We start from the raw sequence: 114,215 nt of genomic DNA on the forward strand, positions 1-114,215 counted from the left end.
CCTGAACTGTTTTGAGGCCTACAAATAGCTAAGTCAATCTGTGTGGCACTTTGGGTGACAGTTAAGGCTGTACCATGGACTGGGGCCTGGAGAAGGTCCCCAACTGTTGCACTAGGTCAACTCACTGTTTTATTTCCCTGGAAGCTTGGATGGTGACAAACCATGATCAAAGCATGACACATCCTTGCTGTAGGCAACAGGGCCACTGGGTGTTCTCAAGCAGGACAGTGGAGTGTTCAGAAGACGAACCTTCTGATGTGTCCAAGAGGGACAAGGGATATGAGGGGGACAGCAACACTAGGTGGCGAGTTAGGAAAGTAATGCTGTGGTCTACAAGAGAAGACCCAAGTATCAAAATGAGAGCAGTGGGAATGTCAAGGGCAAGACAGGCGATAATGGAGAAAACTGAACAGTACTAGGTGACCACGAGGGAAACAGTCATCATCGGTTGAGGTCTCAAAGTTGGGTGATTAGAAACAAAAATAGTAATATCAACTCCCACATGAGTGACCTGGAGTTGAAACTGGAAAAGTGATCCCAATCCTAGGAATTTTTCACATCATTCTCTTCAAACATTTATTTCCAAGGTAACACGTAAGGGGCCTGTGTTGAAGACGGATGGGATGTGTGCCTTGCCCATGCTTGGGTGTTCTCAAGGCTGCAGGGGTGTGGGAGGCACCACAGAGAAGAGCACAGCCTGGAGGCCTTCAGACAGGACTGGGTTTTCCCAGAGCACTGGCTGGGCCAAGTCAGTGCCTTGCTCTCCCCGCAGTCCAGTGTGGCATCCGTCTTCAAAACTTGCCAGACCCATGGCTTCTGTAATTGCCGACATGACACTTAGGAGGCTTTGGTGGAATATTCCAAGCACTTCAGAAGAGGCCCGGGTGCAGAGCCTCTCCGCTGAGTCCGATCATTTTCAAAGCGATATCCATTCTGCCCCGGCACATCTGGACTCAAGTAAATGGACCTTTTCCACTTACCTCTACAACCCTGCGCTTCAAGCACTCACAGGAGAGAGCTCAATCTTGGACTGACTACTCTCTAGCTCCAGTCAAATGATGAGCTGCGATCATTTCAGAATCAAATGAGAATGGTAATTACCCTTTCTTGAAGAAGCAAATAAAACTATCTATAACAAGTCCTCTTAACAGAAAGCTGAAAGTCTACACTTCATTACTTCAGCTCCCTGCAGAAATGCCACCATGGACTTTCAATGTACTTTTGTTTTACGGAAATTCACAAAAATGATAGAGCAAAAGGACAAGCAAATGTATGCATTTTATGAACTTGCATTGGAGACATCTTCACTTTGGAGGCCAATAAACCTTAATGGTAGAAATTTCTGAATTTTGTGCTAGATTTTTTCTTAGCAACCACTCTCTTGAAGATGCAACAGGGCTATACCTCTTTATTTCAGTGCTGGAAATCCCAGACCCAAATTCAGTGTCCCGGAAAAGCCTGAAGCCCTCGATCCCCCTAGAGTACTCTTAATCTTGTACCAAGTTATACTCTGCTAGTCATTTATTACAAACGATCTCAAATCCACCTAAGAATTTGGTATAAACTCTGCCTTCTTTCCCCTCCCCTGTATTTTGAGTTCTTCCACCATTACTCGTGGTAGTGATTAATTAACAACACAGGTGCCCCTTAAAGTCTTAGAAAATCAATTAAGAGAAATGTAAAAAGCAACTGCCTGTTTACTTTCAGCCCAAAGATGGTTTGGAGTAGGAGGAAACATAAAATTAGCAGGGTGGTAGGGGTGAAATATGGGTCTAAACTAAAAACAGTAGTTAACTGGTATAAGTACTTTCAAGGGCATGACTCTGTTAGAAGGGACCAAGGTCAGGCTCAATGGTTACATTAACTAGGTAAGACTACACTCTAGAATTCTTTCTGTTAGTGCTGGCACAGAGCCCAGTTAAATATTTTTAACCAAACCTTAAGACCCTATTCTGAAAAACTGTGATAAGGTGAAGGTAAAAACAATGAGCACTGGCTTCAGGCTTGGTTTCAAAATCTAACTCCAGCACCAATGGGATGTGCAACCTTAGCCAAAGTACTTAATCTGACACTGTTTATTTTGTAAATAAACGGTATTTTCTACACAGTCTCACCAGGTCATTGGGTACATAACCCAAAGAACATAGAAAAGTGTCACAAGTACCTGGTGGGCTCCCTAGTAAGCAAAAAGTATTCTTTCCCTTTCACATGCTTGAACTTAAACCCTGCATTGCCCTTTGCCATCATTTTAGCCTGGTCCTATTAAAATCTCAATTAACCTACTAACTTCCTATGTGATTCCAGAACCTTCCAGTTCTTCCTCTTTCAACACATTTAGAACTGGTTTCCTCACACACACTGCTCTCACTACTCTGGAGGGCTCAACAGGATTCCCCCATTGCCCATCATCGTTCAGCTGGACTTCTGGTTTCTCACATAAGCAAAGCTGGTTTCACATTTATGAGTGGTCCCTTCTTCCCCTACCCATTAGCATTAGCCAATCTATTTACCTAAGAACCAGTTCATGTTCCTATTCCCTCAAAAAGCCAACCCAACTACTCCCATCAACTGAACTTGCTCTTAACTATTAATACAGTACTTAAAATCTGAATCACATCTAGTTGATTTTTTTTTTTTAAGAGTAAGCTCTATGCCCAATGCAGGGCTTAAACTCAGGATCCTGGGATCAAGAGCTACATGTTCTACTGACCCAGCCAGCCAGGCGCACCTTGTTGGCTCTTACATACGCTTAGCTAATGACTGGTTTTGCTTTCTAAACTAGATCGCAGATTTAAGGGCAGAGACCATGTTCTATTTTCCTATACCAGTCACAAAATGAGAATCATGGGCCTCGCCCTAGACACACAAAACAGTAAAAGTTGGGAGAGTGAATGGGGAAGCAGTAAAAGCACTCCAGGTGATTGCTATCAACACTGCAGGATGAGAAAACTTCCACATTCTCCTTTCCGCAGAGATAACCTTGTCAACAAATATTTATCTCTAGGGGTGCCTGGGTGGCTCAGTCATTAAGCGTCTGCCTTCAGCTCAGGGTCCAGAGTCCGGGACTGAGCCCCACATCAAGCTCCCTGCTCAGCAGGAGGCCTGCCTCTCCCTCGCTCACTCCCCCTGCTTGTGTTCCCTGTCAAATAAATAAAAGCTTTAAAAAATTTTTATCTCTATTGACTAATAATGTCCTCACATGGGATTAAGCTTTTCTTTATATAAAACAAAGCTGTTCTATTATAAAACTTTATATACGAAGTTTCTTTATATAAAACAAAGCTGTTGGGGCAAAGGGGTGGCTCAGTAGGTTAAGCCTCTGCCTTAGGCTCAGGTCATGATCCAGGGGGGTCCTGGAATCGAGCCCCTAATCGGGCTCCCTGCTCAGGGCGGGGGGGGGGGGGAGTCTGGTTCTCCCTCTGCTCCCCATTCATGCTCTCTTTCAATCTCTCGCAAATAAATAAAATCTTTCCAAAAAAGGACAAAAATCAAACAAATCTGGAAATACTTTTTTCAGATAAGCGGATGGTCACTGCTAAAACAAGCATTCACCTCCGGGCTGGGAGCCTGCCTTGGTGCCCCAGGGTCATCAGCTGTGTTCAGAGCAGCTGGCCTTCGGCACATTCTAGCATTGTGGGCTGGGGAATGACTGACTGGTGTCTCTTTTGACACCAAGATGATTCTGCTTAGATTTCCATTTTTTATAGAGTTTCTTACCAAAGACAGTTCTTGACACTGCTTTCTGTTTCCTATGCTGAGAAAGTTACTTCCCTTCTATTTCTGCTCCTCTCATGTCCAGCTTGCAATTTTGCATTGTCTTCAGAGGTGATCCTCCATCTTCAACTCCATAAATAAATGAAAACCAAGCCACACAGTTGGAAATCAAGTTTTGTTTTTATATGAACAGAAGTAGACCATCTAGAAATATTTCAGTTTATTTAAATTGTTAAGTAGAATATGAAACCGAATTTGTAGCTAGTACCAGAGAATGGACTTAACTGTTTGGTGTTTAATGAGAACAGCTTCTACACAGGATCCCAAGAGACTTACAGAAAAAGGGGCAAAGCCCTAATATTAAGCAAATAAAACTCATGTTTCAAACAGGTTATACAAAAATTGATTTATATTCCATTTCCCTTTTTTTTTTTGATATTTAGAAAGTGCAGATTTAACAAAAGGTAGCCATATCCTTTCTATGTACAATGCCGATTATAATTATGCAAACAAAAATGTCAGTCTTTTTTTTTTTTTACCCAAAAATCCCAGTGTTTAGCTCTCAAACCTTAAGTCACTGAATTGAATAAGGATTAAAGAGGGTTAAAAATAAAAAAGCTATTGCCACATTCCAGACGGAGGAAAGCAACACGTACATTAAAATTAATCTAACAATAGTAGGTTTAACCTATAACTTTTCAAGAAGCTTAACATCATTTCATTATTATTTTTAGTGGAAAATTAGGGATTATTTGGCAATGCTGCTTTTACTAGTAAACAATGATAAAGTCAAGTGAAGGAAAAACCTAAGAACAACAACCAGTGAGGCATATAAAATTTTCAGGGCACTATCTGAAAAATTCATGGATGTTTACAGCAGATACGTCCCTATGCTGTTAATGTGAGCCAAGAGGGCATTAAAATGCTATCCACGACACACAGAGACTTTTCAATGGAAGCTGCTGTCCTAAACTCAGCCTCTGCTAGAAATGAATCATGCTATTCACAATTATTTCAACAAAGGTATCATCTTAGGATGCTAGCAGCGTAGCAAACTTAACTTACCCTATCCTGATGATAAGCCATGAAGCAAAACTAGGAAAATGAAGTGAAAAAAGGACAGGGTTAGAGACAGCTGGAGATCTTATCTGTACATGAAAAGCCTTTTGTTGTCCTTTTCCCAAATCCATGGTAATACACATTTTCCAAAGGGATGTGAAGTCAGGACTTAAAATTAATAATATTCTAAAGTATTTCTAATCTTAAGGTAAAGACAACTTAACACTGAAAAAGTGTTCTTCAAAGGCCAAATCTCAGTATATTTGGCAAACATGTTAATAAATTTTACTCCTCCTTCCCACCATTTAAAACAAAACCAAAATCAAAAACAACCAAACCTTTACTGGGCTACCAAGCTGCTAGAGGAGTTGCCAGAATGGAGACTACTCAAATTTCGGTTACGAGATTTATTCTAGGAAAGTGAACAGGCTATACACCTAATTAGAAAGACAAACCACAACACCCTCCAAACACTAGTGCATGCAATTAACTCTTCCATTTCATAAACTCAGTGGATAGAAAGGGAACAAAGAGGGAAGGAGAAGAGCATGAAGTAAAAGAGCGAATGGAGGAATCTGGGGCCGAAGTTTGAGGAGAGAGAGAAAATGAGGGGAAGACATTTGATAGTAGGAGGCAGTTAGAATTTATCTTTCAGTTTACTTAGTGAGTTAAGTCAGTACTTTATGTTAAACTTGAAAAACCTACTAGTTTGCCCCTTTCGTTTTTAAATAACTCATACCATTGGGTGGTGGGGGAGGGAGAAGCAAAGAAAGCAGCATGCAGGCAGACAGACACAAGGAAAAAGTGGCCCAAGAGAAGAACTGGTGGCAGGAATAGTTTTAAATATCAAGGCCACTTAAAATTAAGACTCAGCAAACCAAAGCTATCATTTCTGCATTACCCTTTGTCCTCAAGTAACTACTTTGAAAATTACAGCCAAGCAAACCACAAACATTTTAATGGTTTATGTCTGGATGATATGTATGTCTCCTGCACATGCTTCCACCAAAACAAACAAACAAACAAAGGAAAAACCAAAGAAATTCCTTTCCACATAAGGCACAGGACAAAATTAATCCCATTTACATATTCAAGGCGAAAATGAGTGTTTTCCTGGCTTTTGTTTCTTTTGCTATCACATGTCTATAGATTATAGGGACTCAAGCACATTATCCAGGACAGAAAATTCCACTGTTGTACAAAATAAAATTGTTAATTCTAACTTTTATTCTTATACAATTTGCAGAATAGAGTTGAAATGATTGCTATAGGTTTTAATGTTGATAAGAAGAACTGGACTATAATACAACTGAAATGCAGTGGTGAGCTGAGCAAGTACATTTAAAAATGAAGTCACAGACATGATTTTTCTATACATTTTCTTGTTTGAAGAAAATTATAAAGTCAGCAAGCAGTCACGGATGAAAGAACAAATGAAACGGGGGGACTGGAGAGTTAAGATGAGGAACAAAAATATCTGTTTAGAGTTAAAAATGGACAGAGTGGTTTATTTTGCAGCAAGAGGAGAAACAGGGTGGTGGATGGCAACTGACGGGAGGACGCTCAGCAACATTTGCTCTTCCAGCCTGTCACGCCGCCTCCACTGCTGATATCTACATTTTCACTGTTGGGCTCTTTTACAGGGGTCTGGAACAAACACACAAGGAAAACAACCCATGAAAAGCACTGCTATGGCGAAATCAAGATTCAGCAGAAATATTCTCATAAAGGCAACAAAAAGTAACTCCAGTCACACAGGTAGGTTCTCTCTCCCATGCAAAGTAAAGATCTGGAAGCTTTGTTTTCCATCTACATTTTGCCTGCTGACTCCAAGCTGTGAAATGTCTAGAGGCCTCTAGGCATCCCCTGAATAAAGCTTCCAGTATCTTTTCTGCTCTCCCTTGCACAGAGGTATGCTATCACTTAGCCCAGACCCCCAGGGGTCTAGTATCTAGTACTTAAAAAGCCTTATCAAAAGGCATCTGTATAAAACCAATGTTGGGTCAAGTCTAACCCCAGAGAAGTGAAACTGCCCTTTCTGTCTAGTTACTTGCCTTCTGAGACCGAAGTTTGTAACGCTCTGCCACAGATTTAAAAAGGCAAGCTCAACAGTGATATGCCAACATTAAGTGGAAGAAAAAGGGTAGGGCACAATGTAAATTGTGTAATTCATGGTAAAAATGGATATAGAAAAAAAAAATCAAAAGGAGAGACACCAAATGTTAACAGCAGAAAACTCTTAGATGGTGGGTTTACGAGTGATTTTATTTTTTTCTATGAACAATCCTGTATTTCCCCAGTAACCTAAATATTACTTTTAAAATCAAAAGAATATACTATTTTCAATGGATAACCCATATGGTATATAGGAAAGGAACTTTTTTTTTTTTTTTAAACCACTTACACTCAGTGAAGTATACAAATCTTAATTGTGCTTGATGGATTTAGAGTATATAAAGTGAAACTATCAGATCAAACATAGAACATAATACCCCGGGAGGCTCCCCTGTATCCCTTTCCAGCCAGTACTACCCTCCTAAAGGTAAACAGTACTCTCATTTTGGTCACCAGAGAGTAGTTTCTTTTTCTCTTCTTGACCTTCAAATACATGGAACTATGTTTTATGTCTTCTTTTATGTATTATTCCCTTTACTCAGTATCAATCTGTGAAATTCATCCAGGCTGTTGTGTTAACAGTGGGTCACCAAAAATAAAATTTTAAAAGCTAAGATGTAACTGGGAATGTATTCTCTCAATGAAACAAGATAAAGTTAAGGTAACCCAGGGGGGAACAACTTAAAATATTTTAGAAACTCACATAGCTCAAGAGAAGTCCTACTTAACTCATATGGGTGAAATTTCAACTTGCACTTTGAGCTCACCTACCTACCCGCACTGCCTGATGGGATTCTTTTCCTTACCGCATGTTAACGCTGTAAGTTTTGCATTAAAAAAACTTTGGGTTTTCCTGAGCAACCAACTTTATTCCTACTGCAGATCTTGAGAAAAATAACAGAAGAGAAAGAGCCCCTCAGCATCTATCCCACAGCAAAAGAATATGGTTACCAGGAAACAGTCCTCCTCTGGTAACTTCTAGGTGTGGGTCAGTTCAAAGTACATGGATGTTGAGGGGAAAAAAAAAAAAAAGGGTACTTGTAACCAGGGAGGTCACTATATTCCTTAACACCTCACTCACTGTCTATCCTTCTACAATTTAACTTAGATCCTTGAAAGAGACTCTCTGAAAAAAGGAATTCTCCCATGCAAAGTAAAACATTTTAAAGCCAAAGTATTAATCAAGTTTATTTCAATATAAATATAAGCCATTCCTAGCTAAGAATAAGAAAAGGGCCAATAACTAAAAAAGTAAGCAAAGGAATAAAACAAGTTTACAGAAAAGAAAATACAAAAGTGGTTCTTAAAACTATCTTTAAAAATGCTCACCATACTCCTAAAAGAGCTGCAAATTAAATCTACTTTTTTTTTTTAACCTGTCAGGTTGGGAAAGATCTGAAAGTCTTAGAATCAATTACGTGGCCAGAGTGTGAGGAAACAGACATTCTCATCCACTGCTAGTAGGAATGTAAATGGGTAAAACCCTCATGCCAGCATGTGGCAAGATGTATCAGAATAAAAATGTACATACATGCTCTCTGGCCACTTCTAGGAATCTGTCCTTCATATATTTGCACATAATCCTATGATTGCAAAATGATTTAAATATAAGATTATTCACTGCAGTGCAATTTATGAGATCATAAGGCTAAAAATCACCTGCATGTTCCTCACTGAGAAAAAGGGTTTAATTATGACACATCTACTCATAGGAGTAGCATTCAATTATTTAAAAAGTGGAATTATTTTACTTTACAAACAGAGTACAGCAAGTTGCCTTATCTGTTTTTAAAGAAGTTGGTGGGGGGAAAAATTGGTGGCAATAAAAAAATATATTTATATTTACTTGTATATTAAAAATTAAGAGCTTAGTTAATTACACTGGTTACCTGTGGGGGATGAATGAGGAGTTGGGGGAACGTGGTGGGAAACTTCTCTGCACCTGCACTCTCTCTATTTTAAAGGTTTGAACCATGAGAATGAATTACCTATTCAAATAATTAAGTTAAAAATGTTTTGAATTGCTTTCATTCTAAAGTTTAATTTTCTTTTACTAAGTCAGGAGAGAAATCATGGCACAGGAAGCTGCTGGTCAGGAAACACTCCTGTATTTCCCACTGTTTGCTGTTTAACTTCTAATTTTACCACATCAAGAAGTTTATGTATGTGTATTGAGAAAAAAATGGGATCCCACATTGGGGCATGCCTACATGGGGAAGACGCAGACCAGACTGAGATCTTTATCAGTGAATGCGTACTTTTTAACCTTTAATATGGTAACAAGGAAGATCTGTCATATCTGGAAGCAAATTTTAAGACTATATAAGCATCTTTTTTTTTTTTAATGCCAAGATTAGTGAAAAAAATCAAGGGATACAGTGTGGACAGAAAAAAAAAAATCAAAAACAATGGAGAAAACAAAAAAATCCAGAAAGAGAAAAAACACAAGAGACAAGGGGATTTCAACAAGTGTTGTGGTAAATTCTGTGGGTACTGGAATAATCTTTCACTGTGACCTACCAAACTCTGAAATACAAAGTATTCCATTAATTAAAAGAGCATTTTTCTATTCTTGTTATTCCCTTCATTTAATTAAAAATATGAACGTTTTTCCTTGTCCATCTAGTACTTTACTTTTCTATGCTTCTATTTTATTTTTCACAGGAATATTTTCAAATATAAAAATGTATATAAAAATATAAAAATTCCTCAAGACTTTCCAAGGGGTTTTACCTTTACATACTGTGAAGAATATTTTAAAATTTTTACTTTTTTTCTTTTTTAACTAAAAAGATACGCTAAGTTTTCTAAACAAAACTATATAAATGTCAGAGTCATTGAGTAATTCCGTTCTATGTCTCCTCCTTACCTCCGTCACCCACTTGGAATTCTCACTATTTACATTTGATATAGATCCTTCCAGATCTTTATTTGCTGAACATAACCAAACACGTGTGTGTACATGTAAATACACGTGTGTTTGGTACCATACATAACTTAAAAAATAAGATCAGACTACACGTATTACATCCTAACTTGCTTTTTATTACTCAATATATTATAGATACCAGGATGCTGGCAGACATGGCAGGGTACAACTTTTGTAGTCACTGTGAAGAGCAGTATAACTGATGACTTTTTTCTGGTTTGAACACACACTTAGAGTTAGCGGATGACTACATTTCACTATAAAAAATGAAGTTGTTTGATTTCTCTGAAATATCACTAGATTTATATTTGAGATACCATCTCTATTACAGCGTATATTTTACAGATACATGTATTTTTTAATTTGGGGACTGGTTTTTGAAAAAATACTGTTATTTCAATTATAAAAATAGAAAGGTTGCCAGAAGCAAATAATTTTCTCCTATACAATAACTGCTTCTCCATTAGGAGTTGTGTCAGAATTTTTCTGTTTTTATGTGCATTTAAAGATACCATCGACTGAATGGACAACTCAGGATTTAGAACCAAATCTGGATATTATATCTACTCATTTGAGGAGAACTACGAAAATCAATTCCCAATTTTGCTACAAGCAACTCATATTGGTAAGTATGGGGATTCCCAAGTTAAATTCAGAAAACTAACCCTGAAGTAAAATGAATTCCCTGGGACCACATTTTAGCAATTTTTAAAATATCACAGAGTGAAATGATTGGCTAAATGAAAAATAGGGATGGATTTATTGCATTTATTCACTATATAATATAGACAGGTTCTTTACTGGCATATCTGAGAAATGACTACATAGATAGAAGAAAGTGATTCTGTAGCAGTAACTATTATCTTAAATTTTAAGAAATTATCTATGGAAATACAAAGAATGTCTATGAGAAGTGAGTCCAAAAGTAAACAGAAGAGCCACAAGAGCAGAGACCCGACAAAAAGCTGAAAAATAGGAGAATGCAACTGGGGACCTGACAGTCAGTGTGGGAGCTCAGGACAGTGTTACCACTGACCAGATGTTCCAGATTTCTAATGGCTCACTGCTTCCCCAAGTCCCTACTCCACTTTAGGAGGGTCAGATACTGGTGATGAGTAAACATTTAGGAATAATACCACCCAAATCTAATTTTTATATGTTAATCCAGTACTTCAAAAAAGAATTGTGACACTGGGCACATTGGATCTTACCTTTCGAAGGATATCTTCAGCTAATGTGAGGAAAGCCTTTTCGATGTTTATATTCGCTTTTGCACTAGTCTCAAAAAATCTAATACCATGCTCCCTTGCAATCTAAAATAGAAGCAAAATGTCATCATAAAATTATCAAGCACAGGGTGCCAACTGTTGACTTTAGCATCCTGGAGGAAATAATATTATTCTAAAGGCACAGTCCCTACTAGGTTATATAAAGCAAAGTACTTCAATGGGTCACAATTCAAATGGTCAAGTTCTTTCAAAAATAAATAAGCAAACAAAAGTAATAATAAAAGAATCCTCTCCTCACTTCAGGAGTTTATGTCAAATACTCTAAGTGAGGTGCTTAAAGTCTTAAATTACAAAACTGGGGATCACTGATTTGTTATTTTTCCTCTTTGTAGTTTAAATACAGTTAAAGGTACTACTACCAAAGGTCTGATTCTCCTACACCTGTTAGATAGGCACTGAAAAAACTCACTCACATGATAACTTGTTTCCCACAGCACTTCTAAAACAATGTGAAGAGCTCAGCACATTCATTACCACTACTAACAATCAAATGTCATGCTATCTTCACAAAGAAAGGACAGTGTTTTAGTTTCATTCATAGCTTTTACCTGTTCTCCTTTTCCTTTAGGTACAACTCTTTTATCATCCATATCACATTTGTTTCCTAGTAACATTCTTTCCACATCTTCATTGGCATGCTACAATGGAAGGGAGATTTAATTGACATTTTATCATGACTTATAGCTTAATATTCTCTAAAAATGGCTTTATTATTCTCAATTTTCAGTGTTATTTTTATAATCTGGAAGTTTTATACCATCACCCTGAAATCACCCCATGCAAAAAGCTTACACAAACTCGCAAATTACTTAGGAAAAAAAACACAATTCCTAAGACATAACACTGTCAAATATTATCTTACCCCAACACGAGGCTGTCTAGTTTCTAGATACTCTCATCAAAACTGGAAGATACGGGCAAAAGACCTGAAACAGCAATCTCTTAGGCATAATCGAAATCCAAGCTGGACCATGAGTTCAGATCATGAGTATTACCCTACAGAAGCCTGAATCAAAAATTCTACAGAGTTTAAAAAAAAAAAAAATTCTACAGAGCTCTTAAAATCTCAAGAGGCTATACTGCTAGGGCACAGGAAGATCCCATGCAGAAAAATTAGTTAAAAATAAATGTTTGCCCCACTGAAATCCTAACAACATCATTTGCGCAAATAGAAAAATCCCTCCCTAAAATTCATTTATAGCCTTGAGGGACCCTGAACAGTAAAAACGATCTTGAAAAAGAAGTACAAAGTTAGAAGATTCATACTTATTTCCTGATTTCAAAACTTACTACAAAGCTGCAATAATCAAAACAGTGTGCTACTGGCATAAAGACATATACATGAATACACCGCATACAGAGCCAAGAAATAATCCCTTGCATGTATGATCAAATGATTTTCAACAAGAGGGCCAAGTCCAATCAATGGAGGAAAGAATAGTCTTTTCAAAAAATGGGTGCTGGGGGTGCCTGGGTGGCTCAGTGGGTTAAGAGGCTGCCTTTGGCTCAGGTCATGATCCCAGGATCCTGGGATCCAGCCTCACATCAGGCTCCCAGCGCAGTGGAGAGCTTATTGCTTACTGCTCTGTCTACTTGCACTCTCTCTATATCAAACTGTCAAATAAATAAGTAAAAATCTTTAAAAAAAAAAATAAATAAAAGTGGTATTGGGCATACCAGATTTTAACATGGGAAAGAATGAAGCTGGACTCTTAACTTACCACCATATAAAAAAATGAACTCAAAATGGATCAAAAGCCTAAATATAAGACTTAAAACTAAAAAACTCAGAAAATACAGGAGAAAAATTTTATGACATCTGATTTGGCAACGGTATCTTGGATATGATACCAAAAGTACAGGCAACAAAAGAAAAAAAGGCAAATTATACTTCATCAAAATTAAAAAACTTTTATGTGTCAAAGGTCACCATCAGAGTGAAAAGACAACCAACCCCTGGAATAAGAAAAATCATCCATCTTTGGCCCAACACTCCTTTCCCTGAATGTCTCCAAGCCAAGGTAGTTAAATTCTCTAGAGAACAAAGTACTTTGAGATTTGTCTTAGATTTGAATTGATTACATTCTTTCCACTAGCCCTATCCTTTTCTGAGTATCTTTTACTCACTCATTTCTTCAGATCTCAGCTTAAAAGTCATTCCTCATATCAAAACCTGTTTGACTATTCTGGGTCCCATGCCTGCACCTCCATATGAATTTTAAGATCAGCCTGTCAATTTCTCCCAGCTACGCCCTCACCTCCCCCACAAGCCCCAAGCCAGCAGCTGGGATTTTAATAGAATTACACTGAAACTGCAGATCACTTTGGCTAATGCTGCCATTTTAAAAATATGAAAACTTCAATTAATAAACATGGGATGTCTTTTCAATTACATTGATCTTTAATGTCTTTTGACATTTTGTGGTTATTAGTATGTAAGTTCTGAATATCTTTGGCTAAATTTTTCATAACTAGTTTTTCTTCTTTTTGATGCTACTGCAAATGGAAATATATACACACACACACACACACACACACACAATTTTTAAAAAAGAAATTGTTTATTTGACAGAGAGACAGCAAGAGAAAGAATACAAGTAGGGGGAGTGGGAGAGGGAGAAGCAGGTTTCCCGCTGAGCAAGGAGCCTGATGCAGGGCTCGATCCCAGGATACTGGGATCATGACTTGAGCTGAAGGCAGCTGCTTAACGACTGAGCCACCCAGGCGCCCCTGGAACTTTTTCTTAATTTCATTTTTTGATTATTTGCTGCTAGTGTATAGAAATACAAGTGATTTCTGTGTATTGATCTTGTATCCTCCAAGTTTACTGAACTTGTTCATCAGTTCTAACAGTTTTATTTTTTTTGTGTATGTTCCTTAGAATTCTCTCTCTCTCTCTCTCTATTTTTTTTAAGATTTTATTTCTTTGACGGGGTGCCTGGGTGGCTTAGTCAGTTAAGCATCTGTCTTCAGCTCAGGTCATGATCCCAGAGTCCTGGGATTAAGCCCCAGATTGGGGTCCCTACTCAGTGGGGAATGTGCTTCTCCTTCTCTCTCTGCATGCTACTCCCCCTACTTGTGCTAATAAATAAATAAGATCTTAAAAGAAAGATTTTATTGAGGAGTGGGGCAAAGAGCACAAGCAGGGGGTGGGGCAGAGGAAAGCAGGCTCCCGCCAAGCTGGAAGCCACCCAATGTGGGGCTTGATCCTAGGACCCCATGATCTTGACCTAAACCATAGGCAGATGTTTAATCAACCAAGCCACCCAGGAACCACTCCTTAGGATTTTCTATATACAAAATCTCGTTATTTACAAATACAGTTTTCCCTCTCAATCTGGGTTTCCTCCTTTTCTTTGCCTAAATGCCCTGGCTAGAACTTCTACTAAAATTCTGAACAGTAATGGCATACTTCTCATTTTCTTGATCACAGAGACAGATATGCTTGTTAGCTGTAGGATTTTCACAGATGTCCTTTGCTAGGCTAAGGATGTTCTATTTCTAGTTTGCCGAGTGTTTTTACCATGAAAGGGTGTTGGGTTTGTCAAAATTTTTCCTGTGTCTGATGGCAAGATCATACAGTTTCTATCTTTTATCAAGATGGTGTATTACACAGGGTGCCTGGGCGGCTCAGTTGATTAAGTGTCTGCCTTCAGCTCAGGTCACGATCCCAGCGTCCTGGGATGGAGCCCCAAGTCGGGCTCCCTGCTCAGCAGGAAGTCTGCTTCTCCCTCTTCCTTTGCCTGCTTGTGCTTATGTACATACTCTCTGTCAAATTAATACATAAAATCTTCAATTAAAAAAAAACATGTATTACAGGGATGCCTGGATGGCTCAGTTGGTTAAGTGTCTGCCTTTCACTCTGGTTGTGATCTCAGCAGCCTGGGATCCAGCCCCGACTCAAGCTCTCCACCCAGCAAGGAGTCTGCTTCTCCCCTCTCCCTCTGCCCTTCCCCACTTGGGTCATTCTTCCTCTCTCAAATAAATAAATAAAATCTTAAAAAAAAAAACACACACACATTAAAAGATGGTGTATTACACTGATTGATTTCTTTTTTTTTTTTTTTTTTTTTTTTTTTTTTTTAAATATTTTTTTTATTTATTTTTGAAAGACACAGTGAGAGAGAGCATGAGCGAGGAGAAGGTCAGAGAGCGAAGCAGACTCCCCATGGAGCTGAGAGCCCGATGCGGGACTCGATCCCGGGACCCCGGGATCATGACCTGAGCCGAAGGCAGTCGTCCAACCAACTGAGCCACCCAGGCGTCCCTACAATATATAATCCTTTTAAAATGCTGCTGGATTAATTTGGCTTTTTTTCATTTTGTTCAAGCTTTAACTTCAAAAACAAAGTGAAAATTAGGCAACACCAATCTCTTGTATGTCAGAAAAACACATTTTCTTTCTTTTTTTTTTTTTTAAGATTTTATTTATTTATTTGACAGATCACAAGTAGGCAGAGAGGCAGGCAGAGAGGCGTGGGGCTTGATCCCAGGACCAAGATCATGACCTGAGCCAAAGGCTTAACCCACTGAGCCACCCAGGCACCCCAAATATTTTCTTTTTAGTGGCTGAGTTTTATGTATCTTAATTCTCATGTTGGGAAACTAAAGCCACCCACCTATGACGTGCATAAGGCTGTAACAGAAATAAAGAACGAATTTGGCCTTGGTGCCCTGGCACAGTACTCCTAATTTCCTGAGTGAAAGACTGTCTTTTGTTGTTCGTAACAGAGCCCTTTCTACCTACCTAAGTTTATGCTAATGAAGAACTTGGGCAGAGTGGTGGCCTATAGAGTTTCACAATGGAAATCAGTCACTAGAAAATCCAAACATGTGATTAAAGAACTGAAACTTTCAAGGGGCACCTGGGTGGCTCAGATTGTTAAGGATCTGCCTTTGGCTCAAGTCATGATCTCCAGGTCCTGGGATCAAGCCCAACGTCAGGATTCCTGCTCAGAGGGGAGTCTGCTTCTCCTACCCCTGCTTGTGATCTCTTGCTCACTCTCTTTCTCTACCCCACCTCAAATAAAAAATAAAAAAAGATTTGAACTTTCAGCCACTCCCCTACCTCCCATGAGGTAAAGAGGGCTAGAGATGAAGTTAAATCACCAGAGGCCAATGATTTAACTAACCATACATATGCAGTAAAACCTGAATCAAAACTCCGAAACAATGAGGTTAGGGGACCTCTTCCAGGTTGGTGAACATATCAAAATGCCTAGAGGGTGATTATGTCTAGAGATGGCATGGAAGTTCTGTGTTCCCCAACCCCCATACCTTCCCTGTACATCTCTTCCATTTAGCTGTTCCTGCATCCTTTATAATAAAATTATAAATGTAAATAAAACACTTTCCTGAGTTCTAGGAGTCATTATAGCCAACAACTGAACCTGAAAGTCCTGGAGGCCCTGGGACCCCTTCAAATTTGTAGCGAAGTCAGAGAGAAGTGAAGGTAACTGAAGGGAACCAGGACTTAACATCTGAAGGAAGGGCAGTCCTTCAACTTGGGAGAGTCTGACACTAAGGTTGGGCAGTTAGCATCAGAATAGGACTGAATTGTAGGACATCCAGTACATGTCAGAGAATTTGGAAAACTGCTGTTGTTGAAACAACAATGCACAGTCTATCAATTGCTCCTACTACATGTGCTACTTAGCCGAATCATAAAATAAAGGCTAAAGAAATCCAAAATGGTGCCTTGTTAAAAAAATCTGTGTATTATTAACTGATTATTAAATATTAACAAGCTTCTCTTTGAAGATTTATTGCAGTGATGGAAAAGTCAGTAATAAGCTGTCAAGACTGCTACCACTGAGATATCATTATCTTGCATCTAATACTTGGTCTTCTAGCCAAAAGTGCTTTAAGGAGTTAGTCTTAAGGAAATCAATGCCCAGAAGGCTGCAATAAGACATGAAAAATAATTTCAACAAGAAGCCACCTATACTGCAGAACAGAAAAAGACTGGCTTTGACACATATTTTACCTTATAAAAACTGACATCTTCTCAGGCAATGATACAGCACTATTTTTGTTAGGTTTTTACCACATTTCTACTCTGTATCTTTCAAAATGTCTAGAAGTAATATAACGTTTCTGTTGTTTTAAATTACTACTGAAAAATTTAGTAATTTATTCATTCAATAAAAATTCATTGAGAAAGAATTCGTTTACAGAGAGGTGTGTAAAATCACTAGTAGCTTCTACACGGGGCCATCTTTAAAAGATGGATGTATAAAGTTTTTGGGTAAGTTAGTAATTGCCTTGGATGGGGTTCTAGATAGACTTACCCACATATTTAAGAGAAAGGCAGATTAACATTAACCTTTAAGAAGTAGAAATAACACAGTAATAATGATAGTACATTATACCCTAAACATCCTTTAGAATTATTCTTAACTAAACTAAAAAATGTGTCTTTATAAAGAGTTTATACAATTTCTAGTCTTACCTCATCTATGTTTCTAAGCCATTTGCTGATGTTTTCAAAACTTTTACCATTGGTGATGTCATATACTAGCATGATACCCATTGCTCCTCTGTAGTAGGAGGTTGTGATGGTATGAAATCGTTCCTGGCCTGCCGTATCCCTGAAATAAACAGCAATAATTTATATTGAGCATTTTGATATTATGACATTCTAGATAAATGAAGGGCAAAACAGTCGAATGGTTTGGTAAGATTAACATTAAATCCACTATACACTACAAAGCAAAACAGTACCATCAACCATTTAATTCTTAAATGGTAAATAATTATAGTTTATTCATAAGAATATATATATGTGTGTGTAACTTTTTTTAGTCAAAGGAAATTCATGACTACCTATAGTGGGTGAAAATCTGGAAGGGAAAACCACAGAAAAATGACACAGAAAAGTCTTGGCAGTTATTTTAGAATGAACACCAGCAAGTGTGATAAAAACTCTTAAAATTCATTTTATTCAGTGATCTTGTTCCATAACATATCACAAAAGCCTGCGGAATGTTTAGAACATTAAAGGATTAAGCCACAGTACAGCTACATTTACCTTTAGGATCACTTACAAAATGTTATAAAGATAACCTCATTTTTAGGTAACAAGATGGAAATATGTAAATAGTATTTTTTAAATTTCTTCATGCCAAAGATCTAAGATATAGATTTTGCTCCTGTAATTTCCCCCTTGTTTGCATCACTAATTTTGTCCTTTTATGAATCATTCTCATCAGGATACATACATGTTTTAGTATCCCCTATTCTAAAAGAGCAAAATTAAAACAAAAAAATCCCATTCTCAACACTATACCCCTCCAACTAACATCCCATTTCTATGTTAACCTCCCGAGCAAGCTTTCTTTTTTAAAACTTTATTTTAAAATAATTATAGCCTCACAGGAAGCTACAAAAATAGTAGAAAGTCTTTGTATCCTTCACCCAGTTCTCCCCAATGGTAACATCTTACTCCATCTTACAAAAGCAAAACCAGGAAATTTACATTGGTACAATCGAAGAACTTATTTAAAGTCTACTTTTTTTTTAAAACGTACATTTGTATGTGTTTGTGGGTACACAAGCACGCATGTATGTAGTTCTCTGCAATTTTATCAGATGTACTGGCCTGTATAATCACCACCACAAACACGATAGAAAACTCATCTCCTTTAGTCCCTATACCCTGGTCAATAATCTGTTCTCCACATCTATGATTTTGCCATTTTCAGAATGCTATATAATGGAATCATGTTATATTATATACAACCTTTTGAAATGGTCATCTTTCACTTCTTTCACCATGACTTCCTGAGATCCATCTAAGTTGCTGCACCTAATACTAATCTGTTCCATTTTATTGCTGAATAGTATTCCATTGTATGGACATACCACAATCTGTTTATTCACTCACCTGTGGAAAGAGACTGGATTGTTTCCAGTTTTTGGCCATCACAAATAAAGTTGCTATGAATATTTATGTACAAGTTCCTGTGTGTACCTAAGTTTTCATTTCTTCTGGATGAATATCCAGGAATCTTACTGCTGACCCACATGGTATATTTACATTTATAAAAAACAAGGCATCGGGCGCCTGGGTGGCTCAGTGGGTTAAGCCGCTGCCTTCGGCTCAGGTCATGATCTCAGGGTACTGGGATCGAGCCTCGCATCGGGCTCTCTGCTCAGCAGGGAGCCTGCTTCCTCCTCTCTCTCTGCCTGCCTCTCTGCCTACTTGTGATCTCTCTCTGTCTAATAAATAAATAAAATCTTTAAAAAAAAAAAAATTAAAAAAAAAAAAAAAAACAAAAAACAAGGCATGGGAATGCAAGCTGGTGCAACCACTCTGGAAAACAACATGGAGGTTCCTCAAAATGCTGAAAATAGAACTGCCCTATGACCCAGCAATTGCACTACTGGGTATTTACCCTAAAGATACAAACGTAGTGATCCAAAGGGGCACGTACACCCGAATGTTTATAGCAGCAACGTTCACAATAGCCAAACTATGGAAAGAACCTAGATGTCCATCAACAGATGAATGGATCAAGAAGATGTGGTATATACACACAATGGAATACTATGCAGCCATCAAAAGAAATGAAATCTTGCCATTTGCGACAACATGGATGGAACTAGAGCGTATCATGCTTAGCGAAATAAGTCAAGCAGAGAAAGACAACTATCATATGATCTCCCTGATATGAGGAAGTGGTGATGCAACATGGGGGCTTAAGTGGGTAGAAGATGAATCAATGAAACAAGATGGGATTGGGAGGGAGACAAACCATAAGTGACTCTTAATCTCACAAAAGAAACTGAGGGTTGCTGGGGGAGGGGGGTTGGGAGAAGGGGGTGGGATTATGGACATTGGGGAGCGTATATGCTTTGGTGAGTGCTGTGAAGTGTGTAAACCTGGCAATTCACAGACCTGTACCCCTGGGGATAAAAATATATGTTTATAAAAAATAAAAAATTAAAAAAAAAAAAAAAGAAACAAGGCAACTTTTCTAGAGCTGCTGTACTACTTTACATTCCAACTAGCAATGTAACAGATTTGTTTTCTCTGCATTCATTAGCATTTGGTGTTGTCACTATTTTTTATTTTAATCTAATAAATAAGGCATGTAGTGATACCTCATCATCATTTAAATTTGTATTTCTCTAAGGCTAATGATGATGAATATTTTTTCATATCATCATCTGCCATTCACATATCCTCTCTGGTGAAATGGCAGCTCTTGTCTTCTGTCCATTTTCTAACTGGACTGGTTGCCGTTTTTTTTTTTTTTTTTTTTTTTTTAAACACTCTGTATGTTGAGAGTTTTGTACCTAGTTTTTAAATTCTCTTGACAGGGTCTTTTGTAGAGTAAGAGTTTTAAATACTGAAATCCAATCTAGTGATTTTTTCAAGAATCTTTTATGGATCACAGTTCTAGCGTTGTATCTAAGAACTCTTCACCTAGTCTGAGGTCCTATTTTCTCTATTTTCTTCTGAAAGTCTATGATTTTACATTTTATTTTATTTTTTTTAAAGATTTTATTTATTTATTTGACAGACAGAGATCACAAGTAGGCAGAAAGGCAGGCCGAGAGAGGAGGACAGGCTCCCTGCTGAGCAGAGAGCCTGATGCGGGGCTCGATCCCAGGACCCTGGGATCATGACCTGAGCCGAAGGCAGAGGCTTTAACCCACTGAGCCACCCAGGCGCCCCTGATTTTACATTTTATATTTAAACTGATGATACAGGGCACCTGGGTGGCTCAACTGGTCAACCATCTGCCTCTGGCTCAGGTCATGATCCCAGGGTTCTAGGATCGAGACCCACACCAGGCTCCCTGTTCAGCTAGAAGCCTGCTTCTCCCTCTCCCTCTGCCTGCCACTACCCCTGCTTGTGCTTTCTCTCTGTCAAATAAATAATGAAATCTTTAAAAAATAAGGGATGAATGAATGAACAAATGAACTGATAATACATTCTGAGTTAATTTTTGTACAGGGTGTGAATTTTGAGAGGTTCATGTTTTTACTTATGGAAGTCCAACTACTCTAGCATCATTTGTTGAAAATGTTGAGGAAATACCCTTTCTTCGTGTAGTTGCTTTTGCACCTTTGATAAAAATTAATCAACCATAACCCAATCTAATTCTGGGTTTTTCTTTCTGTTCCAATGATCTATGTGTTGATCATACTGTGTTGATTACTATAGCTAAATAAAGTCTTAAAACCAGAGAGATTCCTTCCACATATTTTTATCAGTTTTTTTTAAGCTATGTAGCCTTTGCATATAAGTTCTTGTTGCTGTTTTTATGTAGGCTCCATGCCCACTGTGGAGTCCAATGTGGGGCTTGAACTCCTCAGATCAAGACCCGAGCTGAGATCAAGAGTCAGATGTCTAACCAGCTGAGCCACTCAAGCAACCCTCCATATAAAGTTTAAAACCACCTTGTCTGTATCTACAATAAAATCTCCCCAGCAAACTTCTTTAAAGAGTTCTCTAATTTCTGTCTTCCCAAATTCATTTCTCAACCAATTATAATCTGACTACTGCTACTACTATTCTACCAAGACTGCTCTTCTTCAAAGGGTCTCCAATAACTTCTGATAGCTAAATCCAGGATTTAGTTCCTTTTTATATATTTTAATCATTCATCAGGATGCCATAAAATTGACCACTTTCTCTTCTTGAAACATTTTATTCTCATGAATTTTCTGAAACCACATGTTTCTGCTCTTAGTTCTATGGCACTGACTGGTCATTTTCAGTAACTTTGGCTGGCATTCTAACATTCATATATATAGGAAATGACATTCTCTACACAGTAGCCAGAGTGTTCTTCTTTAAATATGTGTCTGATCATAACGTCTTCTGCTTAAACCTTCCAATAGCTTCAATGGGGAAAGAGTAGGTTTTTTCTAACAAACAGTGCTAAAACAACTGGTTATCTCCATGCAAATGATGTAGTTGGACCCCTACCCTCATACCGTAGAAATAAATAAAAATTAATTCAAAACAGATCTAAGGCCGGAATATAAGAGTCAAAACTATAAAACTCTTAGAAGAAAATATGAGAAGGATGCTCAACATCATTAGTCATTAGGGAACTGTAAGTCAAAATCACTTCATACACCCTAGGATGGCTATAAGCAAAAAACCAAACAATAAAGGATGTAGAGAAATTGGAATCTTCACGCATAGTTGGTATAAATGTAAACTGATGTTGCCACTGTGGAAATAGTCTGGCAGTTCCTCAAAATGTTAAACATACAGCTACCATATGATCCTGCAATTCTACTTCCTGGTATATAACCAAGAGAAATGAAAACATATGCCCAATACAGAGATTCATACATGAATGCTCATAACAACATTATTCACGATAGCCAAAAAGTAGAAACCACTTAAATGCCCATCAACTGACGGATGGATAAATAAAATGTGGTACTGTCATATGACAGAAGATTATTCAGCGATAAAACAGAATGAAGTACTGATATCTGCTACAACCTTGGTGAGGCCTGATAACGTTAAGTGAGAAAAACAAGACACAAAAGATCAAATAATGTATGATTCCATTTATATGAAATGTCCAGAATAGGAAAATCTACATAGGCATAAAGTATATTAGTGGCTGCCCTGGCTAAGGCGTTTGGTCAGGACAGGGAGGGGCTGCTAGAGTAGAGTCTCAAAAAAACAACAACAACAACAAAAAAAAACAGTATGGAGTTTCTTTTTGGGAATATAAACATGTTTAAAAATTATGATGATGGTAAATATACATACCTTGTAAATACACTAAAGAACTAGCTTTATACTTTAAATGGCTGAATTACAGTGTATGAATTAGATCTCACCACAAAACAGAGATTACTAGGCTTTAAAAAAAAAAAAAAAAGCACAAAATTTCCAATTCATTATAACCAGAACCAATTCCAAAATCCTTACCTTGAGGTTTACAAGTGCTATAGGACTTGTTCTTTACTCCAGCCCCCCAAATTTTGAGGCAGTCCTTTCCCTGACAACTAAATTCACGTTTTGGTTTTTTTTTTAATGTCCCCAAATTTGCAAATTTGTTTTCACTTGACAGCCTCTGCACTAGCTGTTGCCACAGCCTGCCTGTACATGACTGGCTCCTCATGTTCACGTTTTAACCATCACCTTAACAATGAAGACTTCTCTGACCACCCAATTTAAATAGTCATCCAGTCTCTCTCCGTTCCATATCCCTACTTCTCTGTATAACACTTACTATAGATTTATTTACTGTTTATCTCCCATGTCCTCCAAAATTAAAGTTCCATTAGAGATCTATCTGTCTTGTTTACTGCAGAACCCATTTTATCTACAAGTCTAATAAGCATTCAAATGTTAATAAGTCAGTATTTCAGAATATTACCTTGCAGATTCTGTATTATTTTATATAGCAAGGAGCTTCAATTCATTAAATGACCCTTAAAAACATGTTTTAAAAACAATGCTTCTGGGACACCTGGGAGGCTCAGTTGGTTAAGCCGCTGCCTTCTGCTCAGGTCATGATCCCAGGGTCCTAGGATAGAGTCCTGCATCGGGCTCTTTGCTCAGCAGGGAGCCTGCTTCTCTCTCAGCCTCTGCCTGCCACTCTGCCTGCTTGTGCGTGCGCGTGCTCTCTCTCTCTCTCTCTCTCTCTCTGAGAAATAAATAAATAAATAAAATCTTTAAAAAAAAAATCTTAAAATCTTAAAAAAAAAAAAAAATTAGGATTCTATGCCTAAATATATATGTAGCCAGAAATAAAAGAACTACCAATACATCAATATTCCCTACATTCAATCCTGGTGTACAATCACCATGTTCATACATCTGCCCTCTATCCATCTGTCCATCAATTCAAATACTGTGCTAGGCATTATACAAGAAAAAATATAGAACATGGGTTTGGAGTCAGATCCAAGTTTATCCTCAGATTCCAATCCTTCCTGGTGGGTGACCTTAAAGGTATGTAACCTCTCTGAATCTTCTTCATTCACAGCTTGAAGAAATAACTAAAGTAAAATTCCATAATTTATTTGTGTGTGTTATAAATAAGCTCAAAGCAATCTGTAGTATAAAAATATGCAAAGATGCAATAATGTCATTTTGAGATTCAAAATTTGTGTTTTCAAGATGTCCTAAGTCAAAACCATCTCTGCAGATGCTCTTTCAAGTTAGTACCTGCTGGTGTTTAAGCTGTACTCAAAGCTGTTTCACAAGAAATCCCTGGCTTTGCCTGAAGCCTATATCCAAATAAATGTAAAATAAAATGATTTTTTTGTTTAGCCAAGTTAAAAGATGATCTGGTTGGATTTTTCAACTTTTGTAAGAGAACTTCAGCCTTGTCACTTGCCCGTCTCATCTCAAAGTACACGGATCTGTCCTTTACAATAATGTAGAATCCTATTTATTCATTCTGTAACTATTTATTGAACCAACAGTACATGCCAGACACTATTCTAGGCACCAGAGAGAAAGCTGTAAACAGGGAAAAAAAAAAAAAAAACCAAAACAAAAAACCTCCTGCCTCAACGAAGTTTTATATCCTACCAGGGATAAAACAACAACAACAACAAAAAACGTAATTTCTAGAACTACATATCTTCAGAGGGTGAAAAGTACCAAGAACACAAAAAGTAAAGAGACTAGGGGCTGATGTAGGGGATTGTGCAAACAAGTAAAATTTTAAACAGAGTGGTGAGGGAAGGCCTCAGTGAGAAGGTGAAGGCAATAAGGAAGTCCTTGGGAATAACAATGTTCCGAGAAGAGGGAAGAACTAGTGTAAAGGTCCTGACCCATGGTTGAGGAATAATATCGAGGTCAGCAGGACTTCAACTTTCCTTCTGAGTAAGATGAGAAGTCTACTAAAGGGTTTTACAAAAAGAAGTAACTTAACCTGGGCTTCAAAAGAATCACTCTATTTACTGTTGAAAATGGGTGTGGAGAAGAAGAGTTAGGCGGTAATACAATACCAAAAAACTGCCACCAGAACTGTCTTTTTTTTTTTCTTTTTTCGTCTCTCTCTTTTTTTTTTTTTTTTTAAGATTTTATTTATTTATTTGACAGAGAGATCACAAGTAGGCAGAGAGGCAGGTCGGGGGACTGGGGAGAAGCTGAGCAGGGAGCCTGATGCCCTGAGACCATGACCTAAGCTGAAGGCAGAGGCTTAAACCCACTGAGCCACCCCGGAGCCCCCAGAACTGTCATTTAGGAAAAACCATTTAAGGGACCTGGCTCAGTGGTTAAGCATCTGCCTTCCGCTCAGGTCATGATCAAACGGTCCTGGGATCAAGTCCTACTTTGGGCTCCCTGCTCAGCAGGAAGCCTGCTTCTCCCTCTCCCACTCTTCCTGCTTGTGTTTCCTCTCTCGAAGTCTTTCTCTCTGTCAAATAAAGAAATAAAATCTTTAATAAAAAGAAAAGAAAAGAAAAACTATCTAAGAGACATGCTATCAGTTCTTCCAGGTTGTATCCTTAAGATAAGTTAGATCACTAAAGGCTACACACACATATTTCTATCTGTATACTTATTTACATTCTTAGACCAGAATTTTTATCATCATTACCTTTAATAGGTTAATTTATTGAAAATCACAAGAAGAGGGGCACCTGGGTGGCTCAGTCATTAAGCCTCTGCCTGCGGCTCAGGTCATGATCTCGGGGTCCTGGGATCAAGCCCCACATCGGGCTCCCTGCTCAGCGGGAAGCCTGCTTCTTCCTCTCCCGCTCCCCCTACTTGTATTCCCTCTCTCACTCAAATAAATAAATTTTTTTTAATCAAAAGAATGAGCCTTATGAAAATGTATTCTATATTTGTTATGATCTATTTTCTCTCCCATTCTTTACATTATTTCTGAAAAGAATAATGTAATCAATTTAGGTAGACTTCCTTCTTGGTTCTTTTTGTACCTTGGCCCCCAAAGAAATTTCTAGGTAAGTTTTACAAATTAAGCGTAGCACATAAGTTGTCCTTCAGAGATAGTATATTTATATCCTCCATTCTCAATTCCAAATTCTTGTTTTATCTTTTATTAGTCTTTATTTAGTCACAAGATACTTGTAAGCATGTGTAATTTATGAATCCATGAAAGAACAACAAAAATTTTGCCTCATCACAGTAAAATACTTTAGTTCTTTTCTGAATTGGTAAAAAGTATAAATCAACTAATAATTCTATACCCTTAGAGAGGGGTTAGTTTCCTAGCTAAAATCCAGGATGGAAATGTATCTACTCAAGACAGAAATGCCTACTGGTTATAGTGTAGGAGGCACACAAAACTTCTACTTCATTTTTTGTCATTTGCAATAATTATTTAAAGAGATCTTCCACAGCACTTCACTATGTGCAACCACCCCCAACACTGTCTAGCTATGATATGTTTTCTTCAGGGCGCCTGGGTGGCTTAGATGGTTAAGCCTCTGCATTTGGCTCAGGTCATGATCCCAGGGTTCTGGGATCGAGTATAGCATCCTGCTTTGTGGAGAGCCTGCTTCTCCCTCTCCCTGCCGCTCCCCCTGCTTGTGCTTTCTCTCTCTCTGTCAAACAAGTAAAAATCTTAAAAAGAATTTATTTTAATAAAAAGATATGCTTCCTTTCTTCCCATTCATTCACATTACAAAATTAGCAAATTACGTCCCCATTTCAGTGTCAAATCTATGACTAAATTCTCTACCAACAAAGAATACACTGCAGAAGAAACTACTCAGTTAAAACCAAATCAACAGCACTTAGGTTTTATAATACTGGTTAGATATGAAACGTCAAAATAAAAGATACTGAAAGATTAATGGCCTCTCTGAAAGGAAGGTAATCACTATTCAGATTCAGATTTAAATTCCTGTTTTGATCCATGACGTTCTATCTGTTCTTTCTGTCTCCTCCATCTTCCAAAATCTCTTACATCCAACTACCTTCCTTCTTTTTATATGCTTTTCCTGCTAAGTTTTTAAAAGGCTTTCTACATCCTATTTTCATTTACACATGTCATACATTAACACCTTCCAACAGGACTGTCTCCACCCCACAAGGTGACCTGGTTCCCTCGACTCCTTGATCTCAAATTACCCTTTTCCTGAGTCCTGCGTAGATACTTGTATCAGCCCCTACCAATTGTTAAGACCATCAACCATTTATTTGGAACCAGAAACAGAAGTTCTTGCTCAATACCTCTAAGCTAATTGATGATCCTTTGCCCAGGGCTAAAAATAGCCACAGCTGCTTATTTACTGCCCAAATTATTTTTAGGTTTGCATGCACATATACACCCCAGATTAAAGACAGAGGGTTAACCCCAATGAACAAAACCAGGTATTAAGTATCTGAAGAGCAATTAAACACTGTACATACTCACAATGTATTTCTACGTACCATAATACTGGTTTTAAGTTGGTAATAAAGTTGGTATAAATAACTCAACTCGGTTTTCCTTTCTTGTATTTTTTTTCCTTCTCAGACTACATTAAAGGTTTCTGAAATTACAACCCAGTGGCAAAAGAACTTTCCTTACATAAAATAATAGACACACAGCAAAGAGAATTTTGTGAAATCCTCTTCCCTCCCCACCCCCTGACATATTATAAAAGGAGCGATATGTTCCTAGGAACGAAAGTATCTTATTTCCGTACTTGTTAGTCCCACATGCAGGGTCAAGGAAGCTGTGTGCTCTGGCTGCTATTATGATGTTATTTTTAGTCTGGGCACTGATAGCACTAGAACAGTCCAGAGACAGCATCAATCTGCTCTGCAAAGTAGAGATCCCAAATTTTGCACCTTTGTGTTTTTGGTAACATAATGAAGTTTTTTCCTCCTTTATAAATTAGGATGTCAAATTTCACACTGAGGTGGTTTTTTGTCTTGTTTTAAAGATTTTATTTTAGGGATGCCTGGGTGGCTCAGCTGGTTAAGTGGCTGCCTTTGGCTCAGGTCGTGATCCCAGCGTTTTGGGATCCAGTCCCACATCGGGCTCCTTGCTCAGCAGGAAGCCTGCTTCTCTCTCTGCCTCTGCCTGCCATTGGGTCTAACTGTGCTTACTCCCTCTCTCTCTCTGACAAATAAATAAATAAATAAATAAATAATCTTTAAAAAAAAAAAAAAAAGATTTTATTTTAAAGTAATCTCTACACCCAACATGGGGCTCGAACTTACAACCTGGAGATCAATAGTCACAGTCCACCAACTGAGCCAGCCAGGTGCCCCACACTGAATTTTATTTTAACAAGACCTTGATTTCCTTGTAGATATACAGTTTCTCTAGTTCAAAATGTCATTTAGCTATGCTTATCTTCATTAAAAAAAAAATAAAAAATAAAAACCTGAAACCCACTCTTGCAGAGCTTATATTCCAGTGGGTAAAGGAACAAGCAAATAAGTAAATACATAATCCCAAACTGTGATCAAGGCTAACAAGGGAAACAGTATGCAGTGATGAAGAATGGGATAAGGGGAAGGGAAGACAATCTAGATAGGATGTTCAGGGAGGTCCCTGATACTTATGGCAAGAAATATGAACAGAAATCAACCAAACAAGGTCATTTAACCAACAAATATTTACTAAGCCAGGTTCTTTCTAGATGGTCATTATAATAACCATGTATCAGACAGATAGGATCCCCAACCGAAGATGGGGAGGAATAATGGGCACTTTTAAAAAAAAATATGGTTAACTTTATTTTTTTTAAGTGTATTTATTTAAAAGAGATAGAGAGAAAGACCATGTGTGTGAGCAGGGGGAGGGGCACTGGGAGAGAAACAGACCCCCTTGAGCAGGGAGCCTTATGTGGAGCTCAATCCCACAACCTTGAGATCACGACCTGAGCAGAAATCAAGAGTTGGACGCTCAACCGAGTCACCCAGGCACTCCCAAAATATGGTAACTTTAGATACTAAAAAATACTATGATAAAGATCAACCAGGATAAATGTGACAGTGCCTGAAGGACTGGGCTGCTTTAACCTGAAATCGTGCAAAGCCTCCCTCAGATGATAATGCGGAATTAAGATCTGAATGAGAAGGCAGCAGGACAAAGATCTGATGAAAAGCATCCCAAGCAGAGTAACAGCTGAAGTACAAAGGCCCTGAGATGGGAACATTCTTGGCATGCTCAAGGGAGAGAAAATGGCCACAATCATTGGAGCAAAACTGGCGAGAGAAGAGGTCAGAAGCCACAACCTGACATTTTCAAATTTTATTTCTGGTGAAATAGGAAGTTTCTGGAATGAAGCCACTGCTGGGGGTGAGGGTAGGTAGGGGTGTTTGAGGGAGGTCTACGGCGCGTGTACAGAGGTCCCACATTGGAAAAGAGCAGACCATGTTCATGGAATTAAAAGAAGATCAGCTGCACAAAAGCCCACAAGATGAGGTTGAGGCCACTCTGTTAACTCAGGTAAGGAATCCGGATTTGGAATTTGGACTTTAATTTAAAATGCAAAGAAATTCAAATGGTTATAAATGGGGAAGGAATGACAACCATGATCTAAACTTGATTTATATTTGAAAAAAGATTCCTCTGGCTATTATGTGGGAAAAGGCAAAAAGGAAGAAGGCAAAAGGGGAAATAAGGACCTATTAGGATATTAAGAGCCTACCTACTGCAGGGCTCAAAGAAACAGTACTGGTGGCTTTGACTGGGGGTGGGGGGAGGTGGGCAACAAAGGAGACAGCAAATTATATATGGATTCTAGACAGGTAAGATTCAATCAACAGGTATTACCTAAGAGGATGTTGGGATCAAGGGAATGGGAAGAATCAAAGATGACTTCCCAAGAATTTCACACCTTATGTAGGTAAAAGGTTAATTCCTCCACAATGTGACATTACTGATTTCTGGTTGACTGTGCTGATGTTAAAGTTGCTGCTGGTTGGGGTGCCTGGGTAGCACAGGTGGTTAAGCGGCTACCTTTGGTTCAGGTCATGATCCCATAGTCCTAGGATCCAGCCCCACGTCAGGTTCCTTGCTCAGTGCGGAGTCTGATTCACCGCTGCTTATGCTCTCTTGCTCATGCTCTCTCAAATAAATAAAATCTCTTAAAAAAAAAAAAATTGCTCTGGTACAAGATACAGATGCCAACAGTAACAAACATTTTTGACCCCCTCCCTTAAAAACAAAACAAAACACACAAAAAAAGCAAACTTGAAGTAACTCACTATGGCTTTTTTCCTGGCAGGACCCACAACACTATGGAAAATGTAGACAGATACTGTGATGGAAACTTCTAGAGATCTGGGATTTAAAAAGCCATAGCTGCTTCTCTATCAGCCCAACGAGTTAATTTTCGGCCTACACACATGTTCACTGGCCAGGGTGAGACCTGTCTCCACCCTTCTGCAACAAATAGCCTACAAGACCCTTGGAAAAAAGACAAGAAATGAAGATCATTCAAGTAAAGAAAAGTAACACAGATCTTTAGCAGACACTTTTCAATATCCAATCGCAGAATGAAATTTTTCATGCTGAAACAAAAATCTGAATATATTCATTCAAACTAGAGACAGATTAAAAAAAAAAATCACTGCTTTAGTAACAATTGGAAGCAAAACATCTAATGTTGAGTAAGGATAGCATTTTGATTATGAGTAACGGGTTTTTCAATGCTAAAAGCCTTTTTCAATTATTGTGGCATGTTTTATATGTCTTAACTTGGGAGCTGCATGGTTTCCTTCTCCCTGGATTTTAAGCATGCGAACTTTGAAAAGCAAAGAAAGAAAATCAGCTGGCATAATGCTAACCTCATATAAACTATCAATCACTAATTTTCACATCTCATTCCTAATCTTTATAGGAAAATGGGTATTTCAAATTAAAAGCAGTTTTATATATGAAAACCTAGACTAAATGAAATTTTCCTTCTAAAGTGTTTTTACCCAAAAGAGGTTATATTAATGTTTAAAAATCAAACAATTCTAAATTGGAAGTTTTACCATTTCTGTGCTATACTTGAGATTTATAGGTACAGCAGAAATCTTTTCTAGATTAATCTTGAAGGCCATACCGGAGGACTTACTGTTGCAAAAGAACATCTCCCATCCAAGTACTAACCAGGCCCGACCCTGCTTAGCTTCCGAGATCAGACGAGATCGGGAGCGTTCAGGGTGGTATGGCCGTAAGGCTCCCTTTTTCAAAAACAAGTGTTAGTTATTACTGTTTACTTCCAGAAGCTACAGAAACTAAAATGAGAGGGAGAAAAAAATACTTAAAGCCACAGGACAAGAAATAAAAGGGAAAGTCTGTGGGGCACCTGGGTGGCTCAGTGGGTTAAGCGTACGTGACTCTTGATTTTGGCTCAGGTCACCATCTCAGCGTTGTGAGATCAAGCTCCTGGTCCTGCTCACGCACTGGGCAAGGAGCCTGCTTAAGATTTTCTCTCTCCCCCTCCCTCTGTTCCTCTATTCCTCTCTAAAAAGGGAGGAGGGGGAGTTTGTGGAAGAACAGGACAAATTTAGTAGGGCAAATGTTTACATGCTAATATAAAGAAAAATGTATCTTAAAAAAAGGTTTTTTTGCGCTTTTATTTCTGTTGAATACACTCACATATAAATGTACATGTATACTGAGTCACAGAGTCACAATGTAAAATATTGTCTCTTACCATCAAGAGGCTTGAACATTATTGGTTTAAAGTGTGCACAGGGGGAATGCAGTTGAGAGAAAAGCCAATCAGTATGGCAGAGCCTAAGAGGGGCTTGGAACACAGACTAACTTGTAGGGCCAACCCTGGATTAAGGAATGGAGCTAAAAAAGGGCAGGGGGGAGTGCTGGTTGAAATTCAGAATATGAATGAATTGACATCCATTCCCTTGAGATCAGCTTTAATTATAATGAAGCAGAATATGAGGTACAGTTCATTTGCTGAGTTATTTCCCAGTTAAAGTAAGGAAAAACCAAAGATCATCAAGTGGACTTTGTTTCAAAGGGAATCATTAAATGTAGGAAATACTTTAAAATGTCTACATTTTATTTAAATTTGCATTAAATTTTGAAGATGTTATAAAGATTATACCTCAATGACATTCTGGTTAAACATATCCTACTCATCTAATTCTTAGCTCCCTTTGGCACCGGGATGGCTCAGTCAGTCAAGCACCCAACTCCTGGTTTCAGCTCATGTCATAATTCCAGGGTTGTGAGATTACAGCCCATGTTGGGCTCTGCCCTGGGCACGGAGCCTGCTTAAGATTCTCTCTTTCAGAGTTCCTGGGTGGTTCTGTGGGTTAAGTGTCCGGTCATGATCATAGGATCCTGCAGATCAAGCCCTGTGTTGGGCTCCCTGCTCAGTGGGCAGGTCTGCTTCTCCCTCTCCCTCTGACCCTCCTCCCAGCCCCTGCTTGCACTCTCCCTCTCTCAAGTAAATAAATAAAATCTTTACATATATACATTATATATATATATGTAATATATATAATCTTAACAAAGAAAAAAAGATTCTCCCTCCCTCTGCCCACATGCACTCTCTAAAATAACAATATATTAATAATATAAATTATTATTATTATTAGCAGCTCCCTTTCAATGAGAATACCTAACTTTTTTAAACTGTCTTTGGATTCTGGGACATTGTTCTCTCCACTTTTTTTTCTTTTTAAGATTTTATTTATTTATTTGACAGAGAAAAAGAGAGCACAGCAGGCAGAGGGAGAGGGAGGAGCCGGCTCAGAGAGCAGGGAGCGTGATGTGGGGCCCCAGGACCCTGGGATCGTGATCTGAACTGAAGGCAGACACCTAACTACTGAGCCACCCAGGTGTCCCCATTATTCTCTCCTAATTCTCTAACTCTCCTCTGCAATCTCGTTTGCTAACTTCCACCTCTGTTCAGAAGCTAAAATAAAAGGTTATTATTCTTAGGGTTCTAGCCTCTTAATGGGAGATAGCCAAATAGTAATAGTTATGATTTATTATTAAACATTAATCACATATCAGACACTGCTCTTAGTGCTTTACATGCACCACTCATTCTCATAACCATTCTATGGCAAGTCCTTTTACAGTGAAACCCAAGATAACAATGAATTCAAATTTAGCACAATTACTGACTAGTAATAAAGAAATGACAGGACTGGAAAAGGCAGCAAAATCAACAATCAAACTGTACTATTTATAGGACGCAGTATAATAATTAACAGTGTTACTCTCAACTCTACAGTCTGAGCATTTAATGCATCCCTGCTCTACCATCTACATGTTGAAGATCTTAGATATTTCAAAATGTATCCATTTCGGAAAATACACACTTACACAAAGATTTATAGCAAAGATTTACGGTGAATAACCGAGGTGTGAGAGTTTTTGTTTTTTTTTAAGATTTTATTTATTTATTTGACAGACAGATCACAAGTAGGCAGAGAGGGAGGCAGAGACAGAGGGAAAAGCAGGCTCCCTGCCGACCAGAGAACCCGATGTGGGGCTTGATCCCAAGACCCCAGGATCATGACCTAAGCAGAAGGCAGAAGCTTAACCCACTGAGCCACCCTGGAGCTCTGGGGTGTGATGTATCTTAACGATGGAATATTACCCAGCAATAAAAAGTAATGAACTTACTGATACACACAGAAATCAGTGAGAATTTTCAAAAACAATTACACTGAAAGAAGCCAGACACCCTCCCCTGAAAAAAAGACAAAAGAAGACACTACATGAAAAAAAGACAAAAGAAGACACTAGAAAATGGAAACTAGTCTCCAGTGACAGAAAGCAGAATGGATGTTTGGGACCCAGGAACAGGAAAGAAGGAGAGATTACAGAGACTTCAAGGATGGATATGCTCATTATCTTGACTGTGGTGATGGTTTCATAGTCAAACTCATCAAACTGTATACCTGAAATATGTACAGTTATTATGTGTCAGTTATACCTCAACAAGGCTGTTAAAAAACAGGAATAACATATCTCACAGGGTCATTCTGAGTATTTAATAGGTTAATATACATATATGTAAAACACTTAATATTTACTATCAAATACTGCTATTCTAATTTTAAAGTCTATGATTCATACTTGAATACAAATTGAAAGATTTTCATTTTACTTCTATGGGACAAATCCTATACAAACTAATAAAAAAAAATCCATAAAAAATTATAAACATATTAAAGGAAACAAGTAGTTTAGCTTAAGACTCTCAAAGAAACAACTTTTTGATACTGAGTGTGAGCAAAGTATGGTGCTAAAGGCTCTATACAGATTATTTCATGTAAACCTTAGAACAACAATCTTTTGAGATAAGTGGTATTATCTTTATTTTACATATGAAGATACAACAGCCTTACAGTGTTATATAACTTGCTCAAGTTCTTAGAATAAGCAGAAAAGGTAAAACATTCATATCTCATGAACTAATATTTATTTATTTATTTTTGAAGTAATCTCTCCACCCAACATGGGGCTCGAACTCACAACCCCAAGACCAAGAGTCACATGTTCTACCAACCAAGCCATCAGGTGCTCCTGATGCCATGAGAAGCTCCATGTCCATAATTTTTTCTCTTCACTGAAAGAAGGTGACCTGACTGCTGGCTTTACAAAGGAGTCTCACAGAATCTAAACAGGTGACAAGCAAAGAGTTCACTGCCAAACCTTCAGGAACTTGGCAATCGATTATATAAAGTTGGTAAATCAGCATCACTTACCATATCTGTAGCTTGATCTTCTTCCCTTGCAATTCAACTGTTTTGATCTTAAAGTCTATTCCTACAACACAGAAAAAAAAAGGTAAATGGTATCTATGGCTTTGAACTTAGCTCTCCTAAAATTAAATGGAGTGAACATAAAAACACACTTTTTAAAATCTGGGTATCTGTGTTTGTTTGGCTCTTGTTAGTCACTAAGTAAGAACATTCTGAGCAAATTATCCAATTTCAAACTTGAGTAATAGAAGATCCAACATGGCAGAAGAAACAGCTATATAGGAAGAGTTTTTACAATTAGGAAATTAAAAGGTAAACTTTAAAATATCTAAATTTTTTTAAGTAGGCTCCACACGCAATGAGCTTGAACTCATGACCCCATGATCAAGAGTCGCATGCTCCACCAACGGAGCCAGCCAGTCGCCCCTAGCACAGCTAATATTTTAATGCAAAAAAATAAAAATATGTTTCCTAGTAGGAAAAATATATAGCCTTTACTAGCTGGCCAAGTAAAAGACTACTACCAGGGATAAAGAGGGTTATTTCTTCTCTTTTCTTTTCTTTTTTTTTAAGATTTTATTTATTTGAGAGCGAGAACAAGTGAGGAAGAGAGAGAGGCCGCGCTCCCACGCACTCGAAAGGGGAAAGAGGAGAGGGAGCACGATGCAGAACCTGATTTCTGGACCCTGGAATCATAACCCAAACCAAAGGCAGACACTTAACTGAGCCACCCAGGTACCCAAGAGAGTCATTTCGTGATGATAAAAGGATGAATTCATTCAGAAGGCATAAAAAGACTAAATGTTTATTCATCTAAGAACACAGAGCTTCCAAAGACATGAAGAGATGTATTGTGGATTGCCCAGCTCTGTCTGCTCCCTAACCAACCAAAATCTTCAGCTTGGGCTGAGTTCCCCATACCCAAATTAAAAGGAGAGAAGGGTCTTGTGCCTGGCATTTATAAACCTCAGACTTTATCTACAGCCCATAGTTTTGTTTCTCTAGGAATTACTGAGAAAACTGTCCTACAGTGACCTAGTTGTCAAGACCAATTCTGAACAAAACTAACCATTCCAATTAAGCGTACAATTTGTTAATTAATCTTAATGACAAACCTGACAACCAATACTATTCCAGAAAACTTCCCTGACGAGAGGTGAAATTAGGACACGCTCTGAAAGCTCCCACCTTTTGAGACAGAAACTGGGTACAACTGGAAAATTTACATTTTAGGCTTTTTGAAGCCACCTACTTCCATCCTAGACTCCTTGAGTTTCTCCCTCAATCAATGTTGTCTATCCTCAAACTAATTAGCAGTGATTAAAGCAGTTCTTCATTCTTTTCTGCACAAAAACTCCCACTGTCTACCTCAGCCATTTATTCTTCAATCTTCATTACTGGTTTCTCCTTATCTCTCTGAACTTTCCTAAAAACTGGAGTGAACTTTTCTCTCTACTCATTCCCTTGGTGATTTTCCTTAATTCCATGGTTTCAAATTCCCCATATACACTGATAACTCTCAAATTTTATAACAAAGACCAGACCTCTCTCTTGAACCCCAAACTTAAGATAACCATTGTCTATCTGCAAATCCCATGTTTCATATAGGTTAAAACAAAAGTTCTTAAAATGGTTCATAAAGCCCTACACATTCTGCCCACCTCCCTATTTTCCACCCTGTCCACATAATTCTCTGTATCTTTCTTTGATCTAGCTAAGAGTATCAACCTCTTTATTGTTCCACACACGCGCGCAAGATTCCCACCTCAAGGCCTTTGCATACAACTGTTCTCCCAACTTGGAATACCTCTTATGGCTCCCTCCCCTCACTATCCTTTTCTAAGTGGCAACATTTCCCCATGTCCCACATCCCATGCCCCACATCACATGTCCACTGTCTGTTAATAATCCCTACCCTCCCTCTTTACTTTTCATCTTTAACATCCTTCAAATATACTGTATATATTTACTGATCCCTGTTATTTACTGTCTCCCTATGCCAAAATGTAAGACCCACAAGGGTAGGATCATTTATGTTTAATTCATTTAAATTCCCAGAACCTAGAGCTATGCCTAACAAAAAAAATAGACTTTCAAAAAGTATTTGAATGAACAGATAATTGATGTTTTCTAGAAAAAGTGAAATGGTACCTGAGAAAAGATACAGAAATATTTCACCCTTAGGGTGAAACTCACTACTTGACAAGTTCCACACTTGTCCACTTAGTATCCAATCATATTTTTAGAACCTCAGGCCAAAATATGAACAACAAAAGTTCTGATGAGATACCAAAACTGAAACGAACCAAAAAAGAGAACCTGCAGGAAACAGGAGCAATGCAGAGAAAGAGAAAAGACAACTCCTTTTATCTTCTCAGAACAAGACGGGGGAAAAAAGAGAGAAACGGAGTAAGGAAAATTAACCTGAATCAGAAAACTCTTGGAAACTAAAAACAAAAGGGGGGGGGGAGGGAGATCAATATATTCAACAGAAAGACTGTAAGAGAAAATTGAGATCTCCCAGGAAATATAGCAAAATGACAAAGAATGGAATTTATGTGATATATGACACATTAGAAGTTCAAACCGGGGGTGGGGGGCGCCTGAGTTGCTCAGTGGGTTAAGGCCTCTGCCTTCGGCTCAGGTCATGATCCCGGGGTCCTGGGATTGAACCCCACATTGGGCACTCCGCTCCACAGGGAGCCTGTTTCCTCCTCTCTCTGCCTGCCTCTCTGCCTGCTTGTGATCTCTGTCTGTCAAATAAATAAATAAGATCTATTAAAAAAAAAAATTTCAAACTGGGAAGTCTGACATCTAACTAACAAGCTCAAGAAAGGGCAGAGAATGATATCTTGAAAATAATAATTTAAAAACTGTAAAAGAAATCCTCACATCAAGAGAAATAATAAAACTAAAAGGCAACCTACAGAAAAGGAGAAGATAATCTGCAAATGACATATCTGATAAAGGGTTAGTATCCTAAATAAAACAAATAAAAATAAAATAAAGAACTTTTGAAGCTCAACACCCCAAAAAACTAATAATCCAATTTTAAAATGGGCGGAAGACACGAACAGACATTTTTCAAAGAAGATACAGAGATGGCCAAGAGACACATGAAAAGATTCTCAACATACCTACCGTCAGGGAAACACAAATTGAAACTACAATGAAATGATCACTTTACACATGTCAGAATGGCTAAAATCAGTAACACAAAAAACAACAGGTGTTGGTTAGGATGTGGAGAAGGGAGAAGAACCCTCTTACACTGTGGGTGGGAATGTAAACTGTGCAGCCACTCAGCCTAATATGGAGGTTCCTCAAAAAGTTACAGAACTGCCCTACAATCCAGCAATTGCACTTCTAGGTATTTACCCCAAAAATACAAAAACACTAATTCAAACGAAAACTGCACCCCAATGTTTACAGCATCATTAACTACAATAGCCAAATTGTGAAAACAGCCCACGCGCCAACTGATTCAGGAATGGATAAAGAAGATAAGGGCACCTAAGTGGCCCAGTCAGTTGTTGAGCATCTGTCTTCAGCTCAGGTCATGATCCCAGGGTCCTGGGATCAAGGCTTGAATCAGGCCTGCTTCTTCCTCTCCCCACCACCACCTGCTTGTGTTCCCTCTCTCACGGTCTCTCTCTCTCTTTCTCTCTCTCACTCTGTCAAATAAATAAGTAAAATCTTTGGGAGGAAAAAAACCAAGAAGATAAAGACAGCACCTGGATGGCTCAGTCAGTTAAACATCTCCTTTGGCTCAGATCCTGATCCCAGGTTCCTAGGATTGAGCCCTACTGCTCCCTCAATCTCTGGCCTTCACAACCACTTACTCTTACGCTCTCTTATAAATAAGTATATTCTTAAAAAAAAAAAAAAAGAAGAAGAAGAAGAAGAAGATAAAAACACCCATACACTGGAATATTTCTTGGCCATAAAAAAGAATGAAATCTTGCAACCACATGGATGGAGCTAGAGAGTATTATTATGTTAAGCCAAACAAGTTGGTCAAACAAAGTAAATACCATATGCTTCCACTCATATGTGGAATTTAAGAAACAAAACAAATGAGCAAAGGGAAATAATAAAAGGACAGACAGCGGCAAACCAAGAAACAAAACTTAACTACAGAGAACTACCCTATGGTTACCAGAAAGAAGATGGGTGGGGAGATGGGTTAAACAGGGGATGAGGAGTAAGGAGTGCACTTGTGATGAGCACCTGGTGTATGGAAGTGTTGAAGCACTACATTGTACACCTGAAACTAGTATTATACTGTGTGCTAACTAACCAGAATTTAAAACTGTAAAAAAAAAAAAAAAAAAAAAATGTGCAAGAAAACTTAATAGAACCAAAGGAATATTATTTTATACCAACTTACCAAATGCCTGGCATAATGAATAAAATAAGGTCTATACCAAGTTGTAGCACCATGACATTCCAAGACACCAGGAATAAAGATAATATTATAAAAGCTTACAGAAACTAGGTCATATGAAAAATCGAAAGTGACAACTCTGAACTTGTACTCTTCAACAGCAACACTAGAATACAGTAAGATAATGTTTTTGTTTTTAAGATTTTATTTATTTGGGGCGCCTGGGTGGCTCAGTGGGTTAAGGTCTCTGCCTTCGGCTCAGGCTGGGGATCGAGCCCCACATCAGGCTCTCTGCTCAGTAGGGAGCCTGCTTCCCCTTCTCTCTCTGCCTGCCTCTCTGCCTACTTGTGATTTCTCTCTGTCAAATAAATAAGTAAAATCTTAAAAAAAAAAAATATTTTATTTGACAGAGAGAGACCTCAAGAGAGCACAAGCAGGGGAAGGAGAGGGAGATGCAGGGCTCGATCCCACGACTCTGGGATCGTGACCCAAGCTGAAGGCAGACACCTAACTGACTGAGACACGCAGGTGCCCCGATAAGATAATGTCTTTTAAAATGTCTTTTTCAACCTGGGGCACCTGGCTGCCTCAGCCAGTAGAGAGTATGAGACTCAATCTCACACACATGAGTTTAAGCCCCATACTGAGTGCAGCAATTTACTTTAAAGAAGGCGGGGGGGGGGGGGGGGGGGGGGGGCGCACCTGGGAGGCTCAGTCATCAAGCATATTGCATTTGGCTCAGGTCATGATCCTAGAGTCCTAGGATCAAGCCCCGAATCGGGCTCCCTCTTCGGCGGGAAGCCTGCTTCTCCCTCTCCAACTCACCCTGCTTGCATTCCTGATCTTGCTCTGTCAAATAAATAAAATCTTAAAAAAAAAAAAAAAAAAAAAGGTGATTTGCAACCCATATCCAGCCTCAAATCAAATGAAAGTTAAGTAAAATGCATTTCAAGACATGAAAAATCTCAAAATAATTTGCTCCCATGCATCTTTTTTAAGGCAACTACCAGGAGACTGCTTTGCTGAAAACAAGAAGAAATTCAGCCAAGAGTGAGGTAAATGGCAGTTCAAACTGGCCTAGAGAGCAACCAGTTCAAAAGTGAGCTTGTTTGGAGGTTCTAGCAGGGGAGCGCAGCTACTCGTATACCCTTGACCGAAGAACGGTCCTCTCCTCTATCGGGGAAGGTCGTCCTCTTCGACCGAGCGCGCAGCTTCGGGAGGGACGCACATGGAGCGGTGAGGGAGGAAGGGGACACCCGCCTAGCCAGCCAGATCAGCCGAATCAACCCTGGCGATCAATGGGGTGACAGATGTCGCAGCCAGGGCAGAACAAAATGAGAAGTAATTTCCAAAAAGTATGCCTACTAAGAGAGGGAGAGGAAAAAGTGGTATTAATGTAATTTGTGTGAAAAAAGAAATTCAGGAGCCCCTGGGTGGTTCAGTCAGTTAAGCATGTGCCTTCAGTTCAGGTCATGTTCTGGGGGTCCAGGGATTGAGTCCCGAGTTGGGCTCCCTGCTCTACACAGAGCTTGCTTCTCCCTGTGCCTCTGCCTATCTCTGTGTCTCTCATGAATAAATAAACAAAATTTTAAAAAAGAAAAGAAAAAGAAATTCAAAGGATCCGGCAATTCTGTTGCAGTATGGGATAAAGTATGGATAGTGTCTTGAACACTAAGTGAATGTATCAATAAAGGAACTGTAATTACAATAAAAACAGAAAGAAATCCAAGAAAGGAAAAGTGATTATAGTACACCACTTGGTTTAACAGCTAATAAAAACGTGTTGTAACTATTTGAGAAGATGAAAAGAAAGGCACCAGGAGTGTCCAGTGTTACCCAAGTGAATGATTCTCATTTCCCATAACAAAAGAGAACTTTCGAAGTTAAGTTTTTGGGGTTTAAGTTAAAAGCTATGACTAAAGGAATATGGTGTTGAAGAACAGAGAAAAAGGCCAAAAAGTGTTTGGAAAAGGAAACACGCAAGTAGGCACAGGGCAAAGACTTCTTGTTGCTGCTGTCCGCACAGGCCTTGAAATACTATATGACTTCGAAAATTCTGGTCTATTTCATTAACAGAAATAAATATTGGATGAACAGATGCCTGGGTGGCGCAGTTGGTTAAGCACTGCCTTGGGCTCAGGTCATGATCCCGGACTCCCGGGATCCACTCCCGAGATGGGCTCCCAGCTCTGCGGGAAGTCTGCTTCTCCCTCTGACCTTCTCCCCTCTAATGCTCTCTCTCACTCAAATAAATAAATAAAATCTTTACCAAAAAAATGGGTTAACAAAGGAAGAGATGGGTTTACAAGTATGTTCTCTCCACTATTTAAACACTTCAATTTGACCATCATATTTTAGCATGGCTCTAAGCCACCCCTGCAGTCTCATTCCCTCCAGTCTTCCTCTTATAGTCACCTTCAAACACAACTTTTGCAGCGGTCTGCTTTTTCCAAGTAAATACCTTTGTCACTCCAGCATGTATTTTCTACAATCCCCAAAACACACACATCTAACTAAGTATGGGAAAAGTTAGGATAGAGTGGAAAAGCTTTTGATAAAATTTTGGAATAAGAGCAAAATCAATAGCTCAACTGCCAAAGAGAAGCTAGGAAAATCTATCACCTTTTAAGATTCTGCCAGGAGAAATAACCAGATTCTCCTGCAACACTATCACTTCCTGAATTACCACAGACTAGAGCAATCATAGCGTTTGATCCAACCAGCGGTTCTCTTTTAGGTTTTGCTTATGTAAAAACACTCTAAAGGAAATCTGTTTTTTACAGATTCCTGGGACCCAGCTCACAAGTATTTCAATTTACTGTAATCTAACTTTTACCAATTTTCAGCTGCTCAGGAAAATAAGAAACAACATCAGCCAAAATAACTGCCTTAATGATGTTGCAGAAGCACCATCCAGTGGCAAGAGGAGTAACTGCAACTTCTAGCCACTACAGAGAGCAGTTCAGCTCTGATGACACACCAGCGCTTAGTATTTAATGCAATCAGAAATAAACTCCAGACAGCCAAAGTTTAACAACTCATAAGTAAATAATATCTGTGATTTTTTTAGAAGATTTTTTTTATTATTTGACAGAGAGACACAGCGAGAGAGGGAACACAAGCAGCGGGAGTGGGAGAGGGAGAAGCAGGCCTCCTGCTGAGCAGGGAGCCTAACCCAGGACTCTGGGATCATGACCTGAGCTGAGCAGAAGGCAGATGCTTAATGACTGAGCCACCCAGGTGCCCCAATATCTGTGATTTTTAGTAAGTGAAAATAATGTGTTTTCACCACATGAGGAAAGGAAATAAGAATACTATACCTACAATCCTTTGAATGCAGTTTTGTCTGGAATTTAAGAAACATGATTCTAATCCTAGCTCTAGCTCTGTCATAACAGCATAAATTTTGAAAAGATCACTTTTCAATACAGACATTAGTTTCTCCATCTTGATGCAGAAGTGAAAATGGAGAATACAAAAGTTTACTGTAAAGATTCTTTCACGTAACAGTAGTAGTTTACTAAACACTTCGAGAATGTACTATGTGCTTGGCACTGTTTTAAGTCCTTTGAGTGAATTAATGTACTAAATCCTCAGAACAATCCTAACCCATACTTTTATTTCCATTCTACAAATGAAAAATAAAATAAAAGCTAATAGCAGGAGAAAAAAAAAAAGGCAGTAACACTAATATTTACTGGATAACTACTAAGTGTTCTAAGCACTTCACATATACTATCTCATTTAATATTCAAAAATATCCTCTGCAAAAGAACTAATATGCCTATCTACAGAAGAGGAAAAATTTTTTTTAATTTAAATTTTAGTTAACATACAGTGTAATATTGGTTTCAGGAGTAGAATTCAGTGATTCATCACTTACATACAACACCCAGTGATCATCACAATTGCTCTCTTTAATACCCATCATGGATCTGGCCGATCCTCTACCTCCCACCCTCCATCAACCTTCAGTTTGTTCTCTATCATTAAGAGTCTCTTATGGTTTGTTTCTCTCTTTTGCTTTTCCCTTCCCATATGTTCATCTGTTTTCTTTCTTAAATTTCACATGAGTGAGATCATACTGTTTGTCCGTCTCTTACTTCACTTAGCATAATACAATCTAGCTCTATCCACGTCATTGCAAATGGCAAGATTTCATTCTTCTTGATGAGTAACATCCCACTGTGTGTGTGTACTTATACACACACGCACACTACATCTTCTTTACCCATTCATCAGCTGATGGACATTTCGCTCTCTCCTCAGTTTGGCTATTGTTAATAATGCTGCCATAAACATTGGGATGCAGGTACCCCTTCAAATCTGTATTTTTGTATCCTTTGGGTAAATCCCTAGTAATGCAAATTGCTGGATCGTAGTGTAGTTCTCTTTTTAATGTTTTGAGAAACCTCCATACTGTCCTCCAGAGTGGCTGTGCCAGTTTGCATTCCCACCAACAGTGCAAGATGGTTCCCCTTTCCAGAGAGGAAACTTTAATCTACCCAAGGTCAGAGAACTAACAGGTGACAGAACCAGAAATTAATTCCATGTGTTTTTTCAGACCATACAGGCCCTTAACCTACATTAAGTTCCAGAACTCCATTTTTAAAATTTATTTTTATTACCTTTGAAAGAGAGAACACATGGGTGTGCAGGGACTGGGGGAGGGGAGGAGAGAGAATCTTAATTAAGCAGGCTCCACATCCAGCGTGGTGTCTAATGCGAGGCTCAATCTCACAATCAGAGATCATGACCTAGGCCAAAATCAGGGGTTGGACGCTTAACCAATGGAGCCATCCAAGTGCCCCCCTTAACTCCATTTTTTAATTTACCTATTTAATACTGAGGAAAATCCACATAAGATGTACCATTTTAAAATGAACAATTCAGGGGCGCCTGGGTGGCTCAGTGGGTTAAAGCCTCTGCCTTCGGCTCAGGTCATGATCCCAGCATCCTGGGATTGAGCCCCACATCGGGCTCTCTGCTCAGCAGGGAGCCTGTTTCCTCCTCTCTCTCTGCCTGCCTCTCTGCTTACTTGTAATCTCTGTCTGTCAAATAAATTTAAAAAATCTTTAAAAATAAATAAATAAATAAATAAAATGAACAATTCAGTACACTCAATGTTGTGTTACCAGCACCTCTACCTAGTTCCAAAATGTTTTCATCACCTCAAAAGGAAATTCCATACCCATGAAGCAGTTGCTTTCCATTATCCCCTCCCATGACTCCCCAGAAACATGTCTGCATTCTGTCCTACAGATATACCTATTCTGGATATTTTATATAAATAGATGCACACAACATGTGACCTTTTGTCTCTAGCTTCTTTTATTCAGCATGTTTTCAAGGTCTATCCACACTGCAGCATTTATCAGTACTTCATTCTTTTATGAATGTATATACACTTATATGTATATATACCCTAATATGTATATACACAATTTGTTTATCTGCTTATTTTTCTAAGCTTTTATTAAAAGAGAGAGGGAGAGAGAACAAGCAGGAGCTGGGGGGAAGTCAGAGGGAGACAGAGACTCCTCGCTGAACAGGGAGCCCACACAGGACTTGATCTCATGACCCAAGCCAAAGAAAGCCACGCAACCGACTTAGCCACCCAGGTGCCACATACACTTTTTAAAAAATTTATTTATTTGACAGTCAGAGATCACAAGCAGGCAGAGAAGCAGGCAGAGAGAGGAGGAAGCAGGCTCCCCGCTGAGCAGAGAGCCCAATGCAGGGCTCAATCCCAGGACCCTGGGATCATGACCTGAGCCGAAAGCAGAGGCTTTAACCCACTGAGCCACCCAGGCGCCCCTCCACTTCTTTCTTGATGAAAATTTGGGATGTTTCTACCTTTGGCTTTTGTGAATAGGACTGCTATGAACACACACATACAGGTATTTATGTGAGCATGTGTTTTTTCAATTCTTTGAGAAATGCAAAGAATAGAATTGCTAGGTTATATGGTCAAATTTTTAACATAATGTTTAACTGCTTGAGGAACCACTGTTCTCCACATCAGACACACGATTTACATTCCCACTAGCAACACGTGAGGGTTCAATTTTCTACATCCTTGCCAATGTTTATTTTTTCTTTTTTAAATTTTAAGTCATCATAGTGTTTGGGTATTAAGAAGTACCTCATTGTGGTTTTGATTCGCCTTTCCCAAAGTACTAATGATGGTGAGCATCAGTGCATCTGCTTCCTGGCCATCCGTATACCTTCTTTGAAGAAATATGTATTCAAGTCCTTTGCCCATTTTTTTTTTTAAAGATTTCGTTTTATTTGACAGACAGAGATCACAAGTAGGCAAAGAGGCAGGCAGAGAGAGAGGGAGGAGGAAGAAGGCTCTCCGCTGAGCAGGGAGCCCGATGTGGGGCTCGATCCCAGGACCCTGAGATCATGACCTGAGCCAAAGGCAGAGGCTTTAACCCACTGAGCCACCCAGGCACCCCCTTTGCCCATTTCTTAATCAAGCTTCTTGTTGAGTTGTAGGATTCTTTTATATTTTGGGTACCAGACCCTCATCAGATATATGACTTGCAACTATTTCCTACATTCTGTAGGCTATCTTTTCACTTTAAATTCCACTGATGTTACAAAAGCTTTTAATTTTTATGATGTCCTATTAAATTATCTATTTTTTATTTTGTTGCATGCTATATAACTTCACTGCTATATATCTCACTGCATGAGATAGAAGTTCCTGGAAATTAAAAAATTACTGACAGGAAATTTACACTCCTGAGAGAGCAGACAATGAAATTTTTAAAAATTGCTTTAAGATTTTTTTGTGGGATGCCTAGGTGGCTCAGTTAGTTAACTATCTGCCTTCAGCTCAGATCATGAGTCCAGGGTCCTGGGATCGAGCCCCATGTCAGGCTCCATACTCACTGAGGAGTCTGGGATCATGACCTGAGCCAAAGGCAGAGGCCTTAACGCACTGAGCCACCCAGGCGCCCCTAAAATAAATTTTTTTTTTCTTTAAAGATTTTGTTTATTTATTTGACAGAGATTACAAGTGGGCAGAGAGACAGGCAGAGAGAGAAGGGGAAGCAGGCTCCCCGCTGAGCAGAGAGCCTGATGTGGGGCTCAATCCCAGGACCCTGAGATCATGACCTGAGCTGAAGGCAGAGGTTTTAACCTACTGAGCTACCCAGGCACCCCTAAAATAAAATTTTTTAATGTTAGTAACCACAAATGCTATAAACAGGGATGGGGAGAGAGCTATTTTATACAAAAAAAAAAAAAATCAGGGAATGCTTTACTGAAAGACATTTGAGCAAAGACCTCAAGGAGGTCTGGAAACAAAGTGAGTATCTAAAAACAGTGGTGCAGGCAGAGGAAACACTTAAGAGCAAAGGATCTGAAGTAATAGACTTGGTGTGTTCAAGAAACATAGATGGGGGTTTGAATGTAGTGATATAAGCCTTCTAAACCATGAAGATGATCAAGTTCTCGGGGTTTTTGGCTCCTCTTTAAGTTCTTGCAACAGTATTTTGTAGTCGTCAGTGCCTAGGTCTTACACATTATTTTGTTAAATTTATTCCTATTTCATTTTTACGATGTTATAATAATAATATTTTAAAAGTTCCATTTTTCCAATTGTTTGTTGCTAACTGCAGAATACAATTTTTTTGTTGTTTTCCTTTTTATTATTTTTATTAACATATAATATACTATTTGCCCCAGAGGTACAGGTCTGTGAATCATCAGGCTTACACATTTCACAGCGCTCACCATAGCACATACCCTCCCCAGTGTCCATCACCCAACCAACCTCTTCCTACTCTATTTTTGTATATGGACCTGTATCCTGCAGTTTTACGACAGTCACTTCCTAATTCCGGCTGCTCTTTTCTGGGGGGAAGGAGATGGTGCTTAGAGTTTTCTATGAATGTAATCATAATCAGGTAGTCTATAAACAGCACTTTTTTTAGCACTTTTTTTTTTTTTACCAACTTCCTTCTGAACCTCTGATTTCTTTCTTTCTCTTGCCTTATTGTTACCAGTTAGGACCTCTAATAAAATGTTGTTTTGTACTCGAACCTTAAGAGAAAGCTTAGACTGAAAGCTTCACCATTAAAGTATCATGTTAACTGTACATGATTTAGTAGGTTGAGAAAATGTCCTTCTATTCCTAGTTTGCTGAGCTATCATGATGCAAATAAGGTTGCATTCTGTCAAATGCTTTTTCTATACCTATTAAGATGATTATGACTTTTCTTCTTTATCCCATTAAGTCAGCTAATTAAAATTGATTTTGAATGTGAAATCAACATTGGATTCTGGAAATAAAGTCTAGTTGGTCACGATTTATTATTCTTTTTATAAGTTCCCAGAAATGCTCTGCAGTTATTTAGATAAGGACTCTTACGTATTTGTTCATGAAGTGAAGGACATGTCAATGTCCATTAGAGATATCTTTGTGGTTTTTTAAAAATATTTTATTTATTTATTTGACAGAGAGATCACAAGAAGGCAGAGAGGAAGGCGGGGTGGGGGAGGGGAAGCAGGCTCCTCGCTGAGCAGACAGCCTGATGTGTGGCTAGATTCCAGGACCCTGAGATCATGACCTGAGTCGAAGGCAGAGGCTTAACCCACAGAGCCACCCAGGCACCCTGATATCTTTGGTTTTAGTACAGAGGATAAGGCTGGTCCAATAAATGACATGAAAGTGTGCCCTCTTCCTCCATTTACTAAAGTAGAATTTTCCTCCTTAAACATTTGACAAAACTCAGCAGTGAAGCTATCGGGGCCTTAAAGCTTCTTTCAGAAAAACATAAATTAAGATTCTATTTCTTTGGGGCACCTAGGTGGCTCAGTGGGTTAAAGACTCTGCCTTCGGCTCAGGTCATGGTCCCAGGTCCTGGGATCGAGGCCCGCATCAGCCTCTCTGCTTTGCAGGGAGCCTGCTTCTTCCTCTCTCTCTGCCTGCCTCTCTGCCTACTTATGATCTCTGTCTGCAAAATAAATAAATAAAATCTTAAAAAAAAAAAAGATTCTATTTCTTTAATATAGGTCTATTTATTCTATCAATCACTACAGAGGAATGTTGAATATACAACTATGTAACTGTAGATTTCTACTTCTTCCACTTCTGTTGATTTCTGCTTCAAGTATTTTGAAACCCTGTCTTTAGGCATATAAATATGATAAACTGATACCTTTATCATTACAAAAAAGTTCTCTTTATTCCTGGAACTATATCCTTTGCTCTGAAATCTACTTTGTCTAATGTTAACACAGCCACTTGAGCTTTTGCTATAATTAGTAAATTAGATAGTCCTAATATATTTTTACTGGTCGCACTAGAGTTTATAATATACACTTTTAATTTAGCACAATTCACCTTCAAACAGCATTATACCATTTCTCATATTAATATAAGAACCTTACAGCAGTAAACTCCCACTTTTCTTACCTCTACTTGTACTTCTGTATTTTACTTGTCAATTGCCTTTGAAATAAATTTAAATCTGAGAAAAGAGTCTTTTATATTTTCCCACATGTACCTTTTATCCTCTTCATTCCTCTATGTATATCTGAGTTTCCACCTAGAATGACTTTCTTCAGCCTACATAACTTCCTTTAATTTTTTAAAGATTTTATTTATTTATTCGACACAGAGACACAGTGAGAGAACACACAAGCAGGGGGAATGGGAGAGGGAGAAGCAGGCTTCCCGTTGAGCAGGGGGCCCCATGCGGGGCCTGATCCCTGGACCCAGCAATCATGATTGAGCCAAAGGCAAATGCTCAATGACTGAGCCACCCAGAAGCCCTTAAAAAAATTTTTTTTTAAGATTTGACAGAGAGAGATATCACAAGTAGGCAGAGAGGCAGGCAGAGGGAGGAGGGGAAGCAGGCTCCCTGCTAAGCAGAGAGCCCGATGGAGGGCTGGACCCGAGGACCCTGAGATCATTACCTGAACAAGAGAGCACAGGCTTAACTCACTGAGCCATCCAGGCAGCACCCCCGCCCTCAACATTTTTGATAGTGCAAGACTGACGGCAAGAAATTCTTTCAGCTTTTGCCGGGAAAATATCTTTATTTTGCCTTCATTTTTGAAAGGTAGTCTTGTTAGGATTAAATTCTAACTTGATACTCTTCTTCTGCCTTTGAACTTTTTGTTTAATATTTTATTTTTAAATAATCTCTACACCCAACATGAAGCTCGAACTTAACAACTCTGAGATCAATGTCTTGCATGCCCTACTGATGGAGCCAGCCAGGCACACCCCCTTCAGAATTTTAAATGTATTACTTCATTGTCTTCTGGCTTGCACTGTCCCCCCCAACACACACCCCTTTCGGTAGAAATGTAGATTTTTTTTTTTTGAAATGTAGGTTTACGAAAATCATTATTATGAAATGATTTTAAAGAAAAGTTGCAAAAACAGAGTCCACATACACCTTTCATTCAGCTTCTCCTAATGCTAACACTTACGTAACCATTTATCAGAAACAAGAAAGTAACACTGGTACTATACAATTAACTATAGACTTAATCTACCAGTTTTTCACTAATGTCTTTTTCTATTTCAGGATCCAACCTAATTCCCACACTGCATTTAGTTGACAAGTCTCCTGCAATCTGTAACAGCTACTCAGTACGTTCTTGTCTAGAATGACCTTGCTAGTTTTAAAGAATACTAGTCAGGTATTTTGTAGAATCTCCCTCCATTTGGGTTTGTCTGAGGTCTTCTCATATTTAGAGTAAAGCTTCACAGTTTTTGGTAGCAACACCACAGACAAAATGTTTTCCTTTTCTTAGCTCATTATCAGGGAGTATATACTGCAAATGTCATATTGCTGTGACATTAACCTTGATAACTTGGTTATGGTGGTTAGCTATGGTTTCTCTCCACTACAAATTCACTGCTTTCCCCTCTGAATCTATAAGGTTTTTCGAGAAACTACTTTAAGACCATGCAAATATGTTTCTCATCATACCCTCACCCACTGATTTTACCTTCCATTATCAATTTGTTCCTGTGACAACTGTTACTATAAAATTTGCCTGATGGTGATGTTATGTTTCAGTCACTGCTTTACACTTAAAAACTGGAATTCCATTATTTATTATTGCCAATATGGACTTATAGATATTTTATTCTGCTTATAATGCAATACTGTAATTATGTGATTCCAGCTTTGGTCATTAGAAGCTCTCTCAGGTTGGCTCCTAGGTCCTTTTGACATGTCCCACCCTCTTCCAGCACTTTGTTTTCTGGCACCAAAGATATCCTAAGATCATCTTCTACTGTCCCATCCCAGCTCTTTGTTCAAAGAGCCCTGGTTCCTCTTACTGAAGAATTAAAGAGTCCAAGATCTAAGCACGAGGTATGCTCACTGCTACAGGGATGTCACTACTTCTAAGCACTTCCAGAAGAGAGAGCAAGGAAATATATTTATGTAAAATAACCCATGCATACACATACATCTACATTTCTGTAACTATCTGTACGTATAAATATATAAAACCATGAGTTAATATTGATACCTCTGACACCTCCAACTCAACACCAGAAAGTTCATTCTAGTCTTTTTCCTTTCCTTACCTGTAAACTCTTCATTGAACAATTAGGTACCTGGCTGTCATTATTATCTAAAATATGTTTACTTATATATGCAATCCCAGTATATACATAAAGTAGTTTATACACAAAGCAGTTTCATATCAACCCATACCCTTATGAGAAAGGGTAGATTTACTAACTAGAGTATTTGTATATAGTTCTTTTTATCTTTAGTCTTACAGCGTATCTAGTCAAAACACCATGGTTTTTTGTTTTGTTCTGAGAGCCGGGGAGAGGAGGAGGGGAAGAGGGGATGAGAGAGAATCTTAAGCAGGCTTCACACTGAGGGCAGAGCCTGAGGAGGAGCTCGATCTCACCATCCTGAGATTATGACCTGAGCCAAAATCAAGAGCTGGACACAACCAAGAAAGCCATCCAGGCGCCCCACAAAATACTTTTCTAAAAAAGTTACTTTGAGGGGCGCCTGGGTGGCTCAGTGGGTTAAGCCGCTGCCTTCGGCTCAGGTCGTGATCTCAGGGTCCTGGGATCGAGTCCCGCATCGGGCTCTCTGCTCAGCGGGGAGCCTGCTTCCTCCTCTCTCTCTCTGCCTGCCTCTCTGCCTACTTGTGATGTCTCTCTGTCAAATAAATAAATAAAATCTTAAAAAAAAAAAAAAGAAAAAAGTTACTTTGATTATCCTGTTCCTCCCCCTCAGTGTAGTTATGTTATTCAGTTGTAAAAAAGGGAGGTTCATTTGATGGATTACATTATTATTCCTGAAAAGTCAACAGGGGATACCCTCTGTTTATATAATGTGGTCTTTCTTTCCTCCAGCTTCTCCTAAGATTTCTCTTAGTAACTGGTTTTCAGCAACTGGATTAGGATGTGCCTTGGTGTGACTCTTTTTGTTTATCCTATCTAGGTTCATTATGTGTAAGGGATTATAGCTTTCATCACATCCAGAAATTTTTCAGCTATTATTTTTTCAAATACTTTGGCAACTCCAGCCCCTCCCGAATTCCAAATGCAAATGCCTTAGACTATCTGATAATGTCCCACACATCACCAAGACTCTCTTTTTTTTCCCCCAGCCTTTTCCCCCTTGTGCTTCACTTTGGACAGTTTCTATTACTCTATCGCTGATCTTTTCTTCTGCATATCTAATCTGCTATTAAGCCCACAGACTGGATTTTTCATTTCAGAAACTGTATTTTTCAGTTCTAGAAGTTCAAGTGGGTCTGGTTTTTTTTGTTTTGTTTTGCTTTTTTCCAGTGGGTCTGTTTTACATCTTACTATTTTTTTTTTTCCTGTTCATGCTTTCCTTTAACTGTTTCAACATATCTCTATCTTTTAAATCTATCATCTCTGTCATTTCTGGGTCCATTTCCATCAACTGATTTTTCTCCTGGTTAAGATTACATTTTTTTTTCTTCATACAGCTAATAATTTCAGATTAGGTGCTGAGCATCTTATTTATTTTGTTAATGTATAAAATTTTTATTTTTTTATTTTTTTTAAGATTTTACTTATTTAAGAGAGCGAGCACGAGCAGGGGCAGAGGCAAGCAGAAGCAGGCTGTCGGCTGAGCAGGGACCCAGATGCGGACTCAGTCCCAGGACTATGGGATCAAGACCTGAGCCAAAGGCAGACACTTAACTGAATGAGCCACTGAGACATCCCTAATATATAAAATTTTTAAATGCTGAGTTTTGTTCAGCTGGGCAACTAAATTAGTAGAGAATCAGCTTAAACCTTTGGAGAGCCGCTTTTGAGCACAACTGTTGTTGTTTTTAAGATTTTATTTATTTATTTGAGAGTGAGTGAGACAGTGAGAGAGAACCCTCAAGCAAGGCGAGGGGCAGAGGGAGAAGAATCCTCACCACCAAGCAAGGAGTCCAACGAGGGATCAATCCTGGATCTCCAGGATCATGACCTGCGGCAAAGGAAAACCCTTAACTGACTGAGCCACCCAGGCACCCGTTTCAGTACAGTTTTAAGGTGGGGCAAGAGCACCCTTTGCTCCAGAATTACTTTAACCCTACTCTTAATGAGTACCATTTCTGGGGTCTCCCCCAAATGGCCCTCATAGTCGGTAAGATCTCTCTATTCAGGGTGGTCGGAACTCAAATGTCTCCCAACCCCTTTTAACTCTCGTCTACCAGCTATCTGTTAGCTGCTCTTCTTCTAACAGTTTTCTGCCCATCCCATGGAGTCCCACACATCTTAGTATACAGGCAAAGATTCAAAGGGACTCCTTTCTGGATCTTACTGTCTATATATCCCCATCTTCTTTATTTTTTATTTTTACAAGAAAATTTTTTTAAGTAGGCACCACACTCAAAGTGTGGCTTGAACTCATGACCCTGAGATCAAGAGTTGCATACTCTACGACTGAGCCTGCCAGGCGCCCCCATAACTCCGTCTTCTACGTTAAACAATCCTGCAAATTCCAGCCTCTCCAGTCTCTCTCTACTCTGATTTCTATCTCCTTGGCCCAACAAGACCGCCTTGCCCTGCTTAGATCCTGCACTGGAATCTAGTTTCAGACAGAAAGCCAGGGTGATACTGGGTTCAAGTTCTTTGTTTTCCTTTTCTTAAGGATTGCAGTTCTGCCCCAGCTATTACCAAATATTTAAAAGCAGTTGTTTCTTGTGTTTTGTCCGGCTTTCTAGCAGTTTATAGCCAGAAGGTTAGTCTGGTATCTTTTACTCCGTAATGTCCAGAAATGGAAGTTCTCAACAGCTTTATTATCTTTTAAAGATTAAGTAGTAATCTTTCATCTTTGGGGGAATGTTTCAATTCACTCGAGGACATAAAGAAAACATGGATCCTTTGCCCGTACCCTATACCAAACTGGATATACACAAACTCTGGAGCACAATTTCAGGGACTTCACAACTTTGGCCCAAGTGCCCCACCTTCTATAGTTCCAGAGGGTTGTGGTTTACAGTATTAGTGCACTATCATTCTTTCAAAGCTTTAGAGCCAATTTTTGTTCACTAAAAACTTGCTAAGGCTATTAAAAAAAAAAAAGTAGGTGAACCAAGGAAGATTTTTTTTTTTAATCAAAGAAGACGCCTTTTTTTTTTTTTTTTTAAGATTTTATTTATTTAGGGGCGCCTGGATGGCTCCATGGGTTAAAGCCTCTGCCTACGGCTCACGTCGTGATCCCAGGGTCCTGGGATCGAGCCCCACATCGCGCTCTCTGCTCAGCAGGGAGCCTGCTTCTCTCTCTCTCCGCTTGCCTCTTTGCCTACTTGTGATCTCTCTCTGTCAAATAAATAAATAAAATCTTAAAAAAAAAAAAAGATTTTATTTATTTATTTGACAGAAAGAGACACAGCGAGAGAGGGAACACAGGAAGGGGGGGTGGGAGAGGAAGAAGCAGACTTCCCGCCAAGCACAGAGCCCAAAGTGGGGCTCGTTCCCAGGGGGATCACAACCAGAGCTGAAGGCAGACGCTTAACAAATGAGCCACCCAGGCGCCCCAAAAGAAGACACATTTTAAAAAGTATAATTCAAAGTTCAGAAATAATATAGCTATTTTTGTTTCTTCATGTGTGACATAATATTTCTCACATATCTTCATGATGATATGCTGGCAGTTTGATATTACAGACTGAAAAAACAAAACTGAAGTAACCTGGATTTTGTACCCAATTAGTTTTCTTTTGTTATATAATTTTTTTTTGAAGATTTTATTCGTTTACTTGACAGAGACAGAACACAAGCAGGCAGAGTGGCAGGCAGAGGGAGAGGGAGGAGCAGGAAAGCCAATGTAGGGCCCGATGCCAGGACCCTGAGATCATGAACTGGGCTGAAGGCAGCTGCTTAACTGACTGAGCCCCCCAGGCATCCCCTGTTATATAATTATTAAAAAGCTTTTTTTTTTTTTACTACGATCTACTTTTTTTTTTTTACTACGATACTGAATTATAAATATATACAGTTCATATACATACTCATTCTTCATTAACTGCTGTTAAAAAATGGCATTCTCTTAGGTTACTAGTCCTATAGTAGTAGCAAGCCAACTCTGTTAGGCCAGATGGATGTGAATAAATACACCTAAGAATTCACCCTAATCCTATATATTCAGCTCTGAGTTCCTGCTGATTTAAGTAATGGAAGGAAGTTGAAAAAGACAAAAAGGTAAATAGAATACCATAATAAGAGTGCTTGGTATTTAATTATCAAAACTCAGCTGATCAGAATGTAAGGGTTTATTTCTGGACTCTCAGTGCTATTCCACTGATCTGTAATGCTTACCTTTATGCTAGAACCACACTGTCTTGATTACTGCAGCTTTGCTCTAAGTTGAAATCAGGTAGTGTGTCTCCCAACATTGTACTTCGTTTTCAAGATTATTTTGACTATTCTGGGTCCTCTGCATTTCTCTCTGAATCTTAGCCACCAGTCAACTTCTGCAACCATCTTGCTAGCATTCTGACAAGAACTGAACTCAATCTGTAGACTAATTTGGGTAGTACTGTCACCTTAATATTATTTTCTGATCCATGAACAATAGGTATCTTTCCATTTATTTAGATCTTTGTTAGTCTCTTTCAAGAGAGTTTTCAGTGTACAAGTCTTATACTTCTATTAAATTTGTTCCTAAATGATGATTCTTTTTTATGCTAGTATAAATAGAATGCCTTAATTTCCTTTTTAGATGTTTCAGTACTAATGTATAGAGATACATTCAATTTCTGTATATTGTTGTTGTATTCTAATTAGACTTTTAAAAAGCAAAGTAGCTATTTTAAAGTACCTGTACATTGTATTACATCAAAATTATATTGCAAATAATAAAAGTCATTCTAACAAAAAATAACTTCACCTAACAAAAGCAGCTGACATTGCAAAGTAGTATATAATAAGCCCAAGAACTGCCAAATCTACAGGTGTAAGTCAGGATGAAGAAAAAGTCTTATTTGTTATGCACTAATTTTAGAGACACTCTCCTAATTCATTAATATTCTCAGAAGTAATATAGTTAAGACAACTGGAAAATCTAATAAATTCCACAATACCAGTTAGCAGAGCATAAAATTAAAGAGAAGCAACATTTCAAAAAGAGGAAATTAACGTATTTATCTATGCACAAAAGCTATGTCCTCTTAATTCACTCTGCTAAAATAAGTTACATCTTATTTGAAAATTTTAAATTTTATTTAATAAATATAATATGTATAAACACAAACATATATATACATACACTCTTATATGTATGCGGTTTTCTTTATTTAAAGATTTTACGTACTCTCTAAACCCAATGTGGGGCTCGAACTCACAATCTAGAGATCAAGAGTCACATGGTCTACTGACCGGGGCCAGCCAGGCACCCCTAATATCTATATTTATAATATTCATGTAGCATTTTAAGTATTATCTAGCATTTTGCCTTTTACCACCTACCTAATTTGGCAAAAATGAAAAATAACCAATTTACACTTGTATCTTAGAAGATTTTTGAAAAATCAAAAGCTCTGAAAAAGTAAAACACAACCACACTCTCAATTATTTTGAATTCAAAATTAGTACAGCAGAAATTAATGAGTTTTGTTGCTTTGTTTCACAAAAGCCATAAGATTTATTTCACTGGAGTCATATAGTTCCAAACGTAGTTTTAAATTTGGCAGGTGTAGTTAATTCCTCAAGTCCCTAATGAATTTCCTTCATTCCCTTTATTCCTAAGCTCTTTGTATTTATATGCTCCTTTGATACTTTTCTTAAAAAGGAGAGATTTTCTCATGTCAAACCACTGAGCAAGTAAATTCTGTGATAAAAATTGTTTTGCTTTTGCTGTCACTTCCACTACTGAAAACTTTGGAGGCACCTTCCAGAAGGTGTTCTTCAGAATATGGCAGTATCTTATTTTCTTAAATAGGTACCACAGCATCAAAAGTAACCCTGCCTCAAATATCTATTTTGATCCCTACACAAAGTTACTCCAATCATATTTTCATGATCTATTATGTTATAAACTACACCTCAACAAGCAAATACAAGTATGGTGTTGACAGGGAATTAAGAAAGGCTGTATGTAGCAATGATTAAGAATATGCAGATAAACATGGTCTTCTGGCTCTACCACATACTAGCTATGTGGCATTGGGTAAAACTTTAAACTCTCTAGACCTCTTACATCTACAAGGTGTCATAAGGATTAAATAAGATCATGTGCAGAAAGCCTAGGAGGGTACAAACAAGTTTTCAATTAAGCTATTCTGAAGGTGCTCCCGAATGCTGTTCTAACTACTTGATTTCAGGGTTATCCCAGTCTAATGCTTTGCCACTACTGAGTCAACCTGTCTATCCTCTTCTTGGCCTGCCCTTATCTTACTCTTTTGAAACATGTCCTTGATCCAGCCCAAACTGTATCCCAGGCAGCAGCACGACCCTTAGGGTAGTAACTCTTCTCAACTTTCCCAGAACTTGCTCACTTATCTCCTAACACTTGCTCAAATTTCCACCTTCAATCCTTTTTTGTATATATTTAAAACTCGCATACACTGAAAGTTTTTCTGGATTATTATAAAATGAGTTTATATATGATCTCCAAAAGCCACCAAATCTTCAGAATCTAGGACTTGATTAACAGTTTCAAATTTATTAATGAATAATGCTGATCTCCACATAGTATCATGACAACTTGTCACTTGGCCATTGTACTTCCACATCAGAATAATACTTTGCAATGGCATCTGTTTAAAAAGTTTTAATAGGGGCGCCTGGGCAGCACGGTGGGTTAAAGCCTCTGCCTTCAGCTCAGGTCATGATCCTGGGGTCCTGGGGTCCTGGGGTCCTGGGATCGAGCCCCATATCGGGCTCTCTGCTCGGTGGGGAGCCTGCTTCCTTTCCTTCCTCTCTCTCTGCCTGCCTCTCTGCATACTTGTGACCTCTGTCAAATAAATAAATAAAAATCTTAAAAAAAAAAATAGAACATTTTAATAAAACATTACCACTTTAAATTCCTGCTAATTTACTTGACTATCTCCTCTCTTCTCCTCTTACTTTCAAGCTGAGGTTTTAATATTTTGTTTCTTTTTCGGTCAAAAGAAAGAGAGGGACAGAAAAAACAAAAAACAAAAAACAAAGCTGAGGTGCCTGGGTGGCACAATAAGTTAGGTGTCCAACTCTGGGATTTGGCTAGGGTGGAGAACTCAAGGTCAAGAAATCAAGCCCCACGTCAGGCCCTGTGCTCAGTGGAAAGTCTGTTTAAGTTTCTCCCTCTGCCTCTGCCTCTCCCTCTCTCTGTCCCTCTGCCCCCCCCCCCCACTCTCACACACACATGTGTACTTTCCCTCTCTCTCAAATAAATCAATCTTTAAAAAAAAAAAAGAAAGAAAGAAACAGCCTCTTCCCAAGCTTATTTATAACAGAGACAAAACATCTGCTTAATAAATAAGTTATATCTGCACTGAACCATTTAGGACACCAGTAAGTCAAAGCACAAACCCATTTCATTCCACAGAGAAGTGGGAGGAGGTGGTGGGGAGGATCTTCAAATGCGATTAGGCAATAAATGACTTAATGGAGGAAATGAGGACCATCCCCACCCCCGGCTGGAAAATGAAGGACAGTTCTTTTTTCTTTTGGCACTAAAGAATTTAGGAGACACTTATTTGTTAAAAAAGAAAAAAAGGAGAAAAAAGGAGATCCTAATAAAATTTGAGTATAATACTCCCTAATTTCTTAATAATATTCCAACCTTCAATTACTTCAATCTTGACATTTTCTTCAATTCTCCAGGAAGCCTGTACTCTCATACTGTTGTATCTAGATGCTCTAAAATTTACAACCAGACTGCTCTCCTCAAGAGCTCCAAATTAAGCTCAATCCCTACTCTAAACAAATGAGAAAAGAACATCATTTCCTTTTCTCCAGAATTCTTATCCCTCTCTGTGGTCCTCAGCTTTTGTTACTGTTTTTTGTTTTAATAAACATTTATACAGCGCTTACTATATGCCAGACATGTTCTAAGCATTTTACAAACATTAACTCTGGGTTTTGGGGATGAGAAAATCAAAGGCACATGGAGGCTAAGTAATTTACCTAAAGGTACATGGCTACTAAGGGGCAAGACTGGCATTTCAACTTCATCAGTTTGACTCCAAAGTCCATGGCTCTTTGAAACCTACCTTTTCTAAACTTAAAAAACAAAAACAACAACAACAAAAAAGCCCTGTAACTTACAGAATGCTCACGCAAGAAATTAGAGCAAACAAGAGTTCTTCCCTCCTTTATAATTCAAACTTGGTTTTATCCACAGATGCCAGATGAGAAAGAAAAAGGTGAAAAGATTTAAAGGAAGGGGCAAGGGAGTCCTCAGAACCCAAAGTAATATTTTACCAGTGGTACCACAGCCTTTCCCTTTACTATTCCCTTCCAAGGGCTCTACTATTCCCTACTATGCCCTTCTAAAGTAGTATGTTATTTTATACATCATTTTAAATCACTATTCTTCCAAATATCTCAATGTAATGCTGCTTCTTTTTCTGCAAAAGGCCTTACTGCTGGTACATTGCTATTTCCCCATACATAGGACTCTACAAACCATCTCTTCAACTATGCTAATAACTATAAATACAATCCATATAAACTACCTGGTACAGTTCCTGGCACATAGTTAGCCTAAGTGTTAGATCATATTACTTTTATTATAAACAGAAAACTAAGGTCAAGAGATTAAATCATTTGCCTATTTTTAAAAAAATTATTGTCAGGGGCACCTGAATAGCTCAGTGGGTTAAGCCTCTGCCTTCGGCTCAGGTCATGATCTCAAAGTCCTAGGACTGAGCCCCGCATTGGGCTCTCTGCTCAGCACGGAGCCTCCTTCTCTCTCTCTGTCTGCCTCTCTATCTACTTGTGATCTCTCTCTCTCTCTCTGTCAAATAAAGAAATAAAATCTTTAAAAAAGAAGATTATTGTCAAAGCTAGTTTTCAGTCTCCAATACAAGGTTCCATCTACTACCTACACTTCCAAAAGATTACTACAGAACAGAACAAAAAAAGTATTCCAGTTTATAGTCTCTGGGACTCCTTTAAAAATCCAATGATTTAGGGCATCTGGGTGGCTCACTTGGTTAAGTGTCTGACTTTGGCTTAGGTTATGATCTCAGGGTCAGCAGGGAGTCTGCTTCTCCCTCTCCCTTTGTTCCTCCCCCTGCTCATGCTCACCTGTGCACACTCTCTCCCCCAAATAAAGTAAACTCTTTAAAAAATATAAAATAAAAACTAAAATTATAGTGATTCATTCAATCCTTCAATGCTCAATCTCCCCATCTATAACCTTCCCCAAGTGCTCTTCCTTCTACTTTTTGTGCTATAAAATGATGATGGAAGGCACAAATCTAGTAAGTTCAAACCCATTTCTAATTCACATTGGTTTACATCAACCTCCCATTAGGGCTCCATGACTGGCTTAGTCAGTAAAGCATGCAACTCTTGATCTCCAGGTTTTACGTTTGAGCCTGATGTTGGGTATAGAGATTACTTAAAAACAGAATCTTAAAACAAAACCTCCCACTAACTGGTTATCCCCATTTTCTTTCACTGCAAACCTAGAAAAAATAAAGAATTGTTTTTCCACTTGAGGGGTCCTAGACTGCTAAAAACAAAGCATTCTACTCATATATGTTTAAAATTAATTCTTTCCTAAATCAAAGAGAAATTAACAATTGCTCTAACAATACAGAAAGCATTAATTCCAGATAGCCTGAAGAGAGTACCCTCATCTGCCCTTTATATTTCCTGAAAAACTCCACCTTCAATCTATGCAACCTATTGCACTAAATGCTTGTACTTAGTGATTCCATAGCCCCCCTAAATTTCCTTATCCTTACTCCCAAGTCTCAAGTTTGCAAAAAGAAGTAAAAGTTACAACAACATGAAAATACTAGTAAATACACATTGTCATCAATCCCTCACCTGTCACACGGACATTGTTAGAATGTCTCTTATCAGATGATCCAATAACACAGTGTAAACTTAACTACAAAGAGACTGTGAATGCAATGAAAAATGTTAAACTAGAACTGTTAAGCCGCTGACAAATGAGGAATGGAGTTAACAGATGAACAGAAATAGTTAAGGATGACAGCACAAGTGGACTTAAAATTATATGAGAAGGACTAAAAGAGCCCCTTAAGGAAACAGGTTAAGACTTTGGGGGAAAAAAAATGTGTATATATATATATATATATATATATATATATATATATATACACATTTTTTTTTTAAGATTTTATTTATTTGAGAGAGAGAGACACACAGCGAGAAAGGGAATATAAGCAGGGGGAGTGGGAGAGGGAGAAGCAGGCTTCCCAGTGAGCAGGAAGCTTGATGTGGGGCTTGATCCCAGAACCCTGGGATCATGACCTGAGCCGAAGGCAGATGCTTAACAACTGAGCCACACAGAGACCCCTTAAACATATTTTAAATAACTTTTATGTTCATAATATAAAAGGCAAAAGATTGAAGATCTTACTTAACAATTTTGTCCGAAAAGGCATGCCCAACCCTTCCAACAATAAATTCTTTATCTCGGTGCTAAACAGTAATCAAGAATTAAAATTATAATCCAATTTTGTCAAACACAAGATAAAACAAACTTGCTTTCATAAGTTTTAATTTCATTTCTCAAGTTACCAATATTTTGGTTTTCCACTGTTTGCTAGGAAGATTTGTTTACTGTTCTGCATGGACTCCTTCTAAGTAACTTTTCTCAGTAACCATTGTTTCATAAATTATTTTATCATTTCACTTTTCATTTTTTGTCAGTTTCCTGTACTAGATTATAAACACAATTAGGAAGGATTGCAGAAGCAATGAAAGAGGTACACCACCAGCTCTCAAACTTTTTGTTCTGAGAACTCCTTTATGTCTTTAAAATTACTGAGGATCCCAAAAGTCTTTAGTTTATGTAGGTAACGTCAACTTATATTTACCATACTAGAAATTAAAACTAAGAAAATCTTTAACTATCAATATATTTTAAAATAATAAACCCAGGGACGGCTGGGTGGCTCAGTCAGTTAAGCATCTGCCTTCAGTTTGGGTCATGATCTCGGGCTCCTGGGATCAAGCCCCACGCAGGCCTCCCTGCTCAGCTAGAAGCCCGCTTCTCCCCTTGCTTGTGTGCATGCGCTCTCTCGCTCTCACTCACTCTGGCAAATGAATAAAAATCTTTAAAAAAGCAAACCCATAAATAAGTTTTTATGAAAATAACCCTGTTTTTTAAAAACAAAAGTAAACTTGGTGAGATGAGTGGCATGAATTACAGTTTTGTAACTTTAATGTCCAGCTTAATGGGCAACAAATGGATTTTCAACCTGCTTCTGCATTCAATCTGTTACAATACGCTGTTAGGTTGAAACATATGAAGACTGTGAAGTATATATGAAGTCTAGTTGCATAAAGATATACAGCTGAAAAAGGAACCTGTATTTTAAGAGCATATTCAGATAATTCTAAATATTCTTTGACACTAAAAACTCAACAAGTGGTACTTTCTCTCAAAGATTAGTTGCAATATGGAATCTGAAATCATATCAACAAATTTTTCATATTCAATTACATTAAATCAATCAGTTACTTTTATATTTAGAGTGGATTTTTAAAAATATTTTATTTATTTATTTGAAAGAGAGAGAGAGAGATCACAAGTAGGCAGAGAGGCAGGCAGGCAGAGAGAGGGGGAAGCAGGCTCCCCGCTGAGCGGAGAGCCCAAGTGGGGCTCAATCCCAGGACCCTGAGACCAAGACTGGAGCCGAAGGCAGAGGCTTCGGATCCACCCAGGTGCCCCTTGAGTGGATCTTTTTATACATGCATGATTTTATAACATCTTGTATTGGGTCATTTGGAAAATACAGGTTCACTAAGCTATACAGTTCTTCCAATTGTATGACATATCTCAGTCTACAATATGGAAAAAAAAATCATGTTTGTTAACATCACCTTGGACCTCATCAGAAAAATCTCCTAAGTACTAGAAAACTGTCAAGCTCATGAAAGTAGACACAAGTTTTCCAAAATTCTAATTTTCAGGGGCACCTAGATGGCTCAGTCGGTTAAGCAACTATCTTCGGCTGAGATCAGGATCCCAGGGTTCTGGGATCAAGCCCCATACCAGGCTCCTTGCTCAGCAGGAAGCCTGTTTCTCTCTCTTACTGCTGCTCCCCCTGCTTATACACACACACACTCTCTCTCTCTGTGTGTCAAATAAAATAAAATCTTAAAAAATTAAATAAATAAATAAATAAATAAAATTGCCACTACAGTCCACTCATTTCATCTAGAAAAATTCCAGGTGTAATTATGGAAGGAAAAAACCCCACAAAATCCCAATTTTCATTTAAAAGCATGAATTTCATCATCAGCAACAAATACTATCATTACATTTGAGAAAGTGTCTGTCAAATACTCAAGGTGGAATAAACATAGTGTGGTAGTTATTCTTTCAAGGATAAATGGGGTTCCATGAAAAAGGTGGCCAATTTGAACAATTTCACTGATCCTTTTCCTTGAGACAACCATCACTGCTTCAGAATAAGGCAGAAGTATTTTACAGTTACTTCTCATTTTATCACACAGAAAAAAAGATGGGTGCTGAGGGTCAAGTTTAAGTAAAAATAAAATAAATAAAAATAAAATAAAAATTTTTTCTGCTTCCTCAAGGAAATTAAGCTTTTTTTCCCTGTGAGTCCATGGTGGTGAAGAAAACAATGACTAATTAGTCCAGCTTGAAGCTACCGTCTTGGTTAATGATAAGGCCAGCAATTTTACACACCATTGCTTTTGCACAATCAGTTTAAGCATGAACAGGGTGAAAAATGGGAAACATCTTAGAATATTAAACAGTTCTGACTTTCTGGTCATAAAATATCCCCAGGTGGGGTCTGTGGAGATCCAAATTTTGAAAACCCCAAAGGTAAAACTACCATTTGCTGAGAATTTCAAATTTCCTGGGGCACCTGGTGGCTCAGTGGATTGCGCCTCTGCCTTCAGCTCAGGTCATGATCCTGGGTCCTGGGATCAAGCCCCGCATCAGGCTCTCTGCTCAGCAGGGAGCCTGCCCCCCCCACCTACTTGTGATCTCTCTGTGTCAAATAAACAGATAAAATCCTTTTTTTATTTTTTTAAATAAATAGTAAGTAAATAGGGGCTCCTGGCTGGCACAGGTGGTTGCGCATCTGACTCTTGGTTCCTATTCGGGTTGCAATCTCATAATCAAGAGACAAATGCCAATGTGTGGCTCCATGCTCAGCATGGAATATGCTTGAGATTCTCTCTGCCTCTCCTTCAGCCTCTATCTCCTGTGCTCTCTCTAAAAACAAATTTCTTAAAAAATTAAAATATATGGGCTGCCTGGGGGACTCAGTGGGTTAAGCCTCTGCCTTCCGCTCAGGTCATGATCTCAGGGTCCTGGGATCGAGCCCCGCATCAGGCTCTCTGCTCAGCAGGGAGCCTGCCCCCCCCCCCACCTACTTGTGATCTCTCTGTGTCAAATAAACAGATAAAATCCTTTTTTTATTTTTTTAAATCAATAGTAAGTAAATAGGGGCTCCTGGCTGGCACAGGTGGTTGCGCATCTGACTCTTGGTTCCTATTCGGGTTGCAATCTCATAATCAAGAGACAAATGCCAATGTGTGGCTCCATATGCTCAGCATGGAATATGCTTGAGATTCTCTCTGCCTCTCCTTCAGCCTCTATCTCCTGTGCTCTCTCTAAAAACAAATTTCTTAAAAAATTAAAATATATGGGGTGCCTGGGGGACTCAGTGGGTTAAGCCTCTGCCTTCCGCTCAGGTCATGATCTCAGGGTCCTGGGATTGAGCCCCACATCAGGCTCTCTACTCAGCAGGGAGCCTGCTCCCCTCCCCACCCCGCCACCTGCCTCTCCCCCTACCTGTGATCGATCTCCCTCTCTCTCAAATAAATAAATAAAAACAAAATAAAACCTATGAAACTACAGAGGCATAACGCAAATTTAAAAATTCTTAAATTCAGGGCAACTGTGTGACTCAGTTGGTTAAGCGGCTGCCTTCAGCTCAGGTCATGATCCTGGAGTCCCAGGATGGAATCCCAGGATGGAATTGGGCATCAGGCTCCCTGCTCAGCAGGGAGTCTGCTTCTCCCTCTGACGTCCCCCCCCCTCATGCTCATTCTCTCTCAAATAAGTATTTTTTTAAAAAAATTCTTAAATTCAAACTGCCACCAAAACACAAGAAAGTCTATCAGTCCTGTCCCCTAACTACTGTGTACTATATTCTCACTCCTAAATGAAGAATCTATGTGAATACACTAACTGCTATGCAAAAAACTTATTAAAAAAAAAAAAAAGTCCATAAAACAACTTCTTTCCTCTGACTTCTACAGAACAGATATGAAATGTCTTGAAGTTGGCTTAGCTGGCTTTAATTAAGCCTTGCCCACATAGTCTAAGAAAATGACTCAGCAAGACTCAGCCCATATGTTAACTATAGTTAAGTGATTAACACAATTAAGTTAAACACCTATTTCTCTAACATGCCCAATTTACAAATAAAAAAGGCTCAGAGGTTAGATGACTTGCTCAAACTCACAAAGCAAATAAATGATTAATAGAACCTTATCTCCTGGTTATTATTAACCTTATCTCCTCCAATTATTATTCTAATACATTTGGCACTAAAAAGACAATTTCCAAAAATCAGATCATTCCAAAAGAAATTCTTTGTGTCGTATTTATATATCTTTATTAGCTACATCTAATGTCATATCCCTTGTATTCCTCTCAAGAATGTGGGGGTTTTTTTAAATTTTTTTTTTATAGTTTTCTGTAGTCACCTAAGTTGTATTTAAAGTTCAATACACTGAAAATTGTTGACACTTTCATTTGGCATTTACCTGTGTGTGAGGTTTTATTTTCAATTAACTGCAATTTGCCACCAAATCTTCAAAACCTAAATCTTTTGGCACTTCAATTCATTGATTAAAAAACTGCAACCAAGGGGAACCTGACTAGCTCAATGGAGCATGTGACTCGATCTCAGGGTGGTGAGTTCAAGCCCCACGTTGGGCAAGGAACCTATATACACACAAACACACACACACACACAAATATATAAATAAATACAACCAAAATTTCTAAGACTCATTTATAAAAAATTATCCTGCTACTGCAGGACACTCAGGTAGATTTAGAAGTAGTTCTTTCAAAGCTCAAACACTTTTGGGACGCCTGGGTGGCTCAGTCAGTTAAGAATCTGCCTTCAGCTCAGGGAGTCCCACATTGGGCTCCTTGCTCAGTGGGGAGACTGCTTCTCCCTCTGTCTGCTCTGCCTGCCGCTTCCTCTGCTTGTGCACACACTCTCTCTCTGACAAATAAATAAATTTTTTTTTTAAGTTTTAAAAAATAAGAACTCAAACATTTCTAAAATATGAATGATGACATATAACAGAGCAGAATCACATTTTGCCATTAATATCTATGTAAACAGAAATCAGCATAACAGCTTGATCACAAATTGTATACTACAGTTACCGTGTGTGTTTCTAAATTTTAACATCTAAATTGGGGTGCCTGGGTGGCTCAGTTGGTTAAGTGTCTGTCTGCCTTTTCAGCTCAGGTCAGGATCTCTGGGTCCTGGAATCCTGGTGTTGAGCCCCACATGAGGATTCCTGCTCAGGAGGGAGTTTGTGTTTCTCTCTCTTTCTCTCTCTCTCTCTACTCCTCCCACCACTCATTCTAATTTTAAAAACCTAAAAAAAAAAAAAAAAAATACACACACACACACACATTTTTTTTTTCAAACGGTATAATATTGCAGCCCGCTATCCCCCTTTCCTATTTATTGTTTTATCTGAGTATAGCTGACATACGATATGACATCAGTTCCAGGTATACAAGATAGATTCAACAACTCTACCTTATGCTATGCTCACAAGTAGAGTTACCATCTGTCACTCAACAATACCAATGCCTATATTCCCTATCTTGCTCATCTTTTATTCCCATGACTTATTCATTACATAACTGGAAGTCTGTTATCGCCCACTCCCCTTAATCCATTTTCCTCACCTTCCCATCCCCAACAGTAGCCCTTCTGTATACAGTTAGAACAATGTGTATTCCATAGTCATTCCAGGTATATATTTTGTTCTATAGTACCTTTTAGTTTAATAGGAACATTTTTTTTAATTAACACATCATCTATTACTTGCTTCAGGGGTACAGCTCTGTGAATTATCAGTCTTACACATTTCACAGCATTCACCATAGCACATACCCTCCCCAGTGTCCATAACCCAGACCCCCTCCCTCCTCCCCCACCCCCAGGAACCCTCAGTTTGTTTCCTGAATTTAAGAGTCTCATGATTTGTCTCCCTCCCCAGCCCCACCTTGTTTCATTTTTTCCTTCCTTACCCCTCACAACCCCCAGCCCTGCCTCTCAAATTCCTTGTATCAGAGATACCATATAATTTCCTTTTTCTGATTGACTTATTTTACTTAGCATAATACTAATAGGAACATGTTTGCAATAATTTACGCTCCACCCAAATTTGTATTCTCATCATCACTAAAAGAAAAACCTTTCCAATGGGGCTTAGATAGACTGATAGAGACCTCACATAAATGAACTCACAAATAAGAGGGAATGAGAATGCCCATTCCTCTCCTGATTCTGTCACCTACTATTAACTATGTCACTTAAAGATAGTATCAGTTAGGGGCCCTGCCTCTGTCACATACCATTAACTATTTCACTTAGATATCAGTTAGGGGCACCTTGGTGGCACAGTGGTTTGACCACATGATGGTTTCAGCTCAGGTCACAATCTCAGGAGTCATGAGATTCAGCCCTGCATCAGGCTCTGTGCTCAGCAGTGGAGTTCGCTTGAGATCTCTCTCCCTCTCCCTTTGCACCCCCCCAACTCATTCTCTCAAAAAAAAAGAAAAAAGATTTGAGGAGACATACACGGCAACTAAAAGACACAGCTACATCTCTAAAACAGAACATTCACCTTTTTTTTTTAAGATTTTATTTATTTTTTATTATTTTTTTTTAAAGATTTTATTTATTTATTTGACAGAGAGAAATCACAAGTAGTCGGAGAGGCAGGCAGAGAGAGGAGGAAGAAGGCTCCCTGCTGAGCAGAGAGCCCGATGCGGGACTCGATCCCAGGACCCTGAGATCATGACCTGAGCCGAAGGCAGCGGCTTAACCCACTGAGCCACCCAGGCGCCCCAAGATTTTATTTATTTACTTGACACAATGAGATCACAAATAGGCAAGAGGCAGGCAGAGAGAAAGGGGGAAGCAGGCTCCCTGCTGAGCAGAGAGCCAGATGCAGGGCTCGATCCAGGACCCTTGGACCTGAGCATCCATGCATCCCAGAATATTCACCTCTTATAAAAAAAATCAGCAGCATGGATTCTGGAGCCATTATGTCTGGGCTGAAACTCATATTCCACAGAAGGAAATCAACAAATAATGTCTAAAATTGATAAACAAATATAACATTATTTAGAAATATGATGGTAGGGGTGCCTGGGTGGCTCAGTGGGTTAATGCCTCTGCCTTAGGCTCAGGTCATGATCCCAGGGTCCTGGAATCAAGCCCCACATTGGGCACTCTGCTCAGCGGGGAGCCTGCTTCCCTTCCTCTGTCTCTGCCTGCCTCTCTGCCTACTTGGGATCTCTGTCAAATAAATAAATAAAACCTTAAAAAAAAAAAAAAAGAAATATGATGGTAAATACAGAAGAATGAGTGAAGAGTCAAAAGAGCTGTCAGAGGGAAACAGGACTCATAATGGAACAGTCATACAGGGAACTCCTGTTTTTCATAGTAAGTCATACAGTACTGTTTAACTTTTTTTTTTTAACTACAAATCGTTATTGCTTTGATTAAAATTTTTTGGAACTTGTTTAAAGAAAAAAAAGGCTGGAAAGAATAGCTCAAAAAACCCTATTCTGGGGCGCCTGGGTGGCTCAGTGGGTTAAGCCGCTGCCTTCGGCTCAGGTCATGATCTCAGGGTCCTGGGATCAAGTCCCGCGTCGGGCTCTCTGCTCAGCGGGGAGCCTGCTTCCTCCTCTCTCTCTCTCTGCCTGCCTCTCTGCCTACTTGTGATGTCTCTCTGTCAAATAAATTTATTTTTAAAAAATCTTAAAAAAAAAAAAAACCCTATTATGGCTGTGTATAAAGCTGTGTTGTTGTTGTTGTTGTTGTTTTTAAAGTCAGGAAAATGCTCATTTATATTATGTCCATGTTAACACAATTCTGGCTAATGAAAAGTGAAAGTAAGCTGGCCAAAGGATCTGGTCAGAGTTTTTATGCTCTTAAAAGAAAATAAAAAGGAATCAGAGAAATTTTTGAAACCCCAAATGTAGGGGTGCCTGGGTGGCTTCGTCGGTTAAGTGGCTGCCTGGGTCATGATCCCAGGGTCCTGGGATTGAGCCCCACATCAGGCTCCCTGCTCAACGGAGAGCTTGCTTCTCCCTCTCCCTCTGCCTGCCGCTCTGCCTACTTGTGCTCTCTCTCTGTCAAATAAATAAATAAAATCTTAAAAAAAAAAAAAAAAAAAAGAAGAAGAAGAAAAGAAAAAGAAACCCCAAATGCAATCACTGAGTCATTCATGGATCAAACCCCTGGGTAAAATGTTATTAGAGAATACAATAGTCATACAGTCTCAAAGTATCACCATACCTATTACTTATTAATTACAAATGGGGAAAAAACCTCAACAATTTTGCAGATTACATCTTACACAAGGGCGCAAATTTATATTCCAATAACAGACAAAATGACATTATGCACACTTCCTGATGCAATGAGTTGAAAATGACAGATCACCTAGTTAGTACATTTGCCAAAAATGTTAAAATTTGAATCATGAAGAAGCAAATCCAAAATGTGGGGCATTCTATTAACCAAAAGATTATACTCATTCAAAAAAGTATACTCATTCAAAAAATGTCAGTGTCATGATCTGTTTTGTTCTCAATTAAGGAAAGTAAAAAGACAGGACAACTAAATTCAATGCAATACCCTGAACTGGACCGTGGACCCTCCAGTGACAACTACCCTCCAAAAAAGCCAAAGCAGCTGAGGAAGTTTAAATAAGGACTACAAAACATATAAATGACAAATATCAAATTTCTTGAGTATAATTATAATATTGTTAAAGTAGTTATATAAGAGAACATTCTTGTCTTCAGCTGATATACACTGGAGTATCTGGGGATGAAGTGTCTTATCCGCAGCTTACTTTCAAATTTTCAAATGGCTGGGACTCCTGGGTGGCTTAGTTGTTAAGCATCTGCCTTTGGCTCAGGTCATGATCCCAGGGTCCTGGGACTGAGCCCCACATTGAGCACCCTGCTCGGCAGGAAGCCCACTTCTCCCCTCCCACTCCCCCCGCTTGTGTTCCCTCTCTCACTGTGTCTCTCTCAAATAAATAAAATCTTAAAAATTTTTCAAATGGCCTAGCAAGTAAAAGAAATACAAACACACAGTGTATGAGTGCACAAATGTAGCAACGTACATTATTAGAAAACCCACATGAAGGCTACGTATGTGAACAGTGGTACTATTCCTCCAAATTTTCAGTAGGTTTGAAAGTTTTCAAAATAAAAAGCTGGAAGGGAAAAGAGAGACACAAGGAAGTAATGGTCCTTTTTCTTTAGGATGATGTTATGTCTCAGTATGTCTGGAGCCTAAAATTGCTGCAGCTGTCTCCACACGATGAAGAAAGCTAGCTAGGGAAACACCACTGACTGACTGAGTGGCAAGATGGAAAATAACTTGGGCTCTTGTTGAGACTGCCACTTACTAAGTCACTTAGTAGAAGGACCCTCAAAATGGCACAGCTTCAAACTCACTGTTAAAGCTAGTCTGTGGGATTTCTTGGGAAGTCAGGGGTTGTCATTCCTAATACACAAATATATTGAAAAGAACTACTGCCACCAAAAAAGACACTGAGGATGTAGAGCCAAGGACAGGCAGCAAGAGAGGTACCACAGTACTTATTATCTATTTTTTTTTAAGATTTTATTTATTTATTTGACAGACAAGAGATCACAAGCAGGCAGAGAGGCAGGCAGAGAGAGAGAGGGAAGCAGGCTCCCTGCCGAGCAGAGAGCCCAACGTGGGGCTCTATCCCAGGACCCCAGGATCATGACCTGAGCTGAAGGCAGAGGCTTTAACCCACTGAGCCACCCAGGCGCCCCAATCCTATTTTAAAGGAAACTAAATTTTTAAAACAATAGATATTATTTTTTAAAATTAAATTTTCAATGAATGTAATTCAAATAAAAACAAAGGCAACTATTACTGGAAATCATTTTCCTGACCCTGGGCTAAGGGCACTGACTACAGTAATTTACCACAAAATAAAAATATTCTAAACCAAAAAAACATCACATACAGAAACGCCAACTCCACCCCTTTTCTGAAAGCTCCTAGAACTGTAACTGTTGGTGGTTAGAGAATTTGGGGTTTCAGTGGGTTCCATTTAAAGAGGTATGATGCTTGATGTGGAGAAGAAACATGGCTGCTTAAAATTAACAACAGAAGTGATAAATGACAAAAAAAAATTTTTTTTCCACGAAGTATCATTTCTTTCAACCTGAAAATATGAGTAGCAAATGGAATTGTTCTAACTATATCTCATCTGTTTATAACCATCCCCAAATTACGTATCCAAAGAAATCACTCATGTAAAAGACAGCTTTTTGTGTTTTTTTTTTAAATTTATTTATTTTATAGATAGAGAGCATGCCTGCAAGTGGGAGTAGGAGCTGAGTGAGAGGCAGAGAATCTGAAGCAGCCTCTGGGCTGAGCGCAGAGCCCAAGGCAGGGCTCAATCCCAAGACCTGAGTTAAAACCGAATCAAACGTTCAACCCACTGAGCCACCCAGGTGCCCCTAAAAGATATTTTCCAGTAAGTCTTTTTTGAGTCATATAGAATGGTCCAGCCCGGTACTGTCTTATCATTCCATTTAATCCAAACAGGTTTACAAGGCAGGCATTATTAGCCCCAGTCTAAAAAGAATTCCAAAAGATTTTAAAACCTGTCTGAAATTAAACAGTGGCAACAAAGCTATTAATTAATCCATGTTCTTTTCATTACACCATCCCTCCCTTACCTAACTCTAACCACGACTTCATTTCCTCTCTGGATTCCTATCCAGCCAACACCTGAATGTTGGTATTCTTCGCAATTTTTGGAGGTCTTGTCTTCTTACTCCACCGTGACTTCAACAGCTTTTATTTCTCCAGACCAGAGTCTCCTCCTTACCTCCCAGACATGATATACAAGTATCTACTGTCCACTAGATTCCCTATAGGCGCATAAACGAACTCAAAATCTTATCATGCCTCCAACCTGCTCTTTCTCACATATCTCCTGTTAATGACACCAATTCACCCAACCAATGGCATCATCAAAAGTATGTGGGCACAGGACATCTGGGTGTCTCAGCTGGTTAAGCATCCAACTCCTAATTTTGGCTCAGGTCATGATCTCAGGGTCTCATCAGCCTCTGCACTGAGCATGGAGTCTGCTTAAGATTCTCTCTCCCTCGGGACGCCTGGGTGGCTCAGTTGGTTAAGCCACTGCCTTGGGCTCAGGTCATGACCCAGGGGTCCTGGGATCAAGTCCCGCATCAGGCTCCTTGCTCGGCAGGGAGCCTGCTTCTGTCGCTGCCTCTGCCTGCCTCTTTGCCTGCTTATGTGTACTCTCTCTCTCTCTCTGGCAAATAAATAAAATATTAAAAATAAATAAATAAAAGATTCTCTCTCCCTCTCTCTCCCCCGTCCTCACTCCACTGTATACTCTCAAAAAAAAAAAAAAAAAATGTGGCACACGGGCATCTCGCTGGCTCAGCCGATGGAACACGCAACTCTTGATCTCAGGATTATGGGTCTGAGATCCACGGTGGGTTTAGAGATTACTTAAAAATTTTTTTAAACTAAAGAAATAAATATGTGACACAGCTTTAGTCCTGTCACTCACTATCCCATCCACAGGTTGAAGTGTAAGCTCACTGCCAGATCAAACAAGGGCCCTTCACAGTTGGCACCACGTTTCTAAACACCTGACAACCCAGACTCAAGATGCCAATAAATACAGGACAGACAGGCTAACTAACTGGGATACATTTAATGGAACACTATTCAGCAGTTTAAAAAATGAAACTAACAATGATGACAAATGATCTTCAAGATCCATTAGAGGAGAAGGGGGGAAATACAACTATTTCTAAGATGTATTTATTTAATAGTACAGCTGACCCCTGAACAACAATGGGTTTGAACTGCACTGGTCCACTACACGCAGATTTTTTTTTTTTTTTGATAAATATATGCTGCAAGTGTTCTTTCTCTTCCTTAGGATTTTCTCAATAAATCTTTTAAAATATGTATTAATTGTTTATACTGTTGTTAACACTTCTAGTCAGCAGTAGACTATTAGCAGTTGAGTTTTGGCAGAGTCAAGAATTATACACATTTTCTGGGTGCCTGGGTGGCTCAGTGGGTTAAGCCGCTGCCTTCGGCTCGGGTCATGATCTCAGGGTCCTGGGATCGAGTCCCGCATCGGGCTCCCTGCTCAGCAGAGAGCCTGCTTCCCTCTCTCTCTCTCTGCCTCTCTGCCTACTTGTGATCTCTCTCTGTCAAATAAATAAATAAAATCTTTAAAAAAAAAAAAAAAAAAAAGAATTATACACATTTTCAACAGCACAGGGAGGCTGGTGTCCCTAACCCTCACATTGTTGGAAGGGTCAACTATACAGCCTTGGTTCCCAAACTAGCGTGTACCCTATCATCTGAGGTGGAACATGAGAACTCCCATTTCCAGCAAGTTTCCTGGTGATGCTGGTGCTGCTATTAAGGGAGCCACACTCTAGAACCACTGTCTTCACAGACACTGCACATTTAAAAAAAAAAAAAAATTGATGATTTTTATCATCTTTAAAGGATCAAGCCACCACGGACTGTCCAAATTTTACAATGGTAAAGGAAGGCCAAATGCTGCCTAAAAGCAAATCATCCACTGAAGTAGATTCATGGCAACTGTATGTTAAAATTTAACTGCCAAATAGCAAGAAAGATTGAGTCAAGCTATGATACTATTTCATGGTGCATGTCAACATCTACAAAACAACAAATAATCATCCAATACCAAGCACACAGCACTGCTTTCAGGCAGATGAATTTTACAGTAAAAGAGTAAAGGACAAATTAACAAAAAGCGTATTTTCTCTTGAAATTGTTAGCTATAATGTGTTCTTTAAAATTAATGTTTAAAACTTCCAATTCTTTCCTTATAGCCACTCATTCCCATCAATCAACAAATTCACTTAACAGACGAAAAAAACTGTATTTGAGAATATGGTTCCCTAAAAAATTCTCACTCAACTGAGCAGTTTCAAACTCAGTAATTTACTAAAATTCATTAAAAGATCAGGAAAAAAATGTTAAAAGAATCCCTTCAGCAAGAATGTTTCTATGGAGCTCAAGTATTCCAAGGGTAGACAGAATGTCAAGCATGGAGAAGGTCCCCAAGACTGAAGAAAATGTTGGAAGAGCAAACTGTCTATCTAGATCACTATCAGAGTTGGAAATTGTCATTAAATAGTTTCACAACCTACGGCAAAGGGTAAGAGAATTCATATAAATATACTGCCTTGTGACCAAGAACTTAATAAATAATGCCTGTTACAAACCATAACCTAAAAAGAAAGTTGCAATCAGATCAAGAAAATATGTGTTAGGGCGCCTGGGTGGCTCAGTGGTTAAGCCTCTGCCTTCGGCTCAGGTGATGCATCGTCTCAGGGTCCTGGGATCGAGCCCTACATCAGGCTCTCTGCTCAGCAGGGAGCCTGCTTCCCTTCCTCTCTCTCTCTGCCTGCTTCTCTGCCTACTTGTGATCTCTGTCTGTCAAATAAATAAATATAATCTTAAAAGAAAAAAAAGAAAGAAAGAAAGAAAATATGTGTTGGGAGAGCTAAAGAAAGTTTAAAATGTCTTGCGTTAAAAAAAGAAAAAAAAGGGGCGCCTGGGTGGCTCAGTGGGTTAAGCCGCTGCCTTCGGCTCAGGTCATGATCTCAGGGTCCTGGGATCGAGGCCCGCATCGGGCTCTCTGCTCAGCAGGGAGCCTGCTTCCCTCTCTCTCTCTCTGCCTGCCTCTCCATCTACTTGTGATTTCTCTCTGTCAAATAAATAAATAAAATCTTTAAAAAAAAAAAAAAATCCTGTAAGTTGTGGTACCTAAATATAAAAAGCCTTAATAAGGAAAAGTTTTCAGAAGATAAAGAAAAAGTGAGGGAAACTCATACTATAGTATAAAACTTAGTTATACTGGAGTTTATCAGGTTAATATTGAATTTATTTTTATTCCCTTAAGTATACATTAACCAACAGTAACAAAGCCCTCAGAAGTACAGTCCACATATTGCTTAACTTACAGTTCCCTGTGTTACATTAGGTATTACTATTTATTATTTTTATAAGAATATTTTAGGGGCGCCTGGGTGGCTCAGTGGGTTAAAGTCTCTGCCTTCAGCTCAGGTCATGATCTCAGGGCCCTGAGATCCAGCCCCGCATCAGGCTCTCTGCTCAGCAAGGAGCCTGCTTCCCTCCCTCTCTCTCTGCCTGCCTCTCTGCCTACTTGTACTCTCTGTCTGTCAAATAAATAAATAAAATCTTTTTAAAAAGAGTATTTTATTCAACAGAGAAATACAAACTATCAAATCCTCTCTGACTTATGATCCAAAAGTCCACTATTCTTGAGGGAGACATATCAAGAGCATAGCTGACCTCCTGGAAATGCATCTTAAAGGTTACATATAAGCTAGTTTCACCAAGTTGCTATTTATGGCTCTGACATTCATTCACACATCTATGCAGACCATCTCTGAGAAATTATTTCTCTTAAAACAGAGAAATTATTTCTCTTAATGTATCATTCAATATGTAAAAAATCCTTACATTTACCCCCCAAACTGTTTCACTCACATGTCAAAGGATAACCCTCCAACAAATCTTAGAACTTGAGAAGTAGTAAATAAATATTAAGTGTGCCTTGGCCAGGCTCATAATTTTCTCTTTGGATTATATGTACCCTCAGGACTCACTTTTCCACTGATCATCCCAATATCTGTAATCTTTTCGAATATAAGAAATCTTTTATTATTTTATGATAAATCATTTATTCAGCATCTTGTAGAAAAAAAGTCCACAAAAGTTAAACTCTGATTATATGTAAAGTATCAAAACTTAATCACTTTTTTTGGAAGATTTTGACACACGGAGATCACAAGTAGGCAGAGAAGCAGGCAGAGAGAGAGGAGGAAGCAGGCTCCCCGCTGAACAGAAAGACCAATGTGGGGCTCGATCCCAGGATCCCAGAATCATGACCTGAGCCAAAGGCAGAGGCTTTAACCCACTGAGCCACTCAGGGGCCCCCTTAATCACTTTTTATGTCTCCAAAACACACCGAACTTTCTACCTTGACAGAAACTACTAAAGATAAAGAATTTCTTCTCACTGATATCATCAGTTCACAAATCTGTAACTGTATGGTATAGTAATACAATCTTAAAACTTCATTTTAGTTTTCAGGTTCCTCCCTAATTGTCTACTTGGTCTCTTTTTTTTCTGGCTAGACATGTTACCTATATAACAGCAAATGTCTCCTGCTTGTGGGCTTAATAAAATGGGGTTAAAAATCAAAGTCAGTAAGACACTGAGAAAACATCAAATACTGCAGTGTTGGAAGACTAACTAACTCCCTAGATAAATGTACTGTTAACTAGTTGGTTGTTAAAATTCTCCATTTAGGGGTACCTGGTGGTTCAGTCATTAAGTGTCTGCCTTAAGCTCAGGTCATGATCCTAGGGTCCTGGGATAGAGTCCCACATCAGGCTCTCTACTTGGCAGGGAGCCTGCTTCTTGCTCTTCTACTCCCCATGCTGTGTTCCCTCTCTCACTGTGTCTATGTCAAATAAATAAATAAAAATCTTACAAAAATAAATAAATAAAAGATAAAATTCTCCATCTTAAATAAACTCTACATCTTTCTTAAGGTAGAGCAACTATAATAATATAAAAAAAAATAGAAAAATAAGGTATCTTTTTTTTTTTTTTTAAAGATTTTATTTATTTATTTGACAGACAGAGATCACAAGTAGGCAGAGAGGCAGGCAGAGAGAGAGAGAGAGAGAGGGAAGCAGGCTTCCTGCGGAGCAGAGAGCCCGATGCGGGGCTCGATCCCAGGACCCTGAGATCATGACCCGAGCCGAAGGCAGCAGCCCAAACCACTGAGCCAACCAGGCGCCCCAGAAAAATAAGGTATCTTAAAAGGTATAAAGCTTGTATTTCTCACAACACAAAACATCTTAGAAGAAGAGCAAAGGAAGAAAAAAAAAAAAAGAACAGCAAAGGTACTGTGAATTAGATTCTAACTTCAGGAACTGAGAAAGTAGTGGTATTTTGGTACTTTTCAACCACTCCCTCCCCCACAGAGCTAAACTCCACATGAGCTGTTACCAAGTCTTTACTAACCTCCACATCCCTGGTACGCAATACAAGATACCTAATATATTTTATAAAATCTCAATTTTTTTAAATAAACAGTAACTATAAAGGCATAATTTCCTAGTTTATTTTTTAAAAAATGACTACGGGGCCGTCTGGGTGGATCAGTTGGTTAAATGCCTGTCTTCAGCTGGGGTCATGATCCCAGGGTTCTGGGAATGAGCCCCATATTGGGCTCCTTGCTCAGTGGGGAGTCTGCTTCTCTCTCTCCTTTTGCCTGCTGCTCCCCTGCTTGTGTCCTCGCTCTGTCAAATAAGTATTTTTTAAAAAAATTAAACACTATGTTCCCTTTGAAATAGGTATCTTTAAACTATTTTGAATCAGACACATCATCATACATAAACTAAACTCTCTTAAGAGACATAAAAGGAAATGTAGCAAAATATGGGCTACTGGCAAATCTAGAAGAAGTATACAAGGGGATTCATTTTAATAAGTGACTTAACTTTTCTGTAGGTTTTTAATTTTTCAAGAAGTTTTTAAAACTCTTACTCACTTAGGCAAAGGGCTAATGTTTGAACAGTTCTTTTGATATTATATTTACCTTCTATAACTCTTTCCCCTTTACTATGATGAGAATATATCCCCACACACAAATATATACAAAAATTTACTGAATTTTTTAAAATTCATATTTATCTGATAACTTCTGATTTAAGGAAAGCAAAGGCATTTTTTAAAAGAATATATAAAGAGGCAGAATAACTTAATACTTAAACTTTGTAAGAACAAATGTTTACTAGGAAGTCTCAAACCAGCAAAATCATGAGTGAAGATACTGTTATCATTCAATGCCAAGTGCTGTAATATACGGGACACACTGCAATCTTCTAACAGACTATGAAATTGCTGAATCATCTGATGTTCAGTATTTTATAAAATAGTATACACCAAAAGCAGAAGACTGATTGAAAGACTCAGTCATACTTTGTTTCAAAAAGCAAAAACACTCCTTTTTCTCCCAAGTAAATCAGCCAAGAATTATACATCTAAACTAAAACGGTTTCCTTTAAATAACACTGTTTCTGAACTGAACTAGTCTGATTCTCTACCACATTCATCTGATTATCCTAAGAAACAAAAACTTCAATATTTTGAGGATGGGCTGAATATTTAAAGAAACAGTAGCAAAATATTATTCATCCTAACTCTACTGGACGTTCAGAGTTAAAAAGTGGAGTCAGTTTCATTTTGAGTCAAAAATTACTTCAAATTCCAGGGGTGCCTAGCTGGCTCAGTTAGAAAAGCATGCAACTCTGGATCTGAGAGTCATGAGTTTAGCCCCACACCGCGCAGTAGAGGTTACTTAAATAAGTTAGTATTTTTTTGGAAAAGTTACTTCAAATTCCATTAAAGTAGTATAAAAAGATCTTTCGACCCATTCTCTCCAGAGTCACACCAAAACAGTAAGGAAAACAAGAAATATTAAATAGACAGACACTGTAACTCTAATCACAATACATGAAGAGAAAAAAATCTTATGACCTCAGGGTCCACCGAAGACACTGAGGAGCAAGCCAATTCATGTCTCAGAACCCTGGAAAGGTTTTGCAATAGGAGGTATCAGGCACCAGGCAGAAAGGGAAGGCCTGATTTAGGTTTACATAAGGACACCCCTAAGACCTAGTCTCCATCTCACCTAGCCAGATTTTACCACTCCGCTAGGCTAAAGCAGGAATCTAAACATTTATTCTCTAAATTCAAGAACGAGAGGCTCAATGTAGTGTGGAGAGGAGACTAAAAACAGAGAGATTTAAAAAGCCTCACGCATGCTTACAGAACTTGCAAACACCTTTTTAATGACCCATTCTTCATTCTTAATTATGAACATGCACCCTGAAATTACCAATCATTTGAGAAGGGCCTCTAAATACAGAATAAACCTTATGATCACCTTATCTGCTGCAAATAAAAAATAAATTAAAAATTTAAAAAGCAGGGGTGTCTCAGTGGCTCAGTGGGTTAAGTATCTGCCTTTGGCTCAGATCAACACAGGGTCCTGGAATCAAGCCCCACACAGGCTCCCTGCTCAGTGGGGAGCCTGCTTCTCCCTCTCCCTCTGCTAACCCCGCCCTCCTTGTGCTCTCTTTCTCAAATAAATAAATAATTTTTTTAAATTAAATTAAAAAAATAAAATGCAGAATAAAACAAACATGGGGGGAGCATAGAAAACTCGAAGGAAAAAAAATCAGTGAATAAAGGAAAATGTCAAACAAGCTATCTTCCAAGAAAAAAATACTGTATTCATGAAAAGAGAACACTTTAAGAGAAAATTTCAAGGAATAAACAAGAAAAAACTACTAGAAATTTTAAAATATGACAACTGAAATAAAACCTTCAATAGGAAAGTCAGAAGATAAAATCGAGGAAATCTTCTGTAAAGTAAAACAAATGAAAAAAGCTGGCAAACAAGAAACTACCCAATCAACCCAGGATGTCCAAAAGCCAATTAAAAGCAGAAAAAAGGGAAGAAAATTATAGGGGGTAAAAATGCAAGAAAAACCAGGAAAGACCCACCAAATATTTGGAAAAATGGGTTAAGATCCCACCCACTAAGATATATCATTGTGCAATTAGTTACCAGGAATTTTTAAAAAAAAAATTGTTTTTTAATTTTATTCATTTATTTGTCACAGAGAGAGAGAACACAAGCAGGGGGAATGGCAGGCAGAGGGAGAAGCAGGCCCCCAGCTGAGCAGGGAACCCAATGTGGGACTCAATATCAGCACCCAGGGATCATGACCTGAGCAGAAGGCAGATGCCCAACCAACTGAGCCACCCAGGGGTCCCTCAAAATCTTTTTAAACCTAATAATTTCCAGAGGCAATCTAAGCCACAAATAATGGGTAAAGTATCAGAGTGGTACTGGTCTTGCTAGTAATATCAGAAACTACATAGCCATAGACTAATACTTTCAAAATCAAGAAAAAATTATTTTCAACCTAGAATCCTAATTCCTGCCAAAACTTCATTGAGTGAAAAAGAATTAAGACATAGTCAAATGTGGAAAGTCTCAAAAAATTTCCTTCACCATGCACCTCTTTTTCAAGAACCTACTAAACCATGAAACAATCCAAGGCCATACACCAATCCAAAACAAACAAACAAACAAACAAAAACAGTATTACACAGAAGAGGCAACTAAGAAAATTCCCAAGGCAAAAGCTGTACAACAGGCCTAGTTAATGACCAATCCACTACTGAAGCAGGAAAAGATGTAGAAGAGGTGTGCCCAGGAAGAAAAAAAACAAAAGGATTATCTGTCTAATGATTTGACTGTATACAAAATCATTCTGAGAGGTTGTTGGAGAATGTAAGAAGACAATGGGTAAAAGGAAATTAATCAAATAAAGAGAACTTTTAACTTCAGAGGAAAGGAGAGTCAAACTGCTTGTGCTTGACAAGGAATATTTACATGGCCATATTAATGGAACCACTAGAAACCAATTTAACAAAAAGGAGAAAGCGTGGGATAAGATTATAAAACGTTAAAATTCTCATTTAATATTAATGACTCAAGAAATGTCTATATATACATATCATTTGAAAAGAGATGTAGGGGCAGCTGGCTGGCTCAGTCAGTAGAGTATGAGACTCTTGATCCTGCTAGGGTCATGAGTCTGAGCGCCACAGTGGGAGTCGACCTTACTTAAAAAATAGTAATACATAACTATGAAAAAAAGAAAACAGAGGTAGGTAACAGAAGAGCCAGAGGATGCCTCTCGATAATAGGTCAGGGGATAGAGAGGGATAGGACAAGAGATTCTTTTTTTTGTTACTATAAATCTTTTATTATTTTTAAATCTTTTTTAAAAGATTTTATTTGAGAGAAAGAGCACACACACACATGCATGCACCTGTGCACAAGCAGGGTGGGGGAAGGGCACAGAGAGAGGAAGAATTTTATTTCAAAGATTATATAACACTCATAAAAATTAATTTCAGAAACTTTTCAGAAAGCAAATTGCTGTTATAAAGTCAATTAGGTGCCTGGGTGGTTCAGAAGGCTAAGCATCTGACTTTGGCTCAGGTTATGATCATAGGGTCCTGGGATTGAGCCCCGCATAGGGCTCCCTGCTTGCTCAGCTGGGAGCCTGCTTCTCCTCTGCCTCTCCCCCTCTCTCTCAAATAAATAAAATTTTTTAAAAATGGAAGAAAATCTTCAGGATCTAAGACTAAACAAAGTTCTTAGACACCAAAAGCATGATCCATAAAAAGAAAAATTAGACTTCATCAAAATTATAATTGTTTGCTCTATAAATGTCCACATGAAGAAGAAACAAGCTGTAGACTAGGAGAAAATATTTGTAAAGCATATATCCAAAAAAAGACTAGTATCTCTCAAAACTCAACAGTAAAACAATCCAAGAAAATGGGCAACTGACATGAACAGACATTTCATCGAAGATATATAGATGGTAAATAAGGACATAAAAATTTTTTCAACACCTCTGGCCTGCAGGGAAATGCAAGTTAAAACCACAATGAGAGTATCACTACACACATACCAGAATAGCAAAATACAAAATAGTAACACCACCAAATGCTGGTAAGGATGCAGAGAACTAGATCACTTGACACACTGCTGGTGGGAATGTAAAATAATACAGCCACTCTGGAAGCAGTTTGGTAGTTTCTTATAAAACTAAACATGCAATTACCATATGATCCACTAATTATACTATTGGGCATTTATCCCAGAGAAATGAAAACTTATGATCATATAAAAACCTATACACAAATATTCATAGCAGCTTTATTTATAACAGCCAAAAGCTGGAGTCAGCTGTGATGTTCCTCAACAGGTGAACGGTTAAACAAACTGTGGTGAATGCATACCATGGAGTACTATGCAAGAAAAAAGAACTACTGATAGTACAAAACTTGGATGAATCTCCAGAGATTATGCTAAGTGAATAAAGGCCAATCCCAAAGGTTACATCCTATATGATTCCATTTACATAACATTTATGAAATGACAAACTTTATAAGTGAAGAACAACCTTCTGGAGGAGATAATTGGGGGTAGGAGTCTAAAAAGAACACTAGAGATCCCTGAACCTTGGAACAGTTCAGTATCTTGACAGCAATGGTGACATTAACCTACACAAGTGATAAAACTGCAGAAAATTTAATACATACAAACACAAATGAAAACCAAACTAGGAAATGTAAAAAAGACTGGTGTACCATGCCAGATGTCAATATACTGGTTGTGATATTTTACTAGAGTTTCAAAAAATGTTTTTGCAGGGCGCCTGGGTGGCTCAGTGTGTTAAAGCCTCTGCCTTCGGCTGTCATGATCTCATCACCGTGGGATGGAGCCCCACATTGGGCTCTCTGCTCAGCAGGGAGCCTGCTTCCTCCTCTCTCTCTGCCTGCCTCTCTGCCTACTTGTGATCTCTGTCTGTCAAATAAATAAATAAAATCTTAAAAAAAAAAAGTTTTTGCTAGGAGAAACTGGGTAAAGTGTACAAGGGATCTCCCTGTATTGTAACTGCATGTGAATCTATAATTGCCTTAATAAAAATTTCAATTAAAAAAGTCTGCATGGGGTGCCTGGGTGGCTCAGTCGTTGGGCGTCTGCCTTCGGCTCCCGTCATGATCCTAGGGTCCTGGGAGGAGCCTCATCAGGCTCCCTGCTCATTGGGAAGCCTATTCTCCCTCTCCCACTCCCCCTGCTTGTGTTCCCTCTCTCACTGTCTCTCTCTCTCTCTGTCAAAAAAAGAAATAAAATCTTTTAAAAAGTTTCTGCACAAGCACTGCTATTGATATGAAAGAAACAAATCAACACTGTCCCTTCTGTTCTGATTTTGATACACTGTACTTTTTGGATCTCCAGAATACCGGTTTTTCCGTTTTCTAATGATTTACAACCTTGGATGCTCTGTTTCTGGGTCATACTGGAAACTCGGTGTTCCATCACCAGTTGCTGTTTTCCTCAAAAAACAAATTATTTTTTATCTCAAGAAAGAAGGATAAACATCAAGTAATCACTTTTGCTTATAATCCAAAATACTGTTTTCTTTTTTTTTTTTTTAAAGATTTTATTTATTTATTTGACAGAGAGAGATCACAAGTAGGCAGAGAGGCAGGCAGAGAGAGAGGAAGGGAAGTAGGCTCCCTGCTGAGCAGAGAGCCCAATGCAGGACTCGATCCCAGCACCCTGAGATCACGACCCGAGCCGAAGGCAGCGGCTTAACCCACTGACCCACCCAGGCGCCCCAAAATACTGTTTTCAAAGAAAGTCTTTCCTCATTTCAGATTTCCTTCAGGTAAGTTTTCTTTACAAAAATTTTATTCTAATCATTTTTTCAAATTCCTTTATCTTATAATCCAAATTTTAAAAACTATTCCAGGGGCGCCTAGGTGGCTCAGTGGGTTGAGCTTCTTCTGCATTCGGATCGGGTCATGATCTCAGGGTCCTGGGATCAACTTGGCAGGGAGCCTACTTCCCCCGTCTCTCTGCCTGCCTCTCTGCCTGCTTGTGATCTCTGTCAAATAAATAAATAAATAAAATCTTTAAAAACAAAAACAAAAACAAAAACAAAACCCACCTAGTCCAGGGGTACCTGGTTGGCTCAGCAGACAGAACACGGAAATGGAACTCTTGATCTCAGGATTGTAAATTCAAGCAATTGGGTGTAGAGATTACCTAAAAATAAAACCTTAAAAAAAGTATTCTATTAACCCCCAATATTCATCTACTTGAAGGAAGTAAGTTTATGACCTTTACAAGACTTTTATCAGTCTTTTCGGTTTCAGAAAATCTTCTATTAACATGCTCTGTAGCTTTTAAACTGTTCATTTATGACTAAACCATCTCCATAAGCAATTTTCCCAACTACATCTCTTTAATCACAGAATTTTTATTTTATGCTAAATAGCAGATTCTAATTTGTAAATCAACACAAGCAGCCCTTACATTTCTCTACTAATCACAGCTCCTACCACAGCACTGACTAGGGAAACTGGTACTGTTCAAAATTGACACAGATTACCAGTATTTCTCCTATCACTCTTTCTCTTTTACAAACCAAACAGGAGTACTGGTATTTCCTTCACCACATTTTATACTCCATGATTCTGGAAATAAAGTAATTACTCCTGGCATTATCTGCTTAGCTCTGCTCTGTTATGCTCTTAAGTCTGCAAAGGACAAGTAACCTGAACAAACTTTTGGTATTTGGTGCTATTCCTCATGCCTGCCAAAACAGAAACAAAACAGAAAAATCACCGTAACTCCATTTTTCAAATAGAAATTGATGAGTAGAAAGAATTATCCATCATTAATTTTTTTTTCAAACAAAACAATGAAATTCTCTGAATGAGAAACATGGCCACAGCAGAAATGATCTAGAGTCTAGTGAAAACTCTATGGCTCAGGTCATGATCTTGTGGTGGTGGAATAGAGCCCTGCCTTGTGCGCCATGCTCAGCAGGTGAATCTGCTTGTTCCTCTCTCCTTGCTCCTCCCCCCAACCCTTGTGCATGAATCTTACAAAACAAAAACAAAAAAGAACTCTCTCACAAATTAGCCATACAATCTGTTGGAACTTCCTTTTCACCAGTCTGTTTCCTGACTCTTTAAATGAATTGCAGAGCTCTTTCCTGCATTAATATTTCATGATTCTAACATTCTAGGAAGACACACACAACAAAAAAACAAACCTGTCTTCAGTATCTAAAAGTACAGACCAATGACACTAAAGTGTGGTAAATACCATAAAGGATCCTCTCAACTCAGTGACCACTGGTTAACAGTAGCTATCACATGGAACAGTGAGGGGCTATCTGTGATCAAATGCTCCTAACATGGAACTGGGTCAAATGTTGGGTAGTTTTGTTTGTTTTCTGGATTCTCAGGAAAATATACATAACATAAAATTTGCCTTTTTAAACTGTGGTAAAAATACACATAAGACTTACCACGTGAAAAAGTTTCAAGTGCATAACGCAGTTGCGTTAAATATATTCACACTGTTGTGCAACAGATCTCCAGTACTTTTTCATCTTATAAAACTGAAACTCTATACACATTAGACTACTCCCTATTCCCCCCTTCCCCCACCCCCTGGGGGACTATCATGCTACCCTTCACTATTCTACTTTCTGTTTCTATGAATCTGAATTTAGATAGCTCATGTAAGTGCAATCATACAGTGAAACCATTTTTAAGCATACAATTCAGTGGCATTATATTCTTACTGTCATACAACCACCACCACTACCCATCTCCCCAAACTGAAACTCTGTACCCATTAAACAGTAATTCCCCCATTAACTGAAAATCTATACACATTAAGTAATAACTCCCCATTACCCCATCCCCAGTAACCACTATTCTACTTTCCCTACGAATTTGCCTACTCTAGGTACCTCATATAAATAATTTCACACAGCACTGTCTTTTTTGGGGCGGGGGGCTGGCCTGTTTCACTTAGCACAGTGTTTTTAAGGTCCACCCATGTTGTAACATATACCAGAATTTCACTCCTTTTTAAGGCTGAGTGATATTCCACTCTACATATAGAACACTACATATTTTGTGTGGCCATTCATGTGGATATTTGGGTTGTTTCCACCATTTCGCTATTACGAATAATGCGGCTGAACAGGTAAGTGTTGGTGAGGATGTGGAGAAACTGGAACGCTGCTGTAGTGATAGTGGAAATATAAAACAGTGCAGCCACTGTGGAAAATATGGTAGTTTCTCAAAAACTTAAAAATAGAATTACCTCATAATCCAGCAATTTCACTTCTGGGTCTATACCCAAAAGAACGAAAAGAACTCGAACAGGTAATTGTATAACAAAGTGATATAAGTGAGTCATCCAAATGGGTGGTTTTGATTGGCATTTCCCTAATGATTAGTAATGTCGAACATCTTTTCATGTGCTTAGTGGCTGTTTGTATATCCTCCTTGGGAAAAATGTCTAGATAGTTTTTAATCAGTCCTAAAAATATGTGCTCAAATGAGTGATTCGTTAGGCATTCTGGAATTCCTGCAGCATAAACTGCTGACTGAATCACAGCAAAATCCAGACACGTTTAATGTGGCAGAGGTTTTTTTCATTTCTCTAAAAAGCAACCTCCCCATATAAATGAGCTCAGTTCAATTTAATCAACCAACTCTTAAATGCAGGCTAGTGGAAGCATCATACTCTTCCAAAGCTTAGCAAGAATATTCAAAGAAAACAAAAGGGTGCATTCATTATACCTCTCCCAGGGTCAAGACTCTACCAATTTAGCTTCTTGCATGAAGCCCAGATGCTCCATTTCCCAATGAAAGAAATTCCCTATGGAAAAGGTAATAATTAAGTCTAGGCATGGAGGGAGGGATTAAAACACCAAAAAGTAGCACATTCAGTTAGACAGCCTACTAAAAATTTCTGCCTTGGGACAAGTCCATGTAACTTTTATCACTAAAGGGTAATGCTTTCCTGACCTCGTACTGCCAAAGGTGTTATAACCAAATCAACCACTAAAATTTGCTCATCCAAAACCAATTAACCGTCTTTTAGCAAATATTTCTCTAACAATCTTTGAATTTCCAAGGCCAGTTTTACCCTAAAATTATTCTATTAGACAAACAGCTAGTATTCTTTTTTTTTTTTTTTTAAGATTTTATTTCTTTGAGAGATAGAGCGAGCGAGCATGACGGGCCGGGGTGGGGGCGGGGGCAGAGGGAGAAGCAGACTTTCCACTAAGCAGGGAGCTGGATGCAGGACTCCAGAATCATGACATGAGCTGAAGACAGTCGCTTGAGCCAGGCAGGCACCCAAACCAGCTAATATTCTTAAGGAGAGATCTCAATCTACTTCACATGTATTATGCTCAGAGAGGAGGTAGAAAGGGAAATATTAAAATAAAACTGAGCCCTATTCTATGTTAGAGGCTCCTGACTCTGTACTACTTGTCTGCCTCTCCTCCTTCATTCATTATTTATCATGTACCCATTAAAGGAAGATATTCTTCTAGATACTTAGCATCTATCAGCAAAACAAACAAACAAAAAAACAGCCCACCTCTGCCCTTGTGTAGCTTATAGACTAGTGCCCCTGGATCCTCTTTGAGAATGTTGAGTGTGAAACACCAGTAATTTATTTTTGCAACTCTATCTGCAATAAACCTGACTATAAATATCATACATAATTTCTAGTATAAATGTGTGGGAATTAAAAGTACACAGAAAAATGTAAATACAGCAGTCTTTGAGGGTACTGTAAGCACAATAAGCCTATAAAAACTCTTCAAAGAATCAATGACCAATGAGCAACTAAAATGATTCTGCCTGAAATAATAAGGGCCTACCTAGTACTGAGAGTTTGGCCCTTCTGAGTACCACTTCTATTTATTTCTGAATACTCACCTAGCAAGGTAACTATTCAAACCTAAGAGGTTTTAACAATCAAGTAACAACTCAAATTTTACTATAATTCATAATTAGAGAATGCTCCAGATTTTTTAAAACACCAAAGAAAAAAATACTTTTAAAATTTTTTTAAAAAGTAAAGAGTACACATCCAAAGGCACTTCTAGTCATCTGTTCGTTAGACGACTAGCTAGTTCAGACTGTTTAGACATGCACTGTCCAATATGGTAACCAACATATGACTATTGAGCACTTTAAACGTGCCCAATACAAATCGAAATTAGCTGTAAGTATAACATACACACTGAAAAAAAATATAAAATGTCATTTTAATTTTGATTACATATTAAAATGATAACATTTGGGATAAAAATGAGTTAAAATTTATCATTAAATTCTTCTTTGGAGGTGGATGGGTGGCTCAGTTACTAAGCATCTGCCTTCAGTACAGGTCATGATCCCAGGGACCTGGGACTGAGCCCCACATCAGGCTCCCAGCTCAGCAGGAAGCCTGCTTCTCCCTCTCCCACTCCCCCTGCTGTGTTCCCGCTCTTGCTAGGTCTCTGTCAAATAAATTTTTTTTTTTTTAAAGATTTTATTTATTTATTTGACAGACAGAAATCACAAGTAGGCAGAGAAGCAGGCAAAGAGAGAGAAGGGGAAACAGGCTCCCGCTGAGCAGAGAGCCCCATGCGGGGCTCGATCCCAGGACCCTGAGACCATGACCTGAGCCGAAGGCGGAGACTCAATCCGCTGAGCCACCCAGGTGCCCCCTTTTTTTTTTTTTTTTAAAGATTTTATTTATTTATTTGACAGACAGAAATCACAAGTAGGCAGAGAAGCAGGCAAAGAGAGAGAAGGGGAATCAAATAAATTTTTTAAAAAATCTTTGAAATCAATCAATCAATCTTTGGGGTGCCTAGGTGGCTCAGTCATGTAAGTGTGAGTCTGACTCCTGATTTCAGCTCAGGGCATGATCTCAGGTCTGTGAGATTGATCCCCACCCTCGGCAAGGAGTCTGTTTCAGATTCCCTCTCACCCTCTACCCCTCCCCACATACACATGCTCTCTCTAAAATATAAATCTTTTAAAAAAAAATTAAAAACATGGGGCACCTGGATGGCTCAGTGGTTTAAGCCTCTGCCTTTGGCTCAAGTCATGATCTCAGGGTCCTGGGTCTGAGCCCCACATCAGGCTCTCTGCTCAGCAGGAAGCCTGCTTTCCGCCCCCCATCTCTGCCTACTTGTGATTTCTCTGTCCAATAAATATATAGAATCTTAAAAAAAAAAAAAATTCTTCTTTAACTTTTTTTTTTTAATTTATTTTGTCTGGGGCACCTGGGTGGCTCAGTCAGTTGGGTGTCTACCTTTTTCTCAGGCCATGATCTCAGGGTCCTGGGATCAAGCCCTGCATCAGGCTTCCTGTTAGCGAGGAATCTGCTTCTTCCTCACCCTTTGCCCTCCCCCTGCCTCCTTCCCTCAAATAAATAAATAAAATCTTAAAAATATATACATTTATTTTTCTTAAAGATTTTATTTATTTTGGGCACCTGGGTTAAGCACCTATCTTCAGCTCAGGTCATAATCCCAGAGTCCTGGGATCAAGCCCTGCATCAGGCTCCCAGAAAAAAATTTTATGATTTTGAGAGAGAGCATGCACAAACGCTGAGACCACAGAGGGAGGGGCAGAAGGAGAGAGAGAATCTCAAGTAAATTCCATGTTGGGGGGTGGTGCTCAGAGCCCAACACCACCCAATCTCACAACCAACCTGAGTCAAAACCAAGAGTCAAATGCTTAAACGACTGAGCCACCCAGGCACCCCAAGACCGACTTATTTATTTATTTATTCATATATAAAGAGAAAGCACACGCACGCACACACGGGGGGTGGGAGATGGGGGGTTGCAGCAGAGGGAGAAGATCTCAAGCTGACTTCCCGCTAAGCACAGAGTCCAAAGTAGGGTTCAATCCCACAACCCCAAGATCATGACCTGAGCTAAAATCAAGACTCAGGCTCAACCAACTAAGCCACCCAGGTGCCCCATTCTTTTAATTTTGTTAATGTAAAACATATTTTTTACTTTTTATTTTAAAATATTTTATTTATTTAACAGAGAGAAATCACAAGTAGGCAGAGAGGCAGGCAGAGAGGGGGAAGCAGGCTCCCCACTCAGCAGAGAACCCAATGATTCAGGGTTTGATCCCAGGACCCTGAGATCATGACCTGAGCCAAAGGCAGAGGCTTAACCCACTGAGCCACCCAGGCGCCCCATTTTTTAATACCAAAAAATATCACCCATTTGGCTCACGTTGTATTTGTTTTAAACAGCACTGGTTAAGAGAACAGACTTCTAAAGCTGCATACAGAATAATACATGCTATATATATTGAAACTATGCTCAGAATTTTACACTTAGATATTTATTCATTTCTCAGTTCACATTCTTCAACCTGTCTTCTATATCAAAATGGCAAACATCAAATATTTTTATATCAAAATATGAAAGTTTCGGAGTCTAACGTGAAATTGTTTAGCAGAGCACTGACAAGTACCCACTGTGCACAGGGCATTCAATCCATACAGTAACTTGTTCTGCTGCAAGTGGTTCTTCTGTATCTAGCTAACATGCATTCTGCTTCTACAGTGCGCCTAGTACCATGCTTGACACTTTACTTTCACTGACCCATAAAATTCTCACAACTACCCTATGTAGTAGGTCCTATTTAAAGAGGAAACTGAAGCATACAGAAATTAAGTAACTTGCCAAAGTCCACAGCCTGTGGAAGTAGGATTCTAAGCTGCAGGTTCAAACCAAAACCACCACGCACTTTTCCCTAATAAAAGGACTACACAAAGGGTGTCTGGCTGGCTCAGCTGGAAGAGCATGAGACTCCTGATCTCAGGATTTTTGAGTTCAAGCCCCATGATGGGTGTAAAGATTACTAAAAAAAAAATAAAACTTAAAAAAAAAAAAAAAAGGACTACACAAGACTGTCATTATCTTATAGGACTGAGTTCTAGTTGTGCGTTATGTACCCATTTAAAAAAAAACTGTAATAGATGGGGCTTAACACATTGCGTCCCACTCTCTACTCCACCCTTCTCAATGGCGGGTTAAAGCTGCCCACATGAATTAAATCCTTGATCTTTTTTTTTTTTTTTAAGATTTTATTTATTTATTTATTTCACAGACAGAGATTACAAGTAGGCAGAGAGGCAGGCAGAGAGAGGAGGAAGCAGACTCCCTGCTGAGCAGACAGCCTGATGCGGGGGGCTCGATCCCAGGACCCTGGGATCATGACCTGAGTCGAAGACAGAGGCTTTAACCCATTGAGCCACCCAGGCACCCCTACATCCTTGATCTGACTACAAGTTTATACTGTGCTCCCTTTTCCAGAATTTCTATATCCTATCTCACCTCTCTGGTCCAATTCCTATGTCCTTCAGACTTCATTTCAGACATCATCTCCATGCAAAACTACTCAAGATTCCCCATGATTTAGGCTAGTCACTCCTCCTCCCTCTGCTCATCCCTATTGTAGTGTCTCCCACACTCTGTCCTCACTAAATGGCTCAAGGGATCTACTGTGTTCACCACTTACCTAAAACCGTGCCTAACATTAGGTGCTCAATAAATATTTGCTGAACTATCTAATCACCTGACCCACCCAGCTACAGCTAAAAGTGGAATATTAAAAGCAAACTTGGGAATAGGAGGGGCTAATCCACGAGCAGAGAACAAATCCTAAATTTCATAAAATTTATGACAAGTCAAAAGAATAGGATCATACACATGAAATAATGATTGCGATGACTCTGTAAGAGTAAAATTAAAATCTATTTGAAATGAATATTTGCCCCATTTAGTTTCTGCACAATTTGTAAGAATAAATTAAGTAGCTGACAAAAATTCTGTCATAAGAAATCCAAATCAACCATTCCAGTAATGATATCAATTGAAATCAGCTTAATTTTGACAATTCTCAAGAGTTCAGAAAAGACTGCAGTTGCTTTCTAAAATCGTCTCAAACATAAAACTAGTTACACTTAGGGGCGCCTGGGTGGCTCAGGTCATGATCCCAGCGTCCTGGGATTGAGCCCCACATCGGGCTCTCTGTTGGGCCGGGAGCCTGCTTCCTCCTCTCTTTCTCTCTGCCTGCCTCTCTGCCTACTTGTGATCTCTGCCTGTCAAACAAATAAATAAAATCTTAAAAAAAAAAAAAAAAAAAAGAAAGAAAAAAAAAAAACTGGTTACACTTACTATTGGGTTTCACTGCACTCCTCCAATGCTCAGTGCTGGGCTCCAAATGACAGGAGCAACCATGTGTCCTTTAAGATATTTACGGGGTGGGGGAAGGGGGGAGTTCACATAGAATTCATTTAACCAAGTCGTGTTAGTTCCACTAAATTTTCTAACCGAGGTCCAAAGGGACTTTCCTAGAGCCTTCCCTTTTCTTTTCCAAAATGGGAAACCGACTAAAAAGGTCAATCTTCAGTTCTTAACTTCCACAGTAAGTAATTCTGAAACATGAGGTGAAAGTACATGAGAAGTTCTAGGGCTAGGGCTGGCCAAATGTTTTCCTGTAAATTGTAGCGCAAAGTCAAATAGAAGCGAGAACTTCATTCTTTCGGGTTTGAGGACAGAAACTGATCATCCCTTTTAGATTACTGCTTCTGTTGATGTCTGGAAAAGCACTGTGAGGCAAACATGCCATTGAGTCCCACCCCAAGCACGAAGAGCCTCCGATTGTTTGACACATCAATGGATTAGTCAACGCGGGGGAACTCACTTTTCCCCTCTAATTTGCTTTAATTATTCCTCACACAAACCCTCAAGTTTACTCTAAGTAAATGACTCTAAGTTATGACCGTATGGAATCTTCTCCTTGCCCTGAAGTATAAATTCGGGCCTTTACCAAAGGACTACCACGACTTCAATCCCAACCACTAAAATAAATCCCTTACAAGTATCGTACATCTAGTAACGCCACACAGATATGGAAAAAGCCAGTCCAGTCGCTGAAAGAAACAGCATTCTGGGACGCGGTTAATGCTGCATATTTTGCAACAGAGGCAATGAACAGAGTAGGAGACTTGAAAGCAAAAGACCGGATGGAAAGCATGGGAAGACCCCGCCCCAGTAAGCTCGATGTCGATTCAAACACTAACTTGGGTCTGTCGCTTGGAATCGGAATCACTGAAACAAAGGCGTTTATTACGGGAAGCAAGATGTCTGGAGTAAAAAAAAAACCGGTTTGCAGCTACCCACACCGCACACCATCTTCCCACAGGTCTTACCTATGGTGGAAATAAAGGTGGTATTAAAGGCATCATCCGAAAAACGAAAAAGGACGCAGGTCTTCCCTACTCCCGAGTCTCCGATCAGGAGCAGCTTGAAAAGCAGGTCGTACGTCTTCTTCGCCATTGGGAGGAGCGGCTCAGGCTCTCGCCGCCGGCGGCCCCAAGGGATCGGTCCCTCTCACTACGGCCAACTCCTCACTTGGGCGTTCTCAGGCCGGAGTACCGGGGAAGCGTGGGAAAAACGAGGGCTCGAGAGGGCGGGGGAGACCTACGAACGGCCTCGTCGAGGAAGCCCCGACGGTGGCGGCGTCCGGTGCCTCCGAGGGCGGCGACGGCGGCTCCGCAGCCTCTCCCAGCCGCTCCGCCCGGTTCCGGGGAGTCGGTCGGGACAAAATGGCCTCCCCTCCCCCTTCAGGGCTGCTCGGCCGGGACGCTCCCACGGGCGACCGAGCAAGCTCTGCCGTCGAGGGAGCGCGACGGACGTGAGGACAGTCTCTCTCCCGAGCAGAAACTCCGCGCCAGGACGCGGCGGTGGCAGCGAAGGAGGACTCGGAGCCGACGAGCTCAGCTACATAGCCACAGGAAGCCGAGCCGCCCCGGCCAGAGCCACCTTTTCCCCGTGCCCTCTCACGCCGGCGTGCGCGCTGCCTGAGACGCACGCAAGGACGTACGCCCGCCCTTCCCTCGCGCCCTCGCCCTGCGGATCGCCTCTGCGCACGCGCATCAGAGGGTGTGGGGGCAAGCGGGGGTGGAGAGTGAAGTGCCTGGTCTCCGAGCCCCAGTCTAAGGCCGGGTGGAGACGAGAGAGGGGAGGGGCGGGAGAGGGCGAGGCCGCGGGCGCGCTCCCTGCGGCCGTCTGATAGGGTGCACAGCTTTACGAGCACGCCCCGCGGGGAGGCGCAGCCTCGTGACTGCGCAGGCGCCGCACGCTGGAGTAGGCTCTTGGCACCCCTCCTTTCGTTCCGGGGTAGCCCTCCGAGCTGCGCTGAGGCTGTTCTCGGTCGCGTTTGTCGCGTGCGTCGAGCTGAAGGTCTTGGCGCAGTGACAGGCTTGGATGGCCGTGTGTTCCTGTATAGCTGTAGCTCGTAAATGCGAGAAAAAGTGGCGCCCTGGGGTCATTAATAGGCTCTTTGCTAAAATGACACGCATCCTGGAGTGCCCTGGCTAATCGTGTCAGGAGAAACATTAGAAGTCCATCCCGGTTTACTTAAGGAGCGAGAGTTGACGTTCCGGAGAACAGGAGTTTGACATGGAAAAACTGGCGGTGCTGCTCAGGTTGAGATGATGTAATCCGCCTTTCAGGGCGAGGAGAGGATTGAGGAACACCTGGGCGCAGGGAGAATCCCCCCGCAAAGTGGAAGCTTCGGGGCTGTGCTCTACAGCGAGAATCCACTGCAGGCCTTGCGATCCTTTTGGAATACGGGAGAGCCCAGAGCTCCATGCAGAAGCAGGGCCCCTGCTGCCGCCAAAATCAAACCACCGATGTCCAAAATTGAAGGACAGTGAAGCCAACCCCAGCCCTACACTGCCTGTTCCTTGCACTTTCTTTTCGTATGCCTTACACCTTTCCTTCTGTGACTCCCCATCAGTCTTTATACTTCCCTCTCACTCTCCTTTTCTGTAGTGAAGTAGTCCTCCTCCTGCCTTGCCATTCTCAGTGTGTTTCACCGCGGCAAAGCACACCTAGGATGTCATGGCTGAATAGTTGGTAGACTGGTTCAACCTAATACAGGAGAAAACTCTGAGACATCTGGAAACAGGGATGGAGAGAGAAGTAAAAATTACATTTTTACACCCTGCCATCACCACACGCAAAATGTTTGGGTATGTAATATGTGATTAAAATAGACCTTTGAGATAGGGTAATCATATTTCAGACTTAATCACATTTCAGTCTTTTTTTTTTTAAAGATTTTATTTATTTATTTGACAGACAGAGATCACAAGTAGGCAGAGAGGCGGGCAGAGAGAGAAGGGGAAGCAGGCTCCCTGCTGAGCAGAGAGCCCCATGTGGGGCTTGATCCCAGGAGTCCAGGATCATGACTTGAGCCAAACGCAGGGGCTTTAACAACCCACTGAGCCACCCAGGCGCCTTCAGTCTTCCATTTTTTTAAAGCCTTGGCTTATGTTCTTCCTCCCCAACCACCCCCTGAGCTTCCCTACTGAAAATGCTTGTCTTCCCTAATACACGTCTCCCTTCAGTTTGTTTCTATGATTGCTCTGGTCTCTTAATCCTTAACCTCTGTGGATCATTCTTCCTCCAGTTGGGAGTGTCTTTTTTTTTTTTTTTTTAAGATTTTATTTATTTTATTTGACAGAGAGAGAGATCACAAGTAGACAGAGAGGCAGGCAGAGACAGAGGGGGAAGCAGGCTCCCTGCTGAGCAGAGAGCCCAATATGGGGCTTGATCCCAGGACACTGAGATCATGACCTGAGCCGAAGGCAGCAGCTTAATCCACTGAGCCACCCAGGCGCCCCAGTTGGGAGTGTCTTAACACCAGCAACTTTAATACAAGCTAGCTATGCAAATCAAAATGAGCTATGGTCAGTGCTACACAGGTTTGTTATCAGTTGAGGCATTACATTGAGTACCTCAGGGAATCCTCAGTGTTAGCGTGATTTTTCCTTTCGAAATAAGTTTGATTGTGGGGCACCTGGGTAGCTCAATGTTTAAGTGTCTGCCTTCAGCTCAGGTCATGATCCCACAGTCCTAGGGTGGAGCCCCAGGTCTGCTTCTCCCTCATCCTCTGCCCCTGCTCCTGCTCTCTCTTGCTCACTCTCTCTCAAATTAAAAAAAAAAAAATTTTTTAAGATTTTATTTATTTGACAGAGAGAGAGAGATCACAAGTAGGCAGAGAGGTAGGCAGAGAGGGAGGAGGAAGCAGGCTCCCTGCCAAGCAGAGAGCCCGATGTGGGGCTCGATCCTAGGTCCTTGGGATCATGACCTGAGCCGAAGACAGAGGCCTTAACCCACTGAGCCATTCAGGTGCCCCTCAAATTAAAGAAAAAAAAAAAAAATTTAAAGCAAAAAAAAAAGAAGTTTGTTAACTCAAGCCCCAATATGGTAAAGCATTTTCAGATGTCATGATTTTTAAATGTAGGAAGCCTGATTAATTCTACTACATAAATTTTGGGAATTAGGGCAGCTAAATATGGAAAATAAATTTTAAAAACTATGCTTTATCCCAATTGTTTCCAGCAGTTCTATCAATTAGAGCCTTTCCTTCATGTGCTCCATATTCTGAAAACTTAGGAGTTAATTACACCTATTAACAAATTTTATTTATTATTGGGTCAGAATCATAGAATTTTAGAGCTATCATCTTCTTTTTTAAAGATTTTATTTTTTTATTTGACAGAGATCACAAGTAGACAGAGAGGCAGGCAGAGAGAAAGAGAGGGAAGCAGGCTCCCTGCTGAGCAGAGAGCCCGATGCGGGACTCAATCCCAGGACCCTGGGATCATGACCTGAGCCAAAGGCAGCAGCTTAACCCACTGAGCCACCCAGGCGCCCCTCATCTTTTTTTTTTTTTTTTTTTTTTTTTGGAAGATTTATTTGAGAGAGAAAAAGAGAGCACGTTGGGGGGTGGGGTGTGCGTGGAGATAATCCCAGACAGACCCTGCGCTGAGCTCAGAGCACAGCCCAACAGGATCCCACAACCCTGAGATCATGATCTGACCTCAAACCAAGAGTGAAATACCCAACCAGCTGTGCCATCCAGGTGCCCCAAGCTTTCATATCTTTAAATCATAATTCAACTCCTGCATGTAATTTACAGGTAAGTCTAATGCTTAGAGAGGTTAGGGACTTGGCCAGAAGTCACACCGTTAATAGAGCTAGCACTATGTGCAAGGGAAAAGGGAAGGAAACCTCCACAGGACATCACACTGCATGGAGGTGGGAATTGAGAGGCTCAGCCAGTACTTAATGTTTGGCTTCCCTAAAGTTAATTAAAACTTTTGCTGGAGTAAGACATAAGCATCAAGCTGTATCTACCACTGAAGGTGGCTGGAATGATCAAGGCATGAAAGATCTCTGACTCTAGGAAAAAAGAAAGAATAAAATGGGGGCGGGGGGTGCCTGGGTGGCTCAGTGGGTTAAAGCCTCTGCCTTCAGCTCAGATCATAATCCTAGGGTCTTGGGATAGAGCCCCACATCCGGCTCTCTGCTCAGCAGGGAGCTTGCTTCCTCCCCTCTCTCTCTACCTGCTTCTCTGCCTACTTCTGATCTCTGTCAAATAAATAAATAAAATCTTTAAAAAAAAAAAAAAGAATAAAATGGGGGTCTATGTAGGCCTAAAAGGTAATAATATTTGTTACTATTGATATCATGAAATAATATTTGATAAATGCTAAAACCTAGTGAAAGAAAATGCCAATTTAGCACCAGCTCAGAATTTATGCCTTTTAAAGCATTGCTCTGTAAAGACTCTAGTCCAAATATTTGCAAAGCCAAGAAAGAAAACAGGTATATTTATTTAGAGAACACAGAGCTGACCGAAAGCATGTTTCCAGTCTTCAGCTTCAACTTTCAGGACCAGCCTCGGGGCACCAGGCTCGTTCAGTCTAAGGAACGTGCGACTCTTTGTCTTGGAATCATGAGTTTGAGCCCCATGTTGAAGGTAGAGATTACTTGAATACTAAATACATAAACTTAAGGAAAAAAATCTCAGCTTCCAAAGATACTGACTCCGGATCATCTTTACTCCTCTTCCTGCATTTATTTTCCATTCTCTATACCTGATTAGTTCCTCTAATTTCTCTGTCCCTTTCTCCCTCTGTTCTCCTGAAAAGTGGGAGTTCTTCCCTTGAATGGCAGTCCTATCATCACCTTGCTGTCAAACCTACCACTCCAGTCTCAGGGATTTTGTCCATTTGCTACTGCCTGTTTCCTTTGTTCACACTCCCAATCTTCAGCAGGGACACCCATGAGGAAGGTCTTTGTTAGACATCCTTGATGCTGAGCACAGGTTGCCCAGAGGCTGCAGCTGTCTTATCATCACCTGCCAATATTCTGTCCTGCCTACATATCTTGACTTAGCCCTACTTCATGTTAGAGAATGACTGCCCCATGAGCCTTCCCCAGCCCACTAGGTGTGTTTGTTCTAATCTTCTCCGGGGATACCTCAGCCCTGGCCAGTGAACTTTATTTCCTATCCCAGCTTCCAAGGACTGGTCTCAAGACAAACTGAACAAGTCATCTTTCCTGCAGTTCCTACGCATCTTCTTGATTTCATGCTTGGTTTAATGTGGTTCTCTCCATGTGAAATGCACCCCCTCCTCACCACCGGCCCACCAGTATCACTTCAGGATTCAGCTTAAATGTCCTCACCATAGCCTGTCTTCCCCAACAGTCTTGCTGGGAGGAATTTGTTTCGCTTTTGAACTCCCATAGCACTTTTATTTTTTTTTATATTTTATTTATTTGCCAGAGGGAGAGAGAAAGTACAAGCAGGGGAAGCAGCAGGCAGAGGGAGAAGCAGGCTCCCTGCTAAGTAAGGAGCAGTCCCAGGACCCTGGGATCCTGACCGGAGCTGAAGGCAGATGCTTAACCCACAGAGCCATCCAGGCATCCCTCCCATAGCACTTTTAAAAATCAGTTGTTTCCCCTTTCTTATTTCACAAGTAGTACATATTTATTTTTAGAAACTTAGAACCTGCAGGTAAGCAAAAAAAAAAATATTAATCATTTAAAATTCTGCCTCCAAGGGTGCCTGGATGGCTCCATTCATAGAACATGTGACTCTTGATCTCACGGTTGTGAGCTTGAGCCCCATATAGGGCATAAAGTTTACTTAAAAAGAAAAAAATCTGGAATGCTTGTCTGGCTCAGTCGGTAGAACATGTGACTCTTGATTTCAGGACTGTAAGTTCAAGTCCCACATTGCGTATGGAGATTACTTAAAAATAAACATCTTTAAAAGTAAAAAAAAAAAAATCTACCCCCAGAGATCACCACTATTAGTATTTTGGTGAATAACCATGTCTTCTTCCCATAGCTCTTAATTTAAACATTTATGATACATTTTCCACATTTCATAGGGGTATTTATGTACATATCTTATTTTCCTCAATGAAACTCTCCTTGAGAGCTGTGACTATTATATACATCATTTTGCCTATAGTCTTAAATATATCAGAAAGTCAAATCATGTTTATTGAAGGAAAAAGAAAATGAAACTCAGAGGTTCACTTTTTTTTTCCCCCTAGAAAACAATACTATTTTCAAGAAATTTTCAGTGTTGGGAAAAAATTGAATACTCAAAAGAAGCAAATGCGAAGATAATACCTTTGTGGCAGATTTTACCAATATTAGGAAATACACGATAAACTCATCTAACTCCATTACAGAACTTATTTCAGTAAACAAATGCTATTAAGGCTAATAGAGCAACTGTAATGTGAACAGTGGAATGAACACTGACCTTGGAGTTAGATAATGTACACTCAGGGCAGCTCAGCTACCGCCTAGCTAGCTCTGTGACAATGGATTCATTTAACCTCATGCCTATTTTCCCCATAGGTCAAAAGGGTGTGGTACTTCATGAGATTGTTTCAAAAATTAAATAAGAGAATGCAAGTAAATGCACTTTGTATGGTGTAAAACACTCTGTAAATATAATTATTACTATTTTTCATAAGAGCTGGGGTAATGAATTGCACAATAAGGAAAAAGAAAGAAAAATTACAGGTGAGGTTCAAATACTTAGAAATGAGCAAAGCAAATAAGCCATCATGGGAGAAACATGGAGCGAAAAGAAACTGAACTAAGAACAGAAGTTGATCAGAAGAGAGGAAAATGAAGGATTAAAATTGAAAGAAGCAAGAATCAGAAATGACTAGACTTGCGAAGTTTTAATGATATCATCAAAAGGAATAATGGGATCAAAAGGAAGGGCAGGGAAAGGAAGGGGGGAGAAAGGAAGGAAGAAAGAAAGAAAATCTAATGGCTGCAGGCAGCAGATTCCCCTCTCTCTCCACCCCAGCTAAAAAAAACACACCATCGATTCCAGGAGATGAACCCAAACCCATCTGTGTTGGAACAATTGGTCCTGCATGGTGATTTTTAAAAATAGACCCTGGGGCGCTTGGGTGGCTCAGTGGGTTAAGCCTCTACCTTCAGCTTAGGTCATGATCTCAGGGTCCTGGGATGGAGCCCTGAATCAGGCTCTCTGCTCAGGAGGGAGCCTGCTTCCCCCCTCTCTCTAACTGCTTCTCTGCCTACTTGTAATCTCTCTCTCTCTCTCTGTCAAATAAATAAATAAAATCTTTTTTTAAAAATGAAATAAAATAAAAATTTCTACATGGACCTTGAGGGGCGCCTGGATGGCTCAGTCATTAGGTTGTCTCCCTTAGGCTCAGATCATGATCCCAGGGTGATTGGATCCAGCCCCGCATCAGGCTCCCTGTTCAGCCAGAAGCCTGCTTCTCCCTTTCCTATTCCCCATGCTTGTGTTCCCTCTCTCACTGCCTCTCTCTGTCAAATAAATAAAAATCTTTAAGAAAATAAGTAAATAAAAATTAAAAATGGACCCTGAGTTGGTAAATCAAAGGTTCTATATCTGTCCCTTTGTTAAAAAGAGACCTTGTGGGGCACCTGGATGGCTAAGTCCTTAAGCGGCTGCCTTTAGCTCAGGTCATGATCCCAGGGTCCTGGGATGGAGCTCCGCATCAGGTTCCCTGCTTGGAGGGAAGCCTGCTTCTCCCTCTCCCACTCCCCCTGCTTCTGTTCCCTCTCTCACTGTGCCTGTCTCTATCAAATAAATAAATAAAATAAAATCTTTTTTAAAATTTTAAAAAGACCTTGGGTAAGTTATTTATCATCTTTAAACCTGTTGTCTCATGTGTAAAGTGAAAATAAGACAGAAACTACCATACGGTTGTGTGAGGATTAAATGACGCAGTGTTCCGCCCTCAGTTAAGCCTCAGCAATGTTATTACCACCTTAAGAACTGAGAAAACTTTTTTCATTTAAGGATCATTGCCTTGAAGAAAAAAGTAAACCTAGAGGAAAATAAATCTTAACAAATCACATATTTTGAGACATAAAATGAGTTCTGTTAATCCATGGGGACATCCTAGATGGGAAGGAACTTCCCCTAAATCCATCTTTGCAACTTTATGCCACTCCAATGTGATTATGAATCGAGTGGGAACCCTAACCAGCCTAGGGGTTGTATATTTACATATAAAAATGTGAATATGTAAGTTAACCTTTTTAAAAATATTTAAATAAAAACAAAAAAAAAATCCAAGGCAAATGATGATTTTCAAATAATTGGCTATTTGGGGCACCTGGGTGGCTCAGTGGGCTAAAGCCTCTGCCTTCAGCTCAGGTCATGATCCCAGGGTCCTGGGATCGAGCCCCGCATCGGGCTCTCTGCTCCGTGGAAAGCCTGCTTCCTTCTCTCTCTCTCTCTCTGCCTGCCTCTCCGCCTACTTGTGATATCTCTCTCTGTCAAATAAATAAATAAAATCTTTAAAAATAATAATAATAATAATAATAATAATTGGCTATTCAACTAGGTATTAAAGTAGTAACTGCTCAGTGGGGCGCCTGGGTGGTTCAGTGGGTTAAAGCCTCTGCCTTCGGCTCAGGTCATGATCCCAGAGTCCTGGGATCGAGGCCCGTATCGGGCTCTCTGCTCAGGGGGATCCTGATTCCTCCAATCTCTCTCTCTGCCTACTTGTGATTTCTGTCTGTCAAATAAATGAATAAAAATCTTTAAAAAAAAAAAAAAGTAGTAACTGCTCAATTAACACTACTTAGAAAATGAGAGCAGCAAGAAATAAACAAACATAGTGGTTCTCTTTTAACATGAAGATGTGCAGCATAACCCCCTGTGGGTATCAGTGCAAAACAGGGCTATAATGCACACTTGGTCCATCACAGGAACTAGAATTTTTACAGCACCAAAAGTCAAAGCTCTGAAGAGCAAAGAAGGCTTTAGATAAACCCAGAGACAGGAAGGGAGAGCACTGGGTATGGTAACTTGGCCTGCATGAGATGGTTGGAAAACTCACAGAAGCACGAAAAATCAGAAGAGAACATTTAGAGAGAAAAGGCACTTTTGAGTGGCAGAGCAGAGTGCAGGAATGTTTTAACCCTTTTCCAAGCCAAGACATTTGAAGCCACACTTGTGACTTACAAATTCATAGATTCATGGCATGATACAATGGAGATACAGAGATCTGATATTGAATTCCTGTTCCATCTCATTTAGCTGGGTCATCTTAGACACTTACTAGTCATCCTAAACTTTAGTTTCTTCACCTGGAAAATGGGGTTATCAGCTGCCAAACCAAGCAATTGTGAAGATTAAAATAATCCATGTAAAGAACCTGCGGTGGGACTAGCAGTCCCTTAAACATGATACTCTCCCCCTGAAAGATGTATACCATCTAAGCAACAACTGTTCTAACTCCTAGAATACCTAGACCAGCGTCTTGCATGCAGTATGAGCTCAATACATATAAATGAGACTGAATCACATCTGCATTAGAGGAAATCTTGGAAGGCATCTAAACTAATTTCCTGCTCCATGCAGCAATGCCCTAAAGAACCAACCACCTGCCCAGTCTCTGAATACTTCCAGTGAGTTTGCCGATGCCAAGAGGACTGACTCCAGCGCTGGGTATTTCTAACAGAAAAGGGTTCCATGTACTGAATCTAAGTGTGCTCTCCTGGAACATCATCCATTTGTTTAGTTCTGTGCCCTGGAGCAACACAGAATGAACTTTTCCTCACATTCATGGGACGGCTCTTCAGCTCTTTGAAGATATAGCATTGGTACTTTCCTTGAAGCTGTTCCAAACTAACTCTCTTCAGTAAGATGACTCTCAGATAACTATCAGTGCTACCATTTTGGTTTGCATACGTCCCTCCAATGGAATGTGGCACCCATAACAGAACACTATTTGAGTTGAGGATCTAACCCTATGGAAATGCCCAGATCAGGCTACCACTGGCAGGTTATAGAAATCAGGACCATCTAGGGGTGCTTGAGTGGCTCAGTGGGTTAAAGCCTCTGCCTTTGGCTCAGGTCATAATCCCAGAGTCCTGGGATCAAGCCCAGCATTGGGCTCTCTGCTTAGCGGGGAGCCTCCTTCCTCCTCTCTCTCTCTCTGCCTGCCTCTCTGCCTACTTGTGATCTCTATCAAATAAATAAATAAAATCTTAAAAAAAAAAAAAAAAGAAAAGAAATCAGGACCATCTGAGATGCTCCCTAAGACTGAAGTGATTTGGTACTTGATTGAGAAGAAACCCCCTTCCAGATGAACCTTGCCTTATAACCATTCTTTAAATTACCAAACCTATTTAGTAAATTACATAAAAATTACCTCTTATGTATGCAAATTTTAAATAAATGAAGGAAAGAAATGGTAAGTCACAGGAGTATAAGAAGAATGCATGAATGGGGCACCTGGGTGGCTCAGTGGGTTAAAGCCTCTGCCTTCGGCTCAGGTCATGATTCTCAGGGTCCTGGGATCGAGCCCTGCATCGGGCTCCCTGCTCAGCAGGGAGTCTTCTCCCCTTCCTCTCTCTCTGCCTGCCTCTCTGCCTACTTGTGATAAAATCTTTAAAAAAAAAAGAATTCATGAAGAAATGTTCAAATTCACTTTTAATCAGAGAAATTCAAACAAGATAGTTTTTTCTGCCCATCAGGATGACAAAAATTAAAAAGATGGATAATACCAAGTGTTGGTGAGGATATGGAGGGACATGAATTCTCATCCATACCTGGTAGGAGTGCAGTCCGGTCCAGCCGTTCTGGAAAGCAATGAGGCAATGTATAATAAACGATGTACATGCCTATGACAAAATAGTACCATGCAGGGTGTGTGCATGAGAAATCCTCACAAAGGTTCCTTATTTGTGGCAGCTAGATGGAATCAATCTAAGCATCTGTTACTAGTGGAATGAGTAAATAAAATGTTAAGGATGCTTATTGAGTTAGTTCAGACCATAGAGGGTTGGCTTGGGGTTGAAAATCGGCTAATACTGGGCACCTGGGTAGCTCAGTTGGTTAAGTGTCCACCTTCAGCTCAGGTCATGATCCCAGGGTTCTGGGATCGAGCCCCACTATCGGGCTCCCTGCTCAGCGGAGAGTCTGCTCCTCTCTCTCTCTCTCTCTGCCCCTCCCCCAGCTTATGCTCTCTCTCTTTCATGCTCTCTCTCAAATAAATACATAGTTTTTTTAATTGGCTAATATTAGGGTGCTGAGTGGCTCAATCAGTTAAGCATCTGACTCTTCATTTTGACTCAGGTCATGATCTCAGTGTCATGGAATCGAGCCCCTCATTGGGCTCCGTGCTCAGCACATATCTGCTTATACCTTCCCTCTGCTCCTGCCCGTGCTCACACGCTCTCTAAATAAATAAATCTTAAAAATAAGAAAGAAAGAAAATTGACTAACATGACAATTCAGACCAAAGGCTACCTTGTTACCACTAACAATCAAGTGTTGTTCATCACTAACAACCAAGTAAAGCAAAGAACATAGGCCTTCCAAGTTCCTCGCATACACATGCCCAAATTCTGATGATCAATGCAGACCATTTAGGAGAAAGAGGGTTCTCATGAGTTCAGAGTGCGGACTAAGTTTTTACAGGATTAGGCTTGGTGAGAGGCTAGGCCAGCATTCAAAGGCCTATCATCTACCATGTAAGAAAATTCTTCATTGTACTATTGGGCCAATAGCAGGTCTGTCCATGGCCTATCCCACACACTATAGAATACTGTGTAGCAATATTAAGCTAGTAACAAGCTGCATGTTCAGCAACTGGAACAAAGGAAACAAAATGATTTCTAGTACAAAACCATTCCTATAAATTAAAAACATACAAAATTATATTGCATGAGGTTTCGCACATATTTAATAATGTATATCATTACCACATTACAGTGGGAACCTGCGGGAAGAACGAGCAATGAGGGGGAAGAAGGGAAAAATATGAAATAAAATAAAATGAGAAGGACCATGTACAGATTAAAAATGTCATTAGTCGGGGCGCCTGGTTGGCTCAGTGAGTTAATGCCTCTGCCTTCAGCTCAGGTCATGATCCCAGGATCCTGGGATCGAGCCCAGCGTCAGGCTCTCCGCTCCATGGGGAACCTGCTTCCCTCTCTCTCTCTGCCTGCCTCTCTGCCTACTTGTGATCTGTCAAATAAATAAATAAAATCTTTTTTAAAAAAATGTCATTAGTCAGTGGGCAAATAAGTGGGGAAGATGGTTAACTCAGTACTCTGCCTCCCAGATCTAAATTTTTATTTTTATTTACCTATTTTTAGAGAGGGGGAAACTGAAGAAGAGGGAAGTAGAGAACCAGATCTAAATTTTTAAACAAAACAAGTGAGGAGGGGATTCATTTGTACCTGGAGATAGGATTGCCTGGGTGGCTCAGTCGGTTAAGCGCCTGCCTTCGGCTCAGGTCATGATCCTGCGGTCCTTAGATAGAGCCCTACATCCGGCTCCCTGCTCAGCAGGGAATGTGCTCTGCCCTCTGCCCTTCCCCCTGCTTGTGCTCACATGCTTGCACTCTCTGTCTCTCTCTCTCAAAAAAATAAATAAAATCTCAAAAAAAATCGTACCTGAAGATAGAGGAAATCAGTACTGATAATCCTCGTAGATATGAGTGATAGCAAAGGGAGGGAAAAAAAAACCTAAGTATTTAGTTTGGCTTGAAAAAAAGAATAGATTCTGGGTGTTTTTTTATGCCTAATTACCACATAACATAACAATAGTTGTGCAAATTTTAAAATTTGGGACAGATTTATTTGATCACATTGATTGATTACAGAAACGCAGACGTCCTAGACGTGTCCGTCCGTGAAGCCGGGAGCTCAGCGCTCAGCTGTCACCTGTCAGCCCTCACCCAGTCCTGCTTCCAGCACTTTGGACTAAGCGCCCAGTTACTTGCAGGCTGTCCCACCTCTTTCCTGGAGCCCAAAAGAGGGCAGAAGCATGGGGTACCAGAAGCCTCCACGCTACAAACCAGTTGAGTCAGACACTGCTGAGATGTTATCTGAGGGCAGCCATGCCGACTGTCCAAACTACTCGGAGAGGACACCAGCCTTTGCCACGTAGCTTGTACATCCAGCATTCCACTACCTTTTTCCCTGCTCCAGGCCATGGTGTCCATGCCAGCCCCGTGGAAGTCCTACGTGGATTCGCACCACGGCCGTCCCCCAGCCCTCACCCATAGTACACTCCCTTCCTTGTGGAGCAGATGGGTTGCCTGGTTGAATCCCCTTCCTCTGACAAGCAAATGCTCCGTTGCAAGCTGCCAGGATGCACAGCCCTCCTCCCACTGTATTTCCCTTCCCCGGCACCTGCCCTCCTCCTCCAAACACACATCCAGGCTGTGGCCACGTGAGCCGGGCTCTACCAGCCCGAAGCACCAGCCTAAAGCTTCAGTACAGGCGCTGACCACACAGAGCAGCAGGCACCGTGGGGCACGTCCCGAGGAGGCAGTGGGGTACAGCAGCAGTACGTAGTTCCCAGGGCACCTGTGAGCCCCAGAGCTGGATGGCATCCCGGGCCCAGTGCTGCCCCCCTGGCGCGGCAGGCTGCATGTCTGTGGTGTGCGTGGGGTGGCGAGGGCCTCACGCAACCTCTGCACATGCAGCCTGCTTGTGCCGAAATTCCTCATCTGCTTCTCCAGCCTCAGTAATTCTGAGAGCATCCCAATAACCTCTCAATAAACATTATTTTCTGCTTCTTTTTGCCAAAATCAGTTTGTGTTGCAACCGAGATCCCTGACTATCACACTTCTGGTAGAACTCCTACAGTGACTCCCATTCGCCTGACGTTCCCACCACGTTCACTTTGCCGTTCTCATTTTCTGCTGACCTTGCTGCGTGGACCTGCCGTACCTCTGCTCACACTTGGCCCCCGTCTGCCAGTCTCCCTCATACGGCTGCTGTAGCTGTATCTTTCCCAGGACTCCATGGACTCCCTCTAAACCCTCTCCCCAGGACTCAGGCCTCCAGCACTCCCAGCCCATCCTGAGGCCTGGACAGCTGGGCGGTCATCCTAACCCTGTTGCAATGTCAGCACTGGACCTAGTGCTGACAGGGGACAGAGTCCTTGGATGCTACAAGGAGGGGCCTCTAGGAAGAAAGAGGGGCACAGGCAGAGAGTTGGGAGGGTAGCAAGAGTTTTCCTGTTTTTATCATTTGGTTTAAAAATACAAGTTGTCATTTACTCAGTTCCTGCACCATGCTGGCCCTTTACAGGCATGTTCTCACATTAATACGTTAAGATAGGGACTATTATAATGCCCATTTTCAGAAGAGAAAACAAGAATTTGAAGAAGTTGGGGCACCTGTCTGACTCATTGGGTGAAGTGTGAGACTCTCGATCATGGGGTCTTAAGTTCGAGATCCACGTTGGGTGTAGAGTTTACTTAGGAAAAAAAAAGTCTGAAGAAGAGGGATGTAACAGATGATGCCTGGGATCTCCTTCAAAATAATTGGAGGGAGGGGAGATGAAGCAAGGAGAGATGAAACAAGACTGGCCACGGGTTGGTAATTGTTGAAGCTGGATAACAGATATACAGGAATTCGTCATAGTATTATGTCTAATTTCTCTATATTGGAAATTTTAATATATGTTGTTTTAAGTTAAGAAACTTGATCGAAGTTATAAAATAGTAAGTGAGAAAGTTGGGTTTTGATTCCAGACCCTCCAGACTTCAACACCTGCTCTCTTAACCTCTGCACTGGATTCTTGACAAGTACCTAAAAAGATCTAAGATGAAAAGCTTAGTGATTTTCAGAGGATTCAAAGGGGATTCAGAGGCCTCTTGGCTAATATCTGCCCTGTCTTCCAGGCAAATTTTGGCAAGGATCAACAGAGTATGGCCAGATATTAATTCCCCATGCCTGGAGTTTATTATGAAGAAGATGTCCTCATTTCCTCTGCCTGTTTCTGAGGAGATGCAGAAGCAGTCCATGAGTCTTTGGCAGCCAAAGTTTTCTAAAAACACCCAGGCAACAGCTGTCCTTGGACTGTCACCTGACTTGCCAGGCCCTGAGTCAGCGCCACTCCCCCAGCCCAGCCCGCCACTGCTGAGCCAGATCTGACTTGCCCTTTCCTGAACCGGTTGAGCCAGCCAGCCCTGCCCTGTCCCAGGATCCTCCTCACTGGGTGGCTTCTTCCTCCCTTCCTCTCTCCTGGGGTTCCCACCTTTTGCACCTCTCTTGTCATCCAAAGCAGCAAACTCATGCCTGAAACTTGAATTCCCCCCAAGTGAGCCAAAAGACCACCTCCCAGATGTTGGGGACAAGGACAGGGCCCTGGAATTTGTCCTTGGACAGAAAAAAATGAACCCAGAGCCAGCATCTGCAAAGGAAGTCTTCCTCCTCAGAGTGATTCTAGGATTAGCTTCAGGAGAAAGGCAAAAACAATAAATAAATAAAGACACTGATTCTCTCCTGTAAAGGAGGATTCCACCCCTAGGCTCAAGCCCAGAAGAAACTGGGTCTGGGGAAATACGGAGACTATAGTTTTTGATCTGTGTTTCTGTGCAGAAACTTCAGTGGGTCCTCTCATCACTCCCTTTTCTTGGTCAAGATATAAAGCCATGGTAAGTGCTCACAGGACACACTCCACTGGTGGCGTTGCTCATTATGCCTGGCACTGGGCGACTGGACAATGCGGACACCAACCCCACTAAGTCACCAGAGTTAGCCTTCTCCCTGATGTCAGCTCCATACCTCAGGCCTCCAGGCCAGCCTGCTCTGAATCCTGGCCCTGCCACTTAGGCATGTGTGACCCTAGGATAATGGCTCACCTCTCTGAGCCTCAGTTTTTGTCAGCAGTAAAATAGGAATACAATACCTACCTTGCAGTTTCGTTATGAAGGTCAAACAAAGTAGAGTGTGTAAAGCATTTAGTAGGTACACAGCACACACTGGTTTCCTTCACCCAGCCCTGACATTGCCTTTCTCTTGCCTTTCCTGCTCAAGTTGGACCAATAGCAAAGGTTTCAGGCCCAAGATCAAGCACTGCTCTCCTGTCTTCCTTCTGGACATTTACACCTACCTTCCCATGGATTCCCACACAGGCCAGCTGTTTCTGATCACCAAAATGCAAAATTCCGAGCATTATTTTCTTAAATTAAGAGTTTTGATCCACTTGTCCATGTCAATTAATGTTGGTTCCAAGGAATCATCTTCTTTTTCTCCAAATACCCAAAGGTCATTTAATTTAAATAACCCAATTTAAAAATATATAGCATCAGCAATAACTCACTATAGTTTGTCCCCTACCAGAAAGCTGGGCCAATCACACTCCATGGCCACACAAGTGACTCAGGCCGTGACAGTCAAAATCTAATTCTGAATTTTAGTTGGAAAGGCAAAACTTGCTAACTTGGAAGGTTGTAATTCTGTAGAAATTGGTGGCCATTTGACACCACTTGGGGAGAGTCTGCCTGAGAATGAAACCAACACAGAGATGGAAAGAAAGGGGTTCTTGGATGACATCATTTGAGCCTCTAGACTTAGCTTTGCCTAAAGCTAACCAACCCCTGTAATTTTTAGCTATGTGAGCCAGTACACTGTATTCGTTTTATAAACTGGTTTAAGCTGGATTTCTGTTGCTTGCAAAAGAAGTCCTGACTAATACAGTATGAGTGTCATTGGTTGAGCAATAGAATATATCATCTAAAATGTTGTGTTTTAAAGTTCTTAATTTTTTTTTTTAATAGGCTCCACACCTAGCATGGAGCCCAACACAGGGCTTGAACTCATAACCCTGAGATCAAGACCTGAGCTGAGGGGTGCCTGGGTGGCTCAGTGGGTTAAGCCTCTGCCTTTGGCTCAGGTCATGATCTCAGGGTCCTGGGATTGAGCCACTGCACAGGGCTCTCTGCTCTGCGGGAAGCCTGCTTCCCCCTTTCTCTCTCTGCCTGCCTCTCTGTCTTCTTGTGATCCCTCTCTCTCTGTCAAATAAATAAATAAAATCTTTAAAAAAAAAAAAGACCTGTACTGAGATCAAGAGTCAGATGCTCAACTGACTGAGCCACTCAGGTGCCCCTAAAAGGTTGTGCTTTATGTAGAATTTTTGTATGATCAGATTGTGTATGCAACATTATTTTTATAACAACTTTACTGAGAAATAATTCACATACCATAAAACCCACCTATTAAAGTATACAATCCAATGATTTCTAGTATAGTCACAGAGTTGTGCAACTTCTAAAATTATATTTTAGAATATTTTCATCACTCCCAAAAGAAACTGTATCCATTAAAAATGAGTCCCCAACACCCACCTCTCAACATTCCTTCAACCCCTACTGATCACTCACCTATTTTCTGTCTCTACAAACGTGCCTATTCTAGACATTTAACATAAATGAAATCATACAGTATGTGACCTTTTGTGACTGACCTCTTTCACTTAGCATAATGTTTTCAAGCTTCATGCATGTCGAAGCATGAACCAGTGCTTTATTCCTTTTATGGATAAATAGTATTTCATGCTATGGATACATCATGTTTTGCTTATACATTCACCAATGATGATACATTTGTGTTGTTTCTACTTTGGGGTTATTATGAATTATGCTGCTATGAACATTTATGTACAAGTTTTTGCGTGGATGTATGTTTCAGTTCTCTTGGGTACACAGCCAGGAATGGAATTGCTGAACCATATAGTAACTTCATGTTTAACTTTTTGAGGAATTGCTAAAGTATTTTTTCAGAGTAGCTGAATGAACCATATTAAATTCCTACTAGCAATGTCTAAGACTTCTAGTTACTCTACATCCTCAACAATACATACTATTGTCTTTTTTTTTTTTTTAATTTTAGCTATCCTAGTAGGGGGTGAAATGGTATCGCATTGTAGTTTTGATTTGCATTTCCCTAATGACTAAAAATGTTGAGCATCTTTTCACGTGCTTATTGGCCATTCCTATAGCTTCTCTGGAAAAATGCATATTCAAATCGTTTGCCCAGTTTAGAATTGGGTTGTCTGTTTCATTTCATTTCATTTCACTTCATTTTATGTAAGCTATACACCTAACATGGGGCTTGAACTCAGGACTTTGAGATCAAGAGTCACATGCTGAACCCACTGGACCCTCCAGGAACCCTTGGGTTATCTTTTCTTTCTTTTTTTTTTTTTTTTTTAAGAATTTTATTTATTTATTTGACAGAGAGAGTGAGAGAGCACATGCAGGGGAGCAGAGGGGGAGAGCAAGAGAGAGAAGCAGTCTCCCCACTGAGCAAGGAGCCCGATACGGGGCTCAATCCCAGGACCCTGGGATTGTGACCTGAGCTGAAGGCAGACACTTAACTGACTGAGCTACCCAGGTACCCCACCCTTGGGTTGTCTTTATTTTTTTTAATTTTTAAAATTTATTTATTTATTTATTTTACAGAGAGAGAGATCACAAGCAGTTAGAGCAGCAGGCAGAGAGACAGAGGGGAAAGCAGGCTCCCCGCCAAGCAGAGAGCCTGATGCAGGGCTCGACCCTAGGACCCTGAGATCATGACCTGAGCCAAAGGCAGAGGTTTAACCCACTGAGCCACCCAGGCACTTCAGGTTGTCTTTTTAATTTGCCGAGGTTACTTATATGTTCTGGATACAAGTCTCTTATCAGATATATGATCTGCAAATACTTTCTCCCCTTCTGTGGCTTTTCTTCTCACTTGCCTGACAGTGTCTCCTAAAGTCCAAAAGCTTTAAATTTTGACAGTCTAATTTATCTTTTGTTTTTTCTCTCACTCCTACTTTTGTTATATCCTTGTCTTTCTCCTCCCTTTCCCTTCCCCTTCCTCCTCCCCCTTCTTCTTCTTCTTCTTCTTCTTTTAAAGTAATCTCTAAAGTAATCCACACCCCATGTGGGTAGCTTAAACTTAACAACCCCAAGATCAGAGTCACACACTCTTCTGACTAGGACTTCCAGGCACCCCGATGTCTTAAAAACCATTGCCTAGGGCGCCTGGGTGGCTCAGTGGGTTAAGCCGCTGCCTTCAGCTCAGGTCATGATCTCAGGGTCCTGGGATCGAGTCCCGCATCGGGCTCTCTGCTCAGCAGGGAGCCTGCTTCCTCCTCTCTCTCTGCCTGCCTCTCTGCCTACTTGTGTTCTCTGTCAAATAAATAAATAAAATCAAAAAAAAAAAAACCAACCATTGCCTAATACAAAGTCAAGATTTACTTGTAAGACCCTTGGGTGGCTCAGTGGGTTAAGCATCTGCCTTCGGCTTGGGTTATGGTCCCAGAGCCCCGGGATCAAGCCCCATGTCCATGTCTGGCTCCATGCTTGACAGGGATACTGCTTCTCCTTCTCCCTCTGCTGGTGCGCGCTCTCTCTCTCTCTCTCATTCTCCTTCTCTCAAATAATAAATATAATCTTTAAAAAAGATAGAAAGATTTACTCATATATTCCCTTTTAAGAATTTTATCATTTTAGGGGTGCCCGGGTGGCTTAGTTGGTGGAGCGGCTGTCTTCAGCTCGGGTCATGATCCTGGGGTCCTGGGATTGAGCCCCGCATTAGGCTCCTTGCTCCATGGAGAGCCTGCTTGTCCCTCTCCCTCTGTCTGCTGCTCTGACTGCTTGTATTCTCTCTCTCTGTCAAATAAATAAATAAAATATTTAAAAAAAAAGAATTTTATAGTTTTAGCTCCCAAATTTAGGTACATGATTCACTTTTGAGTTTTTGTGTTTTTTTTTTAATATGGAGTGAGTGGGGTCCAAATTCTTTTCTTTTTCTTTTTTTCTTTCTTTTTTTTTTTTTTTTTTGGCATGTGGATATCCTATTGTCCCAGAACCATTTGTTGTATTTTCCCCCACCAATACAACATTATTTTTGTAAGCATGTTTTACTCAAAAAATATTAATGTGAATTAACATTCTCGGAATATACCTTAGTTGCTTCTGTCAGCAATGTTGCATGGTAGGGACTGGGAGAAGGGTGATTCTCCCTGGGCAATTAAACATTTGGCCACAGAATACGATAAGTATGTGTATAATGATGCCCAAAGTTCGGTGTACATCACTGTCATCTGGGGAAATATTTGTTAATGGGAATTGCCAAGCCCCATCCTAATCTACTGCATCAGAATTTCCCAGAGGCTGGGTGGGGAGATAGGCAAAAAAGGTGAAGGGGATTAAGAGGTACATACTTCCTGGGGTACCTGGCTCACTCAGTTAGAGAGCATGCAATTCTTGATCTTGGGGTCATGAGTTCAAGCCCCCCTTTGGATGTAATGGTTATATTAAAAAGGGGGGGGGGGAAGAGAAAGAAAAGAGAGAGAGAGAGATACATACTTCCAGTTATAAATAACTCATGGGGATAAAAAGCATAGAATAGGAAATATAGTCAGTAATATTGTAATAATTATGGTGACAGGTGCTAAGTACACTTATCATGGTGAGTACATCATAATGTACATAATTGTCAAGTCACTATGTTGCACACATGAAACTTTACATTATATGTCAACTCTATTGTAATTAATTTTTTTAATTTTTAAAAAGAAGTTTAGGGGCGCCTGGGAGGCTCAATGGGTTAACTCTCTGCCTTCGGCTCAGGTCATGATCTCAGGGTCCTGGGATCGAGCCCCGCATCGGGCTCTCTGCTTAGCGGGGAGCCTGCTTCCTCCTCTCTCTCTGTCTGCCTCTCTGCCTACTTGTGATCTCTCTCTCTGTCAAATAAATAAATAAAAATATTTTTTTAAAAAAGAGAAGTTTAAAAAGTCAGTTACTAAAACCTAAAAAAATTATAAGAGAGATTCAAAGAGAAAAAGGAATTTCCTGGCAACACTCTATTCCATATATCAAATTATAAAATACTAGGACTGGAAGACCCCATTGGACTACATAATTCACCTCTTCAGTTTAAAATTGATTATATAACTGGAAGATGATTGGCTTTCACCCTCACTCCCTCTACACATCATCTACATCACAGCCAGACTGAGCACTCTGTCTGCACCCCTCCAATACATTCCAATTCCAAAGTATTTAGGACTAATGAGACTTTACTGAAGACTTCATGGGAACATGGAGAAGAGGATTATTACATCGTATACCACAAAGCAAAACTTAATTAGACTCCCCCATTTGACCAGCTAGACCTGTTCTTCCTTCAGAAGTTTTCTCCAGGGGCACCTAGGTGCCTCAGTTGGTTAAGCGTCTGCCTTCAGCTTGGTTCATGATCCCGGGGTCCTAGGATTGAGCCCTGTGATGTCAAAATCAATGTCACGTTCCCTTTTCAGCAGGGTGCCTGTTTCTCCCTCTCCCTTTGTCTGCCACTCCCCTGCTCATGATTTCTCTCTCTCTCTCTCTCTCTCTCTGTCAGATAAATAAATAAAATCTTA

General features: G+C 39.8%; 1 protein-coding gene across 2 annotated transcripts; it reads right to left on the reverse strand.

Annotated features, from left to right (window-relative positions):
* Positions 1 to 3,878: 3,878 nt before the first annotated feature.
* Positions 3,879 to 93,514, reverse strand: RAB10 (RAB10, member RAS oncogene family). Of its 2 annotated transcripts, none has more exons than XM_032353107.1 (6): positions 92,869 to 92,995; positions 34,700 to 34,760; positions 17,558 to 17,696; positions 11,655 to 11,744; positions 11,029 to 11,130; positions 3,879 to 6,420 (listed from the first exon to the last, which is right to left on the reverse strand). In XM_032353107.1, exons 1-6 carry the CDS (start codon positions 92,993 to 92,995, stop codon positions 6,337 to 6,339), a joined length of 603 nt encoding a protein of 200 aa, XP_032208998.1. In that variant the 3' UTR covers positions 3,879 to 6,336. The 2 variants fall into 2 exon arrangements, with proteins under 2 accessions (XP_032208998.1, XP_032208997.1); XM_032353106.1 differs by lacking the exon at positions 3,879 to 6,420 and adding an exon at positions 7,119 to 8,471 and having other exon boundaries at positions 92,869 to 93,514.
* Positions 93,515 to 114,215: the final 20,701 nt, after the last annotated feature.

This window comes from Mustela erminea, chromosome 7, assembly GCF_009829155.1.
Source record: "Mustela erminea isolate mMusErm1 chromosome 7, mMusErm1.Pri, whole genome shotgun sequence".
Classification (NCBI taxonomy): Eukaryota; Metazoa; Chordata; class Mammalia; order Carnivora; family Mustelidae; genus Mustela; species Mustela erminea.

Excerpts from the sequence above, each read along its gene's own strand:
- RAB10 (XM_032353106.1), bottom strand. The coding sequence starts at position 92,995 with ATGGCGAAGAAGACGTACGACCTGCTTTTCAAGCTGCTCCTGATCGGA. Across the intron at positions 11,131-11,654 it reads CTAAAGGAAAAGGAGAACAG|ATTGCAAGGGAGCATGGTAT; the intron begins GTAAAAGCTATG and ends CTTCTATTTTAG. Across the intron at positions 8,472-11,028 it reads CTGAAGATATCCTTCGAAAG|GATTATGTGCAAATATATGA; the intron begins GTAAGATCCAAT and ends TTGCAATCATAG.